This window comes from Hylobates moloch, unplaced genomic scaffold, assembly GCF_009828535.3.
Source record: "Hylobates moloch isolate HMO894 unplaced genomic scaffold, HMol_V3 SCAFFOLD_5, whole genome shotgun sequence".
In the NCBI taxonomy this organism is placed as follows: domain Eukaryota; kingdom Metazoa; phylum Chordata; class Mammalia; order Primates; family Hylobatidae; genus Hylobates; species Hylobates moloch.
This window is the reverse complement of record NW_026652280.1, coordinates 48542520-48686698: the sequence shown is the minus strand read 5'-3', so window position 1 is coordinate 48686698 and position 144179 is coordinate 48542520. Positions and strand designations below refer to the sequence as shown.

The 144179-nt window shown below is 36.7% G+C and overlaps 2 protein-coding genes, 1 long non-coding RNA gene and 2 pseudogenes across 6 annotated transcripts in view; 3 read left to right on the top strand and 2 right to left on the bottom strand.

The window, feature by feature from the left end:
• Positions 1-39457: 39457 nt before the first annotated feature.
• LOC116470009 (U6 spliceosomal RNA) lies at positions 39458-39570 on the top strand (annotated as a pseudogene).
• Positions 39571-44747: 5177 nt separating this feature from the next.
• On the bottom strand, positions 44748-98126 carry DSC3 (desmocollin 3). 3 transcript variants are annotated; one of them, XM_032152593.2, is made up of 17 exons: positions 97812-98126; positions 87427-87511; positions 86206-86405; positions 84758-84877; positions 81513-81668; positions 80104-80248; positions 78088-78254; positions 74383-74517; positions 73790-73975; positions 63711-63967; positions 63459-63601; positions 62333-62557; positions 59551-59775; positions 57046-57167; positions 52184-52441; positions 49857-49899; positions 49702-49775 (listed from the first exon to the last, which is right to left on the bottom strand). In XM_032152593.2, exons 1-16 carry the CDS (start codon positions 97878-97880, stop codon positions 49873-49875), a joined length of 2520 nt encoding a protein of 839 aa, XP_032008484.1. In that variant the 5' UTR covers positions 97881-98126; the 3' UTR covers positions 49702-49775; positions 49857-49872. The 3 variants fall into 3 exon arrangements, with proteins under 3 accessions (XP_032008483.1, XP_058294504.1, XP_032008484.1); XM_032152592.2 differs by lacking the exon at positions 49857-49899 and having other exon boundaries at positions 44748-49775; positions 97812-98125; XM_058438521.1 differs by lacking the exons at positions 49857-49899; positions 97812-98126 and adding an exon at positions 97155-97183 and having other exon boundaries at positions 46750-49775.
• A 21717-nt stretch (positions 98127-119843) lies between these two features.
• The window catches only part of DSC2 (desmocollin 2), a 37305-nt gene continuing 12969 nt past the window's right edge, over positions 119844-144179 (bottom strand). Inside the window, exons 5-17 of one of the 2 annotated variants that reach the window (XM_032152588.2) lie at positions 143796-143951; positions 142018-142162; positions 140932-141098; positions 137301-137435; positions 136547-136732; positions 134413-134669; positions 134164-134306; positions 128470-128688; positions 125429-125665; positions 124558-124682; positions 122739-122996; positions 122144-122189; positions 121925-122057 (exon numbers count right to left, since the gene is read on the bottom strand). In XM_032152588.2, the coding sequence (XP_032008479.1) occupies positions 122154-122189; positions 122739-122996; positions 124558-124682; positions 125429-125665; positions 128470-128688; positions 134164-134306; positions 134413-134669; positions 136547-136732; positions 137301-137435; positions 140932-141098; positions 142018-142162; positions 143796-143951 (2064 nt within the window). In that variant the 3' untranslated portion in view covers positions 121925-122057; positions 122144-122153. Of the gene's footprint in view, positions 122058-122143; positions 122190-122738; positions 122997-124557; positions 124683-125428; positions 125666-128469; positions 128689-134163; positions 134307-134412; positions 134670-136546; positions 136733-137300; positions 137436-140931; positions 141099-142017; positions 142163-143795; positions 143952-144179 lie in introns of both variants that reach the window. The other variant, XM_032152587.2, reaches the window with a different exon arrangement.
• Positions 126319-126431, top strand: LOC116470103 (small nucleolar RNA U13; annotated as a pseudogene).
• The window catches only part of LOC116468643 (uncharacterized), a 43507-nt gene continuing 41436 nt past the window's right edge, over positions 142109-144179 (top strand). The window contains exons 1-2 of the long non-coding RNA XR_004248105.2: positions 142109-142214; positions 142500-142577. This is a non-coding gene — a long non-coding RNA (uncharacterized LOC116468643). The remainder of the gene's footprint in view (positions 142215-142499; positions 142578-144179) is intronic.

The following is a 144179-nucleotide window of genomic DNA, read 5'->3' as shown; positions in this document are numbered from 1 at the left end:
AAGAGAATGAATACTAATTAATTCACTATCCACAAAACTACCCCAAATGAGAACATCCATAGAGAAAACACATAGCTGTACTATTACCTAAAATATTAAGACAGTATAATTGAGTGTCTTCAACATTGACTGCACATCAGAGTAACCTACATATGTGTGCAGAGGTTGTGGGTGTGAAGATCGGGGTGAAAAATTACCAGGGCATGCAGAGTGCTACCCTCAGAATTTCTGATTTATTTGGTTCTGGTGGAGCTGGGAACTGGATATATTGTAAAGCATCCCAAGTATTTTTAATGTGCGCTTTGGTGGATATAATTTTTTTTTCAATTTATCACCAAGAATTATAATACAGCCTCAGACAAATGAGTAATGGATTCATTGTAGCTGCACCTATAGATTTGCATGAAAAAGTCTCAATATCATTATTCCATGTGAAAGAAGTTTTGTTTTATGTTAAAATAAATGCGGGGCACTTTCCTTAAAACAGAGCCCTGAATTGTGGTGGTGAAGGTTCTGTCTGCTTTGTTTCACTTTGTGTTTCGTCTGTGGGCACGATAATTACAGCTGAGTCCCAGAAGCATATGGCAGTGGGCTGGGGAGAAGAAAACCAAATGAGGACAAAAGCACAAATACAAAAATAAACATAAGTCAAGTTTGTGCTGCTGGGTAGTTTTCTTTCATCTTTCTGTGAGGTTAATTAACTGCACAATATGTCTTTGCCACTCTGATGCATCCAAAGCATCCCAGAAGGCTCCTCCTCCACAATCTAAATTATAATGATGCCTGATGGTTGCAGAATTTTTAGTTTAGCTAGAGTGTACTGAATCATTCTGGACAATGCAAAAGTGAACCTTAACCGTTGTCCATATTGTAAACTGAACTTCCACTGCAGGATCTTACTGAAGCCAGGAGCTGGTGCTGACAGATTCCACAACACACATTCTGCACTCCGGCTGTGAGAGGTCCTACCCCACACTGTATCAAACCTACGAAATGCTCCCATCAACCAAATTAAAATTGCTTCAAAAGTTTTTACAAGGAGTATTATAAATTTGCTTTTAAAATTATCTGCCTATGAGCCCTTCATTTCATTATAACTGACAATTATTTTTCTGCAATTTTGAAGAATTGAGAAAAAATTATCCCACAGATTGTTTCCAAATTATGAAGATGACAAGTTACCTTTTGTGAACACTTAACTAAATGTTATTTGGTTTCTTTAGAGTTTTGTCCTTAAGTTTTACATCCAACATTTCTTTTCTAGTCCAAGACATTATCATAGTCCTCTAACATCTCTTAAGCCCTAGACTTGTGCCTAAGTATCTGATGAATGAACAAGACCTTGGAGCCCCAACTCTAAGATTCCAATGAGAGACTGAATCCAAAAAGGGATAGTGGACAGAATATATGTGACAATAGAACTCTGAGCTACAATTCCTGCAACAGACAGCCCAGAGCACACAAGACTAGTCATGGCCTGCCAGCTACTCTATTCCTCCTTTCCCTCCAATCAGAACTTGCCTCAAGCCTTCCCTTTTTCAACTATAAAGCTTATTTCCCTAACTGTCTTTGAGTCTCTGCCAATGGCCTGTGATTGTGGCTGATTGCCTTGCTATAGCAAGTACTGAGTGAATAGCTTCGCTTGTTTTCATTCAACTAGTCTTCCTTTATTTCCAAGCCAGCAAGGAAATATTGGAAAGGAGCTGATGACTGACTCCACATCTGACTTCTAATGATGTCTTTCATTCCAGCTTGCATTTAGAGGTCTACATGACATTATACACCTAATGAAGAGAGTGGGAATCAGCAGTTTACATTGAAGAGACTAAAGAATTTGGTAATTCAATACAATAGCAGTATAGTCCATTCTGATTGATAAAATATTGGTGCATTTTAAAACAATAAAGTTTTTACTAATCACTTTTAGAAGCAGACTAATCTGCAAAATGGTGGCCTTTATGCAAAAGACCACATAATCCCTGGCCAAAGGTAAGAATCATTTAGGATCAGTCAAATCCAACTAGGAGTAGCAATACAAAGAGAAATGGCTGTTAGTCACATGGGTGTCAAAATTATTTCTCTTTCTTGAGAATATAAAAAAAAACCCTAGAGCTACAATGTTATATTAGTGAACATAATTAAATAAAACTATACAATATTGACTCCCAATAGCCTTACCTTCATTCACTATCATTAGCTGTAGAGGTTTTCTCATTCCTCCACAGACTTCAATAGCATAATGTAGGAAATCAGCAATTTAAACATAGTCCATTTTATTATTGATGCAAAGACAAACCAGTGAGGAGAGAAACATAGATCTGAATTTCAAGTATCCAAAGCTGTCTAATTAAAATTCAAGATTATACTTAATCATCCAGATTTCCCAATTGTATAAGTAGTGCTCTAGAATTAGGGCAGTCTTGACTCACTATAGCATCTTTTACTGTTCTCATTTGCTGACTGAAATACTATGGCCAGAAACAAACAGAAGAAAATGAGTGTATGTGTATGTGTATGGATGTATGTTTGTGTGTGTTCCAAAGAACCGTATTCCTGTTGTTTCTACATGCCCTTGATCTTAGGTGTTCTCATCTCTCTGTCTCTCTCACATACACATGCACATACACACACATGCGTGCGCACACACACACAACTGTAGGAGGTGATGATTATGTGAATTAGCTTGATTGTGGTAATTATTTCACAATGTAGATATATATTAAAACATCATGTTGAATATCTTAAATTATTTACAATTTCAGTTTGTCAGTTGTACCTCAATAAAGCACAGAAAAAATAAAATAAATTTATTAATATTATAAATATATGGCAGTAAAATATATAGACAACTTATTTTCATGTATGATAAATATATATTTTAACATTTAATCATTGATAAAACATGAATAATGAATAAAGTTATGAATGAGACTGAAATAGCTACGGTCTATAAAATACAGTATTCAATGTTACCATGTAGCTTTTAGGCAAAGTTTCTATGAATTATGCTCAGGTGTGTTAGCCAACTGCCAACATGGCCCTCTAAGAGTCACATATTCTGGAATTTACTTCCAGTTGTATGCTTTTACACACTTTACCAGGGTGGGCCTGTGTAACCAATAGAATAAGGCAGAAGTGATGAAGAAATAATGATGTGTCACACCCGAGATTAAGTATAAAAGTCACTGTGATTCCCTTTCCCACTGGATGTGGGGAAAGCCAGCTGCCGTGTCCTGAGCACTACTATGGAGAGGTCCATTTAGCAAGCACCTGAGGCCATGATTGAGCAGTGTTGGAGGCAGACTGCCATCCCTAGCCAACTGTAGTCCCAGTTGACATTTGACTGCAACCTCATGAAAGACCCTGAGCTAAACCACAAGGTAACCCACTCACTCCCAGAATCTTAATGCTCAAAAATTGTATGAGATAACAATGTTTGTTGCCTTATGTTGTTTCTTTAGGGCTTCTTTAATTTTTAATTTAATTTTTTAAATTAATGTAAATGTTAGTTCAATTCTTTAATTAATCTATAATTAATCTATAATAATTTCAATTGATTAATTTAATTTTTCATTTTAATTATTATGGGTAAATAGTAGGTTTATATATCTATGGAGTACATGAGATGTTTTGTTACGGGCATGAAATGTGTAATAATCACATCGTGTAAAACTGGAGTATCCAACCCCTCAAGCATTTATCCTTTGTGTTACAAACAATTCAGTTATACTCTTTTAGTCATTTTTAAATGCACAATTAAATTATTATTGACCACAGTCACCTGTTGTGCTACCAAATACTAATTTTGTAGTAATTTGTTATGCAGCAATAGATAACAAATGCAGGTGGAGATAAAAATATACAATAACCTAAAGGATAATAATTAAACTGTTGCAACTTAGCCTGTATGTGGAAATTAACTTATCTGCAAAAGAAAATATATTTTTATGTAAGTACAATACCATTTTAGATGACTACTAAATCAATGAATATAGGCAAAGTATTTACAACAATGGCTGACACATAGCAAATTCCATATAAATAGCATATATGAAAATGATAACCAATTAAGGCAAAAAAAAAAAAAAAAATAGGGCTGGGCACGGTGGCTCATGCCTGTAATCCCAGCACTTTGGGAGGCCAAGGTGAGCGGATCACCTGAGCTGAGGAGTTCGAGACTAGCCTGGCCAACATGGTGAAACCCCATCTCTACAAAAAATACGAAAATTAGGTGGGCGCTTGCTTGCCTGTAATGCCAGCTACTTCAGAGGCTAAGGCAGGAGAATCACTTGAACTCAGGAGGCAGAGGTTGCCATGAGCCGAGATCGCATGACTACACTCCAGCCTAAGTGACAGAGTGAGACTGTGTCTCAAAAAAAAAAAAAAAAAATTAAATAAATAAATAAACTTATCAGAGGCATGAAGTTAAAATTCTCACAACTTGAAAACAAGTACTTCTTAAATATTACTTTTGTAGCTGGATAAGTTAATTCCAGTCACTTCCTATTAGATGAGAGATTTGGAATCAGAAAGATTCTAACTGGCCCCTGATGCCTCATTATTCACTGTTAATTGAATGAATTTTGTGACTTAACCCAGGGTTAGGAGGGAACCAAGAGCTCATAACCTGACAGTAGTGGGGTTGATGCAGAAACTGCAGAGTTGACTTCATGTTAACAACCAAGATGTGCTTTTCTTATATGAGACTAGAATGTGTTTTCAGATGTAACAGCCTCTTTGGGGAGGTGTTTGAACCTAAATTATCTTCTTCAGGCCAGAGGCTATGCTCCATTAGCATTTAGCAGGAGACCAAGTGATTTTTTTACTTTTAAAACTAATTTTTCTCCTTGATGGTGGTGATAGTAGCTTTTCTTTAATTCTTAAGACAAAATTTCAGAAAAGCTAGAATTTTAAACATAACAGCTTCAAAAATGGTCATCTCAGAAAGAGCAGCTGCAAAAAGAAGCTGTTTCAAGCTACAACCGCTTCAAATTATTAGCCTTTGGAGATAGTAGGTGTTAGATTCGGCAGGGTTCTAATACCAGGACTATGTTTACATTCAAGTTAAACCAAATATAATTAAAATTTATTTCCTCAAAGTAGGGACCCCTTTGTGTAAGAAAATAATTGAAATTTCTACTTATGCAAAATTTAAGTTTCTACACTTAAAACTCCCATCTTGACCATGCTAATAAGGATGCTGAATATTGGATCAACATTTTTTCCTTTTGAATAGCACTAGGTATTTATCCTTTGGTTAACTTTCCCATTATTTATGTTTAATGCTAATGTGAAAATTAAAAGTATATATCTGTATGCAAAACAGGGACTATAAATCTAATTTTCATTATGATTACCAAAGTTACCTGAAACTTTTTAAAAGGAGGAGATATAAATTTGTATAGTCAAAGAAAAACTCCTTCTCCGAATATACCTCTCTTGCAGCAGCCACTGTTGATACCTCCACGGAAACATGTAACTCTTCCTTAATGTCAAGTGTGATGGTGATTTGTCAGCTTTGATCTGACCTGATCCCTTTGCGACACTGACACCCTGACTACTCCTTAGAAAATGTTTGCTCTTTCAGCTACATAGCCTGTGCTTTCTGCAGCTTCTCCACTTATATTTTTATCTCTTATAGATCAGTTCTCTTAGCTGCTTTCTTTTTTCTTTATCAATCACGAATTGAATTGCTCCCAGAGTTCTGTCCTCATCTGACATTTCTTTCCCACCTTTACTGTATAACCTCATTCCATAATTTTGGCTCATTTTTGCTGGTCACCTCCATGTTTCTATCTTCCAGGATACGCTAATTATCTCCTGTGCCCCATCTTCCTCTTCTCATTTAGCAGATTTCTAGGGTTATTATCTATAAAGGGATATCTGCTGCACATTTATAACTCCACAACCCACAAGAACTTAAATTCAGCATATCAAGCACGATCTCATTTTCATACCATACCTATAGCATCTCCTCATCAGGAGTGTCCTGTTTCAATAAATCATGATGCCTCTTACCTAGTTACTAAATATTGAGGTTTTCTATGTTTCTCCTCTACATGCACTCTCTGTATAAGAGTCTATTCTAGCATTCTACTTGCTAGCATTTTTCAAGTTATTCTCATTTTTTGCCATTATACTTTCCTTAGTTTGGAATTTATTATTTCTTGCCAAGATTCCTATATTAACTTCCCAATTAGAGTCCCTACCTCCAACTGTGTGTCATGGTAGGCAGAATAATGGCCCTCCAAAGATGCCCATGACCTACTTCTTGAAACTTGGGGATATGTTACCTTACATGACAAAAAGACTTTGCCAGTGTGATTAAGGTTAAGGACTTTAGAATGAGGAGATTATCCTGGATTTTCTGGATAGGCTCGATCAAATCCCATGAGCCCTGAGTTTAAGCAGGAACATTTCCTGAATGCAATCACAAAGAGGTGTGAGAACATAAGAAGGGTCAGGGAAATGAAATTTTGCTGCCATTGAAGATGGAGGAAGGGACCAGAAGCCAAGGACCACAGCTGTATCTAGGAGCTGGAAAAGTCAAGGAAGCAGATTTTTCCATAGAGCTTCCAGAAAGAAACACGGTCTGTTGACACCTCGATTTTAGCCCAGTGAGTCCTGTGTCCATATTCTGACCTATAGAATTAAATAATAAACATAAATAGATAAAATATTTTCATATACAACATATATGAAAATATATATACCATATTTTTAGTATAAAATAATAAATGTGTGTATTTTTAAGCAAATGAGTTTGTGGTAATTTGTTAGGGAAACAGAGAAAACTAATATATCCCTATGAATAATTTTTAACTTCGCTAACAGAGGATCTTTCTAAAATGCCAATATGTTCATGAAAATATGTTTATTAATTTTTATGCTGTATAACAAATTGCCACAAACTTAGCTGCTAAAAAAAAATACACACATTTATTATCTCACAGTTTCCATGGATCAGGCACACCTTAGCTAAGTTTTCTGCTCAAGATGTCAGCTGGAGTGGTGATCTCATTTAAAGCTCATGTTCCTCTCCCAAACTCACTGGTTGTTTACAGAAATCTGTTCCTTTTCCCTGTAGGACAGAAGCCTTTAGCACCTAGAAGACACTGGCAGTTCTCTTCCAGTTTCCCTTTCCACACACGGCAGATCATTTCTTCAGGGCCAACAGGAAAGCAACTGCTGTTGCTTCTCCTTTCTGTGACCTCAAGACCTTCTTGTGAAGGGCTCAACTGATTAGTTTGCATCGACCCAGGATAATCTCACTTTTGATAAACAAAGTCTATTTATAAAGGGGCTTAATTACATTTGTAATCCTTCATTTTGCCATATAACATAATTACAGCACTAACCTCCCATTGCATTGGTTATAAGCATGTTACAGGTTCTACCTACACTCAACAGGAGGATCTTACAAGTGTGTGGGTCCCTTGATCATCTTAGAATTTGGCGTACTATATATGCTACTTAAAAATTCTGGCCCCTGTATTTCTTCTGTCACCTCCATGCTTTTTCACTTGTCCTTTTAGAATGTCCTCCTGGAATGTATTCAACACCCCCACCAACCTTCGAGATGCTACTTCCAATCCTGTCTTTACCTCTGGCATAGCATCATTCAAACTGAACCAACATAGTAAATTATCACACTCGGAAATCTTTTCTCTAAAAATAGATTTAATACATCATAATACCTTGTGTGTGTGTGTGTGTGTGTGTGTGTGTGTGTGTGTGTATAAATCCATTGGATTTCTTTGGCTAGTATCTCAAGAAAGCTGAGTATAGCTAACTGTACCCTTCCATTCTGTCAATGTTACAAATGTTTTCAATCAACAAATCTTCTATGGTTCTGCCTGAGGTGACTGTGTTCTTCCCTGTGTGTTGTGGCCATTAATTTTATACTTTGGGAAATGGTTTTGATCCATAATTGCTGACAAAAGTTGTACAAATAATAGTGTTAGACCTGTCACAAAGTATCAGAGAAAGACAGTCATGATGAATATTAAAATGCAAATTTTCTGTAGGAAATTGTAGTGTAAGATAAAGAATAAAAATCATCAGGCAATTAGGTAGTGACAGAAGCCATTTGATATTGTGGCAGTCATTGCACATATCATTGTGTGAATTGGATGGAACATACCTGGAGGACCTTGATCTTAGGAGCTGAAGCCCGTCTTAACTGCAGGGGTGATTTGGACACCTTGAAGAAGCAGGATAAACCTGTACCCCGAATTTAGTTTGAATGTTATGATGTCACATACACCAAGAGTGTGCAAAAACATTTATTATTCGGCCGGGAGCGGTGGCTCACGTCTGTAATCCCAGCACTTTGGGAGGCCAAGGCGGGCGATCACGAGGTCAGGAGATCGAGACCATCCTGGCTAACATAGTGAAACCCTGTCTCTACTAAAAATACAAAACATTAGCTGGGGGCGTGGCGGGCGCCTGTAGTCCCAGCTACTCGGGAGGCTGAGGCAGGAGAATGGCGTGAACCCGGGAGGCGGAGCTTGCAGTGAGCCGACCTCGTGCCTCTGCACTCCAGCCGGGGCGACAGAGCAAGACTCCGTCTCAAAACAAAAAAACAAAAAAACAAAAAAAACCCACACTTATTATTCATATAATGAGGCTTTCAGGGAGAGAGCAGAGTAGGCCTCCCTCACTAGTCTGAAATGTCTTGAGAGAGTAAGGGAAGTAGACTGGCTTGGGTTTTTATTGTAGTTAGGAGACAGGGCCAGGGTGCGGGGTGCCACATGCAGATAAGGACATGTGTGGTTTAGACTTCCTACCACTACCAAAAGAGGGAGAATCTGGACTTTTCTTCCCCTGGTGTAGAGAGGACAATGGAGCTTAAAACCTTAAAAACTATTAGATCAAACAAAAAAAAATAGAGTTAGATTATTTATTACAAAGAAATTTGGGAGATTTGAGAAAGATTGCCAATATATGATGTTGGAAATGCATTTGCATAGGAATATTATAATGAGTTCATAGCTGAATTATTTCCTGCTCCATACCCAGGTCTGTAGTGCCCACCCAACTCCCAAGGGCATGCAGGAACACAAGTAATTGACTGTTGAACATCCAGATATCTCAGCAATAGATTTTGAACAACCTGAGGACAGGAAGCATATTTTACATATCTTCATATTCCCAGAATTGAACATGGTACTCTAACATGGAACTAGCATACAGTAAATGTTCAATAAATGTTTATTGAATAAATGAATCTATTCACTCTAATATACTTTTAAAATTTATTTTAAAATATTTGAGCATAAGTAGTGTGGTAGCAGGTATGATAATTCACCCTTTGGGCAATTAAAGTGTGTACTACTTTAATCAGGATTACACACTCCAAGATGGTTGGTTATCATTTTAATTACTCTTACCCGGAATCCTCATTCCAGATGCAGCTTCCTCAAAAGCTTACATTATATGTATTTATCATGAACATAATAGGGTGTGAATTGACATAGGGACTCCACTGATAAAATAAGTAGTGTCCCAGTTATGTGGATTGACTAGAAATACTGTGTAGCCCCTTGGTCCTGGCATGAGCATGGTCTAAGAATCTAATAAGCCAAGTAGTCCATCTCATTGGGAGTGACGCTTATAGCTTAGGGCTCCGTTCAGGCTTCTACTCAGAAATATACAGAGGAGCCTGAACCGCAGGGCTCTTGAATACAACCCAAAATGGCCAAAGCGCATGAGCCAAGCCTCTCTGGTCTTGGGGTAACCTCATTCTTTCACCACAATTGTGTCAGTTGCCAAGGGTATCATACGATTTTTTTAAATGTTGGGAGATAATACTCTAGAATTTGTAACAGCCTCTTATAAGAGTTGTTAAAAGTGGTGAGAGCTGAGACCTCAGAGAGCTTACAAGAACAACATACATGGTTATTTTTTTTTGCCTGTTTTCTAATATATGTTTTTACATATTCAGAATTATGTGTGCACAATTGGGTCTGTCTTTATCTGGCCATCTTCTTAGAATGACACAAGTCACATTAGATTAGGGGCCATATTATTCCGGTATGATGTCATCTTAATTATATCCATAGTGTAATTAAAAATAAAGTCACATTCTAAGGTGCTGGGAGAGAGAACTTCAACATATGCGTTTGAATATGCAATTGGGCAGTGAGATTGTTTAGGAAGTCTAGAGCCATCACTCGCTTCCATTCATCAAAGGCTACTGATATCTGCAGCAAGAAATATAAATAATGTAAACCACTAAGCTGGTTTAGATAGGTTCACAACAATCCCTAGTTTATCATAGTAAAAAGAAAGATTCTTTAAGATTTCTTCAGACTTATAATTAAGAAATATTTCATGTAGAGGGTCTTACTGGTTTCCTAGGAGTATCATAACAAAGTATCACAAACCACACGGCTTAAAACAACAGAAATGTATTGTTTTACAGTTTTGGCAGCTACAAGTTTGAAATCAGGGTATTGACAGCGCTGCACTCCCTCTGAAACTTGTAGAGAAAGAGTCCTTCTTGCCTCTTCCCAGATCCTGGTAGTTGCTGGCAGTCTTCGGCATTTCTTGTCTTGTAGATGCGGCACTTTAACATCGTCCTCAGAGACTGTCACATGGTATTTTCCCTGTGTTTCTCTGCCTTTATGTGGCCATCTTCTTAGAAGGACACCAGTCACAATGGATTAGGGGCCTCAACTAATTATACCCACAGTGTAATTAAAAATAAAGTCACATTGTAAGATACTGAGGCATAGGACTTCAACATATTTTGGGGAGGGAGATACAATTCAACCCAGAATAGGGTCTATTTATTAACTTTAGCATCTGAGACCAAAAGATAGCTGTTGTTTAATTATTCATTCAAGAGATACTTGTTTAGTTTCTCTTGTGTATGAAATGCTAAAATTTCAGTCCTTGTTCTCAATCTAATGCTGGGGCAAAAGCAAGTAGATGCTGTGAAGCCACTGTTCCAGTGGCGGGTTAGGCTTCATTATGGGGAAGCATAGAATTTGAGAGAGGAAAATAATTATAATAGATTAGGTTACCACTCTATTGAAAGTTTAAAAAAACAAACACACACATTTGCTCTAAGTTCTAAAATGTTCTAAGCTCCCATTAGGAAATTTCATTTCTTCTAAAAAAAAAAGTAAAATTTTTAAATATCTGATCTCATAGAAAATAAAGCTAATAGCATAACAAGGTGATTCAGCAACTGAGAAAGCAGTTTGGGATGCAGAAAACCAGCATCCATTTATCAGCTTCCACATTTCTTGTGTTATCGGAAGTAACCAGTGTTGTCAGCCAAAGAAGAAAATATGACAATAGTGTTTTTGTTTTCACCAACAGGTGAAATCATGTTTCAATCCCTTTACTGGCAAAGCATTTTTGCTTTGAAATATAATAAGTTTAATGCTTATGTAACTTCATTATACACTTCACATCGGAAAATCAGAACAGCATATCTATTTCCTATAAAGAAACAACAATAACAACAACAAACCTCAATTTTGCTTCTTAGTTAGCACAGAAGTAGGTCCAGAAAAGGATTCAGAAAAGCTCTTAACCCCAGGCTCATGCCATGGGTTACACATGTACAACATCCTCCTTAGACACAGAAATTTTGCAGCTCACCCACCTGGCCTTCAACTGGTGAGCAGGCCTGGTTGTCATCCCTCAAGTGTCCTGGTTTCTCCGTAACACCCTCCCCACTGGTCTCTGAAGCTCACATTCTTTCTCTCTCTGCTTCTTGCCCACCCTTCAAGGTTCCTTCTCTTCTCCCAGCCTCTTTTTACCTTCTCTGATGCTGAAGAGGGCTTTAGATGCTTGTACTGGAGGCATTTCTTCTGTGCATTGTGCTAAAGTGTCTGTCTCTCTGTTCCGAATGACATTCAGGGGCAAAAAGCCTTCTCCTCCCTTAATGTTTCTAACCTGGAAAGTGCCTGGTGCCAGAACTGGAATTGGCACATACCATGCCCCAGCTACAGGACGGAGTGGGAGAAAAAAATATCCTTCCATATTTAAATTTGGGGAAAAATTTAATTTCGTTAATCTTAGGCAGGAGGACATAAAGAGATTCCGACCATATGCATTTACAGTGTAACATACTCTTAAGCATGTCACAAGAAGAGGTAGTGTGAAAGAGAAAGAAAAGGAAGGAAGGAAGGAAGGAAGGAAGGAAGGAAGGAAGGAAGGAAGGAAGGAAAGAAGGAAGGAAGGAAGGAAGGAAGGAAGGAAGGAAGGAAGGAGAAAGAGAAAGGGAGCAAGAAAGAAAGAGAGAAAAAGAGGAAGAGGTAAGGGAGGATGGGAGGAAGAGGAGAAAAGAAGGAAGAAAGGTACAGAAAATTAAAATTATCCCCTCCAAATGTAACAAAAAGGTTGTTACTTTTATTGATATTTTGAAGATGGGATGAAGGACAGAAATTTACTCTATGAAGTTAAGGCTTAACCTTGAAAGAATAATGATGATAGTGATAATCTTTTCCCTTTGAATCATTCATGGAAAAATTAATATGTATTGTTTTTAAAAGCTAATACTAGATTGGGTGTGTTATATTTATTTTTAGGTAACATAAACAAAAAAATCCTTAAGTTAATATGTTTTCAGTTCTGTATCTTCTAATACTCTAAATGTCTTCCCAACATTCTAAATATCTTCTAATTCTAAGAGGCATAAAAAATAGATAAAAATCCAATTCTCTCTTGTCCTCTTACCTTAAATGACTTTTTTTTTCCAGAATGACTATAATTTCATAATAAAGTACATGGTCCTTACACTTGGGGTGTTTTGTACAGTAAATTTTAGATGTGTGACATAACTCTAACATATGATTATAAAACAAGTTCTCCCAAGCTGATAGAGAGTTGCCGCACACAGATGGTGCTTGGATGAAGGCATTTGTCTCCTAGCAGGAGCCTTGCATGGTAAAGCTCTAAATTCCTACTGGACAAAATATGCAAACCACAGAACCATAGGATGTAGTGATCATATTTACTCAGGTTTTCATTCATTAAAAATACCAGTTGAATTATATCACTCCAAATAGGATACTGTACTGCTGCCACACATGGAGTTAGCAGCCATTCTTCCAAATCTAAAATGCATTTTTTTATTTCAATGTGAGTGTGGTAGGCAAAATAGTGGCCCCCCACAGGTGCCAATCCACAGAACCTGTGGATATGTTACTTTATATGGCAAAATGGACTTTGCAGGTGCAATTAAATTAAGGGTCTTGAGATAAGGAGATTTTACTGGATTATTTGGGTGGATATAATGTAATCTTAAGGGTCCTTCTAAGAAAGAGGTAAAAGGGTCAGATCAGAGAAGGAGAAGAACACAGAAGTAGAGGAATTTGGCAGCCTCTAGAAGATAGAAAGAGCAAGGAATGGATGTTCCCATATATCCTCCAGAAGGAACTCAGCCTCTGATTTCAACCTCATAGGACCTATTTTAGATTTCTGACCTGCAGACTCTAGGATAATAAATTTGTGTTGTTTTAATCCACTAAATCTGTGGGAATTTGTTATAGCAGCTATAAGAAACTAATGCAGTGGGTCATATTACTTGGTATAAGACAATCAATAAAGTGCAATATTGAAGAGCTTAGGCTCTAAGTGCAGATAGACCTGTTAGAATATGCTGTTCTGACTCTTGTGTAATACTAGGCTAGATAATTAACATCCCGAAGACTAAATGTTTCTTATTTGTAGAATGGATATGAAAAACAAAGTTTTTATAATGATCAAAGGTGATATTTGCAATGCACCTTAGAAGGTGTCTAATTCTTGTGACAAATATTAACCACTGTTATCACATATTAGCACATATTTTTACCAAAAATTCAAAAGTGTTTTTACTATAATATTATCAAAGGAACATTGGAACAACCCTGTCTTAGGTAGACATTATCATCCCCTCATTGCTGCCAGGAAAATGAAACTTCAACAGTTGAATTGAACAAAGTTATCCGGAGCCACACTCAGAATTTTGTGTTTGAATATGAAGCAGAATATAGAAGTGCTGAATCTGGGAAATATGATCCATCTATAACTTCACAAAATGGAAGGAAGAACAGAAGATTAGATTGTAACTTGGATCACAATTTTTTAAAATATTCTCTTTTGGAAACAAAAGCATAATCAGGCAATTTATAGTCAGCTTTCTATTATAGATACCAAATCATACTCTTGGAAAACTTGAAAGTAATTGACTTTTTATTTATTTTTAAATACCTGGAGCCATAACTTTAACTTACCTTATAAAACAAATGTGGCTTTTTCTTTTCACATCAGAATATTTTTAAAAGGTTAGTGTGAAGTGGCTATAAATATGTGAAGATTTCAACAGCTAAGACAAACATCTCAGTAAATAACTTAATTGAGCTGTGAATATTTAGTGATTGAAATCCGATTACTTTGTGGCTTAATTTGAGTACTGCTTGACTGCTCTGCAGTTTCAGGCAATTTAACAATGTAGACAGCATATGAAGATGGAATGTTAAATAGTGACTGAGGCTCTCAAAGTAAAAATGTCTGAATTGTGTTCATTTTTCTAAGCATGCCATTGGGTGAGATGCAGCCTGGATTCAAAGACTCCTAATGGGCAGAATATATAAAAGTCACTGAAAGCACAGATTCTTTCCCCCCACATCTCTGGATAATTAGTTTTACTCTCTTGTTGAATTTTGATGCTCACTGGGCTCATAAAGATTAATAGCATAACATGAAAAATCACCTTTGCCTCTGTAAAATACAGTTCTCTATATGATGGTAATTAAGTAGGGTCAGTGAGTTCTTGTGATGACCTTATGCTTTTAGAAGACATTTAGGGTAGAGGCTCTTCTGATGGATGTTTTTGATATTCTAAAACCCAACTAATGAATTTCTGATATTTTGCAATGCTGTATACTTAGAGACACTGAGCTTTAAGAGATTCATAATAAGCTAGGTCAATAGAGAGAGCAAACTTGGACACTGCATGCTGAACAAACCGTTTTCCTTGATCTATCTTTTTGTAACTACAAAGAGGCCGGGAAAGGTCAGCCTTTTGGTTCTATTCAAGCCTTCAGCTGATTGGATGAAGCCTAACCAACATTAAGGAGGGCAATCTGTGTTACTCAGTGTTCCAATTCAAATACAAATCTTATCCAAAAACACCCTCACAGACACACCCAGAATTATGTGTGACCAAATATCTGGGCACTCCATGGACCAGTCAAGCTGACACATAAAATTCACCATCACATTGCTTCTGTCATTCGTTTCTTTTATTCCACCTTCAAAATAAATCTATAAGTTCTATTCATCTCCACTCCTGGCACTCAGCCCTGGACTAACACAACAGTCTCAGTTTTTCTACATTGATCTCACCCCTGTCCCTTTCTATTTGTCTCACAGAAATCAGATGCCTTCTTTAGAAACTGATCCTGTTACTATCTTCTCAAAACCTGTCAATGTCTTCTTAGTTAAGAAAAAATTAACTCACCACGGTGCCTCATGTCTATAATCCAGCATTTTGGGAGGCCAAGATGGGAGAATCACTTGGGCTCAGGAGTTCGAGACCAGCCTGGGCAATATAGTGAGACCTCATCTCTACCAAAAATCAAAGAAAATAGCTGGGTGTGGTTGTGTGTACCTGTAGTCCCAGCTACTTGGAGGCTGAGGCAGGAGGATCACTTGAGTCCATGAAGTCTAGGCTGCAGTCAGCTGTGATCATACCACTGCACTCCAACCTGGACAAAAGAATAAGACCCTGTCTCCAAATATAAAAAACTTGAAAATCCTCCCCACGACTCTCAGGGTCCTATTCTGACTGCTGCCCACCTCTGCAGGCTTGTTCTCATCTTTATTTACATCAATATATCAACATATTATTATTTCAACATGAAATCAACATAACAATAGGAATAAGATATTTTACATCCCTTTTGCCATACTGTCTTCAAAACAACCTGGACCAGCATTTCTTGATTTGGACTGGCCAGATTCTGAGTACTCAAAGCCACATGTGGCACTAGTGTTGGTCAGGGCAGTTCTAGACAATCAATTAGTTACTGTCAATGGGAATATCTTATCAGGAGAAACATAGGTCATTTAATACAGGGGTCCCCAAACCCCAGGCCACAGACATCAAGTGGTCCATGGCCTGTTAGGAACCTGGTCGCACAGCAGGAGGTAAGCTGCAGGCGAGCAAGCAAAGCTTCATCTGTATTTGCAGCCACTCCTCATTGCTTGCATTACCACCTGAGCTCTGCCTCCTGTCAGATCAGTGGCAGCATTAGATTCTCATAGCAGCGCAAGCCCTATTGTGAACCACATATGTGAGAGATCTAGTTTGTATGTTCCTTACAAGAACCTAATGCCTGATGATCTGTCACTGATCTGTCACTGTCTCCCATCACTCATAGATGTGACTGTCTAGTTGCAGGGAACAAGCTCAGGGCTCCCACTGATTCTACACTATGATGATTTGTATAATTATTTCATTATATGTTGCCATGTAATAATAATGGAAATAAAGTGCATAATAAATGCGATGCGCTTGAATCACCCTGAAACCATCCTCTTTCACCGGTCTGTGGAAAAATTGTCTTCCACAAATCTGGTCCCTGTTGCCAAAAATGTTGGGGACCACTGATATAATATATTATTTCCTTCACAAACAAAAAAAGCATTTTTTCTAGAGTAAAAAAAAATGCTTGAGAAGTGAAATCTTTTCTAGTAATTTCTAAGCTAAATTATTTTATGTCAATGTAAATTATAATTATCAGTCTAATAAATTCTAATACCTTAGATTTAATTGTTGCTCGTTTTCTTAGTATTAACGTCTCATTTTTATAATGATTATATATTATGTTGTGACAAGTTATGATGTTTCAATATACTTTTATGAAATGTTTCCTTACCAACAAAGAAGTATTTCATAAAACCATTTTTGGCATTTATAATCAAATTAATGCAACAGTAAACACAATAGCGTATTCATAATTACTGTGATAAATGTGATGTAATTGTAAGAGCTACTAGCATCTATCCTTGATACATTGTAATATTGCTATTAAGGAAACAAAAGATATTTTAAACACCTTCTCATTTTTAATTTCAATAAAGACTGAACACTACTAAAATTGATTGTAATGTGAGCAAAACTACACTCCATTAGTTCTGCCCTGAATTAACTTTTTTCCAGTTGATTATACTTTTTCAGCTTTTATATCACTGAGAACTAAGCAATTGTTCAGTCATGAAAGACCATTTAAATTTGGTGGTTTCAATTGGTCATTTGTACTTACTAAATGCAATTCTGAGTATCTGTGTATAAATTGCAGTGATCATTTAGCAGCTGACTGATGCGTTATCTATGCCCATAGTAGAAACAAACTCTTCAAATTAATCAATGGTCACAAGCACAGCCAGAAATAGAAGTTTAAATATAATTCTCTTAAACCTTCTATATCTCAATCATAAAATTAATATGAATCATTACACCTTGAAGTGAGAAGTTGTCATTCATATCCAAGTATCCTAAAGGTTGTCTACAAAATAAAAAAATTGGATATTCCAAAATCTTCAAAACAATCATTCTTCCTAGTCTATAGATGCCATGGTTATCCAAAGAAATACAGGAAGTTCTATTTAGTTTCACCCTGGAATTAAGCTTAATATTTCAACATTTCCCATTACTCTTTCATTAGGAGCAACTAACTATAAGGAGTGGAAGATGTATCTTTGTCAGTGAAGTAGGCATTCAGGGTACAAATGAGATATATGTTGGCAAATTATTAGAAAAGAACCAGGTGATAAGGATTTGAAAAACCTTGCTTTCTCCTTCCTAACATGGTTTAGCTCCAGCCTGAGTATTTCTTGAGTTCTTGATGAAAGCAAAATTATATCAGTCTGTGATTTGGATATAACTTCATGTTGGGAGGAGATAGTTGTTTCCTAACAGCCACCTGAAACTCTAAGCTAACTTGCTTCTCCCTATTATAAATAGGAATTCTACAAAATCATCTGTCTCCCCTGGACTCCTATCCTAGCTACAGTTTCATGTCACTCTTCCAGCTCCTTCTGGTTTGATAATAGTATCTTTCCAAGCTTCTGTTTAGTCTCTTCAATCTTCAGACATTGTTTCCAGACATTTTCCTCATTTCCCCCTCCTGTCTTAATTCACACTTCCTTCCAGGAATTATCATAGCCATACACTTTCTGCTTGTAATCATTCTGTCTTCCTTCAGTAAGTTTTTGTGACATTATAAAAATAACATTCCTAAGATCAATATGTTCATCTAGATATAGATGAAGAAATCTGTTAACTTGTTAAAATAGGTATTTTGGTTTTCTTCAAACTGTGCAGAAGAAACAATGCTCTACTGCCTATAAAGCAGTGCTTCTCAAACCTGATTGTGTAGAGGAGAACAGATTTATTTCTCACCCATCATAAGGTGCATTGCTGACTCCTCATGACAAAAGGCAGTTGTTCATGTCATGGGAGACTTCAAAAATGAAGACAGAAAGACCCAGGGAAAATCATGTATTGTTATGGACAGTCATGCAGAAGTATGAATGGTAAGAAACTGAAGGGAAGTTGACAAGGTTTGTTTGTCCAGATCCTTCTTGGTGTTTCTGAGTGCCATGCCTTTCCTCCAGTTTTAGGGCAGGACACCTTTCAAATGAGGGTGTTCAGAGGAGAAGCAGCGGAATAGACGGGAGAGGTTTCCTAGGTCTTATGACCTGCTTCAGGGGATAACAGAGGAGGAAGAGTGAGAGTAGCCTTCCTGCTTCTGCTGGTTCCTCAATTGCCAAAGAGCCCTATTTTGGGGTAGCACTTTCTGCACCACATCAACCACACACAAGAAATACATGCTGGGGCCCAAGGCCCACCTCAGGGGCTCTGATTTAAATGACTTGGGGTGAAGCCCAGTCATCTGTATTTTTAAAGTGATTCTGATGTACAATCAAGGACAAAAATCTGTTGTAATGTGTTAGATTATAGAACTCTGGGTAAAAAGAGCAGCCCTGAGTAAGTAAATTACTACCAGCTCAGGTTCAGTAGAGACGAAGAAAGTACTGAGAACAGATGTTGTGAGGTGGACTTGCATGAGAAGAGGAAACAAAAATAGTCAGGGAAGCTGGGAACCAGGGAACGGGGTAGACTGTCAATGTTGAAAGAATTTAAAGGCCATTGTGAACAATTTATACTCGGAACTAAGGACAGAATTAGTAACAGGAAGATGTTAAGGATGTATTTAATGACTTAAACTAGGAGAAGAGTGTAAACTAAGATAATGAGTCAAGCCAAAATCAAATAAAAATGTATTTTTTTCATATGTTAAAAAGAGATAATAAACCTACTCTTAGAAAGAGAGATGATCAAACTTAATGCCAAACCTAGTTAGTAAAAGGAAAAAAAAAAAAACAAGAAAATAAGAAAACAAAAAGAAACCTTCCCTAGCCCCCTGAGACTACCTCTCCCAACTAGCTGCTCCTCTTCCCTCCACAGCCCAGGCAGCATGGCTAAGAAATATGCTCCTATTTTTAATACTTCTTTGCCTCCAGGTACTCATCCACTTGTCCACTCACAGTGGTCAGCTTTCCAGAACAAGGAATCTGGAGCCACTCTAAACAGGTTCATCTGTGACCTCTTTATTGCGATATTGCGTGGGCCTCTTTCAGTAATCTTACGGGGACCCTCAAGCAGACTTTGTCAGAGTTGATTGCTCTCTTATTGAATTCCTCTCTCTTCCCTTGGCTTCTATGACATATTATCCTACTGGTTATCCTCCTATATCTTGGAAAAATCTTATTTTTTCACCTTAGTTTCTCTTCTTACTTTTCTCAGGATCTGTCTTTAGCCCACCTCACACTCCACACTATACCCAGGCATTTTTATCAACTCCTGTGGTTCAACTATTCTCAGAAGGCTGATGATGCACACATCTTTGTCTCCTGCACAGACACCTCCTCCAAGCTATAGAACTTGCATGTTCTCTCAGATTTTTTATGGACACATTTACACTCAATATGTTCAAAACTGAGTTCATGATCTTTCTCCAAATCTTATGATCAGATTCCCTTAGTCACCAACGTCAGAATTAATAAATCATTCTTAATGTTTTTTCTCCCTCTCTCCCCTATGCAAAATGCATAATCCTCATCCACAAGGTATTGTCTAAGGACAAGAAGCTTTGAGATCACCTGGGAGCTTGTTAGAAATGCAGAATCTCAGGCCTCACTTCAGACCTATTGACTCAGAATCTGTAGTTTTCAAGATCTTCTGGGTATTCTTACATACAGTAATGTGTATGCTCTGAAATTCACACCTTAAAAATGCCTCAAATTCAACTCCCACTCTGTATCTCTGATGTAACTATGATAAGCCAAGCCATGGGTTCTCAAAACTTGCTGCATATTACAATCCCTTGGGGGATTTTTTGTTAATACCAATGCCAAGTTCTAGCCCTCCAGATTCTGATTTAATTCATCCAGAGTGGAGCCCAGGAATCAATAAGTTTAAAAAGACCCCCAAGATGTTTCACTATGTAGACAGAACAAAGAACCATTTATCTAAGCCAAAATCGCCCTTTAACTATGTGATTGTAATAGTCCTTAAACTAGTTCCTCTGTCTTCGGTCTTTCAATCCTCCTTATTTCCAATAGAGTGATCTTTCTTAAAATCGGTATGTAAGAACTTTCACTGGCTACTGTTGGCTCCAGCACTGAGTCTGCACAGTTCAACGTCTGCCCCCTGCTTATTTATCCAAGGCCATTTCTCACCATAGCCTGTGCTCCCCTTGTACTCTTCTGTGTCACAACCAACTGATTTATTTGCAGTTCATCAAATGGACCATGGGGTTTTGTGCCATCGTCTTTGCTTTTAATGCTCCCTTTCTCTGCAGTGGCCTTCTTGGTCCTGATTCTGAAGATCTACTATTTGCATACTCAATTTAAGCATCACCTTCTCTGTTATGCCTGTCCAGACCTTGTCCTTACCTCCCTGTGGTAGACCTCATCACTCCTTCTCTTTGCCACTTTTATATTTTGTGCATATCTACAATACCACATTATAGTTATATTCTAATTATTTGTTGTTATTCCTGCCTCTATCAGTCTACAAATTGGAAGCAAGAAGCATGTAATTCCCTTCTGCATCTCCAGAGCTTCAGAGACCATAAGTACATATGGAATGCATACATGAAGGAATAAAGTAAAATTCATACATATTTTTCTTAAACTTGGTTAAAATGATATGTTCTATAATGTAGATGTGCCTTTGCCATATAATGTGATAATATATAAATATCCACATTTTCATTAAAAGACTGACTAAATTTTTATCTTAAGATAATTAGTTTCTTGCCTGACTGTAAGATTGAAGGATTATTATGCCATTAATCATGTGTCGCTCAGATGACATTTAGCCATCACTTCTTGATTGTGAGGTATTAATAGAGGCCAGGAGTTAAAGTGGAGCCTTCGGGAGTTAGACAGTACCTAGTTCACATCCCACTTCTATTTGTCATCAGGGCAACTTTCAGCAAATTTCTAAACCCCACTGTTCTCATCAACAGTGGAAAGACTTTTATCCACAGTAATAGAAAGTAAAATGAACTATTTTGACATCGTTTTTAATTTTGAGAGTAAAAAATTTTGAGTTTTCTCAACTACTCTTCTAAGAGGTGTGTCTGCTGTGACTTTCTTACCTAAAGAAGACACCACTAATCAGTTTATGGAAGCTCTCAGAGGTGGAACTTGGAGGACTTAAAAACCTAATCTATATTGAAAGGAGTAACTGATGTAACATAGCATTTTGTTACACTTATTTATCCAATATAACAAATATTTACTGAGTACTTTCTGCATATTAGGCACTGCGGAAGATATTAAATTAGTCCTTGCCATTAAAACATTAATATAGGTGGATAAAAAGGCATGCATTCACTCTTGGGTGCAATGTACGCTATTTGGGTGATGGATACACTAAAAACCCCAATATCACCACTATGAAAGATATCTGTGTAACACAGCTACACTCATACCCCTAAATCTATACACATAAAAAGCCAATGCATACAATAAATATACCTCATATTTAATACTTTATGCCAGATGATGCCTATATTGCATTAACTCTCATATCCACTCTAGAAGGTATTCATGATTAAAATCTTTGTACTGTAGAGTTTTCATAATTTGAAGAGTGAAGTTTCATAGTCTGCTCAAAGGTGCCCAGCTAACAGGTGACAGAAGTGGGATTCAAACCAGGTGTTGTCTAACTCCCAAGGCCCCACTCTTAGTAGCTCTCTACCAACTCTTTACAATCAAGGGATGATAGCTAAATGTCACCTGAGAGATGCACACCATTGACTGTGTAATAATCCTCCAATCTAACAGCCAGGCAAGAGCTAATTAGCTTCAGATAAAAACTGTCAGTCTTTTGATGCTGCAAATTCAGATATTTGGACACATCTGGTTAATTCACAGAACTTCTATTTTTCATCCAGATGGCTTGTCATTATAAATGTCATAATATAAACACAACCAAACTTGAACTGCTCAAGCTTTCCTAAATGAACTGCAAAGCACTCCTTGCTCTTTCAGGAGTAAAATGTTGATTTTGATATGCTATCATCATCTTTTGTGTGGTGCCCCATAATTAAAAACTTTTGATGCTTCATTTCAGGACTACCAAGCTGGAAAATAGAAAGTTCTATTGATGAGAAATGTGGAAGTTTCTTTCTAAAAAATGGAGACAAGTGAGAAATATCACTGGTGTTACAGTCACCTCTGTAGAGTGGAGCTTCTGTTGATTCAAAGAATGCTGGCCTGCTCTAAGGAGAGTAAGATGGAAAGAGACCCAGACCCCAGTAATGGGAAAATGTAACCTTCATAGGAGTAGTAGCAATGAAGTCTGTCCATTAGGTAAATCACAAGACAGAAAAGCTATAAGATATTTTTAGCTGTTTTAGTGCCTGTGCCTTTCCATAAAAATCTTAGTATTAATATGTTTGTCTATGTCTACACACACACACACACACACACGCAGATGCATGCATATGTGAGAGCTGGAATTTTGATAGGAATTGCATTAAATCTATTGATTTTCTTTGAAAACTACCAAGTAAAACAACTTCAGTTATCAGTAAATACTGGTATTTAAGCAACACATACCCACTAACAAATACAGGTATCTGGAGAATGTGTTCCTGTTCAGATACTCCACAGATTATATAAGGGTGAGCTCAGGCTTTGTCTCAGGAGTAAGACTGTATCATGATGTCATGTGTAAAGTAATTCAGTAACCAATATGTTTTGTTTCCAGGTAGACAGCAATGATATGTAAACAAAATGAGTTTTGTCACTGTTTTTCAGATACACTTTTTTTTTTTTTTGATACGGAGTCTCACTCTGTTGCCCAGGCTGGAGTGCAATGGCATGATCTCGGCTCACTGCAACCTCTGCCTCCCGGGTTCAAGCAATTCTCCTGCCTCAGCCTCCCAAGCAGAGTAGCTGGAATCACAAGTGCGCACCACCATGCCTGGCTATTTTTTTTATTTTTGGTAGAGACGGGGTTTTACCATGTTGGCCAGGCTAGTCTCAAACTCCTGACATCGGTGATCTGCCTGCCTTGGCCTCCCAAAATGCTGGAATTACAAGCATCAGCCACTGCACCCGGCCTCAGATACCCTTTTAAGAATTGTAGGCCATACATCTCGTGGAAATTGAAGGGTAATACCTGCCTACATTCATACTCTTGTAGAACTAAGACTAGCATGACTTTTTCTGTCCTCTTACTTCTTTGGAGAGGAAACTGACATCTCAGCTAATAGTCATTTATTTTACAGTGACGAATTTTAAGCTTTTATCCAAATTCATCATAATTAGAATCAGATAATAGAGTTCTGTGTGAGGCACCAGTAGCGTCCTTTAGAAAATCAAGCGGATTGTAATTAAGAACTGATGTGATACTTGGCAGAACCACAGAGTCTCTGGGTCACTTTCTGCATGTTCGCTGTGAAGAGCCTTCAGAGGAAGCAGCTGGAGCTCCAAAAGGACATTTGACTGGTAAATTGACTTGATTGATTCAAATTTGATTACATACTGGAAACACATTTAGTTCAAGTTAAGCACATTAATATCTATCAGTTAGAATAAAGACCCAATTCCTTCTTTGTTATTCATTAATAAAACTTAATTACTTCAACAAAACATTAATGAAGAAAAAATATTGGCTTGCATAATTCATTTGGAAAAATTAATTAATTGTTTTATTAAGGGCAGCCTGTTCACAAAGTAATTACTGAGGCTTTGATGGAGAATTGCTTTATGTTATTTACTTAGCAAGTGGTTGTTTACCTCTTTCATTTGTTATGTATATAACTTTTTCCTCCTAGAGGGAAATTAGATATAACTTGAAGTCATGATTGTAACTATGTACTTATAATTGATAAGGTGACTGCATTTTAATATAATGTTTACTAAATTCAACCTGTATCCCAAAGATAGAAGGCTTATTTAGTGGCAATGTTCTTCCCAGCTAGATTTTCAACACAGTAGTATTTAACAAATAATGTCCTAATTTAGTAGGTAACTAGAAGGCATAAATGAGGGAAAATAAACTTTAGCAAGTTTGTATCACAGCTTTCCTTTCAATCAGGCAAAGCCATGGTTTGTTAATACTTTAACATAAAAGTGCCAGGAATAAGTATTTAATATGAAAATTATAATAATTAATGTTTCCTGAAATGTAATATCCAGAGCTGTATGAATGAGTAATTAAACATAAAACTGAATCAATAGTTCAGAATCCTATCTTTCTTTCGACTTCCTTCCTTTATGACTTTGAGATACATACTAAACCTCATATAGCTATGTAAAATAGAACTATCAACAGAAAACTTCCTGGTATATACTAATGACTTTAATTGGTTTCACAATTAATACAATGACCAATATTAATATTATTTAAGTTAATTGTTAACATAGTGTTTTAAAATTACCCTTTCATTAAATGCAACTGTGAAAGAGGGAGCCATTTGTTTTAAATTATAAATAGATGATGAGAAGCTATCCTTTTAGAAGATAATTCATTATCTGCTGTGAATAAGTGAAAGTATTTCTACATTGCATTGCCTAAAAGAGACTTTCATTCCATTACAGGGTAGATTATTCTGCAGGTAATAGCAAGAACACTTGCATAATAGCAGCATGTTTCATTAAGATAAAAAAAAATAAAACCTGCAGTAGTGGCATTCCAAAATAAATCAGCCCAGCTCTGCGCTGATCAGCATTCGCTTTTTCATTACTATGTGGATATGATGGATATTTTTCAAAGCTTAGTTTAGACAAACTGTTCAGAAAGGAATGAGTTCTCCTGATCAAATGAAAATTAAGGTGAAAATAAATGTCCTTCCTCCCTCCCCCCATGGAAATATGTAAGAATAAGAGACAATTATTTCTCAGAACTGTTAAGTCCTCTCAGGATTTTTCTCCTTCATACATTATGCAGCAACTATTTCAAACTCAACCTATCTCTGAGGGGCGGAAGATAGAGAAAAATAAATGAGGGAATGCCAGTGAATGTCATTCTTTCTAGAGACAGAAAGCACATATCTGCTTGAGTCTCTTTTTTCTATTATGCCGCAGAAGCAGATGGCTCAAACCATTTTTTTAAACATTGGATTTCTCCACTTTATTCATTTCTCAGGTAACCACAGGATGGCAGCATAGGACGATAAATCAAAATTGATTGCTTAATTCAAAAACATCCACCAGCAGTTATTAATCAGACTTCAATCCTTTCCTGCCTAACACATGGAAATGGTGGCAAATTCATTCATGGGGAAGGTGTGTGTGATATTTAGTTCTCCACGTGTGTGTGGTTGCAATGACACCCCACCAAGAAATTTCTCAATTTAGTCCAGTAAAACGGGCATGACAGAATCTGTCTTTCATGCTGTAGTATCCTGTAGCGTCACAGTTTTATCAATCTGAACATGATTTGTAGTGAGAAATATTATAGCTTTAGAGAAGATGTAAAACATCTATCCATGACAGCCTTAGAGCTTCTTTTTTTAGGAATACCCAGTTTCTCGTCTCTGCTCCCATTTCCCTCATATATAATGATAAAATTAAAATGTGCAAAAATCCATTCTGATTATATCAAGTTATTTCTGCGCATTAATATAGGATTTTTTATTTCCCCATTATTCACTGCAGAACAGGATATAATTTATTTCAAAGCTGTATGAACTATCCAATTAATTTTAGGTACTTTTCAAAGTTTAAAAATTACAATCTTCTCAAAAATTACTTTGGATTTGAAATATCCATATTCCATATACTTTTTTAACTTTATATGTATTTCCTGTTTCCTCATGTGGCTACAAATACTTCAAATGATATTATCTGTCATGCTTAAAAATCCTCACTTAGAACAGCACTTGACCTAAAAAATGTTCCGTATGGAAATATTTTATAAAGAGTTCCATTTGGGAAGTTCTACACATTCTTCCTTTTGAAAAGAAGGGATATAGACATTAATATCAGCCTTTTAAACCCTGCTATTAATATATGCTAATTTAGAGGATATAAACCAAAATGTTACTATTATTTTTCAGGATCCACAATATCTCACAACAGACATGTTGACATCACAAGTACTGAACTTCCAATCTATTTTGTTGTCCACTCAGAATATTTGTTAACCAAAAAACGCCAAAAAATCCAAAATTCCTGAAAGAATTTTTAACTCTATTTTTAAAGTTTCTCATATATATTAAATGATGTGAGTCATTCCATTTATTTTTAAACAATTTTTGTGAAGATTGTGCACCGCTAACTTTGACCTAACCATGAAAATGATTGAATTTATCAATATATATTGCCATCTAGTGGCCATTTCTTAAATCACATTTTGGATCTGAAAACGGAGTGGACATTTGCCTCAAAAGTGCCACACTGCAGTGATTACATCCAGAAAGATAATTTTAGAGTAATCTCTGAACTCAAACTAACTTATTATAATTCCATTAACAGTTTAATTTGTTAGGACTACTTTCTTTAGGAAATCTATTTGATTTTCATTTCCTTTATCCATCTTTTCAAAATTTACTGCATACGTCTTAAGGGTAAATAATAATTAACCACTACTTCTAAGAGGTCTAATGTTAGACTGCCTTTGAACTGCCTACCCATACACATTCCCACTTGGCTGTTTACATGCAATTTAGTTTATAAATGTTCTAATCATTTCAATTTGATGATAGTCATACTGCCTTTTACAAGAAATAATAGTTGTAGTATCAGCTAATTGCAACTAACTAGAATTAAGCTTGTGGTCAGTTCCAAAAGTGATAAAATATTCCTACTTTAAGCCCTAAATATAGTTACTGTTTCATTAATTTAACAAATACATTTTTTAAAAGCTATTTGGTGTTCTGTATGCTAGTAAGTAGAAATAAATGATAAGCAAGTTTCATCTAACTTTTGCTTCATGGGGCATCTATGGGAAAAAATAAATGGTAAACACATAATTATATGCAAAAATACTTCATTGGAGTATGAGAATCATCTCCATTCAGATACCACCCTCCTTAAACATACTGGGGAAGAGAAGCTTTCATACGTCTACCTACTTCTGCACCAGCAGCTGCTTCTCCAAGTCTATTCCCTGCTGGTCACTGCATGAATCACCCACCACACAATATGGTGTTGCTGCCCCGCGAAGAACTCAGTAAATGTGGGAGAACCCACTCTACTGCCTTCCTCCTTTGTGTCTCAAGATTCCAAACCGAAAGACCACAAGGGCACGAAAGATAGTACTAAGTGTTTGGGGGATAAAGAAAAAGGAATTACAACCTAGAAGAGAAAACTGTGTGTTAACCATGATCATTACCATAGTAATAAAAAGTGTTGCCAAGAGTTACATTCTTCAGAGCAGACACCTCTGGATGCACCTCGATTCCTAGCAGTTCCTCCCTGTCCTTGGATCCATGTTTCTCTAAGAAAACTCCTGACTTTTCAAATCTTCCCACAGCAGTTGAGACCATCCCCTTGGGAGGTATTCAAAGATGCTTCCTTCTTCCTAGTTATTCATCCAGCTGGTAACTTATTGAACCCAACAAGCAGATGCATCACACATACATAAACCACACACACACACACACACATTATTTTCAGGGGCATAAAGCTGAAATTGACAATAAGAAAAAGACTTATTTTCCTAAAACAACCCCTTCCATTGCTCATAGAGGCAGCATCCTTTGCCAAAGAATAGTGGTGGTTTCCGTTTGTTACTTTTCCCTTTTCTTTTTTTTCTTTTTGAGACGAAGTCTTGCCCTGTTGCCCAGGCTGGAGTGCAATGGCACGATCTCGGCTCATTGCAACTTCCACTTCCCAGGTTCAAACGATCTCCTGCCTCAGCATCCTGAGTAGCTGAGATGACAGGTGCCCACCACCACACACCCAGCTAATGTTTTGTATTTTTAGTAGAGACGGGGTTTCACCATGTTGACCAGGGTGGTCTCGAACTCCTGACCTCATGATCCGCCCACCTCAGCCTCCCAAAGTGCTGGGATAACAGGCATGAGCCACCGCGCCTGGCCTCTTTTTCTTTATTTTTTTAGATAGGGTCTTGCTCTATTGCCCAGGCTGGAGTGCAGTGGCACCATCATAGCTCACTGCAGCTTCTACCTTCCGGGGTCAAGCCATCCTCCCACCTCAGCCTCCAGAGTAGCTGAGGTGCTCACCACCACGCCCAACTGTTTTTTTATTTATTATTATTATTTTTTTTTGTAGAAACAGGGACCTGCTATGTTGCCAGGCTACTCTCAAACCCTTGGTCTCAAGGGATCCTCCTGCCTCAGCCTCCCAAAGTGTTGGGATTACAGGTGTGAGCCACCATGCCTGGCCACCTTTTCTTTTTTATAAGCCTATGTTCCAAGGCTTCCTGATATATATAAAACAAATAATAAATTGGGTACATTGCAGAGCCATATACCTTTTGATGACTCTCTTAGCTACATAAAGACACAGCAGACATTCTGAAATTAAAATTACTGGGAGGTCTTCCCTTTGCATATGAGGTTAGGTTTATGAACAAGGAATTTTTTTATTTTTTTCTTACATAAAAGGGAGTCAGAGTAAGTCTTTTATTCTTCCATTTATTCTTCTACCCAAGCAACATGCCTGGAAGTGAGCGATGGGTAGGGATGGTGATGGTATTGAAGGAAACAGTGGTGAATTTTCTCCAGTTACACAGTTTGAGTAACTGCTCACAGGAAAATCAAACCCAGTATTAAAGGTTTGGAAGACAATAAAGTTAAGATGATTCTTCAATAATTAATATAAATTAGCTTGAATAAAAGACTGTTAAAGAGAATGGGAAGAATTCCAAGTAGAAGAAAAATTGTACGCAAAGGCCTCGGTGCAGAAAGGAGCTTGACCTCATAAGGCTAGGTTAGTGGAACACTGATATCATCATTCCTTAGCAGTCCATTGGGACTATTTCAATGAGAACACTTTGGGATATGTATTTCTTTCCAGTGAATTGTGTTAACTATGTTCTATCACATCATGGAATTCAGGCTTGGTTATTATTCAGTGGTATCTACTTTGCCTTCTCCCTAGGCTAAGGATGTTAAACTACCCAGTTCAACCCCAAAAGTACAGATGAGAGTCCATTTTCGATCACATACCCACTTCACCAGGAGTCCAGGAATCTTCTAAGAGATTCAGATGTTGTGACCATTATTGAGCAGAAATCTTCATGAGATAACCAAAAACTGTCATGAAAACTTATGACATTTGTAGCTCCCACTCACATGTTGGAACTGGAGTGCAGGTACTTTTGGGGTAAGCAGTGTGACATTTCCTCTTAAATGGGAACTAGACAGCAGACAGTTGGGGACGCTGGATATAATTACATGACCTCCCTATGCTGACACTATGCACAGCTGGTACCTGGAAGTCTCTCCTCATAAACCCCAAACGCCTGAGTTCAGCTCTTGAGTCTGACAATGGTCCTACTCAAAATGATGCTGGCCTGCTACGGATGCTTTTATCCTGGCTTAGAGTGACTCTCCCTTCAAAGACTAAGATACCGTCTTTCCTTGCAGCCGGAAATGGGAGAAATGGGGACAGAGTGCAAGAGTCAGAGAGAGGGGGAGACAGAAAGTTGGGGGGGGTAGAAAAGTAGAGTTTTCATAGCTTGTTCACTTGGAAAGAAGTTCAAAAAGCAGCTGGGGAAATGTAAGCATAGTTATCATGTGAAAGCAGAAAAGATGTTTCAGAAAATAATGATAAAAATAATGCAAACATACCATTGACAATTTTGAGATAGTTGGCCTGAGAGACCAGGGGAAATGAGAGAGAAAGAGAACAGTCTTTTTCGAAGTGAATATTCTTAACCCATCCTTAACCAATAGAGCTTCCAATTTTCAAATGCTTCGCTAAAATAACAGAAGTCTCTCCATCTTGTTTCAAATATTTTTAATCTTTGCAATTCTAAACTAAGAGAGTTGGAAGCTATTACACTCCCTGCGTGCCAGCAGAGACATCAGGTGCTTTTTCAATGAACAAACTACCAATTTAGTACAGCTAAATAAAACTAAGCAACAAGTATCTATTACTGACTAACAAATTATGGCAAAACTTAGTGGCTTAAAAGAAGACATATTTATTATCTCTCAGTTCCTTTCAGTTAGAAATCTGTTCTATTTCAGGGTTTTTTACAGGCTATAATAATGGTGCCAGTGGCCTATAATCATTGCAAGGCTCAACCAGGTAAGGATCTGCTCCCAAGCTAGCACGGTTGCAGGTAGAACTCAGTTCTTCATGGGTTCTTGGAGTAGGCCCTCAGTTCCTCTCTAACTTGTTGGCTGGAGGAGGCCCTCAGATTTTTGCTGTATGGGCATGCTCAACATGAAAATTTGCTTCATCAAATAGTAGAAGCTGAAAAAGCAGTAGAGTCAACAAACAACATGGAAATTGCAGTATTTTGTAACCAAATTATAGAAGTCACACCTCCTCAACTTTGTCATGCTCTGTTGGTTAGAATAGAGTCCCAATCTCTGGCCTGCGTTCAAAGAGAGATTACCTAAGAGTATGAATCCTAGGATATTGGGATCACTGAGGACCATCTTAGAGGTCTCCCTGTCACAAAAGGAATAGGTTTCTTGATGAGACTTCTAATCATCCTAAATGCCTATTTTAACTGCCTACTGCATACATTCATACACACAAGAGAGCTTGCAATCCACATTTGAACTGGAATGACAATTCAACCATGTCTTTGAAACCTGAGAAATTGTCCTATGTCTCAATCCAAAGCAATAGCTGGGAAATGGTTTAGCAGTGGACACTTATTATCTCGCTGCCAGCCATGCATACTAGTAATACCTGCTAATGCACACATTTCAGCAGCCAGCTTTTCAGTGCTATGAATATTTTAGCCAATATTTAATACCATCAATATTTAACTGCACTGTTTGGACCAGTATTAGATATTTGGACTCACCAATGAATAGGAGACAGTATGGGTCAGGGTTCAAGGAGAACAGACTATACCTCAAGTAGTTTTAGCAAAAATATTAATTAAGAGTATTAATTGTTTACAGACTTGTTGAGAAGCCTGAGGAAACACATTCTAAGTTGGATATGTAGGAAGTGACATTGAGCCACACTGCAGAACAATGTCACCATGGGAGCTAGATCTACAGCAACTGGCTCCAGGAGTAAACCACCACTACTACACTTACCAAACTACCCCCATCAGGACAAAGCCACAACCAAGAAGCATCAATTCGCAGGAAGAAACTGCAGAAAAATAAGGCACCTCCAATATAGTTCTTTCCAGAAGAAAAGCATATGAGAAACACAAACCAGGCCTCTGCCTCACTTCTGCCTTCTAAGGCATGTACAAAGGCACCTGATGGATGGAACCTAAATTGTGGCCAAAATCCTAAATGCAAATCAGGCTGAGAAATTTAGCTATTACATTTCTGGCTTATAAACTGCAGGAAGGTACATGAGAAGGAACAGGAAACTGATGTTTTCAGTGCTGGGTCAATTTGAGTGATAGTTTTTCAGGCCTTTGAGTTTGACTCAAAGTAACTCTTGGCATGACCAGAAGAAGAACTGTGTGGCCACATATCCCTTCACCGTCACTGTACCAGCTTCTCACCTCCTTTTTCTAGTTGCATTCCTAGAGAAAATGCTGGATCATTAATTTCCATATAGTAAATAGCAAGACGGAGGAGTATAAAATGGGACTGTGATGACACAGAGATCCATTCCTGCTAACTTTAGGTTAAGAGTTTTTTTAAATGTCACATTTTGTTTAAAATACAGGTGGTTGCAATTGTTACTTTTGCCTTCAGCAAACTTACAAGAAGAAGAGAAAATCAATATGAACTGGAGAAGAGATAACTGGTCCAATATAGAGATACATATCTTGTCCTTCAGCAGCTGAGACACAAATTGAAGAAGCATTTGCAATCAGTGTCACTGATAGGACGCAGAATCCTCATCTGATTTGTCGACTAGATTAATTTGCTTCCTTTTCTTATTCACACTGAATAAGGTCTTGCCCCTGGATTCCATACTTTTTCCATACTTTGATTTTATGATAGTTGCACATGTTCCTCCTCACCTTATTTGCTGGTTCAAGTAGACAACCACATGAACACATGAGCACAACAGTTATTGTTTCAAGTTTCCAGGTAATCATCCTATTTTAAATTATAGTTGGTGTTTACCTTTCATTTTCTCATATTTTTGTCTTTTTGCTTCTCTTGATAAAAGTATTTTCCGTGGTGTCTCAGTAAAACCTTCCTTTTCTCCAGTAAATTCCACCGTGATATAAAATAATCTAAATCCTTAGTTTGAATGCTGTTCGCTTGAATGCTTTTGCTTCTAGAGCTCTGGTTTTTCTTTACTTTCTCCAAATTCTGACATAGACTTTTTTCTTTCTAGGTAGGAATTTTGCCTAGTTTATTTTTATTTCTAGCTCTGTTAGGTTATTTAATAAATTTTTGACTACAATTTTGGTTTACAGAGTCATTTTTTAGGATCTTTGTCTACCATTTCCCTTGCCTTCAGGTATGGTGCTTTTTTTTTTCCTGAAGATCTTGGCCACATCCTCGCATCAAAAAAATATCCAAATCATATTATGATTCACTACTCATTAATATGGAAAGAATGTCTAGACATCCTTTTCCTCTTCACTATTCTCACACAGAAATTAAAAATCCGTACTTTCATGGAAAAGAAAACTCCTGCATTACCCAAAAAATCTTAAGTACAGTTTTAAAATATTTACGATTATTTATATTAATGTTTTTAAAACATTTTCTTTGGTATTCTCTAATGGAAACAAATCCTGTCTAAATTTGCAATTAATTTTGGAAGAAAATATTTATTATATAGAAGTGTTGTTGTAACATTAAGATTTTTGTCATTATTCTTGGAACCAACCCAAATGTCCATCAGTGATAGACTGGATTAAGAAAATGTGGCACATATACACCATGGAATACAATGCAACCATAAAAAAGGATGAGTTCATGTCCTTTGTAAGGACATGGATGAAGCTAGAAACCAACATTCTCAGCAAACTAACACAAGAACAAAAAACCAAACACCACATGTTCTCATTCATAGGTGGGAATTGAACAATGAGAACACTTGGACACAGGAAGGGGAATATCACACACCGGGGCCTGTCGTAGGGTGGGGGGAGGGGGGAGGGAAAGCATTAGGAGATATACCTAATGTAAATGACCAGTTAATGGGTGTAGCACACCACCGTGGCACATGTATACATATGTAACAAACCTGCACATTGTGCACATGTACCCTGGAACTTAAAGTATAATAATAAAAAAAGACAATAAAAAAAAGATTTTTGTCATTATTTTCTCCAGCTAGAACATCTGTGTATAAATTAAAGAGACAGTAAGAAGAAAAAGAAATAAAAAGACTAAGTAGGTGCTAAATAAATGTATAACTCATCCTTGATATATTTTAAAAATTGGGGTAATATTTTTAACACTACCATTGTTTTCATGAACTGAAGACAGATAATTCTTAATGTCTAGTATGGAAAACATATGGATTCTAGACATGATATCAATAAAATGTATGTGGTTAAGGTAAGAGGTAAGAGATTAGCTTTTGCTTTTACCACCCAGATTTTTGATGTTGATACACAAAGCTAGAGTATAACAGCCTAATATGTATGCATCTAGATAAATCTAAAATGGTTTTATCTCAAGCTGAATTCATCATAATGTAGAATAAAACCAGGTAAAATAAATTTACCAGTTGCAATCAAACAAGAAATGAAGCTTAGTCATATGCACCTCCCCAACTTCAAAAAGAAACAAACACCAAAGTAAATAAACAAAAGTCTTGTGATTTTATATGTAGCATAGCTTCTGACCTCCATCCCACCTCAAAGAGAGAGTACTGAGAAAAGAATAGAAATTATTTTTTAAATCCTGAATATTCCTACCAATAGCCTTCAATTCTGAGATAAGCTGACAGCTGCTGTGACGAAAATTACAAAGATAAAACCACCGAGACTAGGAAACTGCTGGGAGCAGAAGTTTTCAAGGTTCACCTTGAGACCTCAGCTTAGGTAGGAAGATCACACACAGCTTTTCATCTTTCAGTGCACTAGGCTGAGTGGAGGATGAAACTTTGCTACCATAAGAATGGAAAGGATCCCCAGCTGGGATAGTTCAGATTGGTGGAACTTGGGGATGATATGTGTTTTGTTATTTATACTTGTTTTCAATGTTTATATTTTTAATAATAAGCATATATCATTTTTATTATAATAATATCTTTTTAATAAAACAGAAACATAATACCTTTTAAAAAACAGGAACATTATGATTATCTCGTTATACCTTTCTATGTTCCTGTTTTTTATAAAAGATACATGCAGAAAGATTTATCATATTAAGTGGTTATTGACTCGGTTGGGCATTGACATTCTAGCACACTACTATGAGCAGTCAACACCATAGAGCAGCTCACCTCTCTCTGTTTACCCTTGTGTCATTATTAAAATAATCCTTTGAAAGTGCTTGGTTGACATTCTCCAAAATGACCCCTTTATTCTCAAAGGTCTTATTTGGACAAATTTTTATCCATAAAGCACTTCTTAGTTAATTGAAAATGTAATTGGAAGCAAAACCAACTTTAAAGCCTACTTGTGAGGATATTTCATAATTACAACATTAATTGGGTTGATTAAGTCAACATGATTTTGAAAATTACCTTCATAGGCCGGGCGCGGTGGCTCACGCTTGTAATCCCAGCACTTTGGGAGGCCGAGGCGGGCGGATCACGAGGTCAGGAGATCGAGACCACGGTGAAACCCCGTCTCTACTAAAAATACAAAAAAAAAATTAGCCGGGCGTGGTGGCGGGCGCCTGTAGTCCCAGCTACTCGGAGAGGCTGAGGCAGGAGATCGTGAACCCGGGAGGCGGAGCTTGCAGTGAGCCGAGATTGTGCCACTGCACTCCAGCCTGGGCGACAGAGTGAGACTCTGTCTCAAAAAAAAAGAAAAGAAAATTACCTCCACAAAGACAGTTCCTATGTCCACACATTATCGTTTCTCAGAAAAAAAGTGTAATTTCTTCTAAAAGAAAAAATACAAGAATTCCTTAAAAACATAAAAAAGGATTTCAAACATGAAGTCAATACTACTAGGTATTTTAAAATATATTTTTTAAAAAGTCAACAAATACATATATTTGTAAATGAAAGCAAATAATTTTATGACTTGAAATAATTATAAGTGATATTTGAAGTATATATAAAGTATTTGAAGTATATATAAAGTATTTGAAGTATATTTACCAACTCTACAGGGACATCAAGCACAGCAATGTAAGCTGTTGTACACAAATATTACCAAAATCAGGAAGTATTTTATAAATAATTTCTACAGACAAATGTTATCATTGAGCCTGAGTCATTAGGATTTAACATTCTACTCATGGCTCAGTGAGGAATAAAGCTAAACTTCTAGATAATAAACAATGCATTCTATAACTATTTTATTCCCAGCACATCTTTTTACACATAAAATACCAGAAGATGCATATAAACATGAAAACAAATGGAATTATTTGGAAAGTTAAGAATTCTATAGAATCCAACATCAGCAGAAGGGCAGACTAAAAAGCTCCAAATGCTTTTCCTCCAAAGAAACGTTAAAAAACAACAACAACAAAGCACCCTGAAATGATCTAAACCAACTTTGAATGAGCTCTAAAAACAAAGGTTTGTAGCAACCAAGCAAACACCAAATCAAGAAGAAGACATCTCCAAAACGGTAGGAGACATTTTGTAGTGTTTTTACTTTCTCCACTCCGTCCCTGGCCCAGTGGCAATCTTGGTATTGGAAAAAGCAGCTCAGTTTCTAGTTCCCCTCATCCTCAAATTGAAGGGAGCAGAACATACCTTATTTGCAAATTATTGGGCATATCTGTTCTAACCCTGGTTGGAGGTTATTTGAAGAACTGATGTGCTAGTCCCTGTCTGGTGTAATTTGGAATACAGGCAAAGAAAGAGGTCCTCATAAAAGCTGTAAGGAACTACAAACCCACACATGCTTGGGATAAGAGATCACACACAATAGACCATCTAAGGCCCAGAGGAGAAGCTGGGGTAAGACTCTGGGAAATTAGGACATTGAATAGCAACTGCTTACATACACAGGGGATTTTAGAGAGTCACAAGTGCATGTCCAGCCAAGATTCATGCTCAGAAATGTCCTGAGAAGACCTTAAGCTTTCACCTCAAGGTGAGACCTAGCATCAAAGCAAGCCTAGCTAACCGGTGAATGGCTACCCCTGCATGAAGTACGTTAGTGTAGACTGGGAGAGGTAGTTGTTCTTCCTTTTCAGTCTTGTGTGTGTGTGTGTGTGTGTGTGTGTGTGTGGCAAGGGGGTGTTTTTGTTTATTTGTCTGTTTCAGCTCCTGGCATTCAAGGAAATCTCTTTCAAAGCATTTGCTGAACATGAGCTAAAGGAACAGAGGCTTCAATGAGTACATATAACAAGAATAATTGCTGCATAGTTTAAAAATGTCTCAAAACAGATGAATTACTGAAGCTTTTAACAATTAAAAAAATAGAAAGTCTTGAAGAATGGGGAAAATCTGATTTTCAGAGTTATTGCATTATAATAACGAGATGCCCAATTTGCAACAACAACAAAATAATCACAAGGTATATAAGGAACAGGAAAACATGACTCATTCAAAGGAACAAAACAAATTGACCTAAACTGGCTGGGAGGAAGCCTAGACATCGCACTTACCAGACAAAAAAATTTAAAACAACTGTCTTAAATGTGCCCAAAGAGCTAAAGGGAAATTATAAATCTGTTTTAAAAAATTGAAGTGAAAAAGGGAAATAGAAGGAAAATAAAACATATATTCCAATTCCCCTATCTATAGTAGCTAAGACTCAAAATATTTAATATATCATATAAAGAGGGCAATTCAAGTAACAGAAGTCTCAGCATATTTAAAAGTACAGAGGTAAACACTACGAAAGACAATACTATTGACTAAAATTGTGTAGTGAGGAGATGTAAAAAAAAAGAAAAAAAGAGGAAGAGAAGAGGTAATAGGCTAATTTTACCACCACCTAACGTTACTTTAATATCCACAAGTGAAAAAAGCATTATAGTAAGTTTTGCGATCAGAAAGTGTGATCTTCCAACTTTGTTTTCTTTTATGTTTGGTTTGGCTATTATAGGTCCCTTGAGTTTCCTTATCAATTTTAGCATCAGTTTGTCAAATTCTGCAAAGAAACCAGTTAGGATTCTGATAGGAATTGTGTTGAATCTGAAATCAGTCTAGGGTTTATTGCCATTTTAACAATATTATGTATTTTTCAAAAAGCCACTTAGATCAGTCTCTATCCTGAAACCTTAACCTAATCAATTTTACAGAATTTTTAACAGAATTTAAAAAAAAATAGGCCATAATTCATGTAATGTTGACAAGGTATGGAAAATAAATAAATTTTATCATAGAAATTATCTCAAGTACACTTATTTATTTATTATTTATTTATTTATTTATTTATTTATTTATTTTATATTTTTTTGAGACAGATTCTTGCTGTCGCCCAGGCTGGAGTGCAATGGTGTGATCTCGGCTCACCGCAACCTACACCTCCCAGGTTCAAGCCATTAGCCTGCCTCAGCCTCCCAGGTAGCTGGGGCTACAGGCATGCGCCACCAAGCCTGGCTAATTTTTGTGTATTTTTAGTAGAGATAGGGTTTCACCATGCTGGACAGGCTGGTCTCAAGCTCCTGACCTCAAGTGATCCACCCACCTCTGCCTCCCAAACTGCTGGGATAACAGACGTGAGCCACCATGCCCAGCCAAATACATTTATTTGATTCGTGTAAAAGCAGCAGGAAGAAACACTTATAAACACACCTGAATTGCACTGAGCTTTTATGGTGTGTTAAAATAAAGCATCTGGTTTTAAATAAAGAAGGGAAAAGCAAAGAAAATAAAACAATGTATTAACTATGAATTAAGGTACAGCTGAAGTAATTAACAATAGATTAAAGGGATCAATAATTACCATATCATACATTAGTCATGTTTGACACCTTCCAAAAATTATCTAAAATATGTTACTTGGACACATACATAAACTCAGGGGTAGAATTAACTCCGTAGTAAAACAATTTGACAAGTCACCTTACCTCTATTTATAGAGAATGTCAGTAAACACAATTGATATGATTTTTATTACAAAAGTTACAGAAATTTCCAGATTTAATCACCTAGAAAACTTTCTTTTAATCTGCTTAATCATAAGGAAGATTGTTCCATATATTTGTTTGACAGGCTCCTCAGAATCTAAATATTTATATCTTTTGCCTTTCTTACCACCATGTAAATTGTAGAACTGTTGGTGCAAAGATCAAAAGAAAACCTAGACTGAGGGACCAAAAGATGGCATAAGGTTTGGAAAGATATGTGGGCTGAGTGTGAAGGGAACGTTTTCCAAGCATTGTAACAAGAGTGCATTGACTTAAGGTGGAGACAAAACATTAAAAGGTAATGTAAGCTGGCTGGAGGGAAAGCATCAGATCTGAAATCAGATCAGGCTCATTGCTGTGAAGATAAGTTAGAAGGCAAGTTACAGTCCCATTGTTAGAAGAACAAGATGCCAGATATTGATCCTGGCAGCTTAGGTTCTCAAAAACACTTGCTGGTTCATGTCTTTTTATATATTCCCTGTGATATTCCAGAGTCACTCACATAGGGCCTCCACTATGACATGCAAATAAGGCATCTGGCAAGTGGCAAAGCCAGGATGCAAACTCAGTTCTAACTGTGGGTTAGAACAAAGAAGCAGAAAAAATAACACAAAAGAAAGAGGAAGGAGGAGGTGGGCCAGGCGGATGACTGGGGGAAGAAAATAAAAAGAGTGTTGGCTTCTGCAACACATATACTAAAATTGTACATCAATGACACAGAGATTATTAGCATGACCCCTGCACAGGGATAACATGCAAACTTTGTGAAACATTTCATATAAACTGAAGAATGGGACAGGCATGGTGGCTCACGCCTGTAATCCCAGCACTTTGGGAGGCTGAGGTGGGTGGATCACTTGAGGTTAGGAGTTTGAGACCAGCCTGGCCAACACGATGAAATCCCGTCTCTACTAAAAATAGAAACACAAAAATTAGCCAGGCGTGGTGGTGTGTGCCTGTAATCCCACCTGCTTGGGATGCTGAGGCAGGAGGATTGTGTGAACCTGGGAGAGGGAGGTTGCAGTGAGCCGAGATCACACCGCTTCACTCCAGTTTGGGCGACAGAATGAGACTCCATTTCCAAAAAAAAAGAGAATGTTTTAAAAAGAAGAGAAAGCAAAGAAAGAAGATGAAAAGGAAGAGGAAAAAAAGAAGAAAACATGTGTACAAACATTTAACCTATGGTGCAGACACTATTATAGCTCATGTCTCTGCTCTGCTCAAAACCATCCAACAGATCTTATTCCAAGTGAGATCCCATATCATTATTACTTTTTAAATTTTGCGTGGTTGTTTGTTTGCTTGTTTTGAGACAAGGTCTCACTCTGTCACCCCGGCTGGAGTGCAGCGACACAATCATAGCTCACTCAGCCTCCAACTACTGGGCTCAAGTGATCCTCCTGCCTCAGCCTCCCAAGTAACTGGGCCTACAGGCATGTGCCACCACACTAGCTAATTTATTTAATTTTTTGTAGAGATGAGGTCTCACTATGTTGCCCAGACTGGTCTTGAGCTCCAGATCTCAAGCAATCCTCTCATCTCAGCTTTCCAAAGCGCTAGAATTATAGATGTGAGCCACCATGCCTGGCCTCCCATCTGCTATCACAGTCAATGACCCTACAGACCCTGGCTTCCCACTGTTGCCTTCTCTTCATCTCCTGTTACTCTTCCTTGCTCTCAGTCAAGTTCAGCTGCATCCACTTTATTGAACATATCAAGCAAAATAGCACCTCAGGGCGCTTGAGTTAGCTGTTTCCTTTCCACAGAAGTTCTCTGCCCATTTTTGCCCCATGCCCACTGGCTTGCTCCCCCACTTCCTTTCACTTCCTTCAGTTCTCTACTCAAATACCGCCTTTTCGTAAGAGCGTCCTTCAACCACTCTTAATAAAATAAAAACCTGCCATCGTTCTCTATGCCCCTCACTCTGCTTTATTTTTCTTCGTATTATTTATTGCTGCATGATGTATTATACATGTATTTGTACATTTGTTTATTACCTGTCTCTCCTCTGTTTCTGGGATGCAATTGACAAGAGAACACAGATTTTGACATTTTATTCACTGCTACATCTTTAGCCTCTAGAACTGTGTGTGCTTGGCATGTGGTAGGTAGTTCACCAAGAAATATTTGTCAAAGTTTGAATGACTGAATAACTGAACAATCGAATGAAGAGCCCTGTTTTAGAGAACGAACTGAAACACAGAGAAACTAAGTAGCTTGGCCAGGTCACTTGGAAAGTTAAACATTTTTCTCATGGTAAGCCAAACAATTATTATACCTGTTTAGAACATAACTTGCATTCAAACTTGAAGCTTATATTTTGTGTGTGTGCGTGTGTCTGCATGTGTGCATGTGTCTGCATGTGTGCATGTGTCTGCATGTGTGCGTGTGCCTGTGTGCGTATGTGCATGTGTGCATGTGTCTGCGTGTGTGTGTGCCTGTGTGTGTGCCTGTGTGTGCGCAAGTGTGAATGTGCATGTCTGTGTGTGTGCACGTGTGTGCATGTGCGTCTGTGTGTGCATGTGCATTTGTGTGGGTGTGTGCATGTGTGTGTGCATCTGTGTGCGCATGTGTGTCTGTGTGTGTGCGTGTATGTCTGTGTGCATGTGTGTGCATGTATGCAGTCTCTGTGTGTGTGCATATGTGTGCGTGTGTGTGCGCGTGTGTGTGCACGTGTGTGTGCATGTGTGTTTATGTGTTGTCCTTCTCTTTGGATCATTGTTCTTTTGTTGCCTTGTCCTCGTCTATCAACACAATAATCTGATTCTGTTGTTAGTTTGGTATGCATGTTGATGTATAGATTGGATATAGGAAATTATGATAGATAGCTGACATAATTTGTTTAATTGTATTACCAAGAAAATCTGGTGAGAAAGGTTGGTTAGATTCAAAAATTACAACTTTTTGAAGCACTAGTATAAAATAGTATTTTAAAAAAAGTTTTGAGAAGTCCTCTTCTGAAGATCTTAAGAGCAGAAATCCTTCACTTTGATTTCCAATTAATTGAAGAGGCATATAATCCTTGAAATTCAGACACAATCTATGAATAGAAGAATGAGGAGAACCCTAATTTTAACCTAATTAAATTGTTTTTGTTTCACTCTTGCCACCTGCCTAAATGGGGAGGATGTCAAGATAAAGACAAAAGTTATGAAAACATAAAGGTATATTTTCTACATCTGAATTTGTGATTGATGATACGATTTGTAGTCTAAGTTAACACATAAATAAAACTGAATTCCTTCTAAATGATATGTGATCTTTCTGGATCAAGAGGCTGAGGTGAGTGGCTTTCTTTTGAAGAGTACAGCATTTCAAGGTTTAGATTGAGAAAGGTATTCATGTTACACTACTCTGAGACATTGCTTTGTGGATCAGAGATATCCCGCTTCAACTAAGGTGGAACCACAGAAGGAAAATGTGACTAAACCAATATGATTCTGAGAAAACTCATGTCACCTTTTTCTTCTCTACTTTTGTTTTCTCTTTCTATGCCTTATATGCTTAAGACCTTTTTTTATATTTCCCCAAATAAACTTATATAATATATATCTGCTTTAATGTGTCTGTGATAATTCACATTAAGAAAAAAAAACAGAGATCTCAATGTATCAGAAATGTCTGTGAAATTCTTCTTTAGCTTGGAACACATTACATTATGTCACAGAGACTTGAAAAGTCTGTGAGCCATAATTTTAATGTCACAGCACAATTCTATAACTGGTAGTGCAATTTATGCAGAATCAGATTACATATGTACAGGGAGTGAATCTATTAAGGTTAAAACTAGAATCTATCTTTTAATAAAATAAATTACACATTTGTATTGCACAATGCACATTTACCTTAAGGTATTCGGAAAATAAAACAATAAAATCAATATAAATTATGTGAGAATTCAGTAGCAAAATACTCAGACCCCGTGTGGAATTATATTGCATTTATTAGTTTGAGCCAATAAAAAACACTGGTTTATAGTGTTCATAGTGCATATATTCCTCCCACTATGGTTGCAATGTGCATGGGAGGCAGAGAAATATTCTTGAACGGGTAAGTTGCAGCTGTAGCTTTCTTCAAATTGGTTTCTGAAGATCCTTTTCTCTTTGAAGTTGTCCTTAGTAACGACAATCCTGGCACTGTCAATGTGTCTGTCCAGCCCCACGTGTCTATTCCTGTTTGTTCATGGGCGTGGGAGAGGTCTGAGTCACTGAAGGGTGTGTCCCCCACTTTCTTGTAGATACTTGAAAAGGAGCCATGCACACTGGTGCCCAGCGGCAAAGACAGAACACCTGGAGGACTCACGTGGAACTTACGTAACCCACCCCCGCTCCAAAAAAAAACGAAAAGTGCAAACCAGTTTATCTCCAAAGGAAATGTTTCTTGTCTCTCTTTCATTAATTTCCAGTTGTTCTTTTGTTTGACTAGTGGGTAAGAATCTCAGTTCACTTCTCCTATGTTCCAGAAATTTAGCTTCTTTTATTTTTCTGTTGGTCAATTTCTATTTAGAGTCCTAACTGAACCAAAGTCATAGAAATAAATCTGTCTTTTGGGATTTTTTCACCCCGATGTTTCTGAGGCTGAGTGTAAATTTTGCCTACTCCTGTGGGGTAATAAGAGTTCTGGGTAAGGACGGCATCTGGTGTTTGGTCATAAACTTACACAGGTGGTCACTGAGGCAGCTCTTACTCCGGTCATGGTCACCTGGGAGCTTCAGACCAGGAATTGCCATGTTCATTTTATGGTTTACTTACATAGTAGCTAAGAAGCGCTGAGAGGCCAAGTTGCTTAAATGGGATGGGAGCTGGGCAATAAGAACAAATCAAACACCAGAAAAGAAAAAAAAGTGTTACAGAATTTTTCTGTGTATTACAATCTCATGCTTTTGGGGAGAAAAACTAATTTCTTCCCCATCTTCCCAGGTGCCCATACTAAATCCTGTGGTCTGTCTGTTCTCTGGAAGGTAAAATGTTGGGCAGCCAACAGACAGGGACAGAAGCTCCTGGGGAGGGTCTCTTGAAACTCAACAAAGCACAGTCTGGGAGAAAGAGCATCTTACATAGAGGCAAATGTGATCATTTTTAAGTAGATTTGATGCTGCTACTTTTTTGGTGAATTTATTTTAGAGCAGAGGCTAGTATTTTAGTGCAAGCCACTCTCAATCATGAACGTAAAAAGTCTAGGCAAGGACTCCCTAAAGATGTTCGGTGGTGTTACACAGAACGCGTTCTGGCACAGGAATGTAGCATGTTATTTTCAGCAGACATTACCCTCCAGAATGGATTCTATTTTCGACAGCATGCTGACTAATGCATAGAGCAGGTTGACAGAAACATGGATCCATTTAGATAGTTCAGATCTGAACAAGAGCAGATTTTCAACTCAAGTTTCAGCTTTTTAGAAGGTTTTACCCCTTGAGTACAGTAGAATTATGCCTGGATTTATAAATTTTTATCCAGAAGGTATTTTCCAGCTTAAATAAAACAATTTTAATTTTTCCAAAGCAAAGTTAAACTAATTTTTAAAATTATTTCATTAAAATTATTTTAATAGGAATTACTTTCTGCTTATATTTTACAATGAAAATTGAATCATTTGATTAATTGGCCCCTTATATAAAATTAAACCATTTATAGTATTTGCGTTGTCAGTTTTCTTTGTGAACATTTATGCTAGCCAATTTTTATAACTGTAAATTTTTGCCAAGAAGATATGATGCTTCCACAAGTAACAAGTATTTGTACATACTGCTATACTTATTATCAGATCTATTTTTGCTTTATCTCATTTGATGTTCCTTTTAAAAATACTCATTTTGAATTTGATAGAAGACTGATAATTATATTTGTTTCTGAGAAAAGCCTGAACAAGTCCTTTCAGATATTCTAGGATTTCATTCCCAAGTAAAGGGATGCATGAACAGTCCTCATTTCAGTGAAAGAAGCCAGACACACAAGGCCACACATGTATGATTTCATTTATATGAATGTCCAGAGTAGGCAAATCCATAGAGACAGAAAAGATATTAGTGGTTGCCAGGGGATAATGCAGGGAGGGGAAGAGGAGAATGACTGCTTAAAAGGTTTCCTCTTGGGGTGATGAAAATGTTCCAGAACTAGATAGTGGTAACAGTTGCACAACATTTTAAATATACTAAAGTCACTGAATTATACACTTTAAAATGGTGAAAATGATGAATTTTAACCACTCATAACCATGTTTTATGAATTTTACCATTTTTTAAGTAAAGGGAAAAGAAGGTTCTGAGATTCAAACCTTTGCAATCAAAATAAACTGTCGAATAGAGAAGCCCATAAACATATTCTGAATACTATTTAATTTTTCTGCCCATGAAACCAAGCCCAATTCTAAATAATATAAGAGCCAAAATAAACTGTCTAAGCTGGTATTAACCTTTTTCTTAAATTAAAAATGTTACCATTTTGACAGGTGCAGCAAACCACCCTGGGACACATTTACCTATGTAACAAACCTGCACATCCTGCACATGTACCCTGGAACTTAAAATAAAATAAAATAATAAAATAAAATAAGTGTTATCAATGTTCATCGTGAAAAAATCAATACAGAAAGAATAAATCATCAATTCCATTGTCTGGAAGTCATGTTTTGGGATTTTATATATATGCACAAACTTTATTTCCCTAAAAAGAAATTAGATATTGTTCGGTAGTATATCCAACTACATAATTTTACCAACTACCTCACACTTATAATTCTTTTACTATGTGCAGGCAGTGTTCTATGTACTTTAAGTATATTAACTAATTTAATCATTCAACAACCCCATGAGGTTGGCATTGTTCATTGATTTTAATGAGAAAGCTAAGAGAGGAAATAAGTAGCCTTTCAAAGGTCACACAGAAGTAAGTGACAGATCCAGGATTCATATCCAAGCATTCTGGCTCTAGTGTCCATGCTTCTCAACCGTTATGACCCAATATTCAACCAAATCAATACTGAAGACACTTGAAATGTATCCGGTATTTTGCTATTACAAACAAAAATCCAATGAACATTCTTGAAGCCATACACAAAAATAATGGTTACAATAGCAGTTACTGGAATTGAAATTTTGGTTCAACCTACATTAAAATGTAAGGCTTTTGATATAACTAATAGATTTTTGAAATGATCAGTATTATGTCTGTGGGGGAGCACACTCCTGCATGGGGAAAAGATTCACTGTAAAGCACAGAGCACCTTTATGGTTGGATCATCTTGTGATTAAAGTTCAGGCGTTATCTATCCTGTAAGTGGCAGAATCAATACTGCAATATTGCCTGCTTTTCTTTTTAACTCATGTTTTCCCTTGACTACACTGCTTCTCAAAGTAAAACCCCTGTGTCAGTGTACTATTCATGGAATACTCTGCAATTATAACCACCTTCTAATACTTTTAATACCCAATCAAAATTTATTATACATATGTATACATAGATACTCATCTGTAAAGTTGTGCTTCAAAATAGTGATCTCTTCCCAACATTACAATATATAAATGATGTCAACAATTTGATAATGAAACATTGTCCAAAATATTCCCCAGTAATACAACAAAGACGTAATTGAGTATTTCTATTTCCATACCAGCCGTAAGCACAATTTTGCAATGTGATCATCTTAGAATTATTTAATCTCTAAATACAGCAAAAACAAGAAACCAAGTTAATATTGTTTTATTACATCCCCCCATGTCTGTAAATATTACTTTACACATCCAATTTTTGCTTATTTTAAGCAGCCAAGTTTCTTTAAAAGCAAAGTAACTTCTTTTAATAGCAATATTAAAGCTCTGTTTAAAACATTGCAAAACAAACCCCACTGCATTTTAGACAGCTGCTTCCTTACAAAAGTAAGAAAAAACATTCTGTACATTTACATAAAAAATTCTAAATCATTCACTGGGGAAAAAATGAAAGCTTTAAAAATATATTTTCTTGCACACTCAAATACCATAAATTTCACCTTACACATAAAGGAAATAATACTACATATGTGAAAGTCAAATAAAATGTAGAAATGAATCCCTAAAATTAAATTTTCATTTGAGAGAAAAGAATTACAAATTAGGGCATACATGCAGACCAGGCGGTTTTCAGCATGTTCAAAGAACAAAGAGACGGTTAGAGGTTTTATAAACAGTGAAGTGATACTGGTTGCTCTTTGAGAAAGTTTATCAGCACTAGTAAGGTATTGGGGAGGTGGCAGGTTTTGACTGGCGAGTGAGGGAGTGCGCAAAACACAGTGGGTGTTTCAGTAACCATTAGATAAAACTGACTTCTGGTTACAGCAGGCAATTTCAGCAACTAGGCTTGCAGAGAAATCCATTCTCGGAGCAATATTTTGTGCCCTGAGTTCTTTCTCCCCCTGGCTTCTCGACTGTCTTTTAGTTGAGTATTTCAAGATTGATCCAATTCATATGATCAACTTTCACACATGTTCAAAATGATTACATTAAAAGAAGAAGACTTTAAACGGAAAACAAGGCTGGGCCTGGTGGCTCACACCTGTAATCCCAGCACTTTGGGAGGCCGAGGCAGGCGGATCACGAGGTCAGGACATCGAGACCATCCTGGCTAACATGGTGAAACCCCGTCTCTACTAAAAATACAAAAAATTAGCCAGGCGTAGTGGCGGGTACCTGTAGTCCCAGCAACTTGGGAGGCTGAGGCAGGAGAATGGCGTGAACCCAGGAGGCGGAGCTTTCAGTGAGCAGAGATTGGAGCCACTGCACTCCAGCCTGGACGTCAGAGCGACACTCCGTCTCAAAAAAAAAAAAGGGAAAATAAAAAGTCTAAGTCTAAAACATATAGATTTCAGGGTCAAATTAGAAAACAGAAAATGTAGGAATAAATCAGAATTTTAGATACACATTTAATTCATAGACCTTCTTAGTGCCCAGAGGGAGGGCTACAGAAGGAATACAGCAATTCCCATGAATGCCTTGTTTGTTCTGCACAACCAGTTCAGGCTTATCCTGCAAATGCCTTCAGACTCATCATGCAGTCAGCTCTGTCTCCTTGATTTCTCACTCCAAATAAGGTGAGCCATAGAGAAGAGGTTGGCTGATCCCTCACCGGACTCAAATAGCAGTTGCCATTGGCCTGAGAAAGGAAAAGGCAGGGCCAAGCCTAGGAAAAAGTCTGAAGCAGACGATGTTGCCTTTACTCCCACCCATATTCCTTGTGGCCTCTCCTTGCCCTTGAAGGCCTGCGTCTTCATGTTGCCCTCTGACTGTCCAAATAACCTACTTGGGCTGCTTTCTCCCAAAGTTCCCTCTGTTCTAAAATGACAACTTCGTCTTTTTCTTTCATACATTCAAAATTTCTATTCTTCTATTATTTTAAAATTTCTCTGGAGAAAGCAAACTGATTAAAAATTAATTCATGCTGAAGGATGGTGGAAAACTTGGAGTCACTTAAGGGAATCTCTGCTGGAGGTGTTGCTGACAGTGTTAGCAGAAAGCCAAAAGAAGGGGGCCCACGAGGCCTGGCTTTCCTTGATTCACACCAATGCCATTCAGAAGAAGGGCAGTGAGGAGAAAAATGAAATTTTGTAGCTCCCAGGCCCTGATCAGGTGTCAAGTTTGTGGGGCTTAGGTCTAAGGACAATCAATCTCCCCAGGGTGCTTTCAGTAAGATCCTTCCCTCAGCTCCCTCTAGCCTCTAAACTGTAGGAGGACATGGTTATTTGGATCTAAATTAAAAAGATGTTGGTCAATATAAGAGGGAACAGAAACAGCAATAGAGGATTTAACTTCAGTAAAGGTAAGTTTTAAAATGTTTTTGTTATTAGCTCCCCAAAAGAAACACCTCATCTCTGGACCCTTGCTACCAAAAAGCAGGGAACCCTAGCTACAGCGAGTATTCCCCAGTTTGCTGCTAACTTGTGGATACAGAAATCTCGAAACAGACTGCAAAGCAAACCTACTGTTCCACTGGGTTCCCTATTTCCTTCCCACAGAAACCAGAAAAGTTTAATTTGTTTACAATTTTAAACAAATTACACAAATTGGACAGGAACTATTTCCTCATAAACTCAATTATAATGTAGCATTTAAGAGCTAGGCCTAGGAAGCTCTTTCTTTTTTCTATTGTAGGACAAACTATACCCCAGCCTCATTTCAAGTTTTTACCATTTTCCTCTTTGTTTTCATTTCATTTTAAATGTTGCATTGATTAATAATAATACACATACACACATTTATTTCCAACTATATTTCTATAGAAAATTGCTACTTCCTAGGGCACTTCAACAAATTTTGCCTCCAAAGTCAAATGACTTCGGTAGTGCGGTAGGGGTGAGTCCCAATTCTTTATGAGCTGCAACATTTTTAATTTAATTCAGTATTCATTGTTTCTTTTCCAAAACTTTCTTCACATACTGATATTCAATATTTCTTGTTTATTTTTTAAACTATCACTCAAAGTGAATACATAATAATGTGATATTAGCATAACTTAGCTATTGTTGGACTGATACTTATCCAACATATTTATTATTAAAATATCTGTAGAAAAAAGAGCAGATGCTTTAGAGACCTTCATTCCAGTGCTGGAGTTTGAGATTTACCAGTTGTCTGTTTCAACATTTTTCACTTTTTGGAAAAGATAAGCAACAACTTGCTTTAAAAATATAAATTGGTGAGTAGCATAATTCAAAATTGAGAAAAAAATCATCATATACATACATGTTGAAATTGAACTTTACAATATTACTTTTGGAAACCTCCAGAATGTCTGGCAAAGACCTAATTGTAGCACTGTGACATTATCTCTTTGTGCATGCTTCTGCTAATGTAATAAATTTGGGTTCCAAATTATTTAAAAAGTCAAGGCCATCTTCTTCCTGTTTTTCACTGCAGCAGCCCACAGAACCAGCTGGAGATCCTCTTCCCTCATAGTTATAAGTGAGGACATAATCTTGGGATGGCATGTGGTCTTCATTCTGATTACATCGATGCAATTTCTGTAAAATTTTTTAAAAAATGAATTGTATTATAGTTTTAAACAACTTAAATATATGAACATAAAATTTATTTTTATTTACCTTTTATGTTTAATTTTTAACCAGTGTGTCCTCTAATGGATTCCTACACACAAAAAATGCACATGATTGGTCTATATCACAACCATACCATAAAGTCAGTATAGTTTACATTTCTAGTAATCCACATAAATAAAAAATCATGTATACAAGTTTTATATTTAAGTACATTCAAGTTATCATTAAATGCTTATCCCTAAATTTTATACACAGAGGTCAGCCTAGTCTAAAACATAGAGACAATAGTCATACTGGTTAGGAGTTTCAGATAGGGTGTCAAACAGCCTTGGTTGTGAGTCAAAGCTCTGGCTTTACCAACTAGCTATATGACTTTGGGCAAGTGACCAAATATCCTTTAGTCTCAGTGACCACCTAACAAGATTATTTTAGAAATTAATGACAAAATAATAACGCATAATACACATATTATGCCCAGCACATATTAAAGGTAAAATACATGTTAACTTGAATCACTATTATATGCAGTTATAAAGTAGGTAGGATTTACCACATTAACTTCAGAATCAAGTTCCAAGATACCCAAACATGGCAAATTATATGCATGCACCGAAAAGTTCAGTGAAATTAAAAAGAATGAGCATAACCCATGTTGCAAAGACTGGGCTTTTGTAATGAAGATGCCATGCATTCAGCCACATCTACCCTCTCTGCCACTGGCCTGTCTGCCAACTCGTCTACTGCCGTGTCTCCTCCCTTTCCTCACCTGTGTGCCCACTCCTTGCCTATGTGGAGTTCATTAGCGTGGCTTACGTTCTTTCTTCATGACACTGTTAGCCTTACCTCCCATTACCTGGTGTGCAACTGAGGAACCCTCCTAAGACTATGTCTTAAGCTTCACTCCATCTCAACCTGATATTACATGAATACTGACTGTCTAGAAGTAGAAAAAGAATTAACACTTGAATTTGACCCTCCAAAATGCTATGGATCCATAACCTACAGCCCTATACCAGAGTGTCACCCACTTGCATTCCATCCAAGGATTAAAGATCCACTGTTTGTCCTGCAATGGTATCCTCTGATAAAAGGGGTAAAAATTTAGTCCAGAAGAGTATCTAATCCAGTGACTTTCTACCTAGCTGCACATTTGAATCATCTCAGAAATGTAAAACAAAAACAAAATAAACAAAAAAGCCCAAATTCATTAAATTAGAATCTTTTAGAGTAAAACACAGACATTAGTATGTTTTAAAAGCTTCATAGAGGATTTTGCCAAGCCCAGTGGCTCATGCCTATAATCCCGGCACTTTGGGAGGCCAAGGTGGGTGGATCACTTGAGCCTGGGAATGGGAGACCAACCTGGGCAATATGGCAAAACACCTTCTCCACAAAAAATACAAAATGTAGCCAGGTGTGGTGGTGTACACCTGTAGTCCAAGCTACTCAGGGGGCTGACATAGAAGGATCACCTGAGCCCAGGAGGTGAAGGCTGCAGTGAGCGGAGATTGTACCACTGAACTCCAGCCTCAGCAACAGAGCAAGACCCTGTCTTTAAAAACAAAACAAAACAAAAGTAAAGAAAAGAAAGAAAAAACCTTCTGCTTCATAGGGGATTTTGGTATGAACAGAGAATTCCTTATTTTGATTCCTTCTTTCTTTCATATTCTTGCTTTCCTTAGAATAAAAGCACTTTACATTTGCATAGTGCTTTGTGTATTTAAAATATGTCCTGCAATGGTGACTATAGTTAATAATAGTATATGTTATATTTCAAAATTGCAAAGAAAGTACATTTCAAATGTTCTCACCATGAAAAATAAGTATTTGAGGTGATGCATATGTTAAGTGTGATTTAATCATTCTCCATTGCAGACATAAATCATAATATCACTTTGTGCCCTATAAACATATACAATTAAATTTTGTCAATTTGCAATAAGATAAAAAATATATATAAATCATGCTATTTAATCTTTATCCTAAAACTGCATACAAATGTTGGTGTTTTCACAGAGAAATACAGGTTTCATTTGAAAAGTTTGTAATTGTGAGGAATAGAATTGCTTTCGAAATCTTCTATATCAAAAGGGTTCATGAGGTAAATACACAACTAAAAATGAGACATTAGTGAAGAGTATTAAAAACCTCCTATATTTATGGGATTGTATAAATTAAATGAAATATGAAAAATGAAATAAAATCTCTTTTAAATTAAATAATGTAATAAAATCAAAGAGCACAGGAAAATGAACAGAGCAAGCAAGAGAAAGCCCACAGAAAAATATAGAAAATATATGTTAATTTGAATTATCTATTTTTCTCCATTCGGAGGTTTAAATTTTAGAGCCAAAACACCTAAGGAAACTCACTTCACCGAGACGGGGCTGAGTAAAACTGTGCCACTCCGAGTAAGTGTATCTGCAGTTGTCCACCTCCGTGTGTCCTCCCCTGCAGGAGTCCAGGGTGTGATGATGCCCAGCCCCCCGGCAGGATTCCAAGGTCTGGTTTCCTCCTTTCATCATTTCAATGGTTTCCTGCCCTTCGTTTTTCATTCCTGATCCCATAGTACCACAGAAACCTTGGCTAGAGTTGTTGGCAGTTTGGGTCATAAATCCATTGGCAGAGCACTGAAAAAATAAAATAATTCATGTTGAGAGGAAATGGATTCTTAGTTGTCATGAGAAGGCAAAGGACAGAGAATATTTATTCAACCTTTTATTCATTCATTCATTTAACAGACATTTATCAGTTTCTAATTATGCGCCCAGATGCCATCTTCATTCATTTTGTGCTGCTATAACAGAATACCTGAGACTGAGTAATTTTTAAAGAACAGAGATTTATTTCTTACAGTTATGAAGTCTGGGAAGTCCAAGATCAAGGAGTTCACATTTGGCGAGGGCCCATCCCATGACAGAAGGTGGAAGGGCAAGAGCAAGAGGGAGAGGGAGAGGGAGAAAGGGAGAGAGGAGCAACAGGGGACTGAGCTTGCTTTTACAATAAGCTTTCATGATAATAAACCCATTCCCGTGATAAGGACAGTAATCCATTCATGAGAGCAGAGCCCTCATGACCTAATCATCTGCTAAAGTTCTCACCTCTCAACACTGTTGCATTGGGGATTAAGTTTCCAACACATCAGCTTTTAGGGACAAATTTCACCACAGCAAATGCAAAAGCCTAGGGATAAAGATAGACATAGTCTCTCGATGGCTCCAGGAAGCTCTTATTCCAGGGAGAGAGAAAAACAAATACTTTAAGAACGTGATTACTCTACTATGTAGGTGAGCACAAAATGTGACAAGAGCACAGAAGTAGAGCATTAAAATTCAAATCCAAACAGGGTAAGTGGAATAGAACAGGTAACTGGAAAAACTCTGAGCTAAGAGACTAGGGACTAGTAGGAGTGGGACAAACAAGGCAACCACTCTAGAAGAGTCTGGAGGCAAAAGGCAAACAATGTCCTTCAGGGGTCCCCAACTTCAGTCAGTTGAGAACAGCTACCACATAAGATTAGGGTTGGGGGGAGGCTAGAAAGGTTATAAGAGGCCATGAGATATAAAGATCTATATGCTTAAAAAATAGACTTTATTATGAAGATTACAGGGACTGTGAAGAATTTTAACTCATTACAGAGAGAAACAGATTTCAAAAATATCATTCTAGGCAATAATGTGGAAGACAAATAAGAAGACAAATTTAGGGTCATGGAGATCAGATGGGGGTCACTGCATCTGATCTGATCTGATATTCCAGGTGAAAATGATAAGGACCTAAGCCAAGGTAGAAGCAGTGATGACTGAAAGAAGTAGATGGACTCCATAGAGAGTCTACAAGTATCTAGATGGATGAGGCAATCAAGGACAGAGTCAGAAGCTATTCTTTTGAGTTCCATGAAGGCAAATAGGTAGATGGTACAACTCACTGAAACAGGGAGGAAAGAGGTGCTTACAGGCAAGAGGAGAATGAGCAAATAAAGTCTGAACATGGTAAACCTTAGAAACATGTGGGATGTCCAAGATGAATATATGAATATGCAGATTTGGAACTCAGATGAGAGATTTGAGCTGGAGATCTAATTCTGGGAGACACTCCCAAATAGGTGATAGTTGAGGCCATGAGAATAGAGGACCTATCCAGAGAAAATTGTCAACCAAAAGAAAAAAGGGCTAAGGATAGAACCATAAGAAAAATCACATTTTAAGGGGAGGGTAAGAGAAACACAGCTGTGACAGGCCAGATCTGAGTAGCCACTGAGATAACAGAGAAAACCAAAGAGGCAGGACTCTGCAGCCATGAAGAGAGAATGTGGTAAGAAGTGGGAGCAGCCAATGATGTTAACAACAACAACAACAGGAAAATCACAGCAAGGTAAGAATGGGTTCAATTGAAGTATAAGTGCCCACTGGATTTAAGTGAAAGAATAGCCATTGATGACCTTTGCCAAAAGAATTTCCAGGGAGTGCGGGGTAGGCAGGAAGGAGTATTATAGAGAAATCAGATATAATTTTTTCTTTCCTAAAGTTCAGTTTGAAAGAAAAAGAGAGATATGGAGGGAACTGGAGGATGACAAAGAGTCAAGGAAATGCTTTCAAATTAAAAAGTCTTCATTCAACATTAACCTAATACTGGAACTTCACTCCAACCCTCTGAGCCATAGGACAGAAGTTTAGTTACAGTGGTAACCTCCACATGTCAGTTTTCATTACAAACAGTTACATTACTTTCAGGACAAGAGCCTCCATTACACATTCAGGTTCCTTTGTGCCACCTTCTTATCAATTTAATTTTCTTCTACTTAAAATGCAGTCTTTAACTAAATTGAAAGATTTTTCAAGTACAGATGATTTATTGAACCTGAAATATATCTTAAAAAGTCATACTTACTATCTCATTGCCTTAGAAAAAAATACCAGAAAAAAAGAATGGAAAAGTAGCCATTTGGTGGCAGTGCTACCCTACATTTTTTTACTTAAGTTGCTGTTACAATAAAATTCAATTACAAAAAAAGGAAAAAAAAAACTCTCCTAATTATTAAAACTTCTGGATGGTGTAATTTTGTTGTAATAAACACAAGTTCAAAGATCGTATTTCTGAGTGAAAAAAAGAGGAATTTAAAATAAACTAAAAGCAATGCTGAGCCTACAGGGCTAGCTTTCATACTTTTTATTCTCTGCTCCTTTCTGTCCTCCTCCATCCGCATTTCCCAAAGTTCATTCTCACAGGGTATCAACAACGGCTTATCCATGTCAATAATTTCTAGGTTTACTTTTCCAGTCCTGATTATTCACCCAACTCCTAACCCCATGTGCATGCCTTCAAATGAAATTCAAATCCAAAGCTAAAATGATCACTTTTACTCATTGTATTAAAGCAAGTTTATGGATTCAAGATGAAATTTTATGTTTTTGTATAAATTAATAATTCCAAGCCCCTTTTAGAAGTGTTCCTAACACAGAACAGGTACATATTGTGAAATGGCCACTCAATATCATCAGCTCTAGCATTAAATGGCGAAGAACAAATATTAAGTAAAAGTCATCCATGCCAGTCTTAAGAATAAAATAAGAACTTACTACAAGTCAAGGACTGTCAAGGGATAAAACCTACTTCCTCGCGGGAGAGATAATCACAGGTTTCTACAAGTAGGCATGTCAAGCATAGATGGGCTATGATTTTGCACGGGGGTGTGGAGGAGTTGAAGAGAGAAATAGTGAATAAGAAAGGCATCTTCACCCCGAGACATAGAAAAGGCTGGATATGTAGTCGTTGTCCCTGGCTATAGCCTCTGTCACTTTGACTCTGCTTTTTATTTTGTTCCTTAAGTTCAGCCAGTCAACAACCTTATCATTTATACCTTTGAAATATTTCTTATTCATCCTTATCTTAATATAACAATTACCATCATCCTGGTAGAATTAACTCATGCTTAAACTAAGCTTTCATCTTCCCCAACCCTGATGTCTTCTTATTCTTACTGATCCCTCTACTGACTCAGCTTCACGCTGCTTGCATTATACCTCTCTCCTGTAGAAAAGCCTTGGCTGGCTCTCCTTTACCATGAGAATAAATCCGAAATCCTTAGTGCAGCATTTAAAAGTCCTATCTCCCACTTGTTTCTTAATATTCTCTTCTCTAACACCGAACTTGTTTCAAGCCTCTATTCCAACGCATGATTTCTTCTATTCTAAATCAATGTATTTATTATTTGCTAAATAGCCCCTAAACTTTATCCTCTCCTGTCTTATAGGCTATGCTGTTTTCCTCTTCTTTAGCTATTCTCACCATCTCTTCACTTTCAAACACTTCTTATTCTTTAAGTTACCAAGTAAGCTGTACCTCTTGTCACCAGCCTTTCTGGTTGATCCAAACTACATGAGTACATTTAGGTATCATAGGTATTTTTGAACTCTGACAGTGCTTTATCATATTGGTTTATTGTCATGTTCCTATTTTGCTTTTCCATAAAAGTAGGATCTATTTCTCATAAATAAGTTGGCATCTTTTTGAGGTGAGAACATGTCTTGTAAGTACTTTTGTGTGTGTGTGTGTATATATATATATACTTTGTGTATATATATATATATACTTTGTGTATATATATATACTTTGTGTGTATATATATATATATACTTTGTGTGTGTATATATATACTTTGTGTATATATATACATATACTTTGTGTATATATATATACTTTGTGTGTGTGTATATATATATATATATATACTTTGCACAGAACAAGAAGCATAAAAGCACCTCAGAAGTCCTAAGAAATATATAAGGAAAGAGAGTGGCAGTAATCTTCCAAACTCCTCTCCCTTTCTTTTAGATATATCTCGTTGATATTTTCCTAGTTATCTTGAGAACTTTTAGCAAGTTTTTTACTCATTATAAATGGTCAACAAGTTACATACACAAATTATATCCGGAAATATACATTGTAGGGTGCAAGCCAAACAAATTATTGTTATAATAAATATTCAACATCAAAGAACAGGTTTAAACTATGACACTAGTGTGGAAAAAAGATAACTAAAACAATACATCTGAATTAAGAAGTTTAATAAATTACCACTATATAAACATATGAATATTGACAGACAATATTTATGCCTACTAAATCTTACTCAATTAAAAATATAAATTAACTCCTAAATTTTGAAATGAGTTTATGAGGATGAATTAAATAATCGGAGATACAAATACATATTTATTTAAAAATTACTTACCACTCTATCATCTCCAGGTGCTTCTGTGTTTGATATAATTAAGTTTTGCTGTGCTAAATCTTCAGGAAAACGTTTCCCTTTAGTTGCACCAAAAACTCCACATACTAAAGTTAGCAATACAGCTGAATTTAAAAATAAAAATAAAATAACTTACTTTAGCATACATAGAATAAAATAATCATCATTTATTTCTTACGACCTAAGGATCAAAGTGGAAAATAAATCCACTAAGCATGGTTCCCCATGAATTATCTTGGCTGTTCTGAGTTAACATATCACCAGGTAGCTTAGATTTTAGAATCAGAAGCAATCATCTGTATTTTTTCATTATATCTCGCTAATTGAATTCTGCCCATCAAAATAAAGTACTTAGAATCATGAGTTAAGCAGTACATTAAGACAAAGACTTTGAAAAAATTTACTGCCTCCTCTAAAAATAATTTTCCTACATGAAAATGTAAAAAAAGAATTGTGTACATAAAAACATGAGAAAAACAGACTGCTTTCCTAGAAAAGATTTAGCTTAATTGAAACTACTTTGTGTCTTGCCTATTAAGAATTCTTATTCTAAATCATAATTGTGGGAGATTGAAAATACATGATAATTAAACTAAGAATAATAACAACAATTCTTCCAGTCTAAAAGACCCTATAGTGCATTGGCAAAATCCCCAAACCCAGAGCACTACATATTTTTGTATGGCCTGTGAGCTAAGACTTTGTATTTTAAAATGGTTGAAAAAATTCAGAAGAATAAGAGTTTATAATGTGAAAATTATGGCCACGTGTGGTGGATCACGCCTGTAATCCCAGCACTTTGGGAGGCTGAGGCGGGTGGATCACCTGAGATCAGGAGTTCGAGACCAGACCGACCAACATGGAGAAACCCCATCTCTACTTAAAATACAAAATTAGCCGGGCACAGTGGCACATGCCTGTAATCCAGCTACTCGGGAGGCTGAGGCAGGAGAATCACTTGAACCTGGGAGGCAGAGGTTGCAGTGAGCCGAGATCTTGCCATTGCTCTCCAGCCTGGGCAACAAGAGCAAAACTCCGCCTCAAAAAAAAAAAAGAGAAAGAAAAAAAAAGAAAATAACATGAAATTCAAATTTTACAGTCCATATATAATGTTCTATTGGAACACAGTAATGCCCATAATTTACATATTTTTATAGCAGTGTTACTGTTTGGAGGACAGATTTGATTGGATACAATGGAAAATACATGGCCTGCAAAGCTTGACATACATACTATCTAATCCTTTACAGAAAAAGTGTGCCAACTCTCGCCTACCCTACGTGGCCCCACACTACCTTTCTGGCTCCGTTTCCTAATCCTCTTCCCCTTGTTCACCCTCACCGCACTGGCTTCCCTGCCACTCCTTGTTTCTCCAGACATAATCACAGATTAGGGCCTTTCCATTGATTTCCCTCTCTGACTAAAAGTTCTTCCCCCAGGCGTTCCACCTGGCTAACTCTTTCACCTCTTCCAAAAATCATTAAAAATAATCTTCTCAGGCCTGACCTAACTCTCTATTGAAAATTGCAATCACTGGCACCAAGACCCTCCTCACCAACACGCTCCACGGCACTACACATCCTAATTATTTGCCTCTCTCTTTTTTCCTCCATAGCATGTAATTTATTCACTAACTGTCACAAGGCAGAATGATTGTTTTTGCTTGTTTGTTTGTTTGTCTTTCCCTATTTTTCCTAAGCACCTAGAACAGTTTCCTGCCTACAGTAGGTGTTTGATATATGTTTATTTTTTGACTTGATGAAAAATAATGAACACATTAGAAATTTACTAGGTACTGTTCTAAGCACTTCACATGCATTACCTCATTTAATCCTCAGTGCTACACCATATGGTAGGCTACTACAGTTATTCCTTTTACAGATGAGGAAACTGAAGCACAGTTAAGTAATTTGCCCCAGGTCACATGGCTTACAAGCGATGAAGTTGGGGTACAAACCCAGGCAGTCTGATTCCTGAGTTCTTTGCTCTTAACTTCTACTCTTATCACAAAACAAAGCTAATCTAGGCTGGAGGAGGTTAACAGAATTTAAAATTGGTAAGATATACCCAAGAAGAGACATTGCTGAGAACAGAACATCTCCCGTAACTCTGTGGCTGGCTGGTAAGAGGATATGGAATGAAAGTGGCTTTTAGTGGAGTTTCCTAAGGCACAAATTTTAGATTGTTCTATTTAGCCCTAAAAGGAGTAGCACTGGAACCAAGAAATAAAGACTATTTGTTTGTCAGATTCTGTGAAATCTAAGGAATTTTCAACAATTATGTCTAAGCATAAAGTCTTTTATCTCAAGAAGGATCATGTTCCCTTCACAGAAAATACTCAAATAGAACTCAGGTAATAACACAAAAGGAACTTGGAAAGAGACTCACACCTGACGGATGCTTGGACAAGATTATTTTTTAAACACCTTTTCCTGCACCTAGATTTTTTATTATATATTTTAACTTCAAGAAAGTGAAAATACTTACAAAAGAGCAGTGCTATACCCAGTAATATTGCAAGGATTGCCCATTTTCCAAGTATTACTCCCGCACTCCTTGAAGTCCCACGACACTGAGTTGGATGAGTACATTCACGTAGATTAACTCTCAATAATTTTGTTGCAGCTTGGCCGGCCCTGTCTTTTACAGTAATAGGAATGGTATATTCTTGAAATCCAGCATTTTTCTGATACGAAAGACGGGCAGCTGTATCTGAAAGAAAATAAAAGAAGTTTATTTTTAATGATCATTTATTCTTCCCTTAGCATTTGTTTCATCACGCTTGTTTTTGAAGGCATCATTCTCAAGGAACTGCCTGCCACATGAAAATAAATAAAAATGGAGGACTATCTTCAACCCTTTCAAACTCTAATATTATCTTATATGTATCGTCCCTTGTAATTCCTTAGAAGGGAGCCCTAAAGAAATAATTTGGCATTGGAGTGCCCAGTAGTATTCCAGTAATGTTTATCTATACAAACTAATAATGTTAGGTTGGCTGTTAACATACACTTCAAGCATTTTTCTTTAGTACCAATGTATCTACAGGTACATACAAATAGTTTCTGAAGTTTACATTCTCTTATCCATTGACCTTCTAGTATTTGCCCATTATTCATGTGGATAAGGTAATTTTTCAAAGCACAATAGATTGTTTACGATTAACGCCTTTGCATCTAGAAGTAATCTTAGTACCAGAAGCTAATTAATGTCACTCAGGCTACTTATAAGGCTTACACAAAACAGAAATATCTATATAACAATTCACTTTTATCAACTCTGATAGTCAATTTTCCCCAATAGTCTTGGTCTATTATTTTAATGACCATATTATCAACTAACCAAAAGCTCCACAGAATTTCAATGGCAGTTACAACCTCCCTGAGTTTTTATAATAGACTAAGTAAAATGAAAAAGTAGCATAATACACACCCTAGAAGTCATCTGGAATTCCTAAGCCTTGATTAAATGCTCTGCCGTAGCTGTAAGAATGTCAAAGATTTTGGCTGCACCTCATACCTGAAGGCTCCCTAGAGGAATATGAATTACCACTTGGGTTTACTTAGGACCCTTCAAGACCACACTGTGTCTAAGGTAAGATCCTTGAAATCCCTCCGCTCCCTCAAGACAACAAGTGGAGCCATAGTCATGTCTCAGTTATTCACAGTAGTGCATTGGCCTCTGATTTTCCTTCACTCAACTCTGCCCCCTTCATATTGTCCTCCTGTCACCAGTGTCACCTTTAAAAGACGTAAATCTAGGAATGGCATTGCCTTACTTGCACATTCCCAATGCATAATTGCTGTCACCTACTGTACCAAGGTTACTCCCCTCAGCCTGGCACACAAGGCCCTTCACCACCAGATTCCACCCTTCCTTCCACCCACACTCTTGGCATTCTTACTAAAACCTTCTAAACTCTAATGACATGGATGTACTTATTCTCCTGGTATGTTTCTTCTTTTATGCACATTATTAATCAATTATTGAACAAGCAAACATTTATGAAGCAGTTAGTATCTACTAAGCATTAGGCTAGGTGCTGGAAGTACAAAGATGAATTGCAAATGTTCTAGGAAACTCATGTATTGGAAGGGAGAAGTAATCAGATGTTAATACAACAGGAAAGGCACTGCAATGCAGGTAGTGAAGGGTCATGGTGCCACTCCTTCCAATTCAAGACAAACTTCAGAGGTGGAGCATCTCAGCTGGGATTGTGTCTGTCTTGTTCATCTCTATATAAGTCCTCAGGATCTGGACTAGTGCTTAATAGATAGTAGGTGTTCATATATATCATGACAAAATATCATGCTCGTAAATATCAAGCTAAGAAATGGAAAAGGAGGTATTCTATGTAGATAGGGCTATACACACAAAAGCCCAGTTGCATGAAAGAACATGGCAGTAACAACAGAGTGAAGTATGGATGAAGTACAGAACATGACAGCCCCCAGAAACTGCTACAATAGGCAGCAGCCCCTCAACACTCCTTCCCATATACCTTCCTATATCCCGCCAAGTTCACTTCCAGGATACCCTAGAGTGCTTGGTCTATACACCTGAGTTCCTCACTTCCAGAGTCAGCTCACAATACAATTTAAACTACACATCTTCTGGTCTCTCCTCACCTCGCTGGTATTATTATTATTATTATTATTATTATACTATTATTATTTTGAGACGGAGTCTCCATCTGTCCCCCAGGCTGGAGTGCAGTGGCACCATCTCTCAGCTCACTGCAACTTCCGCCTACTGGTTTAAGTGATTCTCCTGCCTCAGCCTCCCCAGTAGCTTGGATTACAGGTGCCTGCCACCACGCCCAGCTAATTTATGTATTTTTAACAGAGATGGGGTTTCACCATGTTGGCCAGGCTGGTCTTGAACTCCTGACCTCAAGTGATCCACCCACTTAGACCTCCCAAAGTGCTGGGATTACAGGCATGAGTCACCGTGCCCAGCCACTGGTATTATTTTTAAAAACATGCACACATACACACAAAGTTTGTCTTAATGATAAGCTGCCCAACATTTTAACAAAGCTTTTCTTTGTTGTAAATGTAAATTTTGCCTTCATAAAAATTACAACTTCCTTCATTTTATATATAACAGAGCCCCCATACAATATTTGTAAAAGGTTAGTTTATCCTTCTAAAATATATTAATGAGACTCAGTTTTACTTCATGCTTTGTGTAAGTAAGCAAGTCAATCTATCCTCCAGTTATTCTCAGTTATTTCAGAGTTTATAAATCATTATTTTTTATTAAATACCATTAACTTTGGTGAGGCTCCACAGTCTACTGATTTCTGGAGAAGTATTGGGCAAACTGAAATAAAATGGAGCTCCATGGACAGGATCGTCGGGATCAACAGCTAAAATGTCGGTATACCCCATTTTTGGTTTGCAAATGACTACACAGTCTTGAAGTATTTCTGGTGGATTATCATTTACATCTTCAATGTTCACAGCAAGTGTTCCAGTACATGATCTACCGTCTAAGGAGAGAGGAATAAGGTTTAGTGTTATTTTAAAATTCTTTTATAGTTTCTTAAAGAATAAAAAGTCAATTATATTCTATATATGAACTTTTTATAATTTATACATGATCTTTTTTAAATAAACTGATTATTAAAGGAAATGATAAATAAATAAGAACATAGATGGATAAATAGAATCTGCAGCTAATCTGAAATGACTATTGCTACTGATAATATCGGATACAACTGCCAATAAATCTTTTACCAGAATTACTACCAAATAAAAATAAATGCCTGAATTTCAATCTCTATTTTTGGGGGTTCCAGGTGCCACGTGTTAATAAGCAGTAAAGTGGTTACAGATAAGATTTCTAATCCCAGTATATATTCAAACCACTAGGAAGATCTTTTTTAAATATAGGATTCCTAGGCTCCACGACCGGAGATTCTGATTCAGTTAGTCTAACAAAGTATCTACAGATTAGTATTTTTATTTTAATATGAAGATAAGGTTGAAAAACTCTGGGTTACTTTAAGGAACAGAATTCAAGAAAAGGATCATTTTGATCTAATATTCAGCTGAACTATATAAAAGCTCAATTTAAAGTGACACAAATGGATGTGGAAGAGTCTGATGAGACCATTTTATCTAGTTTTAGATTTCGGTTTTATTTTTGTCCTCTAGCATAGAAATATATAAGAATTTAAGGTCCTGCCCTATTGGGGATATAAAGATAAATAAAACATGGCTTCTTGTCACCAGTTTCACCTTGTTAGATAATTAAGAGAGACAGAAAGAGTCTTTAAAGTAATTTCAAAGAATTCCATATACTTACCACCAAAAAAATCTGCATAAGAATAATTACACTTTATTCTCTAATTCCTTTATAAAATACCAGATTAAAACTTTTTTTTTTACCTTTGTCTATTGCCAGGACTGTAATATTATACAACTCATTTTTGGGAGTTTCGACCTCCCTATCCAGGATTTTGGAAGTTATGATTGACCCTGAAATTTCATCAATGGTGATCCAGCCTTTAGGATCATGCAATTTTTTATACCTGTTAATAAAAAAAAATAGTCTTTAGCATTAGAAAATGTTTTCAAATAAGTTACTATCTCAATGATTCCAAATACATTATTAGTATGTGGTTATAGATTTATTTTTACCTTAAACCATTGCCATTTCTATTTTCGGGGTCGTATGCCTTATAGCCATTGATCCTTGACCCCACTGCTAAGTTTTCTTTAATCCGCACATATTGGGCTGCAGGGGTGCATTCAGGCCCCTCATCCAGATCCCTCACATGAACTGTAACCAAGGCTCTGTTCAAGGCTGTCACTCTGGGAATATCTCTAGTAAATGGCGCTTCATTGTTTACTCCAATTTCCAGGTTCACTTGACGGTTTTCTTCATAATTCAGTGGCTTTAAAATAAAGTCCATGTATATCAGTGTCAGTGTAAAATACATTTGGCATTTCAAATGGCAAGTGAACATTTGTTATTCTGACCAGTGCTGCATAAATTCTATGTTCACATTTTGTTAATACTGACTTTTATCCCTTGCTATAAAGAGAGTGGATCCTGTGCTAAGCCTTTACCAAGAATGGTCCAAAAGCCTCTGCAGGTGGTTTTATAGAGTTGGACAAACAAAACTCCTGAAATATTTTTATATTTCACTCTTACTACGGAAAATTACTCTGATTCGAAAAGTAATGCAAACAGATGACAGTATTCTTATGGCCCTGCTTGGAGCACTGTCTAACAGGCTGGGCTAAGGGTCATCTGAGTATGGGAAGGTGCCTTTATTTGGCTTATCAGTTACTACTGACTATGGCCCAGGCATTTTATAACTCTTGGAAAGTTTGATGTTGACTTTCACAAAACCAAAAGTGCAATGATTTCATTTTCTGTCTCATAGAAAAGATATCCCTAATATTTTATTTTATTTTATTTTTATTTTATTTTATTTTTTTTTTTTTTTTAATTTTATTTTTGAGACAGAGTCTTGCCTCATTCTGTCACCCAAGCTGGAGAGCAGTGGCACAATCTTGGCTCACTGCAACCTCTGCCTCTTTGGTTCAAGCGATTCTCCTGCCTCAGCCTCCCATGTATCTGGGACTACAGGCACGTGCCACCATACTCAGCTAATTTTTGTATTTTTTTCTTTAGTAAAGATAGGGCTCTGCCATCTTAGTCAGGCTGGTCTCGAACTCCTGAACTCAGGTGATCCACCTCCCTTGGCATCCCAAAATGCTGGGATTATAGGCGTGAACCACCATGCCCAGCCCCAAATGTATGTTTCAATTGCTCTCTAAGGCATCTAACTGAGCCATCTAATTTCTGATTTTCTTTTATCAAAATCCATCCAGAGTCTCATTTCTTCTTAGGAATCAACTTGTCTTTTTGCTGGTTCCTTCACGAATGAGTTAAAATCTTTATCCATCCATGCCCACTACCTATTTTTATGAAAATTACATTTTTGATAAGTTGAGAATGATACTTTAGCATTGTCTATAATTTATCCAATGAAACTTTCACAGTGGATACACAGAGGAGTAAGGGAAATACTATGTGATTGATTTTAATTATCATTGAATCTAAGGCACTACTCTAACCGTGAAAATAAACTCACTAAATCCTCATGACATTATGAAGTAAGTATTATTGGCCTCATCCTCATTTTACAGAGCAGAAAACAGGAAAAGGAGATAAACTGATTTTTTTTAAGGCCAAAAGATAATCATTTGAGCTTGAATTTGAAGCCAGGTAGTCTGACCTGAGTCCATCTCCTTAGCCTACGCTATAATCCCTCTGCTATCATGTGCTGCTTAACTGGCTCACTGATCTCTAAAAAATTTCCAAATCGATCTTTGACTAAAATTCAGTTTTAGATAACAAATCAAGTAAAACCCATAAAACATTATGTTACACTGTACTATAAAGTTGAAGCACTTTTTCTTCAATTTCTCTTTCTGCGTATCAAAACAATCACTGGCTAAACATTGAACAAAATCAAAACTGGTGAATAAAATTATTTTAAATCTTTCTCCACACCTAGGTATTAACAGAGTAAGACACTAATATCACGAGTCCACTAAAAAGTCAAGAAAGTTTCTGAATCTTAGAATCTACAAAATGTACGTAAAACCTTTTTTTTTTTTTTTTTTTTTTTTTGAGACGGAGTCTTGCTCTGTCGCCCAGGCTGGAGTGCAGTGGCGCAATCTCGGCTCACTGCAAGCTCCGCCTCCCGGGTTCACGCCATTCTCCTGCCTCAGCCTCTCGAGTAGCTGGGACTACAGGCACCCGCCACCACGCCCGGCTAATTTTTTGTATTTTTTAGTAGAGACGGGGTTTCACCGTGGTCTCGATCTCCTGACCTCGTGATCCGCCCGCCTCGGCCTCCCAAAGTGCTGGAAACTTTTTTTTATTCTGTATGAATATCTCAGAAACTGGAGGGTCAAATAAAAAAATATTAATATCTGTTCATTTGATGCTGATGAATACTGCTTCACACATTTCATGTGCTGGTGTGATCACACAGAGAGTAAGAGCAGCTGCTGGCAATGAGAAACGGATGGAAATTTGGAGAACAGCTGCTGCACTGGAGGAGGTGCAACTATTCAATCCAGAAACACTCGCTGAAGCGTTGGAGTTTCTTTGTCCCATTTTTCGAGGCTTAAGATGGATATTGTCTTAGTAGCCTAAAACTCTCCAAAATTAAAAATCTGGTGAGATGAAATCCTAAAGTTTAATGGGATTACTTAATCTCATTAATTAATAGGAAAGCATGTAAATTCTCTTCCACCTCAGGGTACGTTTTTGTTTCGCCACTTAAAAAAAGTACTTAAAAATATCCCACATCTGCACTGAGATGTTAGCAACTCCCTAGAAAATGTACAGTTGTGGAAATGGAGCTGAGAACTCTCCATGTCGAGAATGACCAAGAATAATATCATCCTCACTCAAGCCCTTATGCATCACTGCTGCTGCTCAAATGGACAGAAGCCACTGAGATGGAATGAGTTTACCCAGAACTCAGCAAAAGGCTGTATCACTCATGCTTTGTGGTTACAGAAAAGTTATCTATTTTGGAACATTATAACACTAGTCTCAAGGACACAATATAACTTTTAAAAATAAAATAATAATATCCCACAGTTTACCAAGTGCTTTTACGTTCAATATTACATTTGAAGAGCTATTAGGGAGGCAGAGAGAAGTATTGTTCCCATTTTACAGGTAACACAGAGGCCAACTTTCCAAGATCACACAGCTGTGGAAAACAATTTAACATAGTGCTTGACAGTGTATAGTTAGAGTCAAAGAGCTAGGTTCAAATTCTGTCTACACTACATCCTAGCTGTGTGGCATTGGGAAAGTTATTTAGTCTCTAACTTTTCTGTGAAATTGTTGTAAGAATGACATTTAACACTAAAGCACAAAATAAGTGCTTTACACTAAATTCTGAGTAATCTCTCAAGCTGTCACAGAGGCAAATGAAGGGAATAAATGATGTATGTTTTTGTTAACAGCCAATATAATGCAATAAAAGGAGACGCTAACTAATAAGACAATGTTTGCAAGCTTTATTCAGCTAAAAGAAGTATACCAGAGCAATTCTTGGTTTGGCCTACTGATTACTTAACTCTTTCAGGTATAAAGGAATGAATAACGTGCACTCTTTCCCTGGATATAATTCTGACTAGCAAGGAAGAACCAGGGCATTGGAAGAGGAGGATTCCTTTAGAGTTAATAACATAGTGATGTCATTCTTTAATCAGTACGCAAAAGGTTAGTCATCATTAGGTACATAGCCTACATGACAGAAACATGGATTTTAAACACCCTGATTATACAGTGTTTGATTTTCAAATAAAAGATGGCTCACTGAGATTTAAAAAGTACTTAAAGATGCCAGGCACGGTGGCTCACGCCTGTAATCCTAGCACTTTGGGAGGCCAAGGCGGGCGGATTGCCTGAGCTCAGGAGTTCGAGACCAGCCTGGGCAACACGGTGAAACCCCATCTCTACTAAAATACAAAAAATTAGCCAGGCATGGAGGCATGCGCCTGTAGTCCCAGCTGCTTGGGAGGCTGAGGCAGGAGAATTGTGATAGAGTAAGACTCCATCTCCAAAAAAAAAAAAAAAGTACTTAAAGACATGATTTAACCACACAATCACAACTCTTTCCCAAGGAAAAGAATAAGATACTTTCAAAGACTAGCATGGCTATCAAGGGAGCCCTGTGATAATTCAGCTTTTCTAAGGGTTTGGATAAAATATGAAAAGGATAACACAACATGGCAAAAACAAATTTTATTAATCAAAATCTTAGCAAATAGTATGAATGACTCAAAGAAAAAGAGAAGGTACGATTAGCAAAGGAGCTAGTAATGTCAGAAGAATATAATTTAAAAAGTAAACTCCCAAAAGTAGAAATGAATTAAGGTTCCAGAAAGAGAAGATCCTCTTGTGCAAATGAAGTAATGGCTTTATCAAGCTAAGTAACTCAAGTATGGAAAAGAGGCGACATAACGGAAGCAAGGATACCAAGCCAGAAGGAGAAGAGCTCAGGGATTATGAATAAGAGCTCCCCACCAGGGAGATCTGGGTTTGTATCTTGGCTGTATGAACAGTTATCTCTCCTAGATAGTTTGGACAATCGACACCCGACTGTGGGGTACAAATCACGTATCTTAGCTGTATGGACTGCAGCATGTTATTTCTCTTTGATTCAGTCTACTCAACTGGAAATGAGAAGAACTAGAATAACAACCACATGGGCTTGTTTTGGAAAGATAAATAAATCTTTTAATTCAATGTTTTTGGGGAGTTTTGTGGGACACTATTTCAGAGCATGGAAAAAAAGAAGGAAATAAATTGTTTTTATGAAGCAAGCATAAAATTGATAGTAAAAACTTAATAGCAATTATACAAAAGGAAAAACTATGGTAAATCCTTTTTGTGGATATGGATGTAAATCCTAGAGAGAAATTAGACAAAACAGCTGAAAAAATGAAATTACGATCTTGGCTATGACTTATGAGAAAAATGCTAATTCTCTCCTACTCTTTCTATGAAATTAATATGATTGTAAAAACATCAAAAGAGATGTTTTTAAACTTAGGAGCTGATTTGAAAGTTCACATGGAAGAACAAACAAGCAAGATATTCATAAGAAAAAAATCCACAAAGGAAGATCACTAGGTAAGCGTGGCATGGAACACTGCAAATACTAAAATGCATATTATACATTTGATATTCTTAAATAGCTAGCAATAATACAGCAGCATATAGATGCTAATTAATAAACAATAAATTAATGGTACAAAAGAGAATGTCAATGTCAAGAACAAATTCAAATGTACATGTATCTTATTTTATGACAAAGAAAACATGTCAAAACATGAATTGTATTGGAACAGATAGAAAACCTAAAATTGGATTCATATCACAATTGTTCTAGGATAAATTTCATACAGATCAAAAATTTAACTGGATAGATAATTAAACAATAATAATGTAGAAGAATTTCAGATAAAATGCTTTCATAATGTCAACACCATGATAATGACACAAATCTCACAACCATAGAAGCCTCTGCTAAATTGTGACCTTGAACAAGCAAGCCCTGCCAACAAAACAAATCCTGGAGTTCAAAAACCAACACAAGCAAACTTATAAAACAATAAAAATTGGTAAAAATATTTGCAAAAATATTTCCTTCCATAAAACTCTTATAAATAAATAGTTAATAGATAAGAAGAGCAAAATATAGAAAGTGGCTAAAAGACAGGACTAGTGAGCTTGAAGATATAAAATATATTCAATGGCATCCTCATATAAAAGAAATGCTCAGCTACACTGAAACACCATTTTTTTTGCTATTCAACTGATAAATATCAAAACTTGATAATATAATTGGCAATTATTTTACAACAGGCATGTGTGTACATTTCTGGTGAGCATGTCAACGTGCACCACCTTTCTGGAGGACAATCTGGCAATAAAGCAACCACAGGAAAAAATAGCCATGTCCTTGACTAAGCAATTCCATTTCTAGAAATTTATCCTACATTTAAATTGTAGTATATTCATTGTCGTATATTTTGAAATAAAAAAATTAGAATTTCCATTGATATGGTCTAAATTTCCATTTATAATGAACTAGTTAAATAATAATTTACATTCATATGATGGATATTTTACTTTAATGTCTATAATAGATAGCTGTAAAAAAATGGCAAAACTCTTTACATACTGATATGTAATGACTTCAGAGAAATTTGTTGAATGAACAAAAGCACAGAATAAGGAATACAGAATATCCATAGATGTGGTCTAAACTTCCATAGACATGGAACTGGTTAAAAAAATATGGTATTATATATTTTTATATATATGGTCCATACTATGAAGTATTACCAATGTATATGTAATGGACTCAAGAGATATATTAACTGAAGTAAAATGTATTTGTTTTAAAGAAACATGATAAGATTACTTAAACATGTTTGTGTATATATAAAATTCGTTTTGAATAATACGCAGGAAACAGGTGGCATGTATTAATTCTTCCAAGCAGAGCTGAGTGGCTGACAGACCAAGTAAAAGTGAGATGTTTTACACCATGCTTTTTGTTTCTTTTGAACTTTGAATTTTTGTTTCTTTTGAACTTTGAACTAATGAACTGCTTACTGAAAATGTTAAAATTACTGGCTTTATTATTAAATAAATGTAATAAAGAATCTATTGACATTTAAAACAATTAAATGAGATACTACAGGTTAAGCACTTGGCATAATGTCTGGCATTTAGTAAATAATAAATGTTAGCCATTATTGTTAATTTGCGTTTAATATGAAGTATGAATTTGAGAATATAATTGGATTTCATGATAAGGGGCTGCAGATATAATAGATTCTGTGACATATTGAATACAAACTGCCATGTGGGCTTAATGAGGCATGGCATGCAGTAATGGAAAGATAATTAATTTGGGAACAAAATAGACCAGGTTTGTATTCCAGGTTGGATAGTTAATATATGCTTGACTTTGAGGAAGCTATTTACTTTCATCAGCCTTAGGTGGTTGTTGTGTTTTCGAGGTTTGCCTTTTTTAAAAAATCAATGTAAAATAGGGATAATAACACCTTGTCATATAGGGGGTGTGAAAACTACGTACAACTTATGTAAAATGCCTAGTATTTTCTGTGACATAAAAGGAACTTGATTCATGGTAACTACTTTAAAAATATTAAAAGTATTTCCTTCATGTAGAAACTAGGATGTAATATCAAATATAAGGGCAACTATCTTATGTTTTAAAATAATGGAAATAAATGTATATAAATGTATTGGGGAAATTTTTGATATTCTCCAGATGTAAAATTGGGTTAATCTGAACCAAAAACAAAGCAGTAAAGTATTATATCTAACTGCTCCCCATTCTGGAGAATCCTAGAGTGCTACTCAGAAATGAAACAAATGCGTATCAGTCACATGGAATGAGAAATATTCTATGATATAGGTTATAACTCCCAATCACCTTTGGAAATGTTTTTCTTAATACCTCTATGGTCATAACTCCTTGGACAAAAAAGCATACAAAAGAACATTGAGTACATATACTCATTGATTAGGCCTTTTTAAAAATTAGAGTATATTCTTTTGAAAAAGTTTACTAGAGATCATTTTGTATTGGTCAAAAAAACTTACAAATAGAAATGTAATTCCTAGTGGTATTTAAATTTTATCTCCTCTAAGCAAGACAAAACCACTGATATTAAATAATAACAATAATGACAGAGTTTCTCCATATGAATCTTGAATAATGGCCTTGAGAGAGACTGGAGGAGCTGCCTTCCGACCAAGGAGCAGATAGACAGCACACCAAAAGGTCTGAGCTTGGGTCTCTGACAGAAGCTACTGTAGTTAAGTCTTCTACCCTTCCCAAATCTTAAACTATTCCTTTGACTTATTTACAGGAGAAACCAAGGCTTGGTGGGGGTGAGGTAGGAGATCAGCAGGACTTGTTTTCTGAGCACCAGTCATGACCCTGCTGATTAAAACAGAATCTCATCGAAACAGTATGCAGTCAAGAAACCAGCCACAATCAGTTAAACCAAGAAGATGAGGACAGAGATCTCTAGTTGACCTCAGTGCTCATTATATGCTAATTATAATGCATTAGCATGCTAAAAGACATTCCCACCAGCGCCATGATGGTTTACAAATGCCACAGTAATGCCCAGAAGTTACCTGATATGAAATAAAAGGGAAGAAACCCTCAGTTCCAGGAACTCCTGCCAGTTTTCCAGAAAATTCATGAATAATCCGCCCCTTGTTTAGCATATAATTAAGGAGTAGCTGTAAATACAGCTAGCCAGCAATCCACAATTGCTACTCTGCCTAGGGAGTAGCCCTGCTCTGTCTGTGGAGCCACCATTTTCCTTTGTCTGTTGCTCTAATAAGCTTGCTTTGCTTTCACTTTACTCTATTGTCTTGCTCTTGAATTCTTTTCCAGGTGAAGCCAGGAACCCTCTGGGCTGAGCCCCAATTTTGGGATTCGCCTGCATCAGGAGGAAGAGGGGAGAGGGATGTCCAGGAGAACATTTAACAAAACGTCTGTTGCAATCACATCAATTCGAAACATATGCCTGTACTACCTAAGTGTTCAGCCTTGGAAACTGTATGAGATACACAGTAGCCCTTTTCAGAACAATTATAGGCCATAGCCCCTCAGCCAGTTCCCATGTGTGCTGATAGATTCACATCTCAAGACTCAAAGATTTGGCTCTTCAGATTCAGGGGTCCCTCTAAAACCAGAGGGCTCCCTCAGCAGACAGCAGGCACAGCCCAATCCAGAAGTGCAGTGAATTTAAGGATCCCTGGGTGAAACCTTCAACCAGTGGGGCCTGGGTACTGAGAAGAGATGTGAGGGGTAAATACCCCAAGTATCCATTTTTGAGGGGATAATTATGAGGCAAGTTCTACATGGTTTCTTGTATGGATGAACACCAAAGATGACTAGCTCAATAACGCAGACTGGATTGGCTTTTCCTCCTTCCCTGTCTTATTTCCCCATTTTAACACTGGCTTCCTGGGACCCACTTCCTAAATATGTTCCCATATTCAGGTCTTTGTCTTGCATTCTGCTTTCTGGAGAGTCCAAATAAAGACTAGATTGATTTGGACTAATAAAAAACAAATCAATCATTGGTATTTTCTTATTTCCTTTCCTATTACTCTCAACTATAAAGCATAGTGGTTTTTTTTAAGTACTTGTTTTTTAGTATTCAATTTGAGCAGATCATATTATAGAAAAATAAAATAAGGAGGCTTGATGTCAAGAGTCTATATTTGACTCTTCACATCTGGACAGAACTTGCCAAGGCTTAGTATATGAGCCTTGGAAATTTTTACGGAGGAAATAACTGCAAATAGAGGTGTTTGTGTACCAAAGATGCCACTTTACCATTTTTGGCAGATAAGCCTCTTTCACTCAATGAATGACCTTTATTCTTGTCCACAGGACAATATTAATTTTTGTTTTGTTCTGGGCTAGAAGTATAAAATCAGTGATCCTTTTCAAACAGATCCCTTCCTACCCTCATAACCTGGATCCTAGAATGTACCAGCACAACCAAATATACAATATACTGAACAAAAAATAAGCTCGTTCATTGCTGTCTGAGATAATACTAAATTTCATTGTCAATATCACCTTTAAAAGGATAAGATACAACCAGGCATATATTATAGAGAAAATGAGAAGAATATGGGTTTGTATGTCACATCATGTAAGAATTAAGAAATTGAGAATATTTATCTTACAGAAAGTAAGTCTCAAATGAACACAACAGCCTTTTCAAAACAATTATAGCTGTTCTGAATAGCATTAGAGGAAGAATCCGAACCAAACATATGAGTTATAAGAAAAATAACCTGGGCACAGTAGAAGTAAGAACTTCTGAGAACCAAAGCATTTCAAATGTGGAATAAGTGGCCAGTGGAGCTATGGAGATCCTTATAAATGAGAATGTTCAAGCAGAAGCTAGGTGACTAGCAATCAGCAATAGAATTACAGAAGACACACCGGCATGAGATTGGAATAGTGGTTTAAATAGATTTTAAATTCTCTTCCAACTTATAGAGTCTATGGTCTGAAACTATTTGGTTGATTAAATTATTAGTTAACTAAAACCTGTTAATTTGCTAAGTTGTCAATTATACATTACTGTACCTTTACAACACAAAGAACACCTTCATTAGTTTCTTTGTCTGTGCTGATTTTGAAATGTCCATTTTCATTTCCCTTTAAAATGGTAAAATTGACTCTCCAATTGGCAGTGTTAATTAAATCCTTATCTTCTATAGGTATTCGTAAGATTTCCACATTGAATGCATTTTCCTCTACAAATGCCTCATACTGAAACAGAAAGAAGTCATTGAAAATTGAAATTTTATTTTATAGACAACTTTAAAAAAAGTTTCTTCCATTCCAAAAATACTTACCATTATAATTTTATATAGATTATTTTAAAACTATGAATCGTAAATGCTATTGTTTCATTAAGGGTTATCTTCAAATAAAAGAAAAGTTTCATTACAAATGAAGACACATGTTACTGGTCTTTGACAGAAAGGAGATAATAGAAACACTAATATGAATAAATAAAATAAATTTACATATCATTTGTTTAAACTTTAATTTTATTCATAAAATACATATATGTCAAAGTATGATACTTCATGAAGTATTAATTTTATTAATTCAGTCTAAATAAAAAATGACAGCAGATAAGACAGAGGCAGATTTTGATATTATATACTTACAGCATTTTGTCTGAAAGTGGGTGCGTTATCATTTGAATCTGTTACTGTTATGATACAAGTTGATGTGCCTATCAATCCAAAAAACTGGCCATCCATGTCTTGTACTTTCATTATCAGTGAGTACTTGTCTACAACCTGAAAACAAAGCAAATATTTAACTAGTCTTGAAAAATTTTTGTTAGATTTATAAATGAAACCTCAATTGCACACTCACTCACTCACATACACACACATCTGTGTGTGTCTGTGCTTTTACCTGATTTCCACATTTGCACAGACTCTAGGAATTTGGTAGACAGGGATAAAGCTGAAGAGGCAGGCAGAGATTAAATTACAAAGACCCGTACTCAGAAATTATGTTTTAAGTAACAGGTAATAGCAAAAAGGTTTTTGGAAGTCATAGGGGCAGCACAAAATAAGAATATTTGAGTTTTGTTTTGTTTTGTTTTGTTTTGTTTTGTTTTGTTTTGTTTTGTTTTGTTTTGAAATGGAGTCTCACACCGTCACCCAGGCTGGTGTGCAGTGGCACGATCTTGGCTCACTGCAACCTCCGCCTCCTGAGTTCAAATGATTCTCCTGCCTCAGCCTCCCTAGTAGCTGGGATTACAGGTGCCCACCACCACGCCCGGCTAATTTTTTGTGTTTTTGTAGAGATGGGGTTTCACCATGTTGGCCAGGCTGGTCTCAAAGTCCCGACCTCGTGATTCACCTGCCTCGGCCTCCCAAAGTGCTAGGATTACAGACGTGAGACACCACACCCAGTCAGAAAATTTGAGTTTTAAAAAAATATATTCTTAAGGAAGTTTTGGCATAATTTGGAGTAAGCCAAAAAATCAAAGCAGTTAGTTGAAACTCCCCTGTAGCAATCATCTAAAACAGGTGGCTTAGGCCAGCGCAGTGGCTCACGCCTGTAATCCCAGCACTTTGGGAGGCCAACATAGAAGGATCGCTCAAGGCCAGGAGTTTGAGACAGGGCTGGGTAATATAGCAAGACCTCATTTCTACAAAAAAATAAAAATTTAGCTGGGCACGGTGATGTGTGTCTGTACTCCCAAGCTACTTGAGAGGCTGAGGCGGATGGACCCTTGAGTGGGAGTTTGAGGTAACAGTGAGTTGTGATCATGCCACAGCACTGCAACCTGAGCGACAGAGCAAGATCTCTTCTCTAAACAACAAACAAATAAATAAATAGGGCAAGTGTCCCGAATCTGAGGCAGTAGCAATGAGGACAAAGAGAAAGGATGGCAGGAAATTTACTTGGGAGTTAGAATGGAGTAGGACTTAACAGTAAATTCTATATACAAGTTAAGAGAGAATGATTTTCAGGTGTCCCACTTGGAGAGATAGGAAGATAGGTGCATCATCAAACAATACAGGAAATGCAGGAGAACAATTCTCGGAGGAAGTAAACACTACTGAGGTTGGTAAAGGGGTAGAAATACTGAGTTTTGTTTTGCATATGTTGAATCTTATGTGCCTAAAGGAAATCTGAGGAGTAAAGTCCAAAAGGCACCTGGATATATGGCCTCATATGTACAGAAGAGATCATGACTAGAAATGTCTATCCAGAAGTCATCAGTATCTAGATGGTGGTTGAAATTATGGCAGGAATCAGATTATTCAATTCAGGAGAGGCTGCAGGATGAGAAGAGCCTCGGATATAAGGACCTACAGCATTTCTAGCATGGAAGGAATAAGAAGACTACACAAAGGCCACTAAAAAGAAAGATCAGAGAAGCAGGAGGAAGACCAGAAATCTAAGGGAAGAGAGAGTTTTAACAAGTGTCAGCAATAGACAGGGACTTAAGGTTGCTGTTAGATTTGCAAAAAATGAAATTTTGCAGATGGTGTGGTGATGGTGAATTGAAGTCATTAATTTGTGGTACAATCATCTTTGTGGCCTTCCTCTTTTATCTTACTGTTCTTTAGTCACGCTTTTATTCTTTTATTTTTCTTCATTTTTTGTTTCCCTCTATCTCTTCCCTCAGTCTTTATTTTACTTGATCTCCCTTCCATACTGAAAGTCAATATTCTGGTCAGGTGCCATGGCTCACGCCTGTAAATTCCAACACTTTGGGGGGCTGAGGCAGGCTTATTGCTTGAGCACAGGAGTCGAGACCAGCCTAGGCAGCATGGCAAAACCCCGTCTCCACAAACAATAAAAAAATCAGCCAAGCATGCTGGTGTGTCCTGTAATCCCAGCTACACGGGAGGCTGAGGTGGGAGGATCGTTTGAGCCTAGGAGGTAGAGGTTGCAGTGCACCATGTCTGTGCCATTGCACTTCAGCCTGGGCAACAGAGCGAGACCCTCTCTCAAAAAGAGAAAAAAATACAGAGAAAGTAAACGAATATTCCCACCTTAAAACGCTCTTCCCGTATGCTTTAAGAATCCCTGATATTCAGTTTATCTTCCTCTAAATTCATTGTCTTTTTTTTTAATCTCTCATGATTTTTACTTCGCATGTTGTTCCCCTCAAGGCTCCATGGTTGTTGCCCACAAAATCCTAGTAGATTTTTTTCTTCATCAGGAAAGTAGCAGACCTGGGTTTGATCCTAAAACTGCATCCTACAAGTTGTGGACCCCTAAATTTCATTTTTCTAAACGTCATTTTAAAAAATGTGATGACTAAAACCTGTTAACTTGCAAAGTTTCAATTATTCACTTGATTGCTACATCATCTCTACATACTCCACAGATGCAAAAGCACATCAGATTTTCCCCTTAAAACTTTCCCACTTCCTATTATCCTTATGCATTTTATCTATAGCATAAAATGCTCTGGCCCCATAACAAATAAAAATAACGATAATTAAAATGTTTGTACTGTTTCTCAGTCCTTTTTATAGATTCCCACCATCCATCCCTGTTTCTTTGGCATCAAATCCCATTGATTTCTTCCTTATAATATATTTTCCAGTCATATTGACTCTTCTATATAAGGTATTCTAGTTGTAGCGGGAAACATTGAACTATTCCAATAAAGCTATTTTGTGCATATAAAATTGATTCATCTGCCTTAGTCAATAATGCGTGATTGCTGACAAAATAGAACAATAAAAACTAAAGATAAGATTCAGTGAAGTAATTTGAGTTTAGCAAGTCAATCAATGTTTCTGTCACATTTCTCCTTTATAGATTGGATATAACACCTATCTAGTCAAACAAAAATATTCTAAAGGGCAAATAAAATTATGCATTAAGAAGTTCAATATAAAGTGCTAGATACATGACAATATGCTATTACTATCATCCAAAAAAGTGTTTCATATTTTTAAGAATCCATCAATTTTATTTCAGCTAATCCTTTCCCCACTAAAAGTATATATATCTATAATAATTAAAGTAGAAATCAGGGCATGATCTACACTCATAGAACAAGCAAAACTAATTGTCCTATATGAAAATTGAAACCTTTGCTGAACTGGAACCAACTAGCCACACATAAGAAAAAAAAATTTATAATGAATTTTTTTCTTTTCTCATCCCTTCTAAATGCCAATTGATCTGCATTTCTAGTCCTTATGGCTACTCTAACATAAGGAAATAGAAATAATATAAAAAACAGAAAAAATTGTTAGGAATTCTTATTGTCTTATGCCTAAAATAAAATTACACTATTAATCCACAGGATAGCAAGTTATAATAAATGGGGGAGGGAAGCTTAATCCTCAGTGAAATGAAATTCTACGGAGTGTGTGAGCTACCTCTCTGTCCAAATAATGAGAGACTGTGGTGATTACGCCTGTGCTGGGATGCACAGAAAAGAGCCCAGGCGATCTTGGTGTCTGCTGCAAAATGCTGTATTTCAGGCGCGTATGCATTGTGTCCGGTTCATCTCTGTCTGTGGCACAAACCACCCCCACTGTAGTACCTACACATTAAAAAATAAAAGAGCCTTTAATTTACAGAATTGTTAAATATACTTTCAAAAGTGTCTACATTCTTAAAATGTTAACAATGATGGTGGAAACCTAATTTAAAATGTATTTATTACCAGAGTATTATTTTGTCTTTAGATAGGACTGATGAGGATAACTTCAAATTTATCACACAAAACACTTTGATGCTGAAAATTAAGGTATACTTTTGCTCACATTTTAACACATTTGATCACAAATTACTAAAGAAATTAGTTAAATGGCAATCAAAAATAATTTGAATACGTATTTGCACATATTTCAATAACAAACCTAGCTGGAGGAATAAACCATGTCTCCTTAATTATCAGATTTTTAAAAAATTGGACTTTTGATTAATAGCTAAATCAAGACTGATTAGTGGTATGCAGTAATAATATAGATGATCAAGTTGACCTTTAGTAGTCCAGCCTCTCCTTTCTATAATGTTTTTGCTACTTCCTGATTTGATTTGTTTTAATAAACCAGTTTAGTATCACAGCCGTAACAGGTCTGAACCTACTAATAAAATGTGCTTAAAGTACCTTGGGTTAACCTGGGCATCGAAGTGTTAGTCCTTTATTTTTCTCTGTTATTATAGAAGAGAACAGAATCCTGAAGAAAGCCTGAAACCAATTACCCCTTTTTGAAAAAGGGAAAGCATACCCCATTGCTAATTAATTAAAGGCAATATAATGTCATTGTAATGTCATAGAATTGTGAGGCTAAAAACATTATAGGTAATCTAATGTAATGAACTCCTTCTACTAGTAAGAAAACTCAGAGGGACTTCCATGAGTTTCCACAGTGAGTTAGTAAGAGACCCTACATCAGAAACTATGTTTTCTATGCTATAGTGGCCATTTTATTATCTGTGTGTATTCCATAACATGTTGTAAACCTTCACTATACACAATAAAATTTATTTAAAAAGAAACAAAACTAGGTTTCCTAAACTCCAAACCACTATTTTTTTTTTAATTTTTTAAATTGTACCATGTGAGTAATAAAGAGGTTAACATCTATGACATCAAGTTAACAAAGGAAAACATGAAGGGAAAAAGCAGATATAATATTGCAGTGAAGATCTAAGCAACTACTGGGAACTTTAAAAAGCAAATTAGCAAAGTCATCCTTTGTGACTGAATCCTCCTTCTTTTAACTTTATTGTGAGTGGTTATTCTCCATATTACAAGTCTCAGAAGCCATCATAAGTGCCACATTTTAAGGGCCAGGTAAACTAAAATACTTCAGTTTTCCACTTGTAAGAGCAAGTGTTTAGAATAGAGAACATTTGATGTAAGTTTCTCTGAAGTTATTCTGGTATTCATTCTAAATTGGAAGTAGTGAGGTAGTAGTTTTAAAAGAAGATAATATAAATAGGAGCATAAAAAAAATTGTAACCTCAGTGGAAGCCATTTAACACCTTCCTAAATAAAAGTTCAAAAAAAAAAAAAACTATACCGATTTTAGTTTTATTGTTCATTCCACCCTGCATGTCCTCTCTTGGAGTTGAGAATAATGAAAAACCCACATGAGGAAATGAAATAAAATATATACACTGAATATTACACAAAGCTTGAACAACTATTAGCTGCCTTTACAGTTAATTAGTATCATATTGACAATGACAGAAACTTCTGTACTATCTGGTTAAGGCATATATTGATTGAAAGTGATGGGATTAAGTGTTTCCTGGTAAGTAGATACTAGTTCAACGTTATCTCAGGCTGATCTGGCCTTGAGGATAAAAAGCTCAATGTCTTTTAAAATGTACACAGACATATTTAAAATGATTATTTTTATTCTTAAAAGCAGACTTACCAGGTCTACTACTTTCCAAAACTTCAAAATTATAAACTGCTTCTGTGAAAACAGGGTGGTTGTCATTTTCATCCTCTACTCTGATGGGTAGTGGGAGAGGCAGATCTGCTGAATATCCATCTGCAGTTGATGCATAAGCAATCAACTGCAAAATAGCAAAAAGAAAGTTCCATTAATATCAGATTCTGGCAAGACAGAATAAGATGCTTTATCTACTACCTGCCTTGCAAATCTTTTCAATAATAAACTACTTTGAAGTTTTTTTATTCACTGTGTTTTTAATTATCAAAGCACCAAATGGAGAAACACTTTACTGCAAAGAGCATCCAGTAGGTGGTGGAAATGGCTTTCGCAAATGAAACCTAGGTCAGAGTACAGTGAAGTTGGGGCTGACGCTGTCCACTAGACTGAGGAATTAAATGTGAATATAAATTCTCTCTATAATCAGAAAATTATGCTGGAGAGAACAATTAAACTCACTGCAATAGGAAAAATTCCTACTACATTATCTAAATAAATCAGCAATTCCCAATTTGTCGCTACCAAGCCCTGTTATTATTTTACCTAATAGACCACATATTTGTAAGCATTTTTCTGACCAAATACATGTACTAATTTCCCCGTTGCTGATTAAAGGCAATGTAATGTCAAATAGAATATATTTCTATTCAACATGTGATTACAACACTGAATTGAAAATTTTCTAAGCAAATGCAAAGCATGTCACATGGGGACATCAGTCATGTTTGTTTACACAGCATCTCTTCCTTCTTTGTTGTAGGAACAGAATCTCTCTTTCCGATAATCATTCCATCGGAACCATGGGAATGACACATGACCTCACAGCATTTACCATATTATACTGAAAATTATCTGACTTATTTGCCTTTGACTATAAGCTCATCTTTATCAGAATACTGGCTTATTAGCCCTTATTTGAGTTTGGTCTCCCACTTTCACTTTCTTATGTAGTTCTCAGATGTGATCAAATAATCATCTGTGTGGAAGAAAGACAAAAATGGAAGTAAGAGCAGTATAGAAAGAGGATTCTTCCAATCAACTGTAGGCACGTCTTGAAGTGAGGAAAAGGTGCCAGCAACCAGTGAGAAAGAGAGAGAGATTATCTCATAAGCAAAACCAACTGTTTGGAAATTTACTGACATTTACATCGAAATACATTGAAATTTATGTTCAAATATTGAACCTCTTTGCTTCATTTCAGGCTTACCTAACAGCAGTTGAGACAAAGATTACCAAGTATTCCAAAATATTGCACATTCTATTTCCCATTGACTCTAAGATACCCTCTAAGAAGAGAGTGCAAGGAGACAGGAAAGAGTAGCTGGAGTAAGCATCAGAAGAAACATAGTTTAATAATTTAAAGTCAGGCATATCAATAAAAGTCCTACATCAAAAACATCATATTCTTCACGATCCACAGGCCGAGTGCAAAATAGATTTCCAGTGTCTCTTTCTATATAAAACAAATTTAAAGGTTCTTGATCAACTCCACGTCCACTTATTGAGTAGAAGACAGTATAGTTCTGTGCTGCATCAGATTCAACCTAAAAGTAGAAAAAAAGTATGCAAAAAAATTAAAACTAAATTCAGTTACAATATCTTTTAAATGCAGCTGATGTATCTTTTTTAAATTAAAGAGATAATTTCAATAGAAAAGGTAGAAAAGAACAATAATAACCATTGTTGGCAAGGGTAAGGCAAAAAGGGATTCTCATAGGAAGAAGGGAATCCCAGTTGGAATGTACCTTAGGAAGAAAACTGACAAAAATTAAAAGAATAAGCTATGAAGATAAACTGGGAAGGATCTTTCTGGCAGAGAAAATAGGAAGTGCAAGGGAATAGGCCGGGGTTTTGCCTAGCATGCTCAAAGAGTGCAAGAAAGCCACTGTGATTGGAGTAGAAAGAGCATGGAAAAAAGAAGTAGGAGATGAAGAAGTAATGAGGTAATAGGGGCCACATCACATTGGAGAATTCGAGAATGCTGGCTTTTCCTTGGAGTCCAATGAAAAACCACTGGAGAATTTAGACAAGAGTAACATCATCTGATTTACATCCTTAAAGGTAATACTTGCTGTTTTGTCAAGCATGACCGGATGTGGTTGGATGGGTAAGGGAAAAAGCAGGCAGACCACTGAGGAAATTACTGCAAAAACCCGGAGAAGAGACTGCAGTTAGACTAACATGATAGCCATAGAGGTGGTGAGAAGTGGTTAGATTCTGGACATAATTTAAAGGTACAGCCATCAGAATTTGCTGATGGGTTGGATGTGTGGTGTAAAGATGGAAGTCAAGGACACTATGTCAGAGAGTGCTAGTATCTCTTAATATCTATTCTGCCCATCTTCCTTAGTACTAGAATTTGTAGTGATCACAAGGTTGCCCAGAAGAAAGGATTTCTCAGTCACCCTTGCAATTAGTTAGAGCCACATGCGAAGGTCATGTCAAGGGAATGTGAACAAAAATGATATGTGCAAAATCCAGTTGTGCTCTAGAAGGTGAGAAAGTGTCTTCTCCCTGTTGGACACAGAGGCAAGCCATCTGGAACCTGCAGGGACAGCCAAGCTAAAAAATAAAGAAACTTGGGTCCTTGGTGTTTTCTCAAATTAGAACCTTTTTACCAGATCACACTTTTACAAGAAAGGAATAAACCTCTGTCTTGCTTAAGCCACTATTATTTGGGATCTCAATAAAATGCACCTATGCCAATAATGCATAATAATACAGAAATCAAAAGTTTAACTATGAGAAGAACAGACATATAGGCTAAATTGAAGCTCAATATCTGTTTCATTTTCCTTCTACGGTGTCCTCTCATAGTGTAGATGCTAGAAATAGTCAAACAAAATAAACCAAAACCCCCAAATTTTGCAGAATCTCTTGAAACCAGAGTTCTGGATTTCAACATGTATGGTCAGATGTGGTTGAACAAGATTGGAATGCCAAAAGTGAGGTAGGCAGGTGTCTCATTTTTGCTGCTTCTGTTATTTTTGCTGGCATCACGATTTACGTTTCTTTCTTTCTTTCTTTCTTTCTTTCTTTCTTTCTTTCTTAAGGTAGGCAATTGTGTCATTTTTGCTACTTCTGCTATTTTTTCTGACAGCTCAGTTCAGATGCATTTGTTTTCCTTCCTTCCTTCCTTCCTTCCTTCCTTCTTCTTTCCTTCCTTTTCTGCAATAGCATACGTACTACTAGATGTTCGCCAACAAAGTTTTAAGTATTCAGTATATAAATAGTATTTAGAGTTATGAGATCTGATGAGATCACTGAGAGAGTAAATGTCAAGAAACAAGAGATAAGATTCATTGACTGAACCCTGGAGCTCTCCGAAGTTTAGAGATTGGGAGGGAGGCTGGGAGGATGGATGAGGAAGATCCAGCCAAACATACTAAGGAGTGATCAATGAAGTAAGTGGAAAACTAGATGAATGGTGTCCTAGGAGCCAAATGAAGAAATACTTCAAAAAGGAGGGAAAGGTGAGCCATGTCAAATGCAAATATGTCAAGGAAATGAGGACTAAGATGGTGACTGGTTTTGCAAAGCAAAGGCTAAAACTGGCTATGATTGGTACGGCTTTGGCAATTAGAAGTCATTTCTTAATATGCTTCATCAGTGTTCAAGTTATAATATTCATGGAGAATAAACAAAGTTATAATATTCATGGAGAATAAACAAATGTCTAGCACTAGGGTAGAATAAAAAATAAGTGTGAACGACTGTGGAAGAATAGTTAAAAACTGAAACAATTAGTACACAGATTACACTATTAGTATTAAATATCAAGCACACTATTAGACATTTAAGGGGAAAAAGGCAAGCAGAAGGCCATAGCCCTACTTCAGTAATGGTTTCAATTGTGCGTGTTCCATTTAGATCTTAGTGAGAAAAGTAAACCTGATCATGTCAGTAATCTGCTTAAGAATTTCTCCTTATTATTAAGATAAAGTTAAACTTACTAGCAGAATGCACATAGTCCGTAGTAGTTTGACCCCTACCTCCCTCTTCAGCCTCATCTCCCTGCTCCATTCCATCACACCTTGGAAGACTAAGCCATCCAGAGCTCCTCTAAGGAGCTCTGACTTCTGTACTTCCCTCTTCTTCTACAATTATTTACCTGCAGAAAAATTTTCCATTCTTCAGGACTCAACTCAGTTGTCTCCTTCTCTAAGCCTTCTCTTGCTTTTTACCACCTTACCTCAAGGTTTAATGTTCATCTCATTTGTTACCAAATCACCCAACATCTCTATACTAGAATCATAGCACTCATCACTAAAAATGGTAATTATTATCCTACTTCTGTCTCCTTCACGAGGCCAATAACCCACATGAGATCAAGGACCATGACTAAATTTACTTATATCTTTAGGACCTAGAGCGGAACCTCCCACAGGATATAGTTAAGTGCTCAGTAACTCCCTGCTAAATGAATGAATAAACAAAGATCATTCAATGGTTTTAGAGCCTTTCTCTTATTATTAGGTTTTTAGTAATTTTCTTTCTCATTTTACTTTTGTTACACCTCATGAACATCTTTAACCAGATCTGTTTATTTTTATATGTTTGAAGAGGTATTAAATCTCAATGAAACAGACTCTTAGAATTAAAGCAATCCTGACCAGAAAAGGTGTAAACCTACTTGTTGAAGAAACAATGGGAAAGGGCCCAAGGAATTCTCTTGCATAGAGCAAGGAATAGGTGCCCATCTCCTCTTGGCACGCCTGAGAACAGTTTCTCTAGTATGTCTTGTCTTCAACACCTGAATTTAGAGAAAAACAAATACATAAATAAACAAAAGCATTACAATCTACTTTGTGTAAAATAGTGGACAGCTCATAAACCTAATCCTTCTCTGGAGGTTCAGTGTCAGGCATTTCCATGCTGAAGCTAAACCAGTTAATAAAGTCTTTCTACATTAGAAGGGTAAGAAAGAATATATCCAGATTTAAAAGGTTTCAAGAAACAGAGAATTTCTTTTTGTATACCATTCTAACACTGACTATACTTTCATGTTAGGAAAATCACCACTATATTCTTAGTTCTTCTTGCTTTGTCCCAAATAGAGACACAGAACGTATTCTCTCTACAACAATCTCCAGATAGCACTTACTTGTTCTTTTAGTTAAAAGCTCATGCCCTTAGGTCAGAGAAAGAAAATGTATGTCCTTCACTGCCATAGTGCTCTATCTACACAGTCTGATACGGTAGCCCTTGGCCACCATAAGTCATGTGATTATTTAAATTTAAATTAACTGACACTAACATAAGAAGCTCTATCCTTCGGTTGCACTAGCCACATGCCAAGTGCAGAGTAGCCATTAATATTGAGCTATCTTATCAAACACTGCAGATAGTGCCGTCTCTATCATGGGAGAAACTTCTATTAGACTTTTTAGTGATGTCCATCTCATTTCATGATGCAGCAAGGGAGACATTTCATTTCATAAGAATTAATTAATAATTGCATTAAACATTTAGCAAAGTGCTAAACTGTAACTTAAATTAGCTTTATTATTGATACAGTTAACAGAGATTAGGTGTAATCCAGTCTAAACCTTTCATCATTTTGTGACTACTTTCATAATGGCATTCCTCACTGTAAAGGTTTTGCATTAAAAAAATTCTGAATTCTATAATAGAGGGATAACCAAACTGACACCAGTGCACAAAAGACAATAGTTAGAATTTAGAGGTGGAAGAAGCCCTCACAGAGGAGAAATAATTCAGATTTAATAAAGTAAAACCAAAACCAGAGTTCAACAAGTGTTAAGAAAGAGAGAGAGGGAGAGACAAAAATAGAGTGAGAGGTAGAGAGAAGGATAGAAAAAGGGAGAGAGGGAAGGTGACAAGGAGGGAAGAAAAGGAAGGGGAAGGAAAGGAGAAGGAAAAGGGAAGGAATGAAAAGGACAGGATAAGAAAATGGAGGGGAAGGAAAAGGGTAAGAAAATGGAAACAAAGTGAAAGGAAAGGAAACAAAATGAAAACAAAAGGGGAAAATACCCTATTTATCCTTGTTTCTCTTTGCAATTTTTAATGAGAGTATTTTAATGAAAAAATGACTGAAAATATTTAATGTACTTTAAATACCTTCTTCTGATGTTCTAGCAGCACAGTAACCTCTTTTTGTGTCTGTTTCCTTTTGTCAGAAAGCCATATGGTAAATGATCTTTTCTTATCAGACAGCACAACAGCCCTGGCTGCGTACACTGACCCATCATTTAGAACTCTGAAATCAGGATCACTTGACTGGATGAGGTCGGCAGATCTGAAGCACTCTTCCAAACTAACTGCAAGTAAAAATTTCCAAGTTGTAAGGTAAAAACACATGAGAAGAAAAAATGTGTTAAAATAATTCATATAATCTTCTTAAAAACCATGAAGTGGGATGAAATAAGCCAATCACTTTGCATTTACCAGATATCTTAACCTGTTTTTTACATTACTTAAAAAATGATCATTTTCTTTCAGTTAAAAAATAATTACTGAGTGTATAATTTCTATTAAATAAGGTGTTTTAAACCTTTATATGCTTCTAATAGACTTATGAAAATGACCTTTCAATTAAAGATATGGGCATGTTATAATCATGACAAAACTGGGCAACATGCCCCCAACACACCTGAATAAACATACAGAAGAGCTTCCCTAACAATACAATCTGAGTGTTTAAGATACACCTATATTCAGTGAGAAGTCATGAGCCAAAGAGCAATGGAGTGTATAAGTTTGGTAAAGAGTCATGTTAGAAAAATCCGTTCTCCGGAATTTTCTTCCCACTGGCACTTTTCTGTACACAATTTCCCCTGGAGGCCCACAATACTCTGTGTGTTCCAAGCTTTCCAAGGCCCCACACTGAAACTCTACATGGAGTCCTTCTTCCCTGGGATTTCTGGCCTCTAGTAACGGGTAATAAAATGCATATAAATATCAAAATGTACCTGTCATCCATCCCATTCTTCAACTATTTGTCTTAACATAAAGCAAATGGATAAATTACTACTCAGTTAAGTAACAACCTCTCAAAGGATTCATTTGCTGTCCATGAGTCGTGTTTTCACTTTAATTCAAATCTGTCTCAGGTGGAAATATTTAACAAAAAATAAACAAATAAATAAACATATTTAGGCCTGATGACATATTTCTCTCTTCACGTTTTTAACAGAATGATAACTTCTGGTTTACTCCCTGGAGGAACATCCCTTATTAGTAGATTCAGGCTAACCCCAAAAGGCAAAGGTATTATATCATGCTCTTTCCAGCCTATGTAAACTAAATTTCTGCTTTAAAAAGACTTTTAAAATTTCTCACCTCTGCCAATTATTTTGTCTGCCTCTAGTTTAGAGGGTACATTAAGTATCACCTTTTTGCAGGCTTCACCAGAAAGACTGAAGATCTAGAATTTAAAAGGTCACATTAATACAGTAGAAAGTAAAGATTAAAAAAACATAATCATATCAATAGATGTAAAACAAGCAACTGACAAAGTCCAACACCCATTTATAATAAACCCCCAGAAAACTAGGAATAGAAAGGAACTTGCTCAATAAGATAAAGTTCATTTATGAAAAACAACTAACTTCATATTTAAAGGAGAAAGAATTATTTCTTCTAACATCAGGAACAAGACAATGATGTCTGCTCTGTTCTAACTGCTTCTTTTTTTTTTTCTTTTGTGTGTGTGTGTGTGTGTGTGTGTGTGTCTGAGTCTCACTCTATGGCCCAGGCTGGAGTGCAATGGCGTGATCTTGGCTCACTGCACCCTCCACCTCCTGGCTTCAAGCAATTCTCCTGCCTCAGCCTCCCAAGTAGCTGGGATTACAGGCGCCTGCCACCATGATCAGCTAATATTTATGTTTTTGGTAGGGACGGGGTTTCACCATGCTTCTATTTAACATTATACTGGAGCTTCTAGCCAGGAAAATTACACAAGAAAATAAAATCAAAGGCATCCAAATTGGAAAGGAAAAGGTAAAATTGTTTCTATTCACAGATGACATAAATTTGTAGACAGAAAATCTTAGGAATCCACTAAAAAACTGTCTAAATAAATGAGTTCAGTAAGGCTACAGGATACAAGATGAACATGCGACTGCATATCTGTACACTAGCATTGAAAAATTTGAAAACTAAGCAAAAAAATTGATTTGTAGCATATCAAGAAGAATAAAATACTTAGGAATAAATGTCATCAAATAAGTATAATATTATACACTGAAAACCATAAAACATTGCTGAAGGAAATTTTTAAAGACCTAGATAAATAGAGAGATAGCCCATCTTCATGGTTATTCCCCAAATTAATTTACAGATACAATACAATCTCTATAAAAATCCCAGATAACTTTTTTGAAGAAATTGAATATTAATCTTTCTAGAAATACAAGTTATCCAAATAAAATTGAAAAAGTAAAAAAAATTGAAAGACATATTTACCAATTTAAAACTTACTACAAAGCTGCAATAATCAAAACAGAGTGGTGCTGACAATAGAATAAATATATAGATGAATGGAATAGAACTTAAATCCCAGAAATAAGGCCTTACATTTATGGTTAGATTCCAGAAATTTTAAGAGAAATAAATAGTCTTTTCAACAAATGGTGTTGGGATAATTTGATATCTTCCTGAAGAAAAAGTGAATTTGAATCCCTACCTCATACCATACACAAAAATTAACTCAAAATGAACCACAGACATAAATGTAAGAAATAAATTATTTAGAGGTAAACTTGAGAGCAAATCTTTATGATGTTGGGTTAAGAAATGATTTATTATATACAACACGAAAAACACAGTGATAAAGAAAAGTTGTTAAATAATACTTACTCAAAGTAAAAACTTCTGCTCTCCAGAAAAATATCACTTTCTTTACAAAAGTGAAAAATACAACTCATAGAAGAGTTTCTCTCTCTTTTTTTTTTTTTTTTTTCCTGAGATGGAGTCTCGCTCTGTCGCCCAGGCTTGAGTGCAGTGGTGCGATCTAGGCTCACTGCAAGCTCTGCCTCCCAGGTTCACACCATTCTCCTGCCTCAGCCTCCTGAGTAGCTGGGACTACAGGTGCCTGCCACCATGCTACCATGACGGGCTAATTTTTTTGTATTTTTTAGTGAAGACAGGGTTTCTCCATGTTAGCCAGGATTGTCTCGATCCCCTGACCTCGTGATCCACCTGCCTCGGCCTCCCAAAATGCTGGAATTACAGGCCCGAGCCACCGCGCCCGGCCTGAAGAAAATTCAGACTAATAAAGGACTTGTATCAAAAATATTTAAAGAATTCCTGCAACTCAATAATAAAAAGGTAACACAGAAAAATGGGCAAAGGATCAGAATAGGTATTATCCCAAAAAAAGATATTAAAATGGTCAAAAAGTAGATGAAAAGATGCCCAACATCATTAGGTTTTAGGGAAATGGTAATGTAAACCACAATGCAATACCTACTTGCTAGGATAACTAAAATAAATAAGACAGAAAATAACAAGTACTGGTGAGGATGTCGAGAAACTGAAACCCCTACACATTGCTGGAGGAAATGTAAAGTGGTGCAGACACTTTGGAAAATAGTTTGGCAGTTTCTCAAAAAGTTAAACATAAATCTATATGATCCAGCAATTCCATTCTTGCTAAAAGAAATAAAAACTTAAGTCCACACAAAAACTTGTCATGAATATTCACAGTACATACCATTATTCACAATAGGCAAAAAAGTGAAAACAATCCATACAATGAAATGTTATTCAGCTCTAAAAAGAACTTTGTTAAGTACTATGCATACTACAAGGATAAACCTACAAAACATACTCAGTGAAAGAAAGTAGATACAAAACAACACATACTGTATGATTTCGTTTACATAAAATGTCCACAATAGGTAAATATACAGGAACAAAGTAAATTTCCATGGGAAGTGGTTGTAAACGGGTATGAGGCTTATTTTTAAGGTGATGAAAAACTTCTAAAATTAGATTGTAGTAATTATTGTACATTCTTCAAATTTACTACAATTCACTGAATTGTACACTTAACAAATGTGAATTTTATGGAATGTAAATTATATCTCAATAATGCAGTTTAAAACAAAAAAGGACACTGTCATTGATCGAAAAAATGACTTTCCACAATCACTTCTACAAATTGGCAGTGAAAGACCTTGTCAAATTTATAAATTCACAGAAGTAATTTCAGCACAATAAAGTGGCATAATAACCACAAAGAAGTATTTTATTTCTGATATAATCAAATATGAAACAGATTTCTGCACAAAATTAAAATATTTTAACTCATGGTAACATAACTGTAAATATATGTATATACAAATATATACATTATCACATTTATTCTAATATGTGATCTAAAATTATTGTACTTCTCAAAGATTCACCTTACTCTCACTTGAATTAGTCAGAATAAACAAAAATATCACAAAAATATGGACAAATAGGGCCGACATGTAACAATGCTGTTTAATTTAGATATAATAAGCCAAGAAATCATTTTCAGAAAATAATAACCAGATTGCAAACTGGGACAATGAAGTAATAAGTCATTTGCCCTTTTAAAAAAACCATATCGTACATATGCTTAATTTAATATTTTCCTTAAGTATATAGTTGTCACCTTGGGTGAAAAAATGGTTTCCTTCAACAAACCACCCGTTGATTGAAATATATCATAACTCTGTAGTTGGTATTTTTGAATCCCCCCAAAAAAGCTATGCCCAATATATATTTACTCATATCTCTTTGCAAAATATCTGAGTTAACTGTGAAATATTTAAATCAATTAAAACATAATAAATGCTCAGTGCCCGTCTAGATCTTTAAAAAAAATGAACATTTTGCAATTTTTGTTCTATTTTTTAATTAAAATTTACCGATGTAGCTAAAGTCTTATGCTCTATTATATTTCCAACTCTTCTCCAGGGAATAGTGTTTTCAGAAGTTAAAATTTATACTTCCTCAGTAGGATTTTATACTTTTATTAAATAGTATATGCTTGTGCCCATAAAATATAAGCTGGTTTTGGGTAGTATGTGTTTATATGCATCCTTTTGCAGTTTGCTTTTTTCACCCAACAGTATGTTTGAGACTTTTCCATAAATGTACCACAGTTTAGTTTTAGTCATTCTCCTATTGATGGTTATTTAGATTGCTTTTCATTTCTCCTGTTACAAATGACACTATGTGAACAGCTCTGCCTGAAGCGGAAATTACTGTGCCATACATGAACATCTTCAATTTTATTAGCTATTGCCAAGTTGCTCTCCAAAGTACTAGTATCAATTTCTATGAATGCTCCCAGCATATTAAATCTCTCTATTTCCCATATCCTCCCTTACAAATAATTTTATGACTTTTTCCATGTTGCCAACCTAATGGCTGTTTTAATTTGCATTTTATTACTTTTTAGTGAGATTGACTGTATTTTCTTGTGTTTATTTGCCATTTATCTTCTGTAAATTGTCTATTCTTCTCCTTTAATCACTTGTCTATTAAGTTTGTACTTGTTAAATTTATTTTTTTTTCTTGTAGGTTTACTTCGTTTGCTTTTTAACTTTTATTATGAAATCTTCTGATAAACAGAGTGCTTCAATTTTGTTTTTTTATTTGACACATCTTTATTAAAATTTTATGTATACCAGATACTCAAAAACTTCAAAGTTCCCCATTGCTCAATCTTTTTTTTTTAAGTAATATTTTTGCTCTTTTTAGACTTTGACTCTCAAAACAATGTTATGATCAGTTCCCCAAGTTCTGTAAAAATTTATTTTAGGATGTAGATGAAATTCCATTTCCTTTAAATAGTAATTTAAACAGGATTTGACATTTAGGGCTCTTGAGCCTTTACATCCATGAACATGCTTCATTCTCACTTACTTATGAATTATATTTCCTTTTTGCATTTTTTTTTTTTTTTTTGAGATGGAATCTTGCTCTGTGGCCCAGGCTGAAGTGTAGTGGTGCGATCTCGGCTCACTGAAACATCTGCCTCCTGGGTTCAAGCAATTCTCCTGCCTCAGCCTCCTGAGTAGCTGGGATTACAGGCGCCTGCCACCACGCCAAGCTAATTTTTGTATTTTTAGTAGAGATGGGGTTTCACCATGTTGGCCAGGCTGGTCTTGAACTCCTGACCTCGTGATCTGTCTGCCTCAGCCTCCCAAAGTGCTGGGATTACAGGCGTGAGCCACCGCACTAGGCCGAATTATGTTTGCTTTTCAGTAGAGCTTTGCAATTTTTGCTATAAAGATCTTTCACATTTTTTATTACATTGCTCTTAGATACATTGATTTGTTGCTGTCATGAATGGGATTCTTCTTAACGTATTTTTGAGTTGTCCCTTGATAATATATAGAAATCATTTAAAAATATTAAGCTTATATCCATGAAACTTGCTTACTTTTATTAGTTCTAGTATCTGTTACTAGTGTTGGATTTTCTATGTAGTTAATCCTGTCGCTGCAAAATGAAAACTAGGTTTCTTTTCTTTTAATCCTACAGGTCTTTCATTATTGCTAATTTTTAACTGATATGCTTGTTAGGACCTCTTCTAGAATGCTGAATAGAAACACCAGTACTGACCATTATGGATTTGTTTCTAACTTAAAAACAATATTTTTACAATTTTGCCATTAATTATGAGTCTTTTTCTTTTTTCCTTGTAACATTCATTCATTCATTCATTTTTGTTAGATATGTTTCATTACATTAAGAAAGTTCATTCTTGGCCAGGCCCGGTGGCTCAGGCCTCTGGGAGGCCGAGGCGGGCGGATCATGAGGTCAGTTCAAGACCAGCTGGACCAACATGGTGAAACCTCGTCTCTACTAAAAATCCAAAAATTAGACAGATGTGGTGGCGCGAGCCTGTAATCCCAGCTACTCAGGAAGCTGTGGCAGGAGAATCACTCGAATCTGGGAGGTGGAGGTTGCAGTGAGCCAACCTCCAGCCTGCACCTCAGCCCGGGCGACAGAGCAAAACTCCATCTCAAAAAAAAAAAAAAAGAGTTCATTCTCTATATTCTTAGTGTGCTACGAATTCTATGAATTCTTTTGAAATGAAATGTTTCCACTTTCTTGAAATAATCAGTTTTTCTCTGTTGATACATTTTCTCTGTTGATAGTATGTTAAAATACAGTAATAGATGTTCTAATGTGAACCCATGTTTCCTCTCCTGAGATAAGCCTTACAAGAAAATAATATATTATATCTTACAAATACATTGGTTTGTTTTCAGTTTATCTCAATATTTCACATATTTGTCTGTAAGTGAGATCAGGCTACTATTTTTCAACTTCATACGATCCTCATAAAATGAGTTAAGAAGAGTTCTGTATTTTTCTATTCTTTGAAACAATTTACATAAAGTACACTGTTCTGTATAATTTTGAAAGAATTAACTTATCATAAGCCTGGGCCTGGTGGATCTAAAGAAGTGTGTGTGGCGCTCTCTAACTTCTAATTCAATTTATTTAATGGTTATAGGTCTATTTAGATTTTGTTTACCTCCTCAAGTCAATGTTGGTTATGTGTATTTTGTAAGAAGTTGTCTGTTTTGTCTGTATTTTCAAATTAATTGGAATTATCTATTAATATTATTTTACTTTTTAACATCTGTTCTCTCCAAAACTATACTTCCTTTTCGTTCCTAATATTGTTTTATCTATGCCTTTTCTATTTTTTACTTGCTCAATTAGCGTAGGGTTTGTCTATACTCAAGAGGTTTAGTTTAGTTGATACCCTCTATCGCTCATTTCTTTCCTTTTTTAAAAATGTTCTTCTTAAAATATATTATAAATGCCAAAGATTACATATAGCCTGTGTGTGTTTTAATAAATAATAAAATGAACACTAGGGTACTCACGTTCAAGGTTAAGACATGGAGCATTACTAATATTTTCAAAGTTCCTAACTATATAGCAGTAGTTCATTCATTTTCATTGCTGCATAGGATATTATTAGAAAGAATGTACAGTTAATTCATTAATACAACTTTTGAAAGGGATAATATTCAATAGACTTCAGTTATAGTATGTTTCTTGAAACTATGAAGTCATTTGATACTATGTTTTTGTGAGGTTTGGATGCTTTATTGAAAATAAAATAAAGTAAAAAATGTAAGGACACTAGTATATTAATGATGATGAACTAATGACCTTTAAAGATATTTATAATAAAAATAACTTCTGTATACAAGAATGCCCATATTTTAAATTCAAATATAACAAAGTTTAAAAATGATAATATAAAGTATTACCTACTGTAGCCTAAGCAAAATAGTTTTGTTGCATTTTATAGTACTAAGCAAATTGTATTAATTGCATGATAGAAACCTTATCAGACGAATCATTAAATTGAAAAATTTAAGCCAAAGAGACAACAAAAATTAAAGGTGTTATCTGCAGTTGTTTCACTTTTATGCTATTGTTTAATTTTATAGTAAATACACAAAGTAGGCTTTCTAAAATGACACCCTACTTCAGTAGAGAAGAAAAAGAATGGAAATTTATGGAATGTCTTAAATGTGAAGAGGATCTTCTGGATTGAACACAATAATTACAGAATTTTAAACTCTTCATTTCTCCTGTGGCCATAAGTCTTCTGCAGAATGGAAATATTAGCTTTCAAATTCTTACCACTTCCAAGGTAAATTGCAAGACTTACTGCTCTACATTCTCAGGACTTAGATGAGTCTAATAAATTTGTTTCTACCCAAACTCATTGTAAGATGGGAATTCCAGCTATCATACTTTCAACGGAAAGTATGATTAACTACAGGTCACCACAGATACCATATATAGAACAAGACTGCCATGGGAATTACAACAGGATCAAAAAATGTGCATGAGCTTACATTTATTTATTCAGAACGTGCTTCCGTATCTAGCTGTATCTCAACAGGATCATCAACAATCTCCTTTTAATAACGTAGCTGATAATGCATCAATCTAAATATATGTATACTATAATTTTGATTTTTTTAAGCCTGCAGTTTTAAAACTAGTTTTCGTCTACTTCCTTTATTTGCCTTAATCTTCTTGTCACAAATGTAAAAGTCTTTAGAAATTACTATACTCCCTTTTATTTTAAAATGATGAATATATCAAATATTACCGAGAGCGAAAACATCACAAGTTTTTCTGGTAAGGACCCACATTATTCACATTAACCCTATCAAATATAAAAATTTGGATGCCTATTTAGCAGCATAGGTTGCAGGCAGAGTTCATATACTCCAAAGAGGAAAAGTACAGATTTTAGAGGAGTTATTGCAAACGTTTCAACTATTTTAGTTCCTTTAGAAGAGGAGCCCTTTTAACAAAATGATGGATTAGCTGTGTCCAAGTATGTGCCATTTATAATGTATACTAGATAACATAATTCTTAAAGTGGATTTGATAACAGTATTAACACATATCTTTAAAAGAATCTTATTATTTGTAACAGGCAGAAGACAACTGATCTCATGTAAATTAGTTTCCACCATTCCTAATAATTCTGGTTACATTAAGAGGAAAAAACACTTTCTGAGGCAATCAAAAACTTACAATAGTGAGATGCTGTGATATACTTCTTTTTTTAGTATCTCCCTCTCATTTTTTTCTTTGTGCGTGTGATTATTAGAAACTGTATTTACACTTCAGAGTGTGGTGGGAAGGAGATATAGGAAAAGTGCAGAATGGGAAAATTCCTCAACCTGTTGGGCTACTTATTGGGAAGGCTAAAATTTAACAAGTCTCAGATTCTTGTTAAAGACTTGCTTTGAAAAGCTGTCTCCTTAGAACAAGCAGTGTTTTAAAGATAAGTAATGGTTTAGAGATATCCATTAAAGTCTCTATAAAATGAAAAGTGTTTCTAAAATGCCATGTCATTAATATTATATAGAAAAGTCGAGAGTCGTAGGAGTCAAAAGGAAGGAAATACATACATGAGATGATCAAGAGAAGTGTTAATTTACCCATCTGGTCCGAAATTCCAAGTGTTTGTAAACTGACAATTGCAGATGAAATAAATTGTCATTTTCTGTGCACTTTCCGGTATTTAAGTCTCCAGATACAGCATTTAACCTAAACTCAATGGAATTATTTTTAAAAAATCTTAAACGAATGTGTCCTAGATCAAAGCTGAAGTTTCCTCCATTTAGATTTACGCCCACCTTCTTCCTTGCCACAGCCCGACACCCCCACCCATGCCTTGCGGGGAAAGCTCCTGGTCTTCCATGGCCTCTGGGAGCCTCGAGCGAATGCGAGAAATTCTGAGAGCAGCACCCGTAGTTTCGTTCCCCCATCCTCAATCCCTTCGTAAAGGAAACACAAAACCCCAAATTCATGCTTGTAAACTGAAAAACTGAACACGCCTTTAAATATATTACAAAAGAACACATTTTGTAAGCAGTTTCCATTTGTAGTCATTTCATAAGCTCGGATACTTTGTTGGAACAGTTCCCGGGCAAATGGATGCGCTTATTTGTCCAATTCCTTCTCTATAAACATATCGTAGATCATAACTACCAATCCCATATTCATATCTCGCTGACCTAAAGGGAGGACAACCCTTGGACCCACTCCCACTTGCCAGGGTGGAGGGCCAGGAAGCAGTAAGAAACCGCGAGACCAGATTCGGCTCACTGCGGACGCGGGTATAGACCTCGCTCCCATCGGACCCCAAGCGCATCCATGGATGCGGGGACGTCGCGGGTCCGCGGATACTTTCTGGGCGTGCGGAATGAAACTGTTGAAGCCTGAAGCTTCGCGTGTAACCGCGCCGCCAGAGTTCGGAACACTTCAGTCTCCCGCGTTCTCAGAGCATTGTCTCTAACTTCCTCTCCTAGAGGGTTTCGTCCTGGGCAGCAGGTTTCCGGAGACTCGAAACCCCAGGCTGTGCTCTGGCCGCGCAGTCCTCCCGGAGCTGGAGTAAGTACGATCCGACCCCACCGCATCCATCATCCCCCACCACTGTCACCCTCTACCCGCCTCCACACCTCGGCCGCATCCCCAAAACACAACACGACCCCAACCCCCATTCTGGCCCGGCCTTCCCACACCTTAGCGCCCCGGCACATCCCGCCTCCGGCTGGGTGGCTGGCTGGGGTGGACGCTTGGGTGAGCTTCTGAATACCCTTTAGGGGAGATACCGAGAAACCCGTTTCTCAGGGGCAGCCCCACCAAGGGACCCAGGGACACAGCCCCGGCTCCACTCACTAACGAACCCATCCAGGTCAACTGGGACCCGGAGCGGGGGAGGGGGCAGCCCCTAAATCCCATTTCAAGTCTGTGCTTTGAGCTCTCAGGGATCCTAAAAAACTGACCAACAAGCTCTCTTCCTCCCTCTCCACCCAAAGGCGCCCTCCAACCACCATCACCACCAACTCCACCACCTGAGGAGGAGCGTGAATCCCAACCCCCCTGCCCAACCCGCGACGGCGCCCGCTAGAGCGCAGCGAAGCCTGAGCGCGACTCAGAATTCCAACAATCGAACACCGTGTCTCAAAACAAAAAGCTCAGTCCAGAGTCGACCCGCAAGCACACGTTTTCTCTCCTCACTCCTGCAGGCCCGAACTTGGGGCTGCTACCAGACCCGCAGCACCGATCTGAGCCGCGGTTGTCACTTTTCGGCCCGCTTTGTCCCCAGCTCCGTGCAGCGTCCAGGGCGGATCCACCCCCGTCCCCACCCCAGCCCTATCCGGCGAGATCTGGCTTACCACGAGGGTCAGCAGCAGATGCAGGCAGACGGCTCCGCGCACGGAGCGCCGGGGCCCAGCGGCGGCCATCGGGATGCCGGACAGGGCCAGGAGAACGCGGGCGCCGGAAGGGTGCCGAGAGCGAGACCTGCCGAGGTGTAGGGCGCGGGAGATGCTTTTCTCACCGCTGCTTGTTTTTAAGTGTCTTTGGCCTCTCTCAGGCTTGCCTGCCCGGGAGCAACTTCACTTCTGAAACCGGATTGGACCCAGAGGACGCGGAGAGGCCACTCCTTGTTATTTCTCAAGTTTTATCATCGCCGGCGCCGCTGAGGAGCTGCCCGAGCCTGCCCCTCTGCTCCCCAGCAGCCACTCGGGCGTTCGCGCTCGGGAAAGCGGTCTCTGGCGCACCCTCTGCCAGCTCTCCCACGCCTCGTCTGCCCCGCGGCGCTGCCGCCCCTCCCGGCCCGCAGAGAGGCCCTGGCAGCCCAGGTCGTCCCAGGGCGGCCCCATCGCCGGCGCTGCGCGGTGTATCTCAATGCAGAACCCCAATCCGCCCGCAGGGATCCCTGCCTCGACACGGGCTCTGCTGGATGCCAGGAACACCCTTGTCACTGGATCAGCGGATCTCCCCTTCGACGTCTGAACAAATCCTGCCAATGTTTTCAGATTAAAGCAAAATACATGTACTGTATTCTCTCCAGATTTGACTAACATGACAAAATACACGACAGAAGGAATTTATCCCAAATGGCATGATAAACAGGTTTTGGCATGTCAGAAATTAAAACCAAATTTAAGAAATTCTAATCTAACCATTTTTACGCACCCAAAATGTGAGTGATTACACTCAGCGCTCTATTAACTGTCAGTTTGGGGGACTCATATGAACCTTCTAAAAACGACTTTGTTCTTAGACGTAAATTATTGGTTTACTACTTTCTGGTACCAAAATGAAATTTTTCAGGTGGTCAAAGGAATATCTACCACACAAAACCTTCTAAAACGAGGCTTACAGATTCTACATCATGCAACAACTATTTATCAGGGCCCAAAGTCGGCCAAGCTTTGTGTGAGGGCATGGAAGAAACGAAATGCATAAAATCCAGTTCCTGTCGGAAACAATTCAAAAAAAGGGACGAAAGACAATCATTCCTAGCCCACTAGGCTACACTTTTTAATAGAGATGTCGTTCGTAACACCAGGGGGACATTCTCTTATTTCTCCCTAAACTGAATTTTATGTTCCCTGAGCTCCCACCTACTGGATTCAGGAGGAAATCCCTCTCAGACATGAGATGCTACTCCTCGAAGTCCATTCAAAAGTTCCAAGGTCAGGAATTTCAGACAGCCAATTAATCATGAAAGGGTGTTATGACCTTCATTCATCTCACTCTGGCTCAAGTCTAATAGACTCCTCGTCGTCTAAGCCATGTATTCCCTGAAGTCTGGGGCTTTCCTGAAATTCATGAGGCTCAGCTTTAAGGGCTCAGACACTCTAAGTTGAGCTTCCCAGTGCGAATCTCCCAGGCACCCGTCAATGGAGGTCTCTGTATGGAAGAGCTCAGTCTCAGAGAAAGTTCTCCAAACTTCCCTCCACTCCAGCGTTTTCACCTCCCATCCTCCACGTGCCTCCAGCATGACCTCAGGGAAAGCTTCTCAAAGTCTCTTCCAGCCCCCTAGCCCTCAGAAACTCAAGTAGAATGGTTTTCTTGAACTTAGATGAGTAAAGGAGATGGCTAGCACCAATCTCCCTCCCTCACCACTTTGAATTCACTGTTAGAGTGAAGGGTTGAGGTGTTAAGGCATTTTCGAGGAGAGGATCTAACTTAGCTGAAGAAAGCTTTGAAGAAGCAAAATGTTGCGATAAGCCCAGCAAGGAAAAGGGAAAGGGTAGGAGAATGCTCCAAGATAACACAACATCAACAGGACACGAGACGCTCTGGAGAGCCTTGTGAGAGTGCCCTAGGCTAAGAAAGCAGAAAGGGGTTGGTTCAGAATGGTTACATGGAATGGCTGGGAATTCGGTTAGAAAGATGGTTCATGACAAACCATGCTGAGGAATTTAATTTCATCCTGACAGAAATGGAGAACCATCCATTCAATGTGTGAAAAGGGTTAGTAACTACTGTTACAAAATTGTCACTTTTGGTGAGTTTGCACATATGAACCCATTTGTGCTATAATATGGCTTTCTTTAATACCTAGGGAATGAAAGACTTTGAAGTGTTTTTCTTTATTCTAACTATTCTTAGTTTGTCTATGATTTCAACTTTATCTTCAGATTTATGAGAGTCTGGCCTGGTTAGGACTGTCCTTTGAAAGACTAAAACTCTAAAATTGCTATCCTCTGGTTGTTTTGGCTGTGCTGTGTAATAGAGGATATTGTTAAGCCTACTGACTAATACGACAATTGCTGTGAGCTTCCATTTTTAGCTTCTGCAAAATAAAAGTTGTAGGAATCTGCTTTAGAAAAACTGGAAGAAAGCATATTATGGATATTTTTAACTTGTATTGCAAAATTCTAGGTGCAATATGAACATTAATAACCGAATGTAGTATTAGTAATGATTTTGGAATTTCCTGTTTGTCCACCATGAGTATATTAATCTAAGTCCTAATAAAAAGCAATGCATTTTTATCATATAAAGAAGAATCTTTACAGATTACAACATAAATATGACTTAAGGATAAATTAAATTGCTTATATTTTTTGCTTATATTATTCCCATATAAATTATGATTTAAAATAATTTGTCGATTTTTTTTAAATATGAGCTTCAGTTTAGATACAGTTAGAACTGGATGCTTTGTATTATAAAATTAACTTTAAATCATCATGAGGTATCATAAAGCATAAAGAGTTTTCTGAACTGTCTTTATCTTAATACCTTATCCCTCAAACTGCAAAGTCAGTTGGAAGTCACTGCTAAAAGGATAATGAGCCAAAATGGGAAAATAATTTATTATTTTGACTTTAGACTAAAGAACAAAACTTCAGGAATTCAGGTGAATTGCAACATTTTCAGCAGAAAGCAAACAAGATAATGAAGAAGAGTACTCTTACTCTGGACCTATGAGAAATCTCTGGCTATGGAAGAGCTAACTAATCTTAGGAGGTGGAACCTGACCTCTGGCCCAAGAGCCAGGCTGCCTTGCACAACTCAGCACCAACAGGTGCTAGTTTAGCACACCTACTCATCTCGGTGGCTTACCTGGATGGTGACATGGCAACTGTAGGTTTCCTCAAACACTCCTACAAAATACCGCCAGGACAACTGTATGATGTTTGAGACAAACTTATGAGAAAGAGCAGAGGAATTTATGAAAAAAAAAAAGCTTGAATTAAAAACAAGTAAAAGATTTGTTTACACCTGTGGCACAAAAATGAGTTCCACCATGGGACATGAACTCAGAAGCATGTTTGGAATATTATTTAGGATAAATAGCCGCAGTGTGACTGGAGGCTCTGCAGATTTCCCAGAGCGCTATTGAGAACAGCCATGACTTTTTGGCCATTTCAAAAGACTGCTGGGGCCTTGAGGATAAAAGAAGGTTTGAGTCAAAAGTCAATTATAAATATCGCATTGCTGCCCACTACCAGAGCCATCCCAGAATCCCTATGTGCCTCCTTCTCACCTATTTACCCATGGCAAGCACCTAATTAACACTTGGTGCTAATTTCAATCCAATGAGAATGCTACTCCACACAGCAATGAGGACCTCAACTCTAGATCCAAATGACCCTTGGCCTCCAAGGACATTTCCCCTTCCCCTTATTCTGCTATGGGTCTCCTCATGTCCTCAGTTCTCATCCTAGGATTCATATCTCCCCAGAATGACTGACAGTAGGACTATCCCTTCCTCTCAGGAGAAAGCTCACTCCCACCCACAGAAATGTGACCTTTCACTATAACCTTGGCAACAATCATTCAAAAGTCGGACATTTGTACATTTCGCAAATTCAGCATTATCCAGTCTAAGTGACACTATTACAATAGTTTAATCCAAATAGGGCGTGCCAAGCTCAGAAAAGTTCCCTTCCAGTCTCTTCTTGTTAATTAATGAGTCAAGATCTTTTACAATGGGGTTAGTCTTCCTTCACTAAAATCTTCAGACTCCTTTACAAATATCCTCTTCTTCAACCAGTCCTTTTAAGAAGGGAGGAGCAATCTTCCAGTAACTTCCCACTGGCTGGAAGGAATGGTAATTTCCACACAAAAGACAAAACCCTATTGTGTGAGTGATAACTGCTTATAGCCACTAAACTAAAGCCATATAACAGAGCCCTGATACAGGGTGAATTTTTTGTCCACCTCATCTCAGAATCATCACATAATTCTTCACTTTGATTTCCTCTAGAGTGAAAAATCTCTTTCCACTGGATAAGACTGCAGTTTCTCCTGCATGTTCACATGTCTCCAGGAACTCACTGTAGGCATCTGTCTGTTCAAATGGCATTGCTCAAGAGTGAAGCTTGCAGGTGTGAGTGGGCTGACTGCCAGATCTCATGTGTCATTGATCCCAGCGTCATTCCCTGATTCACTGCCCCATCAGTCTTCTTTTTTCTCACAAGTTCAGGATGACCATTCCTTAACGTCAGCCTGGAGAAGTGGTGTATCCCCCAGCTTAGATGCCTATTAACTAGCTCTGGAGCAGAGAGGCAGCTTTTGCCACCAGCTCCCCATAGGCTAGCAAATTATTTAACTTAACGGTCGTTTATTATTTTATTAGTTCATAATTACATATTAATTAATGCTATTTACCTCAAGATTTGTTCCTCTTGATTTGTCTTTTCTTTTCAGCCTGCCCAGTTTCCCAAGCCTTTTGTCTCTAGATGAGGGGTAGCTTTCTACCAATTAGCTATTTAGTGTTCATTGAGTAGGTGCAATCCCACAACAATAATCAGTTCTTTTCTTGCATTGCTTTCAAGGCTCATATCTGCATCTGTCTTTCAAATGTTATAAGCTATACCCCTCCCTAACTCCCTAACTGATAAACAGTAGTCTTGACTTACACACATCTATGACGGGTTGTACCAGATCTCTGTTTCTCTAAACAACTCTAATACAGAGGTCCTGCCTGAACATTTAAAAACTGAGGAGCTAGTAATAGTCCTAGTAGGTTCGTAGGCATGTATCAAAAAGGCTGTTTTGTTCCCCCTCCTAGTAAGATTGCAGCATTCTTGATAAGTTCAATAAAATTGGTTATTTCTCCCTGTTTCCAAGTTCTGTTTAGACAATGGCCAAGGAAAGCCATGAACTTACTATAATCCTTCACTTTTCAAAGAGACTCTCTGACAAAAATTGTCCTGCTAGGTCCCTGAAGTAATCATTTTTTTTTAAGTTTCAGAATACATGTATTGGAGAAAAGACATCTGCCAGAAGAACTTATTTATTTCCTGCTCAAGACAATATTAAGTAGTGATCAGATTATTATCTGGACCCTCTAATAATGAATTATGTGCTAAATTGCTGTACTGTCCCATAGATCTAAGAAGAAATTAGAGATCTTGACCTGCCCTCCACTCCTCGTATCCTAGGATGGGTGGAAAAAAAGAAGTTGCAAATAGACAAGCACCATGAATATGATCATGACATCTTTTCCCTGTTATGATGAACTGCCTTTCTGTGATAGTCCCAAGATAATTGATATCAATTTTGGCCAGTCTTAACGTCTCCTTTCTCACTTGCTACACTGGGAGTTGGGCTTTTACTCTTCAGAGAGATTGGAAAGTGATTGGCACACACATGTTCTTAAGACATAAGATAAAGAATATCTTATTTTCTACCACATTCTTTATTACGATATATAAAGTATTCTTACAATAAGGCAGTCTGAGCCTTGCTCTGCCAGGCTCTCCCAGTGGAAGTTTTCCAAACTCATCAATTCATAGAATTAAGTATTGTATTACGGCCATTGGCCAGAAGTAGGCCAGATTTCTTCTCCCAAGATTCTCTAAGGGCCTCTATCCTATTCCTCCCTTGGACTCTTTGTTTAAATTTTGAACGAATGAGGGAAATGATCTTTAATTCACAATAAATATTTGTATTGGGCTATTATCAAGGCAAAAAAAATGAAATTATTTCAGCAGCAACATAATACTATAAAAATGGCAAGATTTGTTCCAAGAATCACAAGGTTCCAAGGCGGCCCAACCTAGGGACTCTAACCCCTTCTGCTTAGAGACTAACTGAAGTTTTGAATTATTTGTCGACTTGTTTGATGTAGTCGCCTTGGGATAGGTCCACGTGTGTTTCAAATCTCTGGCCTCTTAATCTTGTAAAACTGGATAATTTTGAAAATTATTTTTCCTTTTCCATTTGATCCAATTATTATGATCCATACACCTATTCCCAGCCAGTTGGCCAAAGAATAATATTCCTGACCTTTCTTTCTTTCTTGAGTAATAATTTATATATAGTAAAATTCATAGGCCATAAATGTACAGTTCAATGAGTTTTGACAAACATATATGCCTATGTTACCATCATTCAGGTTGAAATATTTCCTTCACCCCAGTTCATACTCATCCCTACCCTGGGGCAAGCAGTGTTCTGCTTTCTGTCACAAAAGAATAGTTTTGACTTCTCTAGAATTTCACATAAATGGAATCACACGTTGCATTAGTAATCTATTGCTGCCTCAGTTTTTATCTACTAGACATCACTTGTGCATTACTCCAAAATTTAGTGGCTTAGAGGAAGGACTTATCTCACAGTTTCTGTGGAATCCAAGCATGGCTTAGCAAACCATATCTGGCTCAAAGGCTGTCATACAGGCTGCAATCCAGGTGGTTAGCTGGGGCTGCACTCATCTCAAGGCTGGATGAGGGAGGATCTGTTTCTAAGCTCACTCATATAGCAGTTGGCAGACGTCTCGTTCTTGATGATTGTTGACCAGAGATATCAGTTGCTTGTCACAAGGGCCTCTCCAGGGAATCAAACAACATGGATACCTGGCTTCCCTCAGAACATGCGAGAAGAATAGAGTTCCAAAAATGGAAGTCACAGTCTTTTTGTAACTCAGTATCAGAAGTGACACCCTTTCACCTCTGCTGAATTCTATTGGTAGAAGTAAATCACCAGGAACAGTCCACAGTTAAGGAAAGGGCATTACACAGGGAAGTGACATCCAGGAGGCAGAGATCACTGGACACCATCTTCAAGGCTGAATGCCACATGGTATCAATGCTTTTGTCTCTGGTTTCTTTCATTCAACATGTTTTAAATTAATACAATGTGTTTGAATATATTAGTAAGATATCAGTTTTCATTTCTTTTGTATTTATATCTACTTGTAGAATTACCTGGTCATAGGATAGATGCTATACTCAACTTTATTAAAAACTACCAGACCAATTTCTTACTTCTTCCTTAGTAATATATGTGAATTTCAGTTGTTCTACATACTTGCCAACACATTTTTGTCAGTCTTATAGTTTTAGCCATTGTGGGTATCTCATTGTGGTTTAAATTTGCATTTCCCTGGTGACATTATGTTTCATTGTGTTTGGAATTTTCTCTGATGGCTATTGATGTTGAGTAATTTTTCCTATGCTTATTTGCAATTTGTAAGTACAATTTGGTTGTTTGTTCTTTATTGTTTTGTAACAATAATATTTACCAAATGTTAATGAAAATTTATTTATTATGTATAATATATACATTATTTAAATGTTTATCAAAGAAATTTCAGCCTGGCCAACATGGTGAAACCCCGTCTCTACTAAAAGTACAAAAAATTAGCCTGACATGGTGGCAGGCACCTGTAATCCCAGCTACTTGGGAGGCTGAGGCAGGAGAATCACTTGAACCTGAGGGGCAGAGGTTGCAGTGAGCTGAGAATGTGCCATTGCACTCCAGCCTGGGCAACAAGAGTGAAACTCAGTCGCAAACAAACAAAAAAAATTAAATTTTGTGCACTTTGAATGGAATTATCTTTTATTTGTTAAAAACACAACTTGAATTTTTCTTTCTATTCCTCCTTTTCATAAGAACTGTGAAAGTCCTTGTTTCACAGTCTGTATTTATAGGTAGAAAGAAGAAGGCAAAATTATCTTCTCTAGAGCATTACTATCTAAACTTTTAAACCAAAGGACCCTTTAAAGTTTTGTTGTGTTTGCCAAGATAAAATTTGTTGTCATGAAAGACAAAGGCCCAGCTCTGCAAATGACTCAAAGGTGTGGGAAGTTTCAGCTGCACCTGGGCCAGAACTGACTAAGGCCTGTTACGTCCACAAGTGAAGTTACACACTTAGGAGCATTATCATCAAGAGGAATAGTTTTGAACTCTGGCTGCATGTTGGTGTCTCTTGGGGAGCTTTTAACAAACACCAACCACCAGGACCCACCTCAGAATCCACCTCAAACCAATTACATTAGAATCTTTGGGGATGGGAGCTCTATATTGTATGTTTTATGTTATTTAAAAGCTTCCCTGGATACTCTAATGTGCAGGTCAGGGAGGCAATTCTTGTTCTAGATAAATTAGTCTCAAAATGTGTTTCCATAACCATTAGCATGTGCACCACTGGGAACCTGAATGTTTTTTACTGACTCTGAAATATGATGACAGAGATATAAAACCCATGAAATGATGCGACCAATTTTGGAAGAATTCTGGTCTATGGGTTTTTGTAAGAAGAAGTTTCTTAAATAACCCTTTTAAAAAAATCGTCTTATTTTGATTTAGAAGCAACATCTCCATTCACCATTTCTTAGCCTTCTTTGCAGCACTTATATAATCTGTCTAATCTGTGTTTTAACAAGAAAGGCTTAGATCTACTTTTGCATACTTAATGAGGTCCTTTCATGGTAGGCATAACAAAATGTACTGTAGTTCTACCCCTTATATTGCCTGGACTGTTGTTACCTGTACTCCATTATTCTCACTTGCAACATCTCTCCTTCGATTCAAACAAGTTTCAGTAGAAACCTACATCAAGAAAGTATTTATCCCACATACCCATTCATGTCCAGATCTTTCCTATCTTTAGTGAAATATTTATGGCTAGAAAGCATCTAATGGTTCTTTTTCCCATGTGAAGGAAAAGAGTGCTTATTCTAACCCCTGGATCTTGATGTTTTATATGGCTTCCACCTAGACTATACTTGCCATTAAGATTTTCCTTTGCTTGCAATAGACAAAACTCTCACAATTTACTTTGATGTCCACAGTCATTAGCCAGAAAAAAAATCCCCACATTATTTTGGTATTCTTTTCTTACTTGGATAGCCAAAATAATTATCTAAGGCTTTAGTAAACATGGAACAAAGAAGGTGTTTCGACTCTCTTCATACTAAATGGAGCAATACAATACCTTATTAGTCAAGGGTTTATGCCAGTCTTGAAATCAAACCCTACTTCTCTTTGAAATAGTTCTATTCATCTCTACTTAGAGGTTATGGGTTTTGCTTTTGTTTTGATTTGTCCTAATCTCTTTCTTTAGCTCACGCTTTGATTACTTTTTTGTCTTTCTAGCTCACACTCTCAACTGGAACATTAATAATGTTCTCAGGCCACATGTAATTAACAATGATGACTGCATAATGCCTGAAACAACAATTTTCTGACACACCTCTTTTAGGAAGACCAAACAGCCCTGACAACTGAGCTAGTTTAAATAGCCTGAGAAATGGGTATTTTAGAGAGGTTTCCTGGGAAAGATTTACTGAAATACCAACTTCGGTTGGAGACTTGAATGATAGAAGAGATTGATGATCTGGAGTAAAAGCATTCTAGCCTGAAAGAACTGCAAGTGTAAAAGCCCTGTCCAAATCGCTGGATATGTTCAGAGAACATAGAGAAGCCCACAGGTGCTGGAGCAGAATGAAGTAATGAGGGGTACTAGAACAAGAAGTAGAAAAAAAAAAAGATAAAAAACAACTCAATGGCCTAAAGAGGTTAGGTTTTGTTTTAATCTCATCTGTTCTTAAAAGCCACTGAAGGATTTAGAGGGTGGCATGACCTGATTTATACATTTTTAAAATCACTTATGGTTGTTGCAAGAACACAGGTTGTAGAGGGCTGCAAATGGCAGATGAAGTAAAACTTGGATTTGTAATATAACATGAAGTTAGACCTCCCAGGACTGGGTTATAGATTGGAGATGGATTGTGAGAAAAAGAGAAGACTAAAACTAACAAATCCAAGGGTGCCTTTCAAGGGCCTTGGACCAATTGTGTGAATAGAATGTATAAATGGGGAATATTGTGAGTGAAAATAATTTGGGCTAAGAATCAGGGGATTTTTATTATGAACTTTTGCTTCCTCTGTCTCCTACAACTTTAGGAGCCGTACCCACACACAGACCAAGAGACACTTCACAGGTGCTGCGGGTGGGCACTGGCAGCATAAAAGGAGCCATCAGCCTCAGCTATGCCACAACCCAGTAAAGAGGGATTGTGGTGTGCCACACAAAAGAGATTTGCTACAGTGTCATAAAGGGAACTGGAGAAAATAAAAAAAATTGCTGAAGTGCAACTTAGTAAAGAAGTTTTATTCACATGAAAGAAGCAAATTGCATAGTGATTAAGAATTCAGACTCAGGAGACAGACCGCCTAGTTCAAATATTGATTCTGTCACATCAGAGTACTGTCACTCTGAGCTAGTTATCCAACCCTCTGTGCCTCAGTCCATAAAATAGTAAGAAAAAGAATTCCCGATTTGAGTAAGAATAAAAATAAGTAACATATGTAAAATTTTACAACAGGATATGGCACATAATAACTACTAATGTACATGATACCTATTATTTTTATTAGACATTTCTGTTTATTAATAAGAATGATCTAAGCAAAAGTGAATAATTAAAAATGTAGGAGACAGAGGAAGCAAAAGTTCGTAGGAACCAATGTAGTAATAGAGTGACTGCCTTAAATAGGAAGAAAGTTTATCCAATAAGGATATAAGTCAGTGTGTATGATACAGATGTTGATAGTCTAGTATTGTTGGTGGTGGAAGGTTAAGGGAGTTTTCTTCTCCTATTTTGTATGTGAAATCAGGAGTAAAGTGAAGAAGGCAGCTTAGAGATTTGAGAAAAGGGTAGGTGTAAAATAGAAAATTGACTACATCAGTGTTTTGAATTGTTGACTTTAATCCACTATAAGAAATATTTCTAATATTTCTAATATTGTGAACTCTTCTGCAATTCATATATACAATCTGGACCAAATGTTTTGTGAACAATACTTACCATTCCTATGTCTAATATACTCTGACAATTTCCATTCTCGTCTTCTAATTCATTGATAATGCATGTTGTCACCTCTGAAATTAATCTTATGTCCCTCCACTGGGTTGTGTCTCACTATTTGCAAAACCCCTGAACTTGGGTAACAGGGTACAATTGTGGGTCAAGAATGAGAGTTCCAGGGACCCACGTTCCAGGGCTCAAGTAAAAATCACAAAGTAGGTAGAAAATGGTGTTTATCGAGTAATGGGGTCTTGCCAAGTGATTACAAAGGAGGGGAGAAAGCGGAGGGAATTGAGAGTTATGGGACAATGGATGAAAACAACGAATAAGTAAATTTAAGCTGAGAAAGGAAGAAAATGAGATCAATGAGCCTATGAAGTGATAGAGCTTTCCAGTTTTGCTAAATATTTGGAATAGGAGTGCTAGAGTAAGAGAACTAGAAAGCTAACAGGAAGTTTGTAGAGATTATGATGCTTGAAATTTCAATTTTGGATGTGGTACAGTTAAAGGCTATTGGAAATTCAAAAATACAGGCATGAGAATAGATAAATGAAGGGAGATGGTGCAAAAAGGTCTTTGGAGTTGAGCTATCAGAGGATTTGGATGGTTACATTTTGAAGAAAACAGAGCAGATTGGTGAATTACATAAAAAATAGTGCACTAGGTGCTGAAATATTTAATGAATGAGGAGGAGTATCTAAATGTCTATTAATTTCTAGACACCAATAGGTGTCTGCAAGAAGGTATGATGGGTGTTGTGGTCTAGTGGCACTCACACCAAAGAATGTGAGACTTCTTTTTTGGAGAAGAGGGAGGAGGGATGGTCCTCATTGCCAGTGACAATGATGAGGGAGGAAGACATCTACCTGTCCCAGGAATGTGGGAAGGAGAAATTGGCCACCACTTGAAAGGTCTCTGGAGAAAGTAATACTCAGAGGGTGGTCTGAGGGTTTTTTTCACTCAAGAATAAGAGTAACAAGGTGAAGAAAATGGTCAGAAAAGAGATTAAGGGTCTAAGGTGACTTTTTTGGATTCAGACTATGAATTTCAGAAGGCAGAAGGAAGCATATGACGGCACAGAAATGGATGAAAAATTAGATCATAAATCTCAGTTTGTCCTGCACAGTCATGGCTTATTAATATCATTCCAAGGTATCTGTTTCTTAATAGCACCTTGTTTCATTCTAAAAAGTATTCTATCTTGGAAGTTAAATTATATAATCACCATACCCGAGAGAATAAGAATTTCAGAGACAATGGATGACCTGAGAAGTTTAGATTTTTGGTGGTACAAGTCATGACAGGAGTAATCCTGAAGAGCTCTTAGAAAGTTTGAGAGTAATGTGTTCTAATGCCAGCCCTTTTCTTGGGGTTGGTCCCTTAGGCAGCCGTGAAGTGGTGATGGGAGATATGTGCTCCCTGATCCTGGTCTTTGCTTGTTGACATTAACATAATAAAAGAGAGTAGACAAGCATTTTGTGTATTTAATCAATGTTTATCGCTGCCTACTTTTGAAAAAGAAGGTTTAGGAAATTTAAAAATATAAAGTAGATAAAAATAATAAGATATCAATAAGGCAACTGAGATACATTAATTGCTATCACTGAGTCTTGAATTTTACTTATTATTTCTTGGCTATTCAGCCAAAGTAACATAGTTTTAGAGCAACATCGCTCTCATTGCTCAATAAAAGAAAATATGAAAGTCCATCTATAGTGTTAAGCTTTATCTTAGCATTGTATTAGAATGCCAAGAGGACAATTAGGTGCAACGTAATGAATCTAGTTTTCCAGTCTGCTTTTTCAAAAGCTTTAGAACATTATTTAAATGTGTTATTCCAAGATGAAACATATTTTAATGCAGAGGGCACAAATGCCTAATCCTCAATCCCTTTCTCTTAAAGAAAATGTTTAGAAATGTTAATGTTTTAATTAAAAAAATGATTAAAACTGAAAGTGTTGCCTTTTTTTTTTCTTTTCTGCTTAAACCTAAAATGTATTGCAGGGTTAAAATTATTAATGTTATTCTTGGAAGAAATAGCGTATCTAATTATAATCGTAGAAAATGAAGTTGTATCTGCGAGTTAAGTCCTGCTCTGGTCTCCAGGAAAGCATCCAAATTATTTCATTGTCCTAGACCTTATTGTTTACAGGCTTGTGAGACTATGAATCCATCAACCATATAGAGGGTTTCAGGATTATTTTTATTATGTGGAAGTGTTCTTATAATCATATGTATCCTCATAAGATTTCTATGTGTTAGGCAACAAAGAGGAATTTAAATTAACTGATGATTGTATAAAAATTTTATGTGAGATAAGAATTGCATTAACATAACTGAAAATGACTGGTATTTGGGATTTTGTTTCTTTTATTTTTGCAGACAAACTTTAACCACCATAATGAGGACAACTAAAATAGGAGATTATCTGTATTGCCCTCATTATAAGACAGTATCTATTGTTTCTGCTTCCTATTTCACTGCACGCCTATCGAATCTGTAAACTTCTGATATCCTTCCAATACATTCTCTCACACTCCCAAGATGACCAAATTTGCCTTCTATTGCCTTTGAGAAGCTTTGCTATGACATAAGTATATTAATTTTGTGTTTTCCTGCTAGAAACACGTTATTAACTGTGTTTTTCTGCTAGTTTTCTTACTAGAAGACATGTAGTAACTGCATTGTGTTTTTAAAACTTTTGGGTTTAGATTTGCATTTCTTTCAGATATCATACTGCACTGAGATTGACCTTCAAACTGGAATAAGTAGGACTTCGAGCACCACTAAACCTGTATCAGCTCTTGTAATAGGAAATTTATACAGAAAGGGAGAGTTATTGTGAAAAAAAAGCTTATTGTCTTTAAAATGTTAATTTCATCTGCTGCAGTATTACTAGTATGATAAAGATGGTTATTAATGACTAGAAGTATGGCCGGAGGTTCCTTTCCCAAGTGCTCCCTTTTGTTAATCCTATAATTCAGATTCAAATGAAATAGGCTGTGTCCCATTCCCTGCGTGGAGGGATATTAGAGTGCTCCTGGACTGTCTAGGTATTCTAGACAGCCTGTTGTAGTTTTCTGCCTACACACCGCTCTGATCTCTTCCTTCCTCCTGATTAACTCAATTTTCTGTTACATATTCCTAGAGAGCTCCACCCGATCCCACACTGCATCACCCCAGGTGTGAAATACAGCCTCCATTTCTTGTTTTCCACAGAAAGCCCCATGCACATAAGGCATCTCAGTGAGTAGCAAACTTATTGAAGTTTGAGGCAGTGGAAAGAAAAGATCTTCCTCTGAAAACTCTGGACATTTGGTGGAGTCACACCTCAGCAAAGGACTTAAGTTAGCCCTAAAGTCTCCACCAAGCCTTTCCTAAGAAAACTTAAGAAGAAGCCTCAAAAGGACTCAATTTATTTATTTAATAAATAACTTAAACTGCCTGCCAGAACAAGGCTCAACAAGTAACGAAACTGATTTTGTTTATTATAATAAGGTAAAATTCCCAATGTCCAGCGCTAACTTGTTTACAGTTTTAAAACAAGCAAGCTTTTGACAGCTTTCTTCCCTGAATGATAAGAGAAACTCACAGTACACCTGGCTCCCCACAGGACACTTGCCATTGATTCCAAAGGAATTCTGTAATGATCTAAATGTGAAGGGATTGGGACATCTCTTGCTAAAAAAGATCTCACACACACACACACGTGCACACTTAACATTTGTAAGAACATTCCATTACAGACTTTTTGTGGCACTTATTAATAGTACATCTCTGTGAACATATTATATCATTTCTGGGACTACGTATTTTTGAGAGCAGAGGCCATATCTTACATACAGTAGATACCAAATAAATTTTAACACTGAACATTTACATAGAACTATGTTCTAGCAATTTTTTTAAAGCAGATGAGGAAACTGAAGACTAGGGAGGTTCAGGTTACACAGATGGTTTGTGGTAGAGCCCAGATCTGAACCTTGCCTGTTGGACCTCAAGGGACCCAAAGTTCAGGCTCTATCCCAGACCGCTCTGTTAGGTTGCATAGATAATGCGATGCATTGTGCAAAGATTAACTTTGATTGCATATACTACAGGAGAAATAAGGAGCAGCTTAGCTTGCTAAAAAGTGAACAAATTAATTGGTTTAAACTTGCATTCATTATGCAAACTTTGCTTGAAATATTTCATTTGACAATTCTAGTAAATTAATACCTATTCTTAGTCTAGATAGTGCATAACAAATTACTGATGACAAATCCTAAGTGTGTTAAAGTAAAATTTTAAGACCAAAAGCACATGAATGCACTGAGTTATTATAATGTGAGATGATACATTATCTTCTTTTTGCTTTCAATTTAATCATTTACTGTAAATATAATATGTTCAGTGAAAACTTTTTAAAGCTAAGATGAAAAGGCTTTTCTTCACAGGCCTGTAAGCTCCCCAAATCCTAAAGCCTGTGAGTTTTTCTTGCTCTGTATTTCATTTCCATGAACTTTTCCCTCAGTGTTATAAATTATAAATGCTTGTGGTAAAGTGAAAATATGGAAACCCACAATGAATAAATATTTCATTCACCGAGGATTTATCACTCAATATCTTAGTGTATTACAGATAGTCTCATATTTATTTAAATGTGAGATTATAATAATTTGGAAACCTATCCTAGTTTTAAAATACTACTATATTTTATGTCTTTTCCCATTTAATTAAAGTGTTCAAAATAAAACGATTGCATGATATTCCATCATCATATCACAGTAGTGATAGCTCTGCTATTGATATACTGATGAGCCAAGCAGTAAGCTAGGTTCTTTATGTGAATTATATAATTTATTCCTAATTTGCCCTTATTTGATATGCTAGAAATTTGAGGTTTCTGTGATTTCCCAAGGTAACACAGCAAGAACAAAGCTGAGATTTGGATCTACGTCTTTCTGACTAGGAAGTCTGTGTGTGATTATTGTTTCCATTGTCCTCGATTATGGTACATTGTATCACAGTAATGTATCATACATCATTTAATTACTTCCCTGTCATGGAACATTTAGTTAATTTTCAATTATTCATATATTTAATGTCACTGAGACAAACATCCTTGCATGTGAGTAGAATCTTTATATTACCTCTTACTTCTTTTGGATAAATCCCTTTTACTTGATTTCGTTGAAAATCCTGCATCACATCTGTGTATATTGACACCCTCTGCTCCTTTCACCTCTGGCTTTCTGAGCCTCTCATTCCCTATCAGTTATCTCGTGTCCTTGGTGCCTGGGAGTTTTCCAATGGGCCGCGTTTCCAGGGGAACACTCCTTAAGCTGAAAAGTCTCGTTTCTACCCTCATCTCCCATCCCTGATTCACAGGCCCCTCTGAAGCTCCTAGCCACCACAGTCAGTGAGCGTTACCTGTTACTCCACCTGACACAGGTCCCACACAACAGCACAGTGATGCCAAACAGTTGCTGCCTTCTGGACAGTCACTTGTTTCACCTGATGTTGACCTTTCTAGTTCTATTTATCTCTGGAGATTTGGCCATTCTGATTTTTAAAAATATGTGCAACTTACTTTGCATACATCTTCTTGACTAGCAGCATTTATGTGGCAAAACTTGTTAATTTTTATTAGATGTTTTCTGTGTGGCTTGGTTCTGCATTCCTACCTTAAGACTATTTCTCTAGTTCACATCCATGTAGAAAGTAGAAACCACGGGGAACAATGTACATTCTGAAATGCTTAATTTACAGACATTATGGAATTTTACTAATCAATGTGTTTCAACTCTTTGGTACATTTCTAGCATTTTGCTTAATATGTTTTATATGAAAAGGCAAACTTAAAATACTTAAGCTTCATAAACCATCAAACAATCAATAAACCCAGTTACTAAAACCCTAGCAATGTCAAACTTTAGAGTATGAAAACATGACCTAGGAAATGTATTAAAAAGTGAAGGCTTCTATACTTTTCCCCCACTAGCCTGTTACTCCTGTGACTCTGATTCGTGAGGGATCTCTATTTTTAGCAACACCGGGGTGATTCTGATGCTAATGGTCAGTGAAACACACTCTAAAAATTATACAAGCAAATATATCAGGAAGTTTGCCTTAATTATTTGTTAACTGAAAAGCATTGAGTGTTCTGCTCTGTCCTCTCCCTTGAATCCTAACAAAATAAGTAAACAGAAAAGAGGTGGCTAGCAGAAACTCCACAATTCTAACCTCTCAGCTCTGCCCAGATTTTCTGTAGGGATACAAAGGTACAGTCACAACGGGAATAGAGAATGAAACAAAACAGCCCTTGCCATTTCCCATGCACCAACTATCACTCCATATGGAGGCACATCAGTGAGTATCTCTTCTTTAATCTCACATATATCTAGAATTTAGGATATACCAAATGGCTTGAGAAGTAAAGAATATGCTCCAAATCCATGACACGGTAAAATTCCTCTATAAAACAAGATTTAGGGTGTGTTTTTTTTTTAAATAAGATAAAAGTGCTCTGTTTACCTAACTAGCTATTTCAAAGCTCTAGCTTCCTTTTTGTTGCCTGTTTTTTAGCATTATGCTCTTTTGTTTTACCTTAAGACTCTATATTGCATGTCTTATTTGAAATATCTAAAGTTTAAAATGCAACCTCATAATGTATCTATTTGCTTAATTTAAAACATTTAAGCAAAAGTAATAGGTTCTGCTCCTTAGCTATTGATGGGGTAAAGAACACAAGGACAGGTGGGAAGAGAAGAGCTTCTTGGAAGGAAGATCAGATCCTACTTCTCAAGATTTCAGTCCTCAAACCTAGAAAACCAGAACTAGTGAAGAGGAAATAATAAAGGGAGTCATACAACTGATCCCCTCTCCCCAGAAAGCAAAACACATAGATCTGTCCTACGTGTCCTACATGAGAAAAGCAGGGCTGGGAACTACCTCTTACGTGTTATCTTCCAAGTGACATTATCAGTTCACAGCACAATACAGGCATTGCCTCTGAAGCTCATTGCTACGCATTTCTTTCCCCATTCTCTACTTCTTGTGTGAAGATTTTCTTCTCTCAGGTCACACGTGAGCATGGTGGTTTCCTGTTACAGAATGTTCTCCCAGCCTAACATGGAAAAAGCTCGTAGATTTATGCCACTTTCTTTGCTTTGTGGTTTCTCAAGATATTTTTTGAAGCAAGGCCTGACTTCTAACATTTTATAAATAACTAATGGGAATTTTGGCAAACTCGTAAGAATCATTTCTTGAATTTCTAAACATAAGTGGTTTTTAGTTGCTTTTCCTCAGGTGGTTAGAGAGTGGCCTTTTGGTTAAAAAAAAATTCACTTCAGTGTTTGAACTTGGTAATGATGAAGTGACAGTCACAAATAAAATTTTCACATTGGCTAAAAATTTTCAAGTTGAGAAAAAGAATTCTTTAGGCAATATGCAGCCTGATCTTAGTCAGGTCCCTAACACACATGTGCATTTATTCATTCATCCATTTATTCATCACACACGAAATATATTCAGTGTCTACTGCTCTACATGTTAGGCATACAGTGGTCAAGAAGACAGATGAGAACCCTTGGGGGTTACATTTCAATATGGGTCAATTATTGGCGGCTACAAGCAGGTTCGTGCAATTATTGGTAGGATTTGAGCTGGCCTGAACCACAATATTCAGACACTACCCCTTCTGTCTGCCCCTCTCACTATCCCAAGGGAGAAGGGATTCCAAAATCTCAACATTTCACTTTCCTGTATTAAGCTGTGAATGCAAATGATTGATGTTCTAGTCATTCAATGTCTTATGAGGAAAAACAATTCAGTGCAGAATCTAACATACATCATGCCTATAATGTAAAATTTATGCCACAGAAAACTAGTATGTGCTGAAAATAAAAAATCTAACTTTTATTCTTTCTCTTTTTTCCTTTATGACCTGGGCAATACAATTTGATGGGTCAAAATTTGGCCAGGTGGCTTATGCCTGTAATCCCAGCACTTTGGGAGGCCAAGTGCCGACAGATCACTTGAGGTCAGGAGTTCAAGACCAGCCTGGCCAACATGGTGAAAAATACAAAAATTAACCAGGCGTGGTGGTAGGTGCCTGTAATCCCAGCTACTCAGGAGGCTGAGGCAGAAGAATTGCTTGAATCTGGGAGGCAGAGGTTGCAGTGACCCATGATCATGCCACTGCACTCCAGCCTAGGTGACAGTGAGATTCTGTCTCAAAAAAAATAATAATAATAATAATGGCCAGAGTTGTATAGGCGTGCAATTGTGAACACCTTTCTTGGTCCTTAGTGTCCTATATGAAAAAAAAGAAACACACACACACAAACCTATAGATGAAAACTTTACAGCAATGTGCTCTAGACACACAAATGTCTAGGTGGTAGTATTTGTACTAGATCCTCAAAAAGTAGTATTTTTACAAAGAAAGAGACAATGAGTAAAGACATTGTAAAAAGAGAACTAATCATAAGCAAGGCACAAATTGAAAAATGAAGGATACAAGGAGATTGGGGAAATTAGTACAGAAGGTCCCCAACTTAAGATGGTTTGATCTATGATATTTCAACTTTATGATGGTGTCAAAGAAATATGCATTCAGCGTGCTCCTACACTTATGAGACTATATCCCAATAAGCTTATTTTAAGTTGAAAATATGGTAAATGGAAAATGCTGTTTTGATTTGTAATATTTTCAATTTACCATGGGTTTATCAGGATGTAACCCCATCATAAGTCAAGGAGCATCTGTATTTAAAAGTGATTTTGTTTTTAGAATTTATCCTCTAAAACCCTATAGAAAGCTCTTAGGCAGAATGGCATGATCATATCTGTTCTTTGATGGCCCTTGAAAAGAGAGAAGAGGGAAGAAATTGGAAGCACAAACACCATTGGCGCTGACTGATGCTGAAGATTTAATCTGGGGTACTAGTGGGGGGAATATTGATCAGGGATGAAGTGAAGAGTGAGAACAGCTGACATAGGGTACACCTCAAGCTCATGAACGCTTGGATTGGGAGTAGCAGAAGCAGAAGTTCACTCACTAGTGTCCTGAAGTTCTTTCACATCATCTGAAGCTTTTTAAAAACATGCATTATACACTTACTATGTGCCGGGCATCGTGTGACGTGTTTTACAGGCATTAGCCCACTCCTTACATCCACCGTGTCTTGACTTGCATTCAAGTGTGTGGGTGGGGAGAGTGGCTGATTCATCTTGCACTTTCTCATAGAAGCACAGTCCTTCTAGTCTCTGTTTTAAAAGGCTACATATGACTGCACTGGGAAGGCATCAAATGACTACAGTACAAAGTATTTAATGAATGAAATTGTGTCTACAATTCTCAAAAGTTAGGCAGTTTTTGGCCAAAAATAGAGAATGCTATGCAAAGAAGAGAGAGGAATCAAGGATTCTCTGTTTCAAGCCTAAGTAAGTGGAAGAAGGGCACCATTGCGTAAGTAACTCAGGAGAACCTGATTTGATGTGGTAGTATGTGTTTGCCTTTTTGCACAAGGAGTTTAAAGTGCTAGGTTAACAGGAGGCTCGCAGAAGAGCTGATATAAGAGCTGTAGGTTTATATGGATATCAGGTAACTTCTTAGGGCTTTGAGTATTTAAGGAGGTGGAAAACAAGATGATTCTAGGCACAAAGAAGGGAAAGCATTTTATTTTGGGGATGGTACTAAAGGGGCTGATCAGAGCAATGTCAGTCGTCAAGACTTCAATCTGGAATCCAGGAATGGAGATGGAGACAAAAGGGAAGTGTATAGTCAAAGTCAGATTTGGCAAAACAGAATTGGGATCCAAGATAAAAAGTCTTAAGATGGGAATAAAGAAAAAGTAATGTTTACCAGGAGCCCCCAGACACACACTGCATGGAACAGAAGATCTTGTTGCTTTCCATTTGCTGAAGAAGCACCAGCCATTTCTTCGGGAAACTCTTTATGATTTTGCCTTCTTGAGAATTTTACCTGCCTTTTCAGTTAAGCATCAAGATTTATCACACCGACTTCTGGCTAGGGATGAATAAGATGTAACTTGCTGAATACCACAAATGAGAGACCTGGAAGCTACTATGAGCCATGAAATTCCCAAAGGCCATCACTGGTGAAATGCTGGTCGGGCTTCTTGGAAAGGTGAATAAGAGCATCGTGGCAAGATGTCAGCAGTAAAGCAGAGTGGAGACTGAAGCTAAATTATTCCCAACTCAGGCGTTCTCTGCTCATAGAACAATAGCAGTGGCTAAGGTACATGACTGAGTGCTAACTCTATGCCAACTCTTTTCATGAGTTAACTCTGACAAAGCCCTGTCAAGTAGCCCTCTACCCTCCTCAGTACAGGTCCTACAAGTAAGGAAAGTAAGCACAGAAAGCTTAAGTGACTTCTCAAATCCCACAGCTAGTAAGGATAGAGCCAGAATTTGCATCAAGACACTCTTACTTGGAAGTCTTTGCACTTCGGGTTACTACGACAACTGCCAAACAGCCATGACCTCCCAGGCAAGTGACTGCTAACGTCTAGCTGGACAGCTACGGAAGAAGCCAAGGAAGGGATTGACAGGGAGAACCTAAAATACACATAATTTTCATAGGGTGTTAGAATTCGTGCCCATTTTAAGAAGCGGATGCTCTGCTTTTCATCCAATTTGAACCTAGTAGTTTCACAGTGTTTCAAACTAGGCAATCCCATATGAATGCCTCAGCAATCTTTGCACTATGTATTCTGAAAAACTGAACATATAAGACCCAGTCATCAGGTGATCATTATGAAGAGACATGTTCCACAGTGAAAAGAAAAATCTTTTCAGTATCTTATTTTCTTAATTGACCTTTTGTTAACACGAAATGAGTTGTACATGTGACTTGCTTAAAATCATTTATTATTATCAGGAGTGCCTTTTAGGTGGACCACTCTGTATGACTCTCACGCTTCAAAACTATTTTTTATTCAAGTGACTTACAATGGCCCTAGGAAACAAGTTCTGTTATTATCCCCCATTTTAAAATGATGAAAACGGATGAAGCAAAAGCAGGCAACTTAACCAATATCCCATGGCATCACAGTCTTTAGAATAGTCATATTATGTAAATATGGCAATAACAATGCACTGAAAATGTCTCCAAAACAAACTCTACATTTTAAAAAATGTATAACAGGAATCTAAGGAAGGGGTCTTACTTCTCTAACTCAGGAAGTGCAAAATCCCTTAAACTCATATCAGACCTGTGATTAACAAACTCACACTAAGTTTTAAAAACTGCTTAATTTACTTTATCATGACTAGTAATCTATAAGAATTTTGTATATACTTTATTAAAAATAACTTTGGAAAACTATTTTTGCCTGATCAGCAATAAAACTACTGATAAGATAAGCTGGTTATCAAATAATTACCCAATGTTAATCTGGCAAATAATTGTTATAACCCAATCTTGTGAATTCAAGACAGGCACATTAGAGATAATCAAAAATATCAGAAACACATTTAAAACATCCATATGTTTGGTATACATAGAAAATTCATTGACTAAAATAAGTCATGAAACATGGACTGGAATTTTGTGGGCCATTAAGTTTCATTTTCTTTTACTGTTTTAAAATTTAAATAGTTTGGCTCATTTCTACATTTGTTAAAATTGTAATCTTAAAATATTAAAAAAAAACTTTACAAACACAAAGATATGACTAGCCATTTTATCTAAGTTATAAAATAGTTACCCCAGGGAGCTTTCAAGATCCCTGTATTTTAAAGCTTATTTCAAAAACCATCACTACTTTGCATTTTTAAACTCCATCCTTGCATTAAAGAACTGTAAATGTAAATATCCACATCCCATTTCTAATTACACCATTCTTGTTGTTAACATAGAGCACTGCTTCTAATAAAAGCATGACACAGTTCTACAGTTTCAATGGCAAAATTAAAGGTTTTTTTTGTTGAAGAGATAATGAAGCAAACCACCAAGATATTTGAAACAACAAAGTTAACATTACAATGATTTCAAGAAAAACCAAGAATATATACACTTACATAAAAAAAAAGGAATAATTCACTTTATGTGAGAAGAAAAGACAGACAGATTTTTAAAATATTTGGATTCTTTAGCCCATATGGAAATTAAAAAAAAAAAAAGAAAACAGGAGAGAGAAACGGCAAGATACAGAGAGAAAGAGAGAGATGCTACTTGACATTTTAAAGACCAAAAACTTGCAGTAGTAAAAATACATTCTGAAAGTATTTTAAAACTTAAATTTCACTGGCAAAAGTAGGTAACAGAAGAGACACAGATTCAGTGCAGGATTTTATATACAATAAAACCTAAAACTAAACTCCACCAAAATGAAATTGTAATAATAGTCAATGCCTGGCTAGAAATCTCCCTTTGCACAATGAAAAGGTCACATTACAAGAATAAAATAATAGCAAGAATGCAGTCTACACACTTTAGATGTTTAGGAAAACAACAGTTTCCAAGCACCACATGAACACTTAATTAACTGGAGATAATGTTAAAGCAAGGTCTCTACAATTTTCCATCAGGTTGTGCTTCAAATAGTCTATAATAAGGACTTGAATTAATTACATTTTATTGCACTATAAATTGGCTGTTGTCATTATACCCAAATGTAACAAATAAGGCAGACTTTAATTTCTCTGTAGACCTCCTTGGATAGAAGATAAGTAATTTTAAAATATGTAAAAATTGAAAAATTTGTGTACTTGTTTATAGGGTCTGTCTGTAAATGTACATTTGACCAAAGAGATTCCATCCAAATAATGAGAGAAAAACCCCCACAAATAGCATCTTCTGCTTTAAAAAATTATTAGTTTATAATTTTTTAAAAAGTCATAAAGCCACTGGCTTCCATAGACCACTCATCTCTTCATGCATGCTTCTGCTAGTGTCCTAAATTTGGGCTCCAAATTATCCAAAAATTCAAGCCCATCTTCTTCTTGTCGTTCACTGCAACAACCTACAGACCCAGCCACCGATCCTCTTCCTTCATAGTTATATGTCAGGACATAGTCTTGGGCATGCTTGTGATTTTCATCTTGATTACACAGATACACTTTCTGCCAAGGGGAAAAACACAAAGTTTTTATTATTATTATTTTAAACACCAAAATTTACTAACATGAAAGTAATTGCTTTGATTTACCTTTCATTGTTTAATTTTTAATCAGAGTGTGTCCTCTAATGGATTCCTACATATAAAAAATGCACATGATTGGTCTGTTTCATACATCACACTATAAATTCAGTATAGCATGTTTCTAAAAGTCACGCATGTGGCAGCAAGTATACAGGTGTTCATTTTACACAGTCATTACTTTCCCTTTTAAAATTTTAGCTGAAAGTGACATGCATCTATTAAACTGAAGACAAATTGATGTGGGCTCAGATCTTCCCAGATAGACATAGTGATGGTACATGCTGGTCTTGACTGGTACCACATTTTTGGTTTCTAAGGTACAAGTTGTCAGATGGGAAATATTGGCACAAAGCCATGAGACAGTAATTTAAATCTCATCACACATTATTTACTAATTCTTTCAATTAAAAAAAAGGAGGGAAAGTAAATAACCACTTAAATCTGAACATAACTAAATCAAAATTGAGGAAAAATAATAGCTTTCAATTAGTAGTATTAGTAGATTCATAATTAATTGAAAATTATAGTCAGAATCCAGTTAGTTATTTATAAAGTTTAAAGGAAATTAAAATAGATTTGTAGGCCACTTAGGAAAACTCACTTCACTGAGACGGGGCTGAGTAAAACTGTGCCACTCCGAGTAAGTGTATCTGCAGTTGTCCACCTCCGTGTGTCCTCCCCTGCAGGAGTCCAGGGTGTGATGGTGGCCAGCCCCCCGGCAGGATTCTGAGGTCTGGTGTCCTCCTTTCACCATTTCGATGGTCTCCTGACCTCCGTTTTTGACTCTTGATCCCACGGTGCCACAAACTCCCTGAGCAGAAGTGCCCACAGTTTGGGTTGTGAAGCCATTTGCAGAATACTGAAATGAAAACAATTTGCATTAGGGATAATACAGAGAGGAACACAAAATTATGAAAAAGAACAATATCAAGCGGATAATGCCATTTTTTGTGTGTGTGCTAGAAGATAAGCGCTCTGAGAGCAGGAACTAAATCTATTTTGTCAATCCTGCGTACCCAACCATGGAAACCCCATAATTTAACGTAGTAGCCACACAAGCAAACTGTCAAGTGGTTGGTACCTGGAGATAAATTAGGAAGCTTGATGTATATTCCTTCTTTAAAAATCTCTTAGAATATCTGCCCATTGTGGTGGCTCATGCCTGTAATCCCAGCACTTTGGGAGGCCAAGGCAGGCAGATCACTTGAAATGAGGAATTCAAGACCAGCCTTGCCAACATGGTGGAACTCCGTCTCTACTAAAAATACAAAAATCAGCTGCGCATGGTAGGAGGCACCTGTAATCCCAGCTACTCGGGAGGCTAAGGCACAGGAATTGCTTGAACCTGGAAGACGGAGTTTGCAGTGAACTGTGATTGTGCCACTACACCCCAGCCTTGGCAACAGAGCCAGATCTTGTCTCAAAAAAAAAAAAAAAGCCTCTTAGAATACTGTACAACTCTAATTCTTCAATCCTTCCTACATCTCACACCTCAAAATAAACACTGTTGTCTCACATATACTTACTCTGCTTAGTTTAAATTTTACCTGACTAAAGCAGAAACAGAAGTAATGATCAATATTTCCATTTAGTATCTAATTCAGTTACACTTCAACTAAATCAAAAAGAATAAAACTATAATTGCCACAAAAATCTTAACGGCAACAATAAATACTTGCCATCTAAATATATATGAATAAACTAGGCAGGGAAAATAACAAGAACACCAAAGCTTTGGCCACTAGTTATTTATGTTGCGTTTTTGGAAACTCTAGTATTATTTAAATTTTATTTTTTCATTACCTTTCTGGATACTCTCATGCTTTTGTTTTCTAAATCTTTCTTGCCCTAGTCATCAATTATACTTCTTATAGGGTTTTTACTTGTTCCTTTTCCACATATTGAGCTAGAAAGCAAAGGTGGAGAAATGGCCACTTGCTAGCATTGCTGTTTCATATATGTGGCCTCAGGCTGTTTCCTAACCCATATTAGAGCCAGAAAGAATCTATTAAAGTTCTTCCCACGATGATCAAGACTTGTAGTGATTTTCTTGTTGCCAGAAAATGTAAAACCATGTTGGTGACATGAATAATTAAAAGCAGCATTTTTACAGCACAAACAGCAGTTGAAATATACACAAAAGACGAGGCTTAAAGTTGAAACCATGAATCATTTGAAGTAAAAATAACAATGACATACTAAAGCATTTTTACTATTAAGTAACACACTATGGCCAAATTTAAATACCATATATCATCATGTAAATCAAAGTCATTTTATCTGTTTCAGGGGACCCATGACATTCTATGGTAAATTGCCTGATACCAAAAGAACTTCTCTGAGAAAAGATCATTTTAGAAGGAATATGCATTGTAAGTGAATTCATCCTTTGTATTTATTTAAAAAGCCAGACTACTTACCACTTTGTCATCTCCAGGAGCTTCTGTGTTTGATACAATTAGGTTCTGCTGGGCTAAATCATCAGGAATTATTTTTGGTTGTTTAGATGTCCCAGAAGCCCCACAGACCAGCGTAAACAGGATGCCTGGAGGAAGAAAGAAATATACTTGAGTTTATCATAAAATAATATGAAGTTATAAACATACAATGGTTAATACACAGATAAATCATAAACTTAAAAGTGTATATTAAAAGAAGACAGCTTTCCTGGATTGCTTGTGTCAAAGCAGTATACAATAGAAAAGTTTAAATAGATATGCTCTTTAAAAGTTTAAAGATAAACTTTTAAACAGATATGCTATAATTATGTTACATGTTCTGTTTCTACATTGAATTTTATGTCTATGATAACTGAGAAGACACTAGAACTATACATAAATGCACTTAAAATATATAAATTAAATATATTTATATATTAAATAAAAATACAGCTACATGCAAATGATCAGCTATAGGAAATAGCACTGATTCTTAGAATGTGTCTTGAAAGTTGCCAGGCGTGGTGGCTCACACCTGTAATCCCAGCACTTTGAGAGGCCGAGGTGGGGGGATCACTTGAGGCCAGGAGTTAGAGACTGGCCTGGCCAACACAGTGAAATCCATCTATACTAAAAGTAGAAAAAATTAGCTGGGCATTGTGGCGCACACCTGTAATCCCAGCTACTCAGGAGGCTGAGGCATGAGAATCACTGGAATCCAGAGGTGGAGGTTGCAGTGAGCAGAGATCACACCACTGCACTCCAGCCTGGGCTCTGTCTCAAAAAACAAAAAGTGTCTTGAAAGTTACTTTAAAGGGTATTATTTGAATTCAAGAAAGGACTTAAGACTTACAAAAGAGCAATGCTATGCCCAACAATATTGCAAGGATGGCCCACTTTCCAAGTTGTACTCCTCCACCGCCAATCCTTGGATCTACACGATGTGTGCAGTCATTTTCAGTAATGCAGTCACACAGTGTAACATCCAATGAAGTGACACTAGACATGCCAAGTCTATCTCTCACTGTTACAGGTACTATATATGAGCCAAATGGAGGGTCATTCTGATAGGAAAGACGTGCTGCTGTATCTGAAAATATAAATAAATAAAACCAAGCATTATACAATGTCACTGATTTCTTCTGAACATAAATAACTCATTATCAGATAGTTATATTTTCCTAGAAACAGATATTCCTGATGGGATGGCATAGCTGCTAGAAGATTCTAAATGTGAATGGATAGAGTAGTTCTAATCTGTACCCATTGCAAACATATTACATATAAAAGTTTGTCTATGCTGACTCTTAAACAAAGTCTTTTGGCTCTTGTAATAATATATTTTATTTGTCTGTAAACAAATCCTTCCTATCACAACTAATAGACTTGTTAATAGATTAGTTTTTACCATATCTTGAAAATATTTAATTAAACCAGTGAGTGTACATTTTCTTTTACACATGCTTCATCGAAGTAATAGTCTGAAATTCTGGATGTTTTCCTTTACTTCATTTTCAAAAATTGTGCCAAATAAACGTAAATACTTGTGACTTACTGTCAGAGACTAATTCTGACAACTTCAAACACCCCTGACAGTGACTACATTTGCAGGTCATGAGTCACACAACTGGAGCTACATCTCCTGGTCCTAAAGGACGAAGGGACCAACTGCACGTGTCTTAGTTTTGGTGTAGTTTTCTTAGATAAAGGCTAGAAAATATCCAGAACCTAAAGCCCATACAGATTCTTTTTTGGCTTTTATGGTGCATAAGCATGATGATAGGGTTTTTATGCTCATGTGTGAGACGCACCTCTCTCAAACCTTATTACGACATCAGTACATTACCTGTATGACATGAATTTAGAAGAAGGAAAAAATAATTAAAAACTTAAAAAAAATTTAGAAGCCAATACAATCTTGGTTTCGGAGACTAGATATACTACTACTCTAAATGCAGATACCAGGTCCCATAGAATAATCCCTCTCCCACAGAACTGCCCAGCATGACATTCTCATTTTCTGCATAGTATTTGAAGCTCTAAATACAAATTTGAATGCTTGGGTAAAAGCACATTGAATTAAGTCCATTTTAAGAGAAGCCATGGTTAACCTGTTAAGTCTGTTTTGTAAGAAATTATAATGAGACTAACAAAACCAAATTCCTAATGTGTCATGGAGTATTACATGCATTATCTCATTTACTCCCCCAAATAATCCCATTTTAGTAAATTGATGCTCAAAGACAATAAATAGCATGGTCAGATTTACATAACTAACAAACAGTGGAGAACCAGCATTTGACACTAAGCTTAACTGACTTCAAAGCCTCTTTAGGGTATATTCTTCTTAAAACCTGGGTGTTTCCCAAGCTTATAAGTGATTACCCAGACAAGTACATCTTTAAAATAACAAAGATTTTGACAAACATACAGCTGCCAAAGTTTTATTTTGCTAAGTAAGACTACTGGGAAAAAAAGTGTCCACCTTCTATCAACACTACTTAAAAATGAGTATCATGACACCAAATAAGTAGAAAAGAAAAAAAATCTAAGAATAAAGTTAATTCTTCCTCCCAACCCCAAAATAAACTGATAACCCCTGATACACACACACACACACACACACACACACACACACAGAGAGAGAGAGAGACAACAGAACATTGTTTAGAAAGCTGAAAATCTTGTTAGTTCACAGAGCAGGATCCAAGACAGAGTAGCTTAGCTTATTTCTATAAGTCTTCATTTTTCTTTCCCCATCCTGTTCTCCTTTTACGTTCCCTCATAACCTTTCTTTTCTAATTTATCATAACAGGAAATTGAGAGATATTCACTGAAAGCATGGGGCTGAAAAACATTCAAGGGCATTTGAAAAGCAAGCCCCATTCAGTGGTTCTAGAGTCATGAAAGCTGATAGACCATGACACCACGGTCCATAGGCAGCGTGAGCAGGAGATGGGGAACATGCTGAAGAGTTAAGGGCCAACTAGGGAGTGAGGAAATGGTGATAATGTAGACGGGCTGCCTTCATTTTTGCCATACTTATCACTGTAGATCCTTCTGGGCTAAAGACAAAAGTACAGCTGGGGAACCAAGTTAGGGGAGAATCCTAAGGAGAATACAATAGACACGAAATAGTCAGAAGTCAATACAGTGGCAGAGAGGAGAGATAACGTGGTGGACACTGTGGTGTACATCGGATCCCTTTTCAATGAAGGACTTACATCCCAGCTGCTTGGGAGGTCATCAGCACCTTCCGTGATTGTGCCTTTTTGCCATGGGCAGCCCACATACACTGATAGAGCAATAAGAGAGGATAGGGGATCAATTCAGGACCGTTCTGAAGGCCCATTTAGCTCAGACTCCCCCTGGAGTTCACTGAGGTTGTCATTTGGCTTGTGCTGCAGCTTCACTTCTCTTTTTTGCCCAATCCTACCTCTCCTCCTTTCAAAGCCACTGATCCCAAGCAAATTCCTTAGTCATCATTCTGCTTGAGATGCCCTGTCTCAGGGTCTGCTTTCTGGAGAGCCAACCAGTAACAAATGAGGACTCCCTTATGACCTAGGAAACCATAAGAAATCTATGCCAGTGGGAGGTACACAAGTTAGGAAATGACTGCATTAGACCAAGTCTAAGAGAGAGAGAGAGAGAGAAAAAGAGAGAGTGTGTGTGTGTGTGTTTGGAGTAGGAGTGAGAATTCACAACACACCTAAGGGAATCTCGGCATAGGATTAGAGACACACTAGAGAGACCTACTGCCAACACACAAAATCTGAGAAACTTTCATTGGTGGTTCCCACATGGTGAATTTTCTCCTATTTCATACAAAAAAAAAAAAAGTATTGCAGACATCCTGATGTTGAAAAGGACAAAGTAATTTTCAAAAATATATACCATTAATTTCTTTCAGTCTCCACATTCTCTGTACTTCTGAACTCTCCAGACTAAAGTCAAAGGGTGGGCCATGGATAGGCTCATCAGGATCAACCGCAACAATCTCCGCAGATGACATGGTGGGTTTGCAGATGATCACTGTCTTTTTAGGTATGAATGGGCCGTTATCATTCACGTCTTGAAGTATAATGCCCAGTGTCCCCGTACATGTTCTCCCTTCTAGAAAAATGAAAATAAAAATGCTTTTTCTATGTTTTGAGTTTTCACCACAAAATTATGCACTGAACACATTGAAAAATATTTATTTATTTTTTTATTTTTATTTTTTATTTTTTATTATTTTTTATTATTATCCTTTAGGTTTTAGGGTACATGTGCACAATGTGCAGGTTTGTTAAATATGTACCCATGTGCCATGTTGGTGTGCTGCACCCATTAACTCCTCATTTAGCATTAGGTATATCTCCTCATGCTGTCCCTCCCCCCTCCCCCCACCCCACAACAGTCCCTGGAGTGTGATGTTCCCCTTCCTGTGTCCATGAGTTCTCATTGTTCAATTCCCACCTATGAGTGAGAACATGCGGTGTTTGGTTTTTCGTCCTTGCGACAGTTTACTGAGAATGATGTTTTCCAGTTTCATCCATGTCCCTACAAAGGACATGAACTCATCATTTTTTATGGCTGCATAGTATTCCATGGTGTATATGTGCCACATTTTCTTAATCGAGTTTATCGTTGTTGGACATTTGGGTTGGTTCCAACTCTTTGCTGTTGTGAATAGTGCCACAATAAACATACGTGTGCATGTGTCTTTATAGCAGCATGATTTATAGTCCTTTGGGTATATAGAAAAATATTTATTAATCATCTATAATGTAGAAGTTACAATGACGAGCAGTCACAAGCTATGTCCTCAGGGAATGTTAAAAGAAAAACAGTATTACTTTCATATGGGTTGTACAAACAATGACTGCTATTAAGATGTGTTTATTCATTCGCTAAATTATTACTGCATTTTATTAGAGGCAAGTTTTGGCTGATTTGTGAGAAGAGGAAGGAAGAGAGTATGAATGAGGACACTTCTGGTATATTTAAAAGCACAAGGAAATTCAAGGAGATGGAAACGCACGTCATACACACCCATGATCTGGAGACAATGACAGGGAAGGTAGACAAGTGGAAGCTGACACGGAAGCAGGAGCTAAGGGTCTTTGGAAGCCAGACTAGGGAGCTTAGAGTTTGCTGGATAAATAGGTAGCACTTAGGTTTTGGAGTAAAGAAATTGAAGTTACATATTTGAAAGATTGTAACAAAAATAGTACATGGGAATATTCAAAGGGCAGAAGACTCCTGGAGTAGAAAATTACTTGAAAACTGAAATAATCACTGTGGGTTGTAGCCTAAGTAATTCATCTATCTGTATATTCAATAGAAACTTACAGGATAGGCAGGGCGCGGTGGCTCACGCCTGTAATCCCAGCACTTTGGGAAGCCGAGGCGGGCAGATCACCTGAGGTCGGGAGTTCAAGACCAGACTGACCAACATGGAGAAACCCCATCTCTACTAAAAATACAAAATTAGCCAGGCATGGTGGCACATGCCTATAATCTCAGCTACTCGGGAGGTTGAGGCAGGAGAATTGCTTGAACCCGGGAGGCGGAGGTTGCAGTGAGCGGAGATCACACCATGGCACTCCAGCCTGGGCAACAAAAGTGAAACTCCGTCTCAAAACAAAAAAAAGAAAGAAAAGAAAAGAAAGAAAGAAACTTACAGGATAACTACTTTATATAAAGCACTGCATTGGAAAATCTGGGGGATTCAAAGATGAAACAGCCACGGACCCATGCCACAGATTAGTAATGCAGTTGTGAAGCCTGAAGCTAAACACAAACCCAGGAGTTCTGTCTCTAAATCATTCATTCTTTCTGTTTAAAAAGAAGGCTTTTGATATTAACATTGCAGGTGGAAAAGAGAATTAAAAAACCCTGTGCCACCCACTGCCTGGGGCTGTGTCTTATATGAAGCTGCCAAGCTCGGGAAGCTCAGAGATTCGAGCACAGCCCTGAAGTCACAACCTCAGCCAGAGCACCTGCAGCACAGCGACTAGACTCGTGATAGAGCCAGCATCATCATGGGTCAGGAGCACTAGGCCACCAAGTTAAGAACTGGTTCTAAACCATGGGCCACAGAGAAAGAGCAGGTGAAGGCAACTACAAGACTAGTAGTTAATATGGGCAAAGTGGGAGAGAGGGAAAAAACAAAAACGGAAAGCAAAGCAAACACCTCTCATTTAATATAAGCCTGCAAACTAAAATTCCCAAATAATCAAGATTAACACTAAGAAAGAAAACCAACAAAAGCACCAGTCAAAAGATTAATTCATTCTATCCAAGACGTCTCTGAAACAGGTATGTTTAGAATCTTCAAAGACATAAAGAGGGGTAACCAATTAAACAAGAATGAAATTACAGCTCAAATTCCAGTAGAAAATAAACAGCAACATTCACCTACCAGGGATTCTAGAAAAGAGAATAGACAGAATGGCAGAGAAGCAATATTTACAGAGATTAATAGCTGGGAATACTCCAGAATTAAAGAAAAACATGGCTCTTCAGATTGAAAGTGTTTTCTGACTGCAGAACTAGACAAATATAAATAAATCCACGGCATACACATTGTACTAACACTGTAGAACTCAACTTAGGGTACTGTAAAAGCTACCTAAATATATTACCTACAAAAGGACAATCGCTAATTGACAGAACAAGAAGCATTAGCAAGAAGAGATACCAGAAGATAATGGGTTAATAGCTGCACAGTGCCATGGGAAAGAAGCTGTTGACTCAGAATTTTAAACCAAGTCAAAGTATCACTTAAGTATGAGGCCAATATTAAAATATTTTTCACAACAACAAAACTGACAGAGTTTAAAATTCACATTCCACAATTGAAAAGAATATAGTAAAGGATGTACTTCAGCAAGAAGAAAAAAGAACTAGGAGAGAAAACAATGAGAAGCAGGAAACAACGCAACTACTTTCCATTTTTGGACAACTTCAAAAAAGAGTATTTACATTAGAAAAAGGAAGCAGGTAGATAATACATATTTCATCTATCTGGCATATGTTTCTATTTATGAGAGCAGAATAATTTCTATCCCTCAACTTCTCCTGTTCTCATGCTATGTGGTGCTACCTTGCTCTCTCTGAAAACTGGGACTGCTGGTTGTCTTGAACATTTCTTTCCCTTGGAGTCCACACACACAATTGAGAGCACATACCTCGCCTATTGAATCTGGTTAATTGTGCTATCTTTAAAAATTGAACTCTATAGTGCTTGCTCTTCTACAGCTGGGATAAATGCTTCAATTTCCTTCCATTAGATGTTTACAGTTGCTCACTGATTAAACTCCAATCTTTTTTTGCACATTGTGATTAATACTGATATAGAAGAACACTTAAGACCTCAGATATCTAATCCACTGTGTTTCATAGCTGTTTTTCATCTGTTGATGAGTTACATACTGTTTTATTCATTGGAATGTCAGCATAAAATGCTCATCTTCTAGTAGTAATATAATTCTATATGGGCAAAGGCTAATTCCAAATATGAAGTCACATGAGGTGCGCTATCCATGGTTTCACGCTTTATGTGCATGACACTCTTCAGTCAAATGTTTTAAAATAGTTGCAAGTAACCCCATTCTAACAGCTGGAATAATACAATAGAAACATTAATCTCAAGCTCAACTAGATAGAGGTGATTTCTGGGTAAAGCTGCCAACAGAATTTACATTAAGAAGTTAAGAAGAAAAGATAAATTGAATTTAAAGCTTAAGAAATATATATGTTTAGGAGAGGGGAAGGCAGTTAAGACCAGAAAGCATGCAGGAATGTGTGGGCAAGTTTAGACATAGAAGCCTTGAGAGAGAGTTTTAAAAAGAGGAAGCAATTGCTGCGGAGATATAGGAAGGCAGGAAGTGAGCACCAGCCCAAGACAGCAGTATCCATGAGGAGAGGTTTCCATTAGGGAGTGGCAGGGAGAACCCAAATGAAATTAGCCAGTATAGATTTTAGAAAAAGGTTTTTCAAAAAATGACACACTTTGTATGATCTCAGTTCATTCAATTCACAAAGTAAACAGATGTGGAATTACTGATTCACAGTTCTCTCACAGAGAGTAACACAATGACTCCCACCCTCTTCAAAAGAAATGAATGGGAATGGCCTCATTACGCATTTATTCTATATCACAATGATGATAAGCAGTGCCCCATCTCAATTCCATAACAAATATTTTATCTCTCAATCATTTAAACTCCTCTGCAACAGACGAGAATGTAGAATAAAATTATAGGCAAAATTTCTAATTTCAGACAGCAATTTTTATCTCAACTGTCAATAAACTACTTCCCAAGTGCCGTTAAAAAAATAACGGATTTGAGTTTCATGTTTTTTTTTCTTTTCATTTGCCTTTGACCAACGAGTATTTCTTGGCAAAAAGACATGAGAATCTGAGGCCTTAAAGGACAGTCTTTAATTAGTTAAAGGCAAATCAATAATGATTACAACTGTAGCAATTTAACAAACTGAGTCATTTCTCATTAATTTATAGAGAACTGGAATACGTAAATTATCTTCCAAAATCACTTCTCAATTCTAATTTTGCGAGTTATAGTATAATAATTTGTTTGTTATAGTTAACGTATTTATTTTACAAAGACACAAAGTTCAAATTCATGTTACAGAAATTATATTTTATGCACCAAACATGTTTCATATATAATCATCATACTCATATTTCTCTCAATTTTATAGAATGCACAGAACATAATTTTACATTTTATATGATTACGTGAATTCATAGTGCTTGTCTCTCTAATTCTATAATATACTATTTATTTACCATGATCATAAATAAACCATGATTTATTTTTATATAATGTCTTTAATCAGAATTCTAACCCCCAAGTATATTGTTAGCTTCCTGTAAAAAGTTAGAGCTGTCTTCCAGGACTGCACTATGTAAGTATGTTCTCCCTGTAATGAACTTTCCTACAAAGTGAACACTTTAAGCAAAATAAGTAGATAAATTGAAACAAGTTTTTTTTTTTGACACAGCATCTCACTCTGTCACCCAGGCTGGAGTGCAGTGGCGCGATCTCGGCTCACTGCAACCTCCACCTCCCGGGTTCAAGCAATTCTCCTGCCTCAGCCTCCTGAGTAGCTGGGATTACAGGTGCATGCCACTACACCCAGCTAATTTTTAATATTTTTGGTAGAGACGGGATTTCACCATGTTGACCAGGCTGGTCTCGAACTCATGACCTCAAGTGATCCTCCAGCCTTGGCCTTCCAAAGTGCTGGGATTACAGGCGTGAACCACCACACCCAGCTGAAACAAGTTTTACTAAAATAATTTTCTCAATTTTTAATAATTTTAACTTTAATAAATTATGGTCTCAAGTGTTTCTATGAGTAAATTATTTTATAATTACATCTAAAACTGAGAAGGCTATTAGAAAGCAGACATGAGTTAACAAATTATAGTAAACTTCTTACTTTATATTATCATTGAGAGATATGAAAACTGAGAGTGCATGTACCCAGCTTTAAAATGTATACTGTTGGCTTAAACACTGAAGATGTATGTAGCCAAGGAAGTATGTAGCTGGCTTAAAGACAAATTCTTACCTTGGTCTGATGCAAGGACTGTAATATTATATATGCCATTTTTGATGGTCTCTGCCTCTCTATCCAGGCTTCTGAAAACTTTGATTGATCCTGTATTTTCATCAACGGTGACCCACCCTGTTGGATCAGTTAATTTCTTATACCTGTTGGTAATGATGAATTAAAATAATAAAATTTATCATACGCTAAATTATAATAATGTAACAAAATAAGCTATAAATTTTAAAACTAAAATAGAATGGTAAGTACCTTATGCCACTGCTACTTCTTGTTTCTGGGTCATATGCTTTATATCCATTGCTTGTTGTTCCCACTTCTGCATTTTCTTTCATGCGAACAGTCTGTATTGGAGGGTTACACTCAGGGCCCTCATCCTGATCTTTTACATTAACAGTAACTGTTGCTGTGCTCATGGCTGATCTTGAACTAGCCTCTCCGGAAAATGGAGCTTCATTAACTACACCAATTTGCAGGATCACCTGTTGCTTTTCTTCATAATTCAAAGGCTACAAAAGCAAATGTATTGAAAAATCAGATGAACTCATTTAATATTTGGCAATGCTAACGAGTATATATAATGTTAAATTTGGAAATATGTAAGTGCCGTGTTGGGAATAACCACTAGAATATGAAACATATATCCAGTGATATGGTTTGGCTCTGTGTCCCCACCCACATCTCATGCCGAATTGTAATTCCCAATGTTGGGGGAGGGACCTGATGGAAGGTGATTGGATCATGGGGGCGGATTTCCCCACTGCTGAGTTCTCACAAGATCTGGTTGTTCAAAAGTGTGTAGCACATCCCCCTTTGCTCTGTCTCTCCTGTTGCCATGTGAAGATGTGCTTGCTTCCCCTTTGCCTTCCACCATGATTATAAGTTTCCTGAGGCCTACCTAGTCATGCCTCCTATACAGCCTGTGGAATTGTGAGTCAATTAAACCTCTTTTGTTTATAAACTATCCAGTCTCAGGTAGTTCTTTATAACAATGTGAGAACAGACTAATACACCCAGAAACCCAGTGGTGGTGGAGAGAGAGGAGTCCTCCCACTGATTCAGTACTTGGGTAAAGCTGGCAAACAAAAAGGACAGAAAATTGTTCTTCAACTGCAAATTTAAGATAAGTAGTATAACAGGTATTGATGAAGATTCAGAGAATATGTAATGAGGGTTCTTGGATGGTAATACATGAGTTACTCCTTTAGGGGATTCATACCATAAACAATAGTTATTTAATACACCATAAATTTTAGGACAGCTTGTCTTACCCTCCTAAGATGAATAAAATTATTTGTACCTGGTTTGAGGAAGAGAAAAAAAATGGGTAAATTTTTTAAAAATGCTTTTAAGAGGAGCAAGACAAGAAAATACAAAGCTTATGGGCATCATATTTTCTTTTTTTATGTGTGTATTCCATTCCAGTTCCTGTCTTAAAGACAGGAACACATTTAATAAAAGGTTTTATTTTATCTTGCCTGATATGTAATTGTAATGAGAATTAGTGAAACCACGTCCTAGAAGACAGAAATTTTTTCAGGTTTTGGACTTCACACAGATAAATTTCCTTCTGAGAATACCAAGGATTAGGGGAGGGGTTAGGTGAAGAAAGAGACAAGATTTAAAGGAAATTTCTTTGCTATTTTAAAATAGAGAAAATAATATAAAAACAGCAGTTGATTTTCATTATTGTAAGGAAAATGGATTCATCATTTTTTAATCCATGCTCCTTGTGAATATATACAAAAAGAAAACGGCATAGACCTACTGTAAAACGATGTTCTAGTTAAAGATGCAGCAGAAATAAGTCTATAAATTTGTCCAAGGCTAAAAGAGCTCAGATTGCTTTATGCACTAACTCTGGCTCCTGAAATAGTATTAGAAAGAAGTTTTCGAAGTGTTTGCATTGCTGAATCATTGAGGATTTTTATTCTGAATCTGGATGCTAAGGATGTAATATATACTGAATATGACGAACAAACCTACGAATAACCCCTCCATGGGGCTGACCAAGACTAACTCTTCATTTGGGAAATTCAGTAAGTAAGTGAAGGCTCCTCAACCCAAACACGGAAAAACTGGGCTAGGAAAAGTGTGGCACTGTCCCAGGGGCATCAAAGCTGTGCTAGTTTTTGAACCATTTAAAGATATTGGTTACAAAATAGATACTGTATTATATGGACTTTTTAAAAAAAAATCATGCCTGAACAAAAGATTATCAAAAACTAATATATTCTTTCCATTATATATGAAGAACAGAGCATTTGCATTTACTTATATATCTATTTTATTCCTACATTTATCAGAATTCCTTTCTTTCCATTAAATTCTGGCATGCTATTCTATCATATTATAAACTACAAATAATGTTCTAATTTATTCTTACCTTAACTACACAGAGAACTCCTTCATTGGTTTTGGCATCTGTTACAATTTTAAAATTTCCGTTTTCATTGCCTTTTAAAATGGTATAATTAGCTCTCCAATTAGCAGTATTCACTAAGTCCTTATCCTCAACAGTAACTCGTAAGATTTCCACATCAACTGTATTTTCTTCCACTGATGTCACATACTAAAATAATAAAAACAAACAAAAAATTCATTAGTAACTCTCACAAAAACGGAACACCATGTGAAGTAAATCCTATTCTAATTTCCAAAGTACTATGTTTACATGATTTTAAACCCTAGCACTATACAACTTTTAATGTCATTGGGGCACTTCATTTGAAATCAGGAGGGGTAGATGGGGATGTACATTTTTTTCTTTTCCTTTTTTTTTTTTTTTTTGAGACAGAGCCTCGCTGTGTCGCCCAGGCTGGAGTTCAATGGCCCCATCTCAGCTCACTGCAACCTCTGCCTTCCAGGTTCAGGCCATTCTCTTGCCTCAGCCTCCTGGGTAGCTGGGATTACAGGTGCCTGTCACCATGCCTGGCTAATTTTTGTATTTTCTGTAGAGACGGGATTTCACCATGTTGGCCAGGCTGGTCTCAAACTCCTGACCTCAGGCGATCCGCCCGCCTCGGCCTCCCAAAGTGCTGAGATTACAGGCGTGAGCCACTGCGCCAGGCCAGAGATGTGCATATTAAACAATTAAAACTGGTCTATACATTTTTCTTTAATTAATATCATAAACTTACAGAAGTACGAGTAAATGTTGGCAAGTGGTCATTTACATCATTGATGTTAATGATACAAGTTGAAGTTGTCTGTAGACCAAAATACTGACCATCCATGTCTTGTACTTTTATTTTCAACTGATATTTGTCAATTAACTGAAAACAAAAAAAGAATTTAATTATTGGGTGAAAGCACCAACATTATAATTGAAATCTTACTTTACACTCCATAATTTTTTTGCACCAAGAATTTAAGAAGTACATTATTACATTTCACAGCATTCATGTATTAGAAGAATTTCCTCTCACTAGTAATTTTTCTTTTCTTTTCTTTCTTTTTTTTTCTGAGATGAAGTCTCGCTCTGTTGCCCAGGCTGGAGTGCAGTGGTGCGATCTTGGCTCACTGCAACCTCTGCCTCCTGGGTTCAAGCGAGGCAGGAGAATCACACTAGGAATTTTCAATCAATTTATGAAAATTGAATAGTTTCTCAAATTTATAGTGCTATTAACTTACAGAATATAGAATCAATTGGTTTTGTCTTTATTCAACAGAAAAAGAAAAGCTATTTGCCACAAGTGCATTTAAAATTGCCTGGTAATTAATCAAAACCTTTATCTCCTAGCCAAAGTACATTCTTACATTCAAAAAAATAGATAGCAATGACTCTTATAATAGTCTTTTAGCAAAACAATAAAATGAAATTTCTTCCTGCAAAAAATATAGATTTTAAGGGTTTATGTTACATTCAAGAGATCATTTAAATTGATATGAAGATAAAGGTCTGGGGCTATGTAGGTTTTTTTCTTTCTGTGGAAAATAGAATCTGGCTCTTAAGGCTTTCAATTTATCAGATATTGTTGAAAAATCACTACCTTAAAAAATATTTTTAAACATCTGAAGCATCTAAATATTTTAAAGTGTTTCTCCTTATACCTTTCATTTATCGTAAGTGATTGAGATATGGGAGGATTAAAAACAATACAGTAATAATGCTTTCCGGACTGAGCATTAGGAGACTTGGGTTCTATTTCCAACTCCAAAAATAAGAGACACAATCTTGGGCTATTGGAAAATTCACTTCGTCTAGGTTTCTTCTTCTATAAGACGGTCATGCTTACCTTTCCTACCTACTTTATCTCTTTTCATAAGACAAAATAGTATGTTCAAATCTATCCTCATCTTCTACCTAGAATGTTCACCCTTCTCTTACAAAGATTCTTCCCTTAATTCCATCACCTCTGAAACTTTCTTTTCCTTAGGCATTATCTCAAATAAAACTAAAGTTTCTCTTGATCTTCCTGCTTTTAACACACATAATTTTCCAGATTTACTCCTCCCTCATAACCAATCACATGTGTAGACTTGAAAAATAATGGCCTTATTTCAACTGAAAAATTTTAAAACATCATGCTACTGTACTTTCAAGAAGGAATACATATTTTGTTTGTAGTGAACTAAAATTTATTGGAAATAATTAACTGGCTAATGAAACAAGGAAATGAAGTTTGATAGCCTAAGTATTAACTTGTGCTATCTTCAGATGGAAGAGAAATTCTGATGTTTAAAGGGACTAAAATGTCACAGGCAACTGAAGAAAACCAGAATTCTGAGGTCAAAAAGTTACTAGAGAGCACCACTGGGTAAACTCCTTCACTAAACAAGTGTTTTCAACTGATTATTTCAGAAGAATCTATTCAAAGAAAAGCACTTCTGTGAATGTTTGATTTGGGAGCTGAACAAGCTGTTGAATTTTTGCTTTTTTTTTTTTTCCTATAGAACACTATTTTCACATAGACATCTATGGCTACGCAGACTATAGTTTTATGAAGGTATTTTGTAAAACATAAAGTTAATCTGTCACTTCAGGGAAAACAACTATTTGTTGCCAATGATAAATTGGAGATTTCAAACAAAAATGAGAAGCTTGGAAAACCTTTATCAACCAATGTGATATCAATGGAAGTAAAGAGGTTATCTTTTTGATATTATTTAATGCAATGTGTCAATATTTGGAAGCTCTGCATTACTTGGTGAACCAATATTTTCCAAATGACCAGTGCACAATATAGAATGATATATTGGTAAAATGGTCACTCACAGTGTAAGATAGAGCAATGGATTTTAATGTAATAAAGTACAAAAGGTCATTGGTGAGGCTTCAGAGTCCACATCACCAAAAATATTTAGGAAACTAGCTACTCCTTGTGAAGCTTTCATGTAGTATCAAGGAATAATATCCACAATGATCTGTAATTATCATCAAAATACTACTCTCTTTTCTAACTTTATATCATGTCAGATTGCCTTTATATATGCTTCAGCTAAAACTACATATTGTAACAGACTAAATGCAGAAGGAGATATGAGAATCCACCTGTCTTAAGCAAAATATTAAAAACATTTGGAAAAATGCGTAACAATGTCACTCTTCCCACTAAATTGTACTGTTTTGGAAAATGTACTTATTTTGTAAGTACAAAAAGAAAAAAAAGTGTAACAATTTCTACTGTTATAAGAATTTTAACTGTTAACATGTAATTAATTATTTTTAATATTTAAATTAATATATAATTTAAACTTTCCTTAGTTTTAAACATTAACAAGGTAACATAGATAAATACAACCTAGATAAATAAAAGATCTTTGGGATTTTCAACAATATTTAACATTGTTAACAATATTCAACAATATTTAACAATATGTAACAATGTCAAGCGTTGGTCTTGAGACCAAAGCTTTTGAGAACCACTACCCTAATCCATGAGGGATAGAGGAAGGAAGAGAAAATTAACCTGAAGATTTAAGATTTAAGAATCAAATAAAATACCTCATAAACATCTATTACTATATTTTAAGATTATAAATATAGTAAATAAGGACACAGAAATTGCTATAAGAATTTAGATGAATAATTTTTCATGGAGGAGGTAATAGTTGAATAACTAAGTGAATGAATTACTAAGCTAGGGTATTGCAGTAGAAAGAGACAGAATATAGATATAAAATAATCTTGGAGGTAAAAACATGCTTTGGGAAGTGATGTGATTCAGGGGTCCAAGAGACATCAAATACAATTTGGAGACCATGACTCCAAGGTGACAATAGAAAATGGTTAAAAGAGAAATAATATATAAATATCTTTTTAACTAGAAAACATAGAATGGAAAATGTGTTTAGAAGAAAAGAAGACAAGTTAAATTTTAGATTTATTACATCTTAGGTACCTGTCAGACATCCAAATCAAGATTTCTAGCAGTTGATTGAAAATCGGAAACCAGAGATTAGAGAGACATAAACTGTCTTTTCATCTATGTAAGTGATAGAATGTAGATGAGATTGTTGAAAAGATAACAAATTTCTGCATATATTTAAAAGGTTCACTTCTCATATTTGACATTTTGCTTTAATACTGTAAATATGTTTAAATTAGGAAATTTGAGTGTATGAAACATACAATTCAGAAAAGAATGAATTAACAGTTCAAAATCAGCGTACCCCAAGGTTATTTAGTGGTATCTATTAACATACATAAATTAATAATGTTTCTAAAACGAGATTCACAACATACTTTTCAAAAACACATCTACAGGAGTTATACAGGTACTATTGAATAGCCACGTTATACTCAGGTTTTATTAATGTTTACGTTACCTCTCTGTCTAGCTGAGATGATGTTGTGGTGATCACACCTGTAGTTGGATGCATAGAAAATAGGGTGGGTGATGGTGGCACCTGCCCAATGATGGAGTACTTCAGGCGTGTGTGCATCGTGTCAGGCTCATCTTTGTCAGTTGCACACACTTGTCCCACAGTAGTGCCTACAGAAGAAAAGTCCTTTTTAATCTCCAAATCATTCACATGTTCTAAGTTCCCTTTATTTCATTCCTTTTCACCCACCTCAAAAAAGTTCTGGACCACGTTATTATACAGCAAAGTCATGGCTTTTATAAATTTGCAGACCTCTCCATACAGTATCACTTCCTTTCAAATATTCTGGCATACTAGCATTTTTGAATTGGGTGATCCTATTCATATTTACTGTATTTAATGTATGATTTTATACATGTTGACACTATCCCTCCATGTATTATCAGACTAAACAATTCTGATTATTCTATAACTTTTCTCTGTAAGCCTGTGCTTAGATTGATCATAGGAGTCAGTTTTCTCTAAAACTGCATGGTTCACTTAGAGCTTTCTAGAGAAGGTCTCCAAAACTACATTCTGACTTTTAGCTAAAACAGACCATTTTCACAGGACTGAGAAAATGTTTGTATTATTCTCAGTGACTTTAATAATCATGCCCAGAATACTGGTAATCATTTAATCCTAGAGAACATCCGTAAATATCTTTAAAACTACATCTCTAATTAGTGAAAGACTTATTCTTTTTGAGCTATGTTCTCTTACATCCATCCATCCATAGGATGACAGCATAACATTTATTAACTCCTATTTGTCAGGCACTGTGCTTGGCATTTGCTGTGTATTAAGCTTCACTTAATCTTCATAACAATCTGGCATACCGATGATAACCCATTTTACAGATGAAGAAATTAGGCTTGCCAAGATTAGAAAATTTGCCCAGGGTCACACAGCTAGTGAAACACAGAGTAAAATTCCACCCAGAGTTCCTTATTCTTGCGGCTGGGATATGCTGCTTCCCAACGGACATAGTGAAACTAAATGTATGAATTGAAACACAATTTGCCATATGTTGTTTAAGGAGGTACTCACCCACTCTGCAATTTTCAAAAATTGTAAAAGTATAAGTTTCTTCTGTAAAAATTGGGTAGTTATCGTTTTCATCCTCTATTTTGATTATTAGGGGCAGTGGAAGTTCTGGAGTATACCCATCTGGAGTTGTTGCAAAGGCAATTATCTGTGAAGAGAGTAAAATAAGGAGAAAAGTGAAAATAATCTTTTAAAATGAGGTATGCTTCAAGTTTATTTTGGCTTTAACTGGGAGACTGTTCAGAACTACAGTATGAGTCTTACCATTTGTTATTGTTTTGGGATATGGATATAATTTTAATGCCAAAGAGGTGCCTAATTTCATGATTCAATATAGCATTGTATGATTAAATTTATGTTTAAATTTATCAAAGATCATTTTAGTTTCTTCATTATTGCTATACTGTTATTGATGAGTATAACAATTTTTACTGTTACTTTCCAAAACTGCCTTGAAGACTTTTTCATTTTGCTTTGTTTGAAAGGTTCAGGTGCATGGATTTTAAATACAACTTTCTGGATCTTTCTGAACTTGGGATCCTGTAGGATTACAAATTCTCCAGGTACAGTTAACTGGGATATTATCCTATTTTCTACTAATGAGGACTTTAGGCATATCGATGGTTACATCTGGGTAAGTCTTTTCAAAGAATTTTTAATTTAAAAAGGGTGAATCAGAAATGAAACAAATGAATGGTGGTAAATTGTGGTGGAATACAGTTTAATTTTTTTGTTTTTATAATATGAATTTCAATACCAATTTTCTCATAACAGCTATCATAGAAAGGCCAGAACATCCTAGGTACTTAGAAAGCCAGGCAATGGCAATTCTAAACCTAAGTACTTTATTCAAAGCTTGCTGGTCTTATTTGATTAATTTGGTCTTCTAATGAATAATTAATTCATCCAAAATAGACATAAAATAATTAAAACTGACAAGCAAAACGACCAAGTCCTGTTGGGAAATCAAACGAGCATTAGGTTAAATTCTTTCATATTAACTCACTTTCCAGCATAGGAAATTAACTAGATGCTTAAAGGACTGAGTAAGCTTAGGCAAGCACTGTCACACTCCCTACCTGCTCCCTATAAACTAACGCTCTCCCATTGCCAGGGTCCTGAGGTTTACTCAGTGACTGAACCTCATTCACCTCCTATGGTATCTCCATACTATAAAGAGGTTCACAGATCTTTTTGTGCCAACTAAGTAACTGTTCTTGTCCGGGCACAGTGGCTCAGGCCTGTAATCCCAGCACTTTGGGAGGCCGACATGGGCAGATCACCTGAGGTCAAGAGTTTGAGACCAGCCAGGCCAACATGGTGAAACCCCATCTCTACTAAAAATACAAAAAATTAGCTGGGTATCATGGTGCGTGCCTGTGATCCCAGCTACTCAGGAGGCTAAGGTGGGAGGATCACTTGAACCCAGGAGCCAGAGATTGCAGTGAGCCGAGATTACGCCACTGCACTTCAGCCTGGGTGACAAAGCGAGACACTGTCTTAAAAACAAAAACAAAAACAAAAAAAAACTGTTCTTCAAAGTGGTACTTTTGTGGGGAAAAAAATAGTAAAACCATAATACCAGGAACAATCTAATGGAATCCAATATTATTTATTTTATGAAAATATTTTTTGTTTCAAGTCAATTATGTGCTATTAGGGAGTAGCCAGAGCATTGGTGACAAACTCAGAAAACAGAAAAGATTAAGTGAATTGCAAATGAGAGAAAAAATGGCCAAGCATCATCATTACTAATACAGTACACACGTTTTAGACTTTACCTCAAAAGATTCATACTGTTCACGATCTACAGGACGAGTACAATACAAGTTTCCGGTGTCTCTCTCCACATAAAATAAATTCCGAGGTTCTTGGTCAACTCCAGGACCTCTTATGGAATAGTATATGGTATAGTTTTGGGCTGTGTCAGATTGAACCTAGAAAGTAGATATTATATACATGAGACACATCTTTATTTCAGCAGAACTTTCATCTATATATTTATGAAATCTCATTGCCATTTTATTAGTTTAAATAATTGCCCTTATTAATTTATTATTATATATAAATTTAAAAAGCAATAGAATAAGAAAGCCCAATTGAGGAATTTCAAGAGCAAGGCATGAGTAAAATAATGTAGCGCATCTTAGTTCTCCAGAATAACT

Coding starts and splice junctions, on each gene's coding strand:
- DSC3 (XM_032152592.2), bottom strand. CDS start 97,880: ATGGCCGCCGCTGGGCCCCGGCGCTCCGTGCGCGGAGCCGTCTGCCTG. Junction 73,976..74,382: donor CCACTTTCAGACAAAATGCT/GTAAGTATATAA, acceptor TTTCTGTTTCAG/TATGAGGCATTTGTAGAGGA. Junction 63,968..73,789: donor GTGTTCTTTGTGTTGTAAAG/GTACAGTAATGT, acceptor TTTATTTTAAAG/CCACTGAATTATGAAGAAAA.